General features: G+C 45.9%; 3 protein-coding genes, 1 long non-coding RNA gene, 1 other non-coding gene and 1 pseudogene across 10 annotated transcripts; 3 read left to right on the top strand and 3 right to left on the bottom strand.

Annotated features, from left to right (window-relative positions):
• The first annotated feature begins 7,607 nt into the window (after nucleotides 1-7,607).
• NHP2 (NHP2 ribonucleoprotein) lies at nucleotides 7,608-11,568 on the top strand. The gene is made up of 4 exons (XM_065918319.1): nucleotides 7,608-7,832; nucleotides 7,916-7,985; nucleotides 10,460-10,565; nucleotides 11,191-11,568. Exons 1-4 carry the CDS (start codon nucleotides 7,673-7,675, stop codon nucleotides 11,314-11,316), a joined length of 462 nt encoding a protein of 153 aa, XP_065774391.1. The 5' UTR covers nucleotides 7,608-7,672; the 3' UTR covers nucleotides 11,317-11,568.
• Nucleotides 11,569-12,446: 878 nt separating this feature from the next.
• RMND5B (required for meiotic nuclear division 5 homolog B) lies at nucleotides 12,447-30,538 on the bottom strand. 3 transcript variants are annotated; one of them, XM_065918317.1, is made up of 11 exons: nucleotides 30,049-30,538; nucleotides 29,773-29,893; nucleotides 25,326-25,473; nucleotides 18,403-18,548; nucleotides 18,130-18,270; nucleotides 15,838-15,938; nucleotides 15,489-15,655; nucleotides 14,830-14,995; nucleotides 13,322-13,424; nucleotides 13,076-13,230; nucleotides 12,447-12,988 (listed from the first exon to the last, which is right to left on the bottom strand). In XM_065918317.1, exons 3-11 carry the CDS (start codon nucleotides 25,462-25,464, stop codon nucleotides 12,925-12,927), a joined length of 1,182 nt encoding a protein of 393 aa, XP_065774389.1. In that variant the 5' UTR covers nucleotides 25,465-25,473; nucleotides 29,773-29,893; nucleotides 30,049-30,538; the 3' UTR covers nucleotides 12,447-12,924. The 3 variants fall into 3 exon arrangements, with proteins under 3 accessions (XP_065774389.1, XP_065774388.1, XP_065774390.1); XM_065918316.1 differs by lacking the exon at nucleotides 30,049-30,538 and having other exon boundaries at nucleotides 29,773-30,042; XM_065918318.1 differs by lacking the exons at nucleotides 25,326-25,473; nucleotides 30,049-30,538 and having other exon boundaries at nucleotides 29,773-30,042.
• LOC136156446 (small nucleolar RNA SNORA33) lies at nucleotides 22,716-22,845 on the top strand. Its single transcript, XR_010660998.1, has one exon. It is a non-coding gene; the product is annotated as a small nucleolar RNA SNORA33 (small nucleolar RNA).
• LOC136156000 (nuclear nucleic acid-binding protein C1D pseudogene) lies at nucleotides 24,347-25,221 on the bottom strand (annotated as a pseudogene).
• A 2,758-nt stretch (nucleotides 30,539-33,296) lies between the features above and the next one.
• N4BP3 (NEDD4 binding protein 3) lies at nucleotides 33,297-45,488 on the bottom strand. Of its 4 annotated transcripts, none has more exons than XM_065918315.1 (5): nucleotides 45,239-45,488; nucleotides 39,408-39,752; nucleotides 38,666-39,193; nucleotides 37,964-38,218; nucleotides 33,297-37,838 (listed from the first exon to the last, which is right to left on the bottom strand). In XM_065918315.1, the coding sequence occupies exons 2-5, from the start codon at nucleotides 39,726-39,728 to the stop codon at nucleotides 37,311-37,313; spliced, it is 1,632 nt and encodes a 543-aa protein (XP_065774387.1). In that variant the 5' UTR covers nucleotides 39,729-39,752; nucleotides 45,239-45,488; the 3' UTR covers nucleotides 33,297-37,310. The 4 variants fall into 4 exon arrangements, with proteins under 4 accessions (XP_065774387.1, XP_065774385.1, XP_065774384.1 ...); XM_065918313.1 differs by having other exon boundaries at nucleotides 39,408-39,755; nucleotides 45,239-45,487; XM_065918312.1 differs by having other exon boundaries at nucleotides 39,408-39,758; nucleotides 45,239-45,486.
• A 282-nt stretch (nucleotides 45,489-45,770) lies between these two features.
• Nucleotides 45,771-84,200, top strand: LOC136155999 (uncharacterized). Its single transcript, XR_010660893.1, has 3 exons — nucleotides 45,771-45,870; nucleotides 81,287-81,380; nucleotides 81,874-84,200. It is a non-coding gene; the product is annotated as an uncharacterized lncRNA (long non-coding RNA).
• Nucleotides 84,201-108,294: the final 24,094 nt, after the last annotated feature.

Here is a 108,294-nt window from a genome sequence, read left to right as displayed (position 1 = left end):
TGAGAAATAAACCAAAACCAGGAAAATGTGATCTACTGCAATTTCAAAGCAGGAAATCTTAACGAATGAAGAAGGAAACCCAGAATGCAAAGAAATATTTGCAAACCAAAAAAAAAAAAAAAAAAGAAATATTTGCAAACCAAGATACCCACAAACAATTCATCTCCAAAACTAACAAACAGCTCACAGTTTGGTAATATTTAAATAAAGTCGATTCCATAAAAATATTGCATTACTATGTTGTATCACAACACAAATATAGTTATGTTAATCAAATGTACTTCAATTACCAAAAAAAAAAAATGGGATATATAACTACAAACACAAAAGAAAACAAGAAAAAAGGAACAAAATGAAAATGGGAAATTTTATACAATAGAAAAAAACAATTGAGAAATTCCTTTGGATGAGATTATTAAAAATCACACAAACTAGATTTACCACTTCAATCTTTGCTTCAAAAACAACTGATTAGTCAAAGGAGGCCAATGAACCTACGAGCAAGATAAACACAGACAAGAAAGCCAAGCAAAAGTCACATTTTACCAGGCCCATGTTCTGATAACAAGTACCATCAAATAATACGTAAAAGTTTTGATGATTTTTTTCAAAAACTATTCAAAAGGTGTTAACTCTGAAGGTGTGTTTCCCACATTTTTATCTGTGCCCCAAGTTTCCGTGCTGAAATATGGAGAAGTTTAGAATTTAGGCCGGAAGCTGTGTGCCCCAAATTTCCAGGCTGAAATATGGAAAAGAGTCAACATTTTCCCAAAGGTATGCAAACAGCCATTAAGCACATGAAAAATTGTTCAGCATCATTAGTCATCAGGAAAACACAAATCAAAACCACAATGAGATACTACTTCATGCACACTTGGATCACTATAATGAAAAAGTCAGATAACAGCAAGTATTGGTGAGAATGAGGAGAAACTGCAACACTTACACACTGCTGATAGAAATGTGAAACGGTATAGCCACTTTGGAAAACAGCCAGGCAGTTCCCCCAAAAGTCAGAGCTATCACTGACACAGCAATTCTATTTCTAGGTGCATACCCAAGAGAAGAATCAAAAACATATCCCCACAGGAAAACTTGTACATATTTGTCCACAGTAGCACAATAGCCAAAAGGTGGTAACAACCCTGTCCATCAACTTACAAATGGATAAAATGCAGTATATCCACACAATGGAATGTTATTTAATACTGGAACACTGACTCATGCTACAACATAGACAAACCTTGAAAACAAGCTAAGTGAAAGGAGCCAGACACAAGAGGCCACATATTTTATGATTCCATTTCTGTGTAATGTCTATAACAGGGACATCTATAGAGACAAAGAGTAGATTAGTGGTTACTTAGGTCCAGGGAGGATAAGGGTGTAAGATGTGATAGCTAAAGTGTGCAGGGGCTCTCTTTGAAGTTAATGAAAATGTCCTAATTAATTTTGATGATAGCTGCACAACTCAGTGAATACACTAAAGCCACTGAATCGTACACTGTAAATGGGTGAATTGTATGATATGGGAATTATGTCTCAATTTATTAATTAAAAAATACTTTATTTATCTGGCTGCACTGGGTTGTAGCTGCAGCATGCAGGATCTTTTTTCGTTTTAGCTGCAGCATGTGGGATCTTACTTCCCCAACCAGGAATCAAACCCAGGCCCCTGAATGCAGGCCCCCTGCATTGGGAACACAGCATTTTAGCCACTGGACCACCAGGGAAGTCCCATGTCTCCAACTGAAAAAAAATCATCCTCCCGAGTTTTCTTTAAAAGAATGGATCTTTAGTCCATCAAGGTCTAACTTTCTCATTTTCTAGATGAGGCACTGAAGCCCAGAGAGGTTAAAATGACTTGCCCAAAGTCTTTTGCCATTTAAAATCCTGACGGCCTGACTACCCATTCGCAGTTATGTCCTCACCCATTTTACCCTACTTCAAGTGCACATGAGTGGCCATTCACAAAAAATCAGTGAGGTCACACAAACCACCTTAGGTCTAGCACAGAGCTCCAGACTGGTGTTAGAAATATATACAGAGTTGTTTACTGAGGACAGGTTTGTTCTTGGCATTTCATTGTCTTAGAGCTCAAAAAGATGACACTTGTGACCTAGTCAAGCCAAGATGCCCACACTTTCATTATCCAGCCATATTTCATCACCTTTGAACTAAAGTTGAATATCAAGTCCACAGGAAATGAGCAGAGCATGAGTTTGGACACTAGTGGACAAGATTCAAACTCAGTTTCGTGTGAACTGTATGAAGCTATTACCTTTATGAGCTTAAGGAAATTGTGAATAATAGAGGTAATCTTTGTGAGCTATTGCATGTAATGTGCTTGGCACATGCATTTTTAATTCCTCTTTCCACGTAAGAACTGAGAGGTCTTCATACCTGAGACCTTGGTGAGGTCAGTCAAGCACATTTGCTTGAATTGGGTTTCGTGGGGATGAAATTCTCTGCTGAGTTAATCATGCCCAGTGCACACATCTGGGAATATCTTTCCCCTTTGCAACCCTGATACATTGTCACCCAACCAACAAGTTTGAAAGAGGAATAGAAAACCACCTGGGGAGCCAGCCAGCTGTGTGCTCAGAGGAGCACTGCTTTCATGGTCTCATGTGCCATTTGGGGAGGGCTCCCCAGGGAAGGCCAGAATTTCTACTGCAAGACCTATGGGGAGGAAGGCAGGGGAGGGTTTGGGGTGAGAAATGGTGTAGCAAAGTGGTGGACAGTAAGGCAAATCTGACAGTAGCCACCAGTCCTAAAGCTCAGGACAGGTTATCTTTACTCAAGAAATTACACAGTAAAAACATTTGAAAGATCAATTTTTTATTACATTGTGCATACAAACTTTATTTTCAAATTATATTTTATTGCTTACATAACCATTCTCATTGCTCAATTGATATATTTTTCTATTTGTGAACTTATTTGGGGTCTAAGGTTGGAATGGATTACATCCTACTTTTCCTATTAAAATACTAAGTTTCAAAAAACTACTTGTTTTGGGATAGTATAGTCATTTTTTAAATATTGATTCTTTCAATCCACAAACATGGTACACCTTTCCACCTGTTTATGTCTTGATTTCTTTCTTCAGCAGCTTGTAGTGTTCAGAGTACAGGTCTTTTGTCTCCTTAGGTAGGCTCATCCCTAGGTTCTTTTTTTATGTGATGGTAAATGGAGTTGCTTCTTGAATTTCTCTTTCTGATCTTTTATTGTTAAGTGTATAGAAATGCAACAGATTTCCATGTATTAATTTTGTAACCTGTGACTTTGCCAAATTCATTGCCAAGTCCTAGTATTTTTCTGGTAGTATCTTTAGGATCTATGTATAGTATCATGTCATCTGCAAACGGTGACAGTTTAATTTCTTCTTTTCCAATTTGGATTCTCTTTATTTCTTTTTCTCTGATTGCTGTAGCTAGGACTTTCAAAACTATGTTGAATAAAGTGGTGAGAATGGACATCCTTGTCTTATCCCTGATCTGAGAGGGAATGCTTTCAACTTTTCACCGTATGATGCCAGCTGTAGGTTTGTCATATATGGCCTTTATATTATGCTGAGATATGTACCCTCTATGCCCACTTTCTGGAGAGTTTTTTTTTTTTTAATCATAAATAGGTGCTGAATTTTGAATTTTGTCAAAAGGTTTTTCTGCATCTATTTAGATGATCATATGGTTTATATTCTTCAATATGTTGATGTGGTATATCACATTGATTTGCAGATGTTGAAAAGTCCTTGCATCCCTGGGATGAATCCCTCTTGATCATCAGAGAGGTTTACTAATGACAGATTTATTCTTGGCATTTCATTGTCTTATGACTCAAAAAGTTGACACTTTGTATGATTTTTTTAATGTATTGTTGGATATGGATTGCTAGTATTTTGCTTAGGACTATTTGCATCTATATTCATCAGTGATATTAGCCTGTAATTTTCTTTTTGTGTGTGTGTGATGTCTTTGTCTGGTTTTGGTATTCAAGTGACGGTGGCCTCATAAAATGAGTTTAGAAGCTTCCTTCCTCTGTTAACTTTTTGGAATAGTTTCAGAAAGATAGGCAATCTACAGATTCAATGCAACACCTATCAAATTACCAATGGCATTTTTTGCAGAATTGGAATTAAAAATCTCAATATTTAAAATGTATGGAGACCCAAGACTCCAAATAGCCAAAGCAATCTTTAAAAAGAAAAACAGAGCTGGAGGAATCAGGCTCTCTGACTTCAGACTATATTACAAAGCTACAGTCATCAAAACAGTATAGTACTGGCACAAAAATAGAAACATACATCAATGGAACAGTATAGAAAACCCAGAAATAAGCACAAGCACCTATGGTCAATTAATCTATGATAAAGGAGGCAAGACTACACAATGTTGGAAAGACAGCCTCTTCAACAAAAGGTGCTGGGAAAACTGGACAGCCACCTGTAGAAAAAAATGAAATTAGATCATTCCTTAACTCTACTTACAAAAATAAACTCAAAATGGATTAAAGACCTAAATGTGACACCAGACACTATAAAACTTATAGAGGAAAACATAGGCAGAACACTCTCTCATAAAAATCACAGCAACAACAACAACAAAATCACAGCAATATCTTTTTTGATTCATCTCTCTGAATAATGGAAATAAAAACAAAAATAAACAAATGGAACCTACTTAAACTCAAAAGTTTTTGCACAGCAAAGGAAACAATAAACAAAATGAAAAGACAATTCAGATTGGGAGAAAATATTGGCAATTGACATTACTGATAAGGGCTTAGTCTCCAAAATTTACAAATAGCTTATGACACTTAACAGCATAAACAAACAATCCATTCAAGAAATGTGCAGAGGACCTGAATAGGCATTTCTCCAAAGAGGACATACAGATGGCCAATAATAGGTACATGAAAAGATGTTCAACGTCACTAGTTATTAGAGAAATGCAAATCAAAACTACAATGACCTGACCTGACCTCATACTGGTCAGGATGGCTATCACCAAAAAACCCACAAACAACAAATGCTGGAAAGGGTGTGGAGAGGAGGGAACCCTCTTACACTGTTGGTGGGAATGTAAACTGGTATAGCTACTATGGAGAACAGTAGGGAGGTTCCTTAAAAAACTAAAAATAGAGCTATCCTATGACTCTGCAATCCCACTTATGGGCATATATCTGGAAAAAAAAACATGATTTGGAAGGACACATGCACTCCAGAGTTCATTACAGCACTGTTCACAATAGCCAAGACATGGAAGCAACCTAAATGTCCATCAACAGAGGAATGGATAAAGAAGATATGATAATATATATGATGGAATATTACTCAGCCATTAAAAAGAATGAAATAATGCCATTTGTAGCAACATGGATGGACCAAAAGAGTGTAATACTGAGTGAAGTAAGTTAGACAGAGAAGGAGAAATATCATATGACATCCCTTATATGTGGATTCGAAAAAGAAATTATACAAATAAACTTACAAAACAGAAAGACACTCACAAACTCAGAAAACGACTTATGGTTGCCAGAGGGAAGGGATAGTTAGGGATTTGGGGAAGGTCAGGTACACATTGCTATATTTAAAATGGATAACCAACAAGGACCTGTTGTATAGCACAAGGAACTCTGCTCAATGTTATGTGACAGCCTGGACGGGAGGGGGGGTTTAGGGGAGAATGGATTCATGTGTATGTATGGCTGAGTTCCTTCCCTGTTCACCAGAAACTACCACAACATTTTTAACCAGCTATATCCCAATACAAAATAAAATGTTTAAAGTCTGAAAACAAGAGTACTTGTTTTTTATGTAACGGCTGCACTTGGTTACAGGGTTAAAAGTTCAGGTTTTCAGTTGGCTTAACTGTCCCCTGCTGTCAAGGCCACCTGCAGACTTTTAAAGTTCCACTTTATGGCCTGTTCCACTACCACAAAAATGGCCCGCCACCACATAATCAAAGGCAATTGATTTATAGCAATGATTCGCTTCCCTGGTGGCTCAGTGGTAAAGAATCTGCCGGCTAATACAGAAGACGCCTGTTTGATCCCTGGGTTGGGAAGATTCCCTAGAGAAGGAAAGGGCAATTCACTCCAGTATTCTTGCCTGGGAAATCCCATGGACAGAGCAGACTGGTGGGCTACATCCACGGGGTCACAAAAGAGTCAGACACGACTTAGCAACTAAATAACAACAAATATTCATCCACCGTTCCAAGACAGAGTGCAAGAAATAAGTCAGAGGTAAAAGATCCACCCCGGTCTAGGCCTGCTCACCTCCCCAGCATTGTATGTGTGTGTTAGTCGCTCAGTTGTGTCCGCCTCTTTGCTATCTCCATTGACTGTAGCCTTCCAGGCTCCTCTGTCCATGGGATTCACCAGGCAAGAATACTGGAGTGGAGCGGGTTGCTATTTCCTTCTTCAAGGGATCTTCCCAACTCAGGGATCAAACCCGGGTCTCTCTCATTGCCTGCAGATTCTTTACCATCTGAGCCACCAGGGTAGCCCAATTAATCCTCTAGAGTTAACTGCAAACGCGCCGCCTACTCAGCGCACTTCCCCACCCTCAAGTCTCAGCCCGTGTTCACACTGTCTTCCCTCAGCTCCCACCAGCGGTCTCCGTCATGCCTTCTGTGGGTGTGATGCCAGGCGGCGGCGGGAACTACGAAGACAAGAGGGTTAGAGGATGCCGGCGGGACGCCGGCGGGAGGCCGGCAGAGAACTTTAATTTTAGGTACGTTGGTCAGGAGAATCTCTCCCGTGATTAACAGCTGAGCAGATTTCTGCGGGAAGGGTGGTACCGAGTTCTCCGAAGAAAAGCGGTCTAGACCGAAGCGCTTAGTGAGTGAACGTGAACGGTTCCATCCCTCGCCAGGAAAGAGAAAGCAGTGTGTGAGAACAGTGATAGAACGAAGAAATCGCAAGTAGTGCCAGGCTTTACCTTAACCTTGGCACCTAGGGTACACCACCCAGGAGCAACTCAGGACCTGGGACCAGATGGGACTGGGCAGATCGGAACTGCCCAAGTGAGGGATCAGATTTTAAGGAGGTTTGGAATCACACTTAAGACTTTCCATTCCACAACCCCGGTCGCAGAGCCCGCCCTTTGGGCAAGGCTCCGGTCCACTTAGATGCGGCCACGCCCCTGCAGGTACAGCTTCCTCCTCGCATCGCCTACACCTGTGACACTGAACTCTCACACAAACCCAAGCCGGGGTCTTAGCCCCTCTTCGCCTCCTCCAGGGCCCGCCTCCATCCGGCCTTGGCCCCTTGCCTCATAGGCCCTCCGCTGTTGTTGTTCAGTCGCGAAGTTGTGTGTGATTCTTTGCGACTCAATGGACTGTAGCACGCTAGGCTCCTCTGTCCTTCACTATCTCCCCGAGTTTGCCCAAATTCACAGCATACCTTCCAACTCCTGCCCTAAACCGCTTCCGCCCCGCCTGCGTTGTGGGAGCGGCCCCGCCCCTACGTCCAAGACTCCACCCCTCGGCGCTCCGTGTTTGAAGACCTGAGCTTCAAGGATTGGCCAGAGGCGGAGACAGGGGTTCCTAATTGGTTATGTCGTGCAGCCGCTTCCCGCAGAGCAGCATGACCCGGAAGTGGTTTCTGAAGTGCCGGCCGCGTGGATTTGTGCCTTGAGTGCTGGATTGACACAGTCGTTGCCATGACCAAAATAAAGGCAGATCCGGACGGGCCGGAGGCTCAGGCGGACGCGTGCTGCGCGGAGCGCACTTACCATGAACTGCTAGTGAATCTGAACCCCATCGCGCAGCCTCTGGCGTCTCGCCGCCTCACGCGGAAGCTCTACAAATGCATCAAGAAAGGTGCGGTGGACGCCGGTCTGGGCCGGGGCGGGACGCGGGTGGCAGGCCGAGGGCCCCCATGACTGACTGTTCTGTCGTTGTAGCCGTGAAGCAGAAGCAGATTCGGCGCGGGGTGAAGGAGGTTCAGAAATTTATCAACAAAGGCGAGAAAGGGTAAGAATCCCCCCTACCCTCCGCCGGATTTCGGGGATGGTATCCTGCTACTTAACAGGTAGTTGGTAAGAGTGCTCCGACTTGGGTCGTATGCAGAAGGTACATTCCTTTCCGTACAGATGTCGATACCACTTACAAGAGCTCACAGGGACACCTTGGGGAAGGTGAATTCCAGGGGAACCAAATCGTATAAGCCAACTTACTTAGGGTTGATCCCAGCTTCATTCACTTAGCGACTATTTACCGAGTGTCTACTGTTTTTCAGGCACTGTACTATGGGGAGACAATGGCAGTAATCAAATACAAAATTACAAGTTGTCATGGGTAAGCATGAAGGAAAAGTACAGGGTGCAGTGAGAATGACTTCATTATCCTGCAGCTTTCCTTTTTGGCATTTTTCAGAATCTGAAAATTATTTGCGTTTTTATTCCCTGTCTCTCTCACTCAGGCCAGAAAGTAAGCTCTTTTGAGAACAGAATAAAGCCTCTCACTGCTTTATTTTCAGAAGTGCCTGGTACATTGTAGGTGCCCAAGAGCTAAATAATGCTGGGAGGATTTGGTGCTCTATGGAGTCTGACCTAGGTGGGGTAGCTGAGGTCTGAAGATATAGGATTCGTTTGTGGCTTCCAGGTTTGGAGGGCATTTTGCCAGAAGAAAGTAGATTCCAGGGCAGGAGAGGGTAGTAGTGGATAGAAGTGCTACCTTCTCATGGGACTCTATAAGCCATTGTAAGTTTACTTTTTGTACTCAGGAATTTTGGAAGCCAATGAGTGTTAAAATGAGAGGTGACATAATTATGTTTACACCTTTAGAAGGTTTTTCTGGCAAATTTGCAAAAGATCAGAGGTGAAAGAATAGATGGAGAAATTGAGATAGGTGGCTACTCTGGTGCAGAAGAGGTGAGAACAATTTTGATTGGGTTATTGATGGCAGAGATGGAGAGAATTAAAGTGGATGGATGAGACGACTTTTGCATACAGAGTGAGGTGGTGTGGGCTCCAGGCAGATGAACAGAGGGCCCGTTCACTGAGACAGTGAACAGTGAGGGAGCCAGGTTTGTATGAGATCACGAGTCTGGTTTTAGACAAGTTTTCAAGGTGCCTTTTAAACATGGGATCCCTCTCCCTAGCAGAACTGTCAAATAGGCAGGTGACTATATGCGTGTTCAGTTTGGGAGAGGGTTGGGTTGGAGAGAATAGATTTCGGAGTTGTCAGTAGAGAGTTGGCACTTGAAGCCTTGGTTACAGATGGGGTCAGCTGAGAGAACGTACTGACAGAGCAGAAAGACCAGGCTGTGGGAATACCAGCATTGAAAGGCTTCTCAGGAATTTCCTAGCAGTTCAGTGGTTAGGACTCCATGCTTCCACTGCAAGCGGGCCAGGGTTCCATCCTTGGTTGGGGAACTAACATCCCACAAGCTGCACAGCACGGCCAAACACAATAAAGGCTACTCAAAGGAAGCGGAACCTGCAGAGGAGGAGAGTCTATGAGCCAAAGGAAAACTAGGGAGTGTGGATGTAGTGCTTTGAACCCAAGAGCTCTTTCCTTGTGTTTTCCTCTCCCCTAGAACAGATTCTTCCTTCTGTCATCAGGGCTCCTGAGGCCCTTGTCGCAGAGCCCCATCACCTTGCCAGCTAGAACAGTTATAGATTCTCTGGCAAGCTTTCCTTGGTTCCCTATCACTCTTAGGAATGAGCCTTGAAGCACTCAAGACCCTTACACGTGACTAGTTTTTCTAGCCTTCTTGTCAGCCTCATCTCCCCATCCTGGACTCCAAAGCCATCCCTGGCTCCCAACAACAGCCATCCCCTGTGTATCTGGTATCTTTCTGATTCTCTCAACCTTACATGCTTTCCCTGCCCCCAGCCCCTCTATGGGCTTCCCTGGTAGTTCAGTGGTAAAGAATCTGCCTGCCAAGGCAGGAGATGCAGGTTCAAACCCTGATCTGGGAAGATCCCCTGGAGAAGGAAATGGCAACCCACTCCAGTATTCTTGCCTGGAAAAACCCCATGGACAGAGGAGCCTGGCAGGCTACCATCCATGGGATCACAAAGAGTAGGACATGATTTAGTGACTGACAGCAACAAAGCCCCTCCATGGGCACCTGCAGATGTTCATCATTCAGCTTTCCTCTCAAGTGTTGCTTCCTGATTCCTTTCTTGATTGTCCAAGGAGAGCTGAGCTGTTACTCCTTGGCATCTCTCATACTTCATCTGTCCCGGTACAGTACCTTTTGTCACATTTGGTGGCATTTACCTGTTGCCAGGCAACAGAGATCACCTCCCCAGAGGAATGCACTCACCAAACAAATCTTAATGCATTTCTTGAGTTTGGGAGACATACATGATGGGGATCCTTGAGGGCAGGGGCAGTTTACCCATCTCTGTAGCCCCCAAGACCCAGCTCAGCGGCATCCCTTATGACTGAAAAAGGAACCAGCAAGCTGGGAATGATGTTGGTTTCTCTTATTTCAGGATTATGGTTTTGGCAGGAGACACGTTACCCATTGAGGTATACTGCCATCTCCCAGTTATGTGTGAAGATCGGAATTTGCCATATGTCTATATCCCCTCTAAGACGGTAAGGAGCACCTGAGCCCCTGATCTTGGTCAGCACAGAAGAGGGTCTGGGATCAGGTTGGTGGCAGCAGGCCGTGGTGGCAAACAGCATGAGCTTTTGGAGCTAAAGACAGGCCTGGATGGATTCTTGGCTCTGCTGCTTCCCAGATGAGGGAATGCAGATAAATCACCTCTCTGTACTATTACTTTCTTGTAAAATGGGACTGTAGGAATGAAACAGAAGGTGAACTTGAATGTGTCGGCCCTGTTACGTGGGTGCAGTGTTCAGAAGGGATGTTCTAGGGACCTGCAGCTGTCCTTACCCTTACATAGCAGAGGCCAGGTCTGGGCTCCAAGGGGTGGGGAATAGCAGGGCCCTGGAAAGCATAGGCCCTGCTTAAGGGGACAGCCCCTGCTGAGCTGGAGCCCTTTCACAGTTGCCACATGGGACTGTAGGCCCAGTGTCGCTGGACCACAGCTTGAAAGTCTGCTGAGTTTAAATGGTGGCAACCAATTCAAAATGTTAACACGGACTGACTAGCTCATGTCTGTGGGCTAGATTAGGCTGGTGGATCATCAGTGCCTGACTCCTTGGTGCACAGGTTGTGTGGCCTTTGTTCCAAACAGCCTTTTTCCCTTCTCTGCAGGACCTGGGTGCAGCTGCTGGCTCTAAGCGCCCCACCTGCGTGATAATGGTCAAGCCCCACGAGGAATACCAGGAGGCCTATGACGAGTGCCTGGAGGAGGTGCAAGCCCTGCCCCCACCCATGTGAAGGACTTAGGCACAACCTGGGCACCTGCTCCAAAAACAGTTGGCTTGGTGGCGGGCCAGTTGGCTGCCCTCCTGCTGCCCACATTCAGGCATCTCCGTGGTCCCCTGAGGCACGTATTCTCCCTAAGCAGCTCCAACAGCGACTTCACAACGGCAGAGCCAGCATCTTCTCTGTCAGCGCTGTTTCCTGTTGAACTTCAGTGAAGATAGTTCCAAGAATGTGATGTGGGGGAAGTAAATCCTAAAACTAAAATGTGGTGAGTCTGTCAGTGTTTTTTTTTTTTTAAGCAGCAACTACTGGTGGGGCCAAGTTGTTGGTGGGAAGGAAAGAGCAGAAGTAACCTTTCTCACCAGATGACCCCAGGACTTCAATAATGCTCAGTGTGAATGTTTGGCCACCAGGGTCAGTGCTGGACTCAAGCTGAGAACGGACCCTGCTACCACCCTCAGCTTTCCACTCTACTAGAGTAGCTGGGAGCTGCAGGCAAGCCAGCTGAGCCCAGAACCCACCCACTTCATCGAGCCTATAGTTCCTATATTGGGGACACCCCCATTCCTCTTTTTCCCCCAAGAGCCTTAAATGCCACTGGGAAGCTGACAGACACAATTTACCCACCCACACAGTAAATTTTAAGTAGGTATATGAAAGTTAAATGCAGAATCCCAGGCCATTTCTCCTACTTTGCCATTATGGCCCTGGTAACCTCATCTCTTCAAATATTTTAGACTTACAGTGCCTTCCTGCTCTCAGAGGCCCAGCACAGACTCAGTACACACAGCAGCCAAGCTTCAGGCACCCTGCAATAAACGGGAAGGACCTTGAGCTTGAGGGTTGGAACTGGTTTAAACTCCAAGCTCTCTTCCTGATAAGTTGTGAGCCCTTCTGGGCAAGTCATTTCATCTTTCTACATCCCTTCACACTCATTTCTAACAAGGAGGTAATACAATTATGTATATGTAAAAGCGTCTTGCCCAGGGTTTGCCATCTCCTAGCATTTTCTCCCAATCACATGTGGTTGGGTTCCTTCCAACTGCCCTCTGTGGCTGCCATGCTCCCAGCCGGCATGCCCAGAACCTGTGCACAGGGGGCACATGGTAATTCTTTGCCAGTGAAGCTAAAGGCACGCAAAGTAAGGAGAAGGCCTGTGAATATATTTGCTCAGTTATAAAACAACGGCATTCAGTTCTATCCCAGACTACAGTGGGGAAATGACACAGAGCTGTGAGGCTGTACAGTGGGAGGCATGGACACAAGCCTTGGTGGAGCAGGAAGAGACCTGGCTTGAGGGCAGGGATGGAAGACATCTGTGCCCACCAAGTCCTTTGCTATTCTGTCAGTTGCCACTTAAGTCAACAGCAAATATAAAGAGCAGGAGTACAAGACGCCAGAGTTTCCCTGCCGTTACAGTCAAGAAGCCAGTTGCCTGCTGTAAGCTGTCTCATCTCCCTCCTTGGCCTCTGCCAGAGGGCCAGCCCTGCTTGTGGTGGCAGTCCTCAGCCAGCTGCTCTGAAATGAACCACAGTTCACGGAAGCCAACCACCCCCACCGAGACAGGCCAAGGCTTGTGGGTGAAAAACCTCTTGCAACAAAGTTCCTCCCCAGCAGGAATCAGAATATGATGCGTTTCCCATCTGCTGGGTTCTGCTCCATGGGACAGTAGGGACACTTCAGCCTACAAAGGGAGAAGAACCAAGAAAGTCTTAGGTGGCCAGCCAGCAGAACAATCAGCCTAAGGTGGAACAGAACCCCAGGAACTTACTTTCCTCCGTTAATGAGCTTGTTGAGTGCATCTCGGGAGATGACATGGCCACAGATGAGCTTGATGGGAGGGTTGGAATCCGACGTCTGCTGGCGGAGGATGGGGCAGGCGAACACTGAGTGGTACCAGCACTTCATGCCGAGTTCAATCTCAATCTGGGGAGGCCAACAGTGGGGTGAGTCCCACTTCCTGTGGCGGCTGTCCTCCCCAGTGCTTCATGCTGTACCTCCCCCTGCTGGGCCTCACCGGTAACTCGTCCTTGTGACTCCAGACCCCAGAGCACTGCCTCTGCTCCATCACAGCTTTGATATTCATCAGCACAGGCAGCGCCACACAGCCAGAGGCAAAGCTGCAGAACAGAGAGCGGAGGCTGGAGTGACCAGCCTGACCAAGAGCCCAGCAGACAGACAAAAGGACCAGCACACTGCGAGTTCGTGACTCAGGACAGGGTTTCAAAGTGGCACTTGATCAAACCAGTCCTTAAAAATCTCTCAGGTCACGCATAAAGCTACATATGTGGTTCTGTGTCTTAACTCTAGAAAGTCATTCTAATGCACCCCAAAATTTGGAGAAAAGGAATATCCAGGGGACAGATCCCTGCTCATCCAGTGACAAGTCCTTGGTGTGACAGGGACACTCATGTCTGGAAGGGCCTCCTCCTGCCTGTGTCCCCTTCTGTCATCACAGCGCACCTCCGTAACGGGTTATCACCCAGGGCACTTAGAAATGAGAAACAGTAGATTCAGTTTTCACTAGGATTGGGGCGGGGATGGGGAACCAACTGACTGGAGCCTGGGGTGCCAAACCCCTACAATACGCAGAGCAGGTGTGCAAACCAAACCGTCCTAAGGTGCCTGTGTTCGTGCTGGGGAAGACTGTTCTGTAACCAGAGTCCATGGGAACAAACTGGAGGATGGAGCCTCTCACAACCAGGCAGGCAAATGTGCCCCATGCGATTCCACAGCCAGCCTAAATAAAATACACCACTGTGGTGCAATATGTGGTGGGGTCAGGTCCAGGTGACCTTCATTCCCTGTGAGGCCCTAGGAGCCTCTGTTTCTTCCTGGAAAATGAGGGTAACAGTACCTGTAACTCTTCGGTTGGTTTGAAGCCATGAGGAGAATATTACTGTAAAGAAGCCTTCCAAGTGAAAGCTCTCAGCACCTGTGACTCAGCTACTCAGTCTCCCTGAGGGAAGTGGTATTTGAGACATGAGGTGGCCAGAAGGCTGGGCTCTCAGGGTCCTGTGATTACCCAGAGGTGAAGTGCAGGAGGCACGGACTTCATTCAAGAGACCTTACAAAATGGGAACCTTGACTCTGCCATTGACCTTGTGGTGACCCCAGGCCACAACTCAATCTGTTCTCCAACTGTAGTGTGTGCTGAATCACCTCAGCCATGTCCGACTCTTTGTGACCCCATGGGCTGTAACCCACCAGGCTCCTTTGTCCATGAGAATCTCCAGGCAAGAATACTGCAGTGGGTTGCCATTTCCTCCTCCAAGAGATCTTGCCTACCCAGGGATTGAACCCACGTTCCTTATGTCTCCTGCATAGCAGGCAGGAGACATAGCACCACTAGCACCACCTGGGAGGGGTGCTAGAAAGAAAGGTAATTCCTATCTAGAAGAGTGACTGAGCAGCAGTTTAGGTCTGTGAAGGCACTGAACACCATCCCTGGACAGGGCAGGGCCTTGACAAGTTGAGTTTCCCTCAGCCCTCCCACTTGGACTGCCCCCACAGGGCTGACTATACCTGACACTGAGGGGTGACTCCACGGAAAGGCCCAACAGGGAACAAGCATCACGTGTAAAGGTCTCACAGATCTCGGCCCAATGGCTGTTGTCCAGGAGATGGCAGTAGGGTGACTTCTCCAAACCCAGCTGCAGGTACACTAGACTGCCCATCATCACCTGGATCTCTACAAGGCAAAGGGGAATCAGGGTGCAGGAGGCAGCCTTTCTCCCAGCTCTGCCTCCAGCTCTCGGGTGGCAGGGCTGCAGAGACAGTATGGGGAGGAGGCTGTGCCCCATGGCTCCCAGGCCCATGACCTGGCCAATCGAGGATTAAAATGCCCTCTGGCTGTAATTAGCCTCCAACTAATAAAAATAAATGAAAAAAATAAAAAATAAAATGCCCTCTGGCAAAGCCAGTTTTCCCTAAAATCCAGTGAGGAACTAAGGTCTCGGGGCTGTTTCTGTGGCAAGCATGACCCCACAACATGAAGTAGGGAAGGGTTTCAGTTTCTTCCTCATCCTTCCAGCTGCATCAAGGAGCGGGTCTCAGGCTCCTGTCCCTCTGTTCCAGTACTAGCTAATCTTTTTTTTGGGGGGGTGGGGCATGCCATATAGCATGTGAGGCAGCAGCTAAGGGCATACATGTTGTAGGGGCCACCCCAGTACCCGGGCACGTACCCCGCTGGTGCACATGAGCAAAGGGCTGGAAGTGCCGGGCGTAGCTGAGGGCCTCCAGCTGCTTCTCAGAGCCACCTGCCAGGAGACGGATGAACTGCAGTCGGTGCAGCTTGAACTCCAGGGAGCTATTGAGCTCCAGCAGGCGCTGCCTGTGGGAGACAGCCCATCTGGGAAGAAAGAGGCCAGCTGAGTGGGAGCTAGTAAGGCAAGAGAAGGGGGGCCTGGCAGGGCCTCCAAAATCTTATGTGAGGCCCGTGAGACAGGGCTGGAGGTGTGTCAAGTATGCTGGGTGACGTGAAGAGCAGAGACAAGCCCTGTCCCCTGTGGGACCACCCAAAGGCCAACGTACTCCAATGCTGGCCCCAGGTCTTGTTCATGCAGAGCTTCCAGGATACGATTCAACTCCAGGAAAGGCTGCTTGAAATCCAAGTCCACATTCAGTGTTGATTCCTAGAGGGAGAGAGAGCCATCTACCACTGGAGGACTGTGTTTCCAAACCTCTGCTCCACACCTAGTAAAGCCTCATCCACCAAAGACAAGCTGGAGAGGGGCCATGGTCTCCTGCCAGTCCCTTGGACTCCTCTTTTTCCCAGTTCAAGTTCTGGGAGGCTGAGTGTTACATGCTGAATAGCATGGAAAGAAAATTACTCTTTTTCAATCCCTCTAATTACATTAAGGGAAAGCATCCTTTACTTTCACTGCCAGGGTGTCGTTTAACACCTAACAAGTGGAACTTTGTCATTTTACTAGTCTTCCCTTTTAAGATTATCAGGCACTGAGAACTCTGGTGGACAACCAAATCTAGCTAAAAATTAATAATTTCACTTTTTATTGTATATGTTTTGTAGCTACTTTCCATTGATGGCAGGGGCACTGATTTCTAAAATAAATTTAAGTAACAAAAGCAAAAGAAACAAGTAGGACTACATCAAACTAAATTTAAAGCTTCTGAAACAGTAAAGGAAACCATCAACAAAATGAAAAGGCAACTCACAGAATAGGAAAAAATATCTGCAGATCGTGTTATCTAAGGGACTAATATCCAAAATATATAAAAACTCAATAGCAAAAAAAAAATTTTTATAAAAAATGGAGAGAATATCTGAAGAGACATTTTTTCAAAGAAGACATCAAAATGGCCAACAGGCACATGAAAAGATGCTCTACCTCATTAATCATCAGGGCAATGCAAATCAACACCACAACGAGCCATCACCTCACTTCTGTCAGAATGGCTGTTAGCAAAAAGACAAGAAATAACTGCTGGCAAGCATGTGGAGAAAGGGGAACCCTCATGCACCTTTGGTGGGAATGTAAACTGGTGCTGCCACTATGGATAACAGTATGGAAGTTCCTCAGAAAATTAAAATATAGCTACCATATGATCTAGAAATCCCACTTCTGGGTATTTTCCCAAAGAAAATGAAAGCACTAACTTGAAGATATCTGCACCCCACCCCCATATTCACTGCAGCATTATTTACAATAGCCAAGATAAGGAAACAACCTAAGTGTCCATTTATGGATGAACAGATAAAGAAAATGTGGTGTGTATGTATGTATGTATGTATATATATATATATATATATATGTATATATATAAAATAAATACACAGTCGCTCAGTCATGTCTGACTCTGCAACCCAGCCAACTGTATCCCACTGTCCTTGTGTCCATGGCTGCTCTGTCCATGGAATTCTCCAGAAGAGAATACTGGAATGGGTAGCCATTCCCTTCCCAGGCATCAAACCCAGGTCTCCTGCATTGCAGGCAGATTCTTTACCATCTAAATATATATATGTATATGTATAATGAAATATTGTTTCCCAGATGGCACTGGTGGTAAAGAACCTGCCTGCCAATGCAGGAGACATAAGACACTTGGGTTCAATCCCTGGGTCAGAAAATCCCCTAGAGTAAGAAATGGCAACCCACTCCAATATTCTTGCCTGGAAAATCCCACGCACAGAGAAGCCTGGTGGGCTACAGTCCGTGGGGGTGCAAAGAGTCAGACACGACATGACTGAGCACACACTCATTCAGCCATTAAGAAAAGTTGGGGGAGAAAAAAAAAAAGAAAAGTGGGAAAATCCTGTCATTTGTGATAATATGGATGGGAGCATTATGCTAAATGAAATGTTCCAGACAAAGACAGCTACTGTATGATCTCACTTATATGTGGAATCTAAAAAGTTTTTAAGAAAACCAAGCTCATAAATACAAAGAACAGATTGGTGCTTAAAAGAAGTGGAGGGTAGGATGTGGGAGCAATGGATGAACTATTTTCGTTGTTTTTCATTTTAATAAATGCAATTTTCAAAATAGAGATTAAGTCATTTAAGGAAAGACTGCGTCAGTGGAAACAAGCTAAAGGCAGGCAGTCTTGAAGGACACCTTGGACTTCCCATATGCAGTCCAGAGGCAAGGATGCCCTGCCAGGCCAACTGTCCACGGGAAACGGGTCTCTGGGAACAGGCGTTCCATCAGACAATCAGAGACTGATGACACACACGTTTGAGTCATGTAAATAAACTGACCTGTCTGGATATAAAAAAAATAATAATGGGGTCCTAACGTAAAGAACGCTACCAAGCAGAAAGCAGAACAGGCAGGCCCAGCACCTCCCCAGTGAGCCCGTTACCTGACACAACTCCTCGGCGACGCTGAGCATGCCCTGCTGATACAAGTGCTCCAGGATGGCCATCTGCAGGGTCTGCTGCTGCTTTTCCCGAGAGTCCCACACTGCGTCGGAGACCACACCGCAAATCTCAGAGTCAAAGTTCTGACAAGGACGAGAGCCAGGGCCCTGTGACTCAGGCCTGCCCTTCTCACATGGGCTTCCCGCGGAGCCCTGCTACATACGCGCCGGCCACAGGTATTCCCGCCCCCAGTCTGGAGCTGCCCACATGCTCACCCTGTCAATGGCTTTGCCCACTCGGGAAACACTGCTGTGAATGTCCTTGTGGTCCGAAGCCAGTTTCTGCACGGTGTCTTTTATCTTCCGGCAGCATTGTGACATAACCAGGGAGAGGGTGGCTGACAGAGGGGTTCCCTGGACGGCTGCAGAGAAACAATGGTAATGTGTCAGGACTCGGACACAGAGGAGCAGACCTTGTCTCAGCTTCCCTATTCTAAATGCCAGCACGGAGGCCTGGGAAGCTGCCCTAAACTCCAGAGTGAAAGACTCAGCTTCTATTCTGGGTCCCGCCACTTTTTAACTGTATGACTTGGAATTAGCCAAGTGGGACAAGCCAATTCATTGCCTGGAGTCTTCATTTCATCATCTGTAAAACAGAGGTGATAGCACTGGCCGTGGAGGCTGCTGTGAAATGAAGACGTTCTGGCACTTACTGTGGGTCAGCACTTGGTTTCAGCTCATTTAATCCTCACTACCATTCTGTGCAGGGCACTGTTAGCAGCCTATACTCCAGCTGAGGAAGCTGAGGCAGTAACTTGCCAGAGCTCACAGCAGTGCCAGATCTGAAGCCCTGGCTCCTCACCACCACACCAGAAGGTTGCTTAACATCTCAAGGGAGACACTGTGTGGGAAGGCTTTGAATCATAAAGTATTATCCCCACATCAATGCCTCTAACCCAGAGGACAGCAGGCAGGCCAGAGTCCATCAGGGAAGCATAAGGACATTTCTGTCTCACAATTCAGTGCTTTCCACCCCCATGGCTGGGTGGACCGCATGAACTACCAGAAGCGTGTGGGGCTTGGAATAGGGAACAGCAGACAGGTCCCTTCTTCCAGCCAGCATCTCTGCCCCTTCTTTAGATGGTGGCCTCTGGGTTCAGGGAGGATATGACCCAGGGAAGATAACATGACCCATGAGGACCAGGGAGTGTCTCAGCTCCGAGACCAGAAGCCCTGGAAGAGAAATGCATTCTGCCAGCTTGCTAAGCAAACAAAATGTGAAACTCCTGGAGTTGCTGGAGCACCACGGCCACCTCCAGAGAGCACTGCTCTGAAAATGAAGTCAGTGTAGATTGAAGGCATCACATGAGCACCCAGATCCAACTGGGCTGGACCTTTCAGTTACTTGAGACTATAAATCCAGCAGCCCAACCCCCCACTTTGTGTTTGTTTAAGCTAGTCTGAGCTAGGTTTCTGTCACATTTAACTGAATGAGTCCGGACAAATACAAACAGAAGGTGGTGGCTAGGCCTACTCCTACTGGGATGGCTATAACCAAAAAAAAAAACCACCAGGTAAAAACAAGTGTTGGTGAGGATGTGGGAAAATTGGAACTCTCATATATTGTTGATGGGAATACAAAAAGTTGCAGTTACTTTGGAAAACAGTGTGCCAGCTCTTCAAAAAGTTGAACAGAGAGTTATCATATGACCCAGCACATAAAAAAGAATGAAGTAATGATTCATGGTACAATAGGGATGGACCCTGAAAACACACTATGAGAAAGAATATAAAAGGTCACATATTACATGATTCCATTTATATGAAGTATCCAGAACAGTCCACAGAAAGTAGGTTAGTGGTTGCCAGGGACTAGAGGAGAAGCTGAAATGGAGTTATAAGGTAGGAAGTTAGACATGAGCAACCAGGGGAGGCCTGGCTGAAAGGGATGCAAGCTGATCTCTAAACTTCATCCCAGATACACCCAGAAGAGCTCACAGATGTGCTACAAAAATAGCCAGAGATGTTTCCAACTTCTGCACATGCATCCCAGACACACAGTGGATATAAACTAACCACAGGGGCTTCTCCAAGTAACCTCAGGTAGCTAGGAGTCCATTAAGGGTTCATAAATAGTCTGTCTATATATATATATATGATTATATACATATATGATTATATGCATATATGATTATAAATATGATTATAACATGTATATATGTATGTATGTATATATGATTATCATCAGAGTGAATTATGGGAAGACATAAACAACAGAGCCTGCTTTTATATAACTTGCAATTGTCAATCGGCCGTGAGCGTATGCTGAAGGATCTTCCCAACCCAGGGATTGAACCCAGGTCTCCCTCACTGCAGGCAGATTGTTTACCAGCTAAGCCACAGGAAGCCCAAGAATACTGGAGTGGGTAGCCTATCTCTTCTCCAGTGGATCTTCCTGACCCAGGAATTGAACTGGGGTCTCCTGCATTGCAGGTGGATTCTTTACCAACTGAGCTATCAGAGAAGCCCCTATATATATATTATAACATGTATATATGATTATGACAGACTGAATTATGGGAAGACATAAACAACAGGGCCTGCTGTTACAGAACTTGCAATTGTTGATCAGCCTTGAGCATACACCCATTTGCATTCCCTTTCATTGATTATTGGTGGGTACAAGCCCTATTCTGCACAGGGCATAACCAATAGGAGGTGACAGGAAATATAAAAAGGGGGAAGGGGAGGACAACTCCTTTGGGGTCAGCCTGCTCCCATGTCTTTTGAGCGTCTGTCTTATAAAAAGATCTGTCTGCTTGAGCTGAACTGAGCTCTTAACTTGTCTGTTGTTTTAAACCCTTTAGTTCATTGTTCTAAATTTTTATTGTGACAGACAAGAACTGAGGAAGAGAGATAAACTGACCTGACAGTGTTTATTAATGGGTGGGGGATTCTTTTTAGAGAAATGAAAATGTTCTGTAATTCGTGGTAATGACTGTACAATTCTGGAAATATACTAAAATCCACTAAATTGTATACTTTAAAAGGGTAAGTTTTAATAAGTTATAGCTCAATTAAAAAAAAAAAAAGACATAGGAAATAGAGGTTACCTCTGGTCAAATCTTAGACAACTTGATGGTAACAGTAATGGATTGTAACCCATTGAATAAAATAAGAATTTATGAGCATGAACTTAAGTAAGGAAGATGGGCAAGCTTCTTTCTTATGTTAAATGTCTATTAACAAGTGTATAGGAAATGATAGAGCAGGAAAAACCACCTACGTTGAAACTAACTCTGTAATGATTTGTTCAGGGAAGAATTGTCAAGCGATGTGAAAGCCAATGAGGCAGAGCCTGAAGAAGCACAGCAAATGTATACAGTCTCAAAGTATCTCCCCACAAATTACTTATTAACTCTAAAGAAAGAAAGGTTAACATTATTAGGGTGTGGGAACCCTGCAGACACCTCCTTGACCAAGTGATCAAAGTCAACATCGCCCATAATGGAACAAGCTGATACCTGGTACCTCCTGATGTGCTGCACTGAGAAACACATCAGTTCTGAAGTAATCCTGCCCAAAATGAAAAAAAAAAAAAAAAAAATGAGGAAACAGCAAACAAATTCAAATCAAGAGACATTCTGCAAAATCACTGACCTTAATGTCCCCCAAATGTCAATGTCCTGAAAGACAAAAGCACGCGGTAGAAATGTCCCAGACTAAAAAAACTGAAGATTAGGCACAAGAAACTATGTGCAGTGCTTGATCTTAGATCAGAGCCTGGACTGGGAAATAAAATGCTTTATGAAAATTACTAGGTAATGGCAAATTGAAATATGAGCTATATTCATTAGCTATATTCACTTAATTTTTTATCTTAACATTTACTTCTCTCATAAAGAAGTTACTTTTTAAAAAACTACAATGTAGAGGGGATGAAGGTGAAAAAAGGAGTTTTTGAAATAACTATGAATGTTCTTCTACTTCAAAAACTGTCTGACATCTGCATCAGAAGACTTTCTGCATCTATCAGATGCATCTGTTTACATCTGTCTTTCTGCAGCTTCCTCTTCATGTGCCACAGAAAGAGTTCAATACACTTTACAAAATCCATTACATTGAAGACCACTTCCCATATCTGCTACCATAAACCAAGAAATCCATTTATTCCAGGTTACTTATGGAGAATTAGTCACATGGAAAAATTTAACACTTCTTTTTCAAAAATTAAAGTACTCTACTGTACTTGGCATTCCTATACATAATGATGTGAACTCAAAGACTGAAAGCACTGGGACTTCCCTAGTGGTCCAGTGGCTAAGACTTTGCGCTCCTAATGCACGGGGTGTGGGTTTGATCCCTGGTTCGGAAACCAGATTCCACATGCCACAACTAAAAACGTCCTACAAGCTGAAACTAAGACCCAGTGCAGCCAAATAAATAAATTTTTAAAAAAGAAAAAAAAGACTGAAAGCATTAATGATATATAATTAAAGTTCATGGGCTTAGTTAGATATTTTAAAAGCTTTAATATTTAGAATACTCTGTAACAAATATTGCAGAACAATAAATAAGAATATAAACACAAGCCAGCCAAAGAATCTGCTTACCTGAATGTGTTTCTGCAGAAATTTAGAAAATGCTGGCAATAGGAAAGCCATGTTACGAGCCTTAAAGACATTGAGGTCATTAAGGTCCCTGAAAATGGCTACAAGGCATTTTAATGGTGGGGAATATTTCATAAGATGTGCTGTTTTTTATTTTAAAGCTTCACTGTTACTAGTAGTGCTAACAACTTGGGAGTTTGTAAATTTTAGTAAAATCACATTTGTTTAAAAAAAAAAAAAGAATATAAACACAATGTACTCTCCTTTGGGTTTCTCCTCTGCTTAAGTGGTGGCAGTATGTAACATACAAAGTTGTTCCAAAATAATTGTACATACTTGCTGTAGCCTCAGAAACAAATGAAAAGAAATCTGAAAAAGTAAGGCCAAAAGAATAATGGGCATGACGCATAAGAACGGCCAAAAACTCATGAATTCCTCCATTTCTAAGGATTTCTGAAACATACCTTCCTAATTTCAAGGGAAATTTTACTCAAAAGAGAAAAATAAAAAACACATCCCACACATTTCAGCTTTACTGATAGGGTATAACCATTATGTCAAATTCAGCCATCAATGTACAACCTCATTTCCCATTTAAATTTAACAAGAATATATTTTATTTTAAATGGGACACAGCGGCAAAGTTGGAGAAGGAAATGGCAACCCACTCCGGTAATCTTGCCTGGAAAGTTCCATGGACAGAGGAGCCTGGTGGGCCACAGTCCATGTTGTCTGAGAGTCGAACACGACTGAGTGACTAACAAGTGGCAAACTGCCGTGACTTGAAGAATAACCTTAAAGTTCATGTACACTTTGATTCTCTCCAATTCCTGCTTTTCATACTTCAAATATCACAAAAATCATTAATTCCTCAAATCATGAAAGCAAAATGAAATAACTGCACAGAAAAAAATGGACATTTAAGTCATTTCATCTTTCTTAATACTATATAGTGAAAACAGATGTATTTATAACTTCAGCATACTTCATAAAATCATTATTCATCAAAAATAGACAAATGTTTACAAAGAACATTTAACTTAAATTTCATAATTGCTTATAAAATGACACTTGAAAGAGTGACCTAATAAAATAAGTCTGATCAAGAGACAGTAAACTATAAATACAAATTATACCACAATGTTGTTTGGGGTACACGTGTATACATTGCTATATTTAAAAAGCATAACCAACAAGGACCTACGGTATACCACGTGGAACTCTGCTCAGTACCATATGGCAGCCTGGATGGGAGGGGAGCCCTGGGGAGAATGGGATACATGCACATGTACGGCTGAGTCCCTTCACTGCTCACAGGAAACCATCGCAACACTGTTAATCGGCTATACCCCAATACAAAATAAAAAGTTCAAAAATATATATATACCACAATGTTAAAAACCTCATAGTGTTCTATAAGAAAATCAATAAAGGCAGCAATCTTACTGAGGAAAAAAGTATTCAGCATTACACATTTAAAATGCAAGTTTTATACATGAATTCAATAAAGGATACATTTAAACCTTACAATACCACATAATCACCATCTATTTTGTGGAAAACAATAAAAATTATATACTTTTTAATAAGTGTACGTCAAAACCGAAAGGTTAATTTTTACTTTTTCCTTTATTGTTAACTTTGGATGCATTATTAGGTTTTGGATCCCAGAGGGTATTTTTTCACAAATCTTAAAGCTGCACCGCTGTCCAACTCGCTAGTCTTTTTCTTGCCTGTTATTTCTTTGACTCTGTTCATGTACACTCTGATTCTCTCCAATTCCTGCTTTTTTGGATGTTCCTTAGGACTGACTCCACAAGTTGCCAAATAAACCCCAAACATTGAATTTAATATGTAAGCCAGAGACTAAATCCACTTTACCTGTTCCAGTGGGTTCAACGTCTGCAACATCTCATTTCTAGAAACAGACATCTTGGTCTTCAGCATCTCATCCACACCACCAATTGAGTTCTCAAAGGTTGATAAATATTCATGAATTTCTACTGAATAGTCCTCATTAATTTCCTCACCTGCCATTACCATCAACTGGCAGACCGTCTACTCCTGCCTCCCAGAAAGTAATCAGTGGCTTGTTTAACTTCTTGATTTTAATAATTACACTGAACTTATGTAAAAGAATGCCCTTGACCTTTAGGTCATACTTAGCTATATAATATCTGCAGCTTACTTTCCAGTGGTTTAAAAGTAATAAGAATATGTGAGAAAACTGATAAAACAAATACGGCAACATATTAGCAGTTGGTGAATCTAGGAAAAGGGGTATATATGAGCTCTTTATACTGTTCTTAGAACTTTTCTGTAAATTTGAAATCATCTTAAAATGTCTTAAACATTCAAAATAGAAAAGTAAATCGAAAATTAAACGTAAATGATCTCAGGTAAATTAACAATTTCTGTTGGGTTTTCTGAAATAGCTCAGAGACTTCCATTGTCCCAAGCTGAAGAGGCCTAAGGACCCATGTTATCCATGCCCTAACCACCATCCTTCCAGAACTGTCATCAAGCAGCCTTGGGGCCTCCGGGGCCCCTGGGGAGGCAGACGTGGGACTCCCATGAGGGGACACCCACCTGTGCTGGCCAGCTCGGCCCGCAGCTGGCCCACATGGTGCAGTAGCTCCTCCAGACTCTGCTCACAGCGCTGCCCGTAGGTCAGGAACCTCTGCAGGACCCTGTCCACCTCTCTCTCCACGCTTGCACACTGCTCCATGGCCGCCACCTGGGTCAGAGGGGCAGTGAAAAGGGCTTCCAGACCCCACCCCACCATGCCCATATCACATGTCAATGCTCAGAAATCCCCAGCCTAACATATATGTACACAGCTTCCATAACCCCCAGCCAGGGTGCCCACTGGAGGGTGCAGGGAGACATGAGGACAGGGGTTTTCTGGATCATGGTAAGAAAATTACTCCTGTTTTCATTGTTTTCAGCTCTTCATCAGAATCTTCATTCCTCTCACTTCCTTTTTTTGGCTGATCCCAGCATGCAGGGATCTTAGTTCCCCGACCAGTGATCGAACCTGTGACCCCTGTAGTGGAATCATGAAGTCTTAACCACTGTACCACCAGGGGATTCCCTTCATCTCTTTTTTTAAATCAAAATGGAGAGCAGGCCTTGCAGAGCCCTCAGTAGGCAATACTATCTAACCTCCATCACAGCTCCATGCCTTGGTGTGATCTTTATCACCCTTCACCTCCTCAACTGCTGGAGAAGATGGCCCATCAGAGGTCATCTTCTGCAGCTATTCCTAGGCTGCTCCCACCTGGCTCCCTCCACTCTCACTTGGCACCCTTCTATTTCAGTTTTGATCACTGGGTAATGATCTGTTTGAGGGCCCGCCTCCCCCACTAGACTAGAAAATCTCTTTTTGTAACACAGCTTTCCTTCTCATTATACCATTGAAAGAGAGTTGACTTTTCTTGTCCTATCTTTCCTACCACTGAGGTCCCACTGCTAATGCCCTTCAACACTGGGCCACCGCTCCCTTCTGTTTCAGAGCAGCCTGTGACACCGAACACATAGACAATCCTTAAAATGTTAGTGACAGAGTTGATTTCACTTCTTATCCCTCCATCTACAGGATTTAAAGTGAAAGTCATTCAGTTATGACCAACTCTTTGTGATCCCATGGACTGCAGCCTGCCAGGCCCCTCTGATCATGGAATTCTCCAGGCCAGAATACTGGAGTGGGTAGCTGTTCCCTTTTCCAGAGGATCTTCCCAACCCAGGGATTGAACCCAGGTCTCCCACATTGCAGGCAGATTCTTTACTGTCTGAGCCGCCAGGGAAGCCCTCCCCCCAAAAAAGTGACAGGGTTCTGTCAAATGCACCTCTCAAATGATCAAATCTAGCCAGTTGTTCTCTCTCTCAAAGAAGGGTACAGAGTAACACCACAAAGAGAGTTCTGTGTCCAAAGTGACCATTGGGATTCTCCCAGTTTTTACCAGACTCTCTTCCCATTCCCACCAGCACTGTTAGTTTGGCCCCATCGTCTCAGCCCAACCTGCAGCCAATGTCACCTTATCAAACAGGTGATGAGTGATGGAGAAACGGTACGCAGGGCCTTGAGATGTATTCATGTCCTCCTTCCTTATAGTTGACACCATCACACTAGAATTTGTTCATCATCGTGTCTAGAAAACGTGCCCCCCTTTTCATGCTCCCTGAAGAAATACCCTATAACTGGATATGAACCATCACAAGTGAAATATAATAGGGATACCTGTTGGAAATAATATACTATAATTATTACTATTAATAGTTAATATTACATAGGGGCTTATTATGTGATAGGAACTATTCTAATGACTTCGCATTAATTAACTTACTTAATTCTTACAATTGCACTTTGAGGCAGGTACAATTATGAGACCCACTTTACAGAACACAAAATAAAATTCAGATTAAATAAACTGCTCAAGGTCACATAGCTGCAAAGCAGAGGATCTCGGACTAAAGCTGGGCAGTCTGGCTCCAGAGCCCCTCTCTGAAGCATTCTGCATCGCAGTCCTCTCTGGACCAGCTTAACAGGCCACTATCTCACCAGGAAAGGAACACAGCCAATATTTGTGGTTGGAATGAGTATACAGCAATGATTCATGATGACAAGAAACCGGAAAGTAACCTTACAGCCTATGAGATGATCAACTAGAAAAGAAGGCAGTACAAAAGAGTATTTGCCAAAAGTGTCTGGGAACCAGAATCACAATTTACCAAAAATAAACACAGCTCAAGAAAGGTTAGGACCTTACCAACATCAAAGAGTATGACCCTATCAGACAGCAACTAATACCAGGATTATTAAAGGGAAGCCCAAGTCAGCAACTTGAAACTGAATTAAAAAGCTAAGGAAGGAGATGGAATTTTTATCCCAGGGCTATGTGTTGCGGCAGGGAGCTTGAGACAGCTCAAGAGCCTAGAGGAAGTTGTAAGTCAAGGAAGTAAAATCTGGGAGATGCATCTGTGGAACCTGAGGTAGCACTGAGAAACCATAGCAACATCAGAAAGATCCCAAAACATGGTACTGAAGGAAAAAAAGAAACAAAATTAAGTCCAGGCAGAATACCATTTATGCACTTTTAAAATATAGGTATACAACCAAGGGCACACACAAATAAAAGGATATGTACCAAACACATAAGAGAGTGGCTTTCTGCAGTCAGGGCAGAGGTGAAGGGAATGGAAGGAGGAAAAGGGATAAAAGGGAAATATGTAAACAAATGCCAAGGAGAAAAATGGCCTGTGTGGACCAGTTAAATGTACCATAAACTGAGTAGTGTGATTACCTCAATAAAATTTTTTTAATGAATGAGATGGGAAAATAGAACTGCCAGCAGGTATTCCATCTGAAAAGCCCAAGAGGCCAATTCAGTGTGTCCAGGGTAAGCCACTCTGTCTTAGTCACAGTCGGTCATCTTCACCAGGCACAAGGATGTGAGTAGGAGTCTGTCTTCAGGATTAATCCAGGGAATTTCACTTCCATTGTCCTAAGCCCTCCTCCCCAAGGTCTCCATGGACAGAAATTATCTACCGGGGTGTTTACACCAAAACATCAGATCCTGTCACCCCTTTACTCATCACTGCCATTGTCTGACACAAAAGCCCTTTGCGATTGTACATTCATTCACTTCCTTTGCATCAGGTGTTCCTACATCTAGAGTGCCACTCTTCCTAAGTCTAGAGTGTTCTCTGCAAGAACACAAGATGACACTTAATCTTCAGCTCCCCCATGAAGCCCTCAATGAAATCTCCCTGCGTCCTCCCCTGCTTCACAAACCAAACCTCTATCAAGGGCGCCCCATACCACAGATATCTGAGTTCTCAGCACTTTAGCACAGTAACTGCCCGTTCACACGTCTGTCTCCCCACACTAGACTGTGAGCTGCTCAGGGCTGGAGTCCAATCTCGTCTTCTCTCCCCAGGCCTATGGCTTGGTCTACAGTGGGTACATGCACTTCCTAATTAGGGGACCAGAACTCAAACTTGTCCTGTTTGGGCAGGAAGAGACATGAGTGAAATAATGAAATCCCCACCAAGGCGTGTGCACAGGGGTCTTGTCCTCAGTCTTCAGTATCCCAACACAAGAGGGGCACCTTCTAGGGTGAGCGGGTAAGGGGAGAAGTTTGCGCAAATCACAGAAAGTCCCCTTCGCTTGACGCAGAACTGAACAGCCTCCGCTGGCCCAACACTTAACCTTTTACACCCCCAACCTCTATCCATTCTTCACCTCTGCTTAAAACCCAATAGATGTATATTATCTATGGTGAAACAGATCACCAGCCCAGGTGGGATGCATGAGACAAGTGCTCGGGCCTGGTGCACTGGGAAGACCCAGAGGAATCGGGTGGAGAGGGAGGTGGGAGGGGGTATCGGGATGGGGAATACGTGTAACTCTATGGCTGATTCATATCAATGTATGACAAAACCCACTGAAATGTTGTGAAGTAATTAGCCTCCAACTAAAAAAAAAATTAATCAATAAAAAAAAAAAAAAAACCAATAGAATGGACTTTCCTGGGGGTACAGTGGATTAGAATCTGCCTGCCAATGCAGGGTTCAATCCCTGATCTGGGAAGATTCCACATGCTGTGGAGCAACTAAAGCCCATGTGCCACAACTGAGCCTGTGTGCCCCAACTAACGAAGCCTGCATGCCTAGAGCTCAGGCTCTACAAGAGAAGCCTTTGCAATGAGAAACCTGTGCACCACAATGAAAAGTAGCCCCTGCTTGCTCCAACTAGAGGAAGCCCATGAGCAGTCACAAAGACCCAGCTCAACAACAAAAAGATAAAGAATTTAAAAAAAAAAATAGATTTACACGTACTTAAAAACCACCCTTGTTTTTATGGTCTACAAGGTTCTATGTGACTCCAAACCACCTCATCTCCTACCACTGTCCCTCTCAATGGCCATATTCCAATCACACTAGTTTTCTGTTTCTCGAACATCAGCTTATTTCTACCTCAGGGTTTTTCCCACTGCCTAGAACACTTCTCCCAGGTCTCGCTATGACGGGTTACCTCCAACTCGGCCGGGTCGCAATTGGACGGGACGTGTCGGTTCGAGGGACTTCCCCAGTAGGGGCGGCTCCTCAAATTTCTCTGAGAATGCAAGGGTCCAACTCCCTGCCCGGGCCGAGCTCTGCGGAGAAAGCAAACCCGAGGGAGGATTGGAGAAGGGCGCTTAGTCCCGAAGCTTGGAAGACGATGCGCGGCCTGGGAGCCTGGCGGAGCAGCCGCCCACCGCGCCACGCCCTTGAGCCGCACCTCCCCGCCCGGAGGCCGGCAGGATCTCACCTGGTCCCGCAGCCGGGTCTCTGGTTTCCGGTGCAGCTGTCAACGGAACCGGAAGCCGCGGCAGTTGCTCAGCAGCTCCGGACTCGCCCACTCACAGCTTCGCGGAGGGGTGGCCGAGCCTCCCCCTCCCGCGCACTAAGAATGAAGTCGGCCACAGGATCCGGGCGGCGGCTAGAAATTACACCTTAGATGCTTGCTGCGGCTGTGATGGGGCCTCCCTGGGCAGCCCGAGGGGGAAGGGGCTCCAGCCGCCGACGCCGCCGGCTGGGCCCCGACTTTCCACGTGTGCGGGAAGGCATCGGAGAGCAACCCACTCACTGGCCAGCAAGGGTACGCGGGGCGGCTCAGCAGTAAGAAGCTCTAGACTAGAAATGACTGTGCCGCCCCAGCTCCCCGCCCTCCACTCTCATTCAAAGTAAAGAGAATAGCACACTATACAATGCACGTAAGGTCCAACAGTTAGGCTTTCCCGCGATGGCGCCTGACACTGGGCAATTAAATTCAGCTGTGAGGGACTCAGCCCTGCCCTGTTGCCCTCCATTGGTCGCCCTCTTTGCAGAATGAAAACACAGGGGTTGCACAACCGCCCTGAGGCGGAAGGGTAAGAGTTAGGAAGGAGGAGAGAGTAGGCGGCGACCCTAAAGACTGAATTCATAACCCTCCCAGGCACTCTTGCTTTGCAGGGAAGGGGTAGAGAAGCCCCTCCCGACCCACCCCCTCCAAAGGCTTCAGGGACTTGGACTAGAAACATCTCAAGGGAAAAGACTCGGTCTCTTTTTCCCTGACTTCCTGCTTCCTTTCAGGGCCAGTCTCATTCTAAGGCCTCTTGCCTTCCAACCTTCCGTACCTCTTACCCATCCCAGCAGAACACCCTTGCACAATCTTGGTTTGTTTTCTCTATAGCACTTGCACAATCCAGTCCTGTTTTCTTTATAATCTTTGACTTTTAAATTGTCTTGAGCGTTTATTTGTTTATTCTGGTTTCCTGCCCCTAACTCTCCCCACCCTTCCTTTCAGGATAAAAGCTCCATTGGGGCCAGCACTTGGTACTCATCGCTGTTGTATCCCCAACACCCTGTGCTTGGAACAGTGGAGGTGCTCAGAAATAGTCTAAAGTAGCCAATATCCTGTTTATGAATGAGGAAACCTCGGCTACAAACTTGATGAAACTTGCAGGGAAGAGGGCGGTCAACAGCCCCTCCAGGAACCTGCAGAGGTGTCAGAGCATCCCGGAGAAGCTTATCTGCACCGGGAGCCTGGGTGGTCCTGGCCCAGGTGGGAGTTGTAGGGGTGGGAGGGTTGAGTGAACCTTGCCTGGGGCCACTGATCTGAAGCTGAGTTCACTCCAGCAGGACCTCACAGGCTCTCGCAAACACACGCCCCAGGCTTCCCCACTTTGGAGGAACCTGCTTCTCATCCACACTGGAGTGTGAGCAAAGCCTACCTTCTGCCAGTACTTAGAATGCCCAGCTCACATGTCAGGCTCCTTCACCTCTCTGTCATGATGGTTTTGTCACTTTTCAGGGCACAACGTGTCTTCTTACCTAGCTAATTTTGTCAATCTTTCCTCGTTGGGACTGTGTGATTTTATTTCGTTTTATTGGAGCATGGCTGCTTCAAAACAGAAAAACTTAGCTGTTCTCCACTAACTCATTAACAGTCTGTTTCACCTTTTGCTTGTTTCCTAGGATTTTATTTTTAAAATGTAATTCCATTTTATTTTGCAGGGAATGGTGCAAAGTATGACTTATTTTTCCCCACACTTCTGTCTAGTTATCCCAGAACTGCTTATAAAATAATCCTTCCTTCCCTTCTGATTTTGGAAGCCCATTACCATAATACCAAGATTTTTCTTCAAAATGAAGTCTATTTCTAGTTCTTCATTCTTTCCAATGAGGTATAGTTTTATTTTTACACCAATGTCATATTGTTTTGGGCTTCCCAGGTGGCTCAGTGGGTAAAGAATCCGCCCGCAATGCAAGAGACACAGGAAATGCGTGTTTGATCCCTGGTCAGGAAAATCCCCTGGAGGAGGACAGGGCAACCCACTCCAGTATTCTTGCCTGGAAAATCCCATGGACAGAGGAGCCTGGCGGGGTCATAAAGAGCTTGAAGAGACTGAGCATGCACGCACCCTGGCATATTGTTTTACTCACTACTTTGAAATCGGGATTAAACACTGCTCACAAGAAGGAAAACACAAGGTTATTGAGAAAGCAGATCACTGGGTGCCTGAGGGTGCAGCAGGAGGGTAAAGGGACCCAGGAGGGGGGTGGGATTTGGGAGGATGATGAAACCATATTGTATCTTGGCTTAGAGCTGGTTGTACAATCCTCTGTATTGTCCAAACACTGAATATTTCTCTCTGTAAATTATACTTTTAAAATGGCAGGGGGCAGGGAGACCACTACACAAAAAGCACACCAGATAAATCTTTAAGAAGAAAGAAAGGTTGGTCCTTGACAGCACAAGCCTTGGAATTCTGTCCTGAAAACACAGTCTTCCTCGCCTCCCAGAGTGTGTCCAGGAAGGCTAGATTAGAAAAAGATGAACCTGCCCCTGATAGCTGATGGGTTAGGGGGCAACAGCAGGTGGGACCGCCACTGCCTGCTATCTGCAGAAACTGGGAGCATCAGGGCTCAGCCTATGGAGCTCAAGTTGCCTGCTCAGGCCCTTTTCTTCCTTCCACCCTTCAGGTGACTCCCAGTCTCCTGTTTCTCCCTGTCCCTGCCCTTCCTTGCAAAGCTTTGGTTCAGGCCAGAAGCAGCTGTGTCATTTGCAGGCCCCAGAACAAAATGAAAATGTGATGCCCCTTGTTCAAACATCATTAAGTTGCAGATAGTGTCAGTAGGGCACTGCACCAAGCCTAGGCCCTTCTGAGTGTGAGGCCTTGGTGACTGCACAGGTCACACACACAGTTGGTCCCAATTCTGGCCCTTTCCCTCGGCTACCTGAGGGATCCACCCACAGTCCCAGGACATGAAGTTCTATGCCAGCTTGCCAGGCTGCCCAGTATCTGTCTTGCCTCCTCTCATTCCTTCCCAGACAAGACCCTCTGCAGACCTGCCCCACACTTCCCCATGCCGAAATCCAGGCCCATCCTGGAATGCTCTCATCCCACCCTACTCCACAGGAAATATCCCCCACCCCCCACCCCCACCCACAGCAACTTCTCTTCCTCAGGGAAGCTTGCCTCTGTTAAAGAAAAAAGAAAAAAAAATCGCCATGACGTGTGTTGAAGAGTGGTAAGGAAGACTTTATTCAGTGGGGGCTACTGGAATGGGTTATGTAAGGGTCAGAGAGTGGCCTCAATTCCAAATACAAGAAAAAGTATATTTCATAGCCAAGGTGCAGGGTGGAGGTCAGTGGATGAAAAATTACTAACAGGAAAAATCAGGGGGCAGGGGGAACTGGCTAAATGACCGCAGAGAATTCTCAATGAAGGCAGGCCAGAGTGACCAGACATAATGTGGGAGATGGTGGAGGTGGAGGAACCAGATTGGAATATGGAGGGTGTTCAGACATAGAAGATGGGAGACTCTGGCTAACCTAACTTAGCAGGATTCTTGCTAGAACTGGGCTGCACAAGGAAGCACACAGAAAGGCACATCAGAAAGCTTGGATGTGCCTGCCCAAAGTTTGGTCAACCTTTATTCCCTCGTCCCACCCCACCACCTGGAATGATAAGTGAGCCAGCTCTCCTCTGAACTCCTATGGCATTCAAACTTCACCTCTCATAACATATTTCACTTTTTGTTTTTGCTGCATTATTTCATATTTCTTGTTTTTTCTACAAGAAAGAGCACGTTATCTTTTCTGAATACAATATAGAGGGCTCAGCCTCCACCTACTAAAATGGTGGGTTATTGCCATCTGAATTGTCACTGTGGGGCCTACACCCTCCTTGGGAAAGGTTTCCCTGATACCCACAGTCAACCAGTCTCAAAGAAATCTACTCTCAATCCCCCAGATGGACTCCCCCTGCCTTCTGCGTGCTCTGCTGACCTTCTCACCACTGTGCAGGTGCCTTTGTTGTCCTCACGTCTGTAATGTTGGCACTCTTCTGGCCCAGTCACTGCTGTGGACCCGTATGTGTTGTCTCCTTCCCTCATCCTCTGGAAAGGACCATAGGGGCAAAGGCCTTGACCACCTCAGCTTCCTCCCCGAAGGAGGCACTCGATACATCACTGTTCGGTGAATGGTGGTGCTTGGCACAGACCTGGTCGGACCAGGTGGCACGAACGGTGAATGAACGCTTGGCATTTGAGCCTTTGCCACCACCCCCTACCACCTCTAGCTTGAACCCATGCCAGTCAGGGAAGGGGTCTGGTCTCTCTTGACTCCAAAGCCCTCCCCACCCAATGCTTTCTGGGCCGGAACCACAGCAGGCACTGGGGATGAAAACAGAAGGTGTGGCCCACAGCCCAGTGGGAAACAGAGGCGAACTGACCATTCCAACAGAACAGATAGAGCTGGTGGAGAGAAACAGGCGCTGCGGACATAGGGAGAAAGGAATTGCCCGGATAGGGTGTGAATTCAGCGAAGGCTTCCCTAAGGAGGGAAAATCTGAGCATCATGGTCGGGGAGTGGCGGGGAGTCTGCCTGGAGAACGAGGGCCCAGAGGGCTGTTGGCATTAGGAGGGGTGCCACCATCAGTGATCCTGGAGGCAAGACTGTTGGAAGCCTCAAGTGACAGGCTAAGGGACCCAAGGAGCCACTGGAGGACGCACACTATTGAGTTGAGAACAAGAGGGACCAAAGGAGGGAGTCCAGTGCAGGGAGCTAGTCTCAGTTCTGGAAAGAATCAGTTCTTGGGCCTAGTCTGCTGGGAAAGGGAGTCAGAGGACAGCTGGGGTGCTGAGGGATCCACTGGGGGCAGGATGGAGGGGCTGCCCCAAGGGGTAGCCACTACAGTGGCACCTGTGATCAGCTGGCCCCAGAGCTGCCCAGCCGGCTCGGGGACAGGGAACTGGTTTTCCTGGCAGCGATGAGCTAACAGGAGCCGGTTCCCGCTGCGCCGCCCCAGCTTCAGCTCTCTCGCGCCCTCCCCTACGTTTGGGCCTGGCCCTGGTTTCTGGCACAGATGCCAAGTTTTGGTACCGCCCACCCACTCCCTGCTGGCTGTGCTGGCCGGTCCAGCTCCCTAATTGCTGGGTGGGGAGCTCTTCTGCACAGCTGGGACACCGCCAAGTAGACCCCAGCCACCGTGGACCACATGGGTATCCAGCCTGACCAGCTCCAGCCCACAGGGTGAGCCAGGCTTCAGGCTAGCACTGAGCTCTGGGGGGCCCTTTGGAGGACCCATTGACCCAGAAAGCTTGGGTGGGTGGGGTGTGTACAATGCGTATCAAGGCCTGTGAAGAATAGGCCTGCCTAACCCAGGTGTCCCTGCTTTCCCTCCCCAGGCAGAGGGCCTGGCTCAGGGGTGAGCCCAGATAGCCCTCAGCAAAGCCCTGGGGTCTGACCTGGCCATAAGCTCTAGTCAAGCCTGGCCAGGACTAAAAGGGGCTGAGAAGGGTGGGAAAGACTGGAACAGAGGGAGGAGCCCCAACCCAGCCTCCAACCCAGGAGGCCCAAACACACCCCCTTAGACACACCCACCACCCACAGCACATCTCTGCTGAACACACCTGCCACTCACACAGACATAAACACATTATCCCCACAGCAGACAGCACACACACCCCACTCTCCGCCCTAAAAAGGCGGGGCCCACTGGCTCACACTCCACAGCTGCGTCCATACCCCTGCACACCACTCCACCATCAGGGCCCACCTGAGGGGGCTGCCAGGTGTGGCCAGGGAAGGAGCAGAGCACAGCCACAGGGAGCAAACTGGGGGTGTCTGCAGAGATCTGAGGTGGCCCCTGCCCCACCAGGCAGCCTGGGAGGGAGATGTCTGCGTATTGATTCCCCTGCAGCAGGAAGCACACCTCATTCAACCCTGAGCCCCCAGGCCCCAGACAGCCTAATGCAGCACCAGGCAGACAGGAAGTGCTCCATGTGTGGCAGAAGATACACTAATGCATCTGTAAGGACACGAAGCTTCACAGCAGGGGTTGGGGAGATGCCACTTGCATAGCCCGACTGGTTCTATGCTCTAGGTAACCCACCAGGAGGGAGCAAGGGTCCAGAGAGGATGGGAGTGGGTTTTAGGGGCCAAGTGCCAGCAAGCCTTGGCTAAGAACAAGGATCAGGCAATGCAAGGCCGGGTACAGGGGTGCTTCCTCCCAGGATAGAACTTTCCAGAAAACAAATCAGATCACACCTCACACTCCTGTTCAAGAATACCCCATGGCCCCATATGCCTATGGGGAAATGTCCGCATTCCCCGCTGCGGTTCTAGTCCTTTATCGAACTTTCTCTGCCTCATTTCCTGCATCTTTTCTGGCCCTCATCCCAATGGAGGGAGGGGTACACAAGCCAGAGAGAAAGGTGGGAGGCAAGTTCTGGGAGGGGCAGACTACTGGAGGCATAAGGCTCTCCAGCAGAAGCTGTCTTAGGCTGGCCCCACATCCAGTCGGGCCTGGGACCTGGGAGCCCAGAATTTTTACCAAGAGGACATTTCATATTCTAGCAATGCCTTGGTTGACTTCCCCCTTTGTTTTCTTGGGTTCCCTGGCATTGTTCCCTATTAAAAGTCTCACTGATGCTAAAGAAAGGAATTTCAGCTCACATGGCAGCTAAGAAACTTTGTGGTGCCAGGGCAAGGATCCCTCCACTCCCAAACGTGCCTGTCCAGCAGCTGCACACAGAAGTGCAGGGTACACCCTCCCCGCCGATCATGGACATGGCGGAGCTACAGTCCAGGCCAACAGCCCCAACCCGGACCTTCCACAGTCCTCTGCACTCAGGCCAGGGACAGGCCTGACGTTATCACCTAGTAATTCCTCGTAGAAAATGTGATTTTATTCTGGGGAGGCCAAAGTTCCCATCCCAGCCTCCCCTCCTCACACTGGCCCTTTTTGCCTCACAGGGCTCTTCACCTGCAAACCTCCTTTCCTGGGCCACCCCTACTCCAGGGCTGGGCTCTGCCTGGAGACTCCTCAGCCAGGGGGATCTTGCCCTGGCTCCTCCTGCTACTGGCACCCCATCCAGCCCACAGCCCCACTGGATCCCTCCTCTCGGCCAGCCTCTCCATCCCTGGCTGGTCTCAGGAGCTTCCATCCCAAACCAATGTAAGGAAGGAGCTGGCCGTCTCAGGGTGGGCTTGTCCAAGCCATCTTCTGACAGTGCCTCTGCTGTCAGCTTGCTCCGAGGGCCTCAGATCTTGGAGGACTCAAGCCGAGGGCTCCAGGGCTCCGGGGGCTCCCGCAGCGCCCGCAGCTCCTGTTCCAACACCTGGTTGCGGCGATACATGTCCATGTAGCCGCCCTGGATCTCCCGCTGGTAGCGCAGCACCCGCTCCTTTTCCTCCTGCCACGTCCGCCGCTCCTGCTCGAAGCGCAGCGCCTGCTCCTGGCCTCGGAGCCGCTCCTGCAGGAGCTCGGCCCTCAGCTGCTCAGCCCCATCTCTGGCCTCAGCGCCTCCCGCCTCCCCCAGCAGCCCCCTGCTCTTGCAGTCATCGGTCTCACAGCTGCCCGGGGCCTCCTCCCGAGGGGCCTGCTCCTGCAGGCTCCGCACAGCCTCCCGAAGCCGGGCCAGCTCTGCATCCTGGGCCTGGGCCTGTGCCCGGCTGCCCCGAAGTTGTGTCTTCAGGCTGAAGATCTCAGCTAGCTTCTGAGCCAGTTCCGCCTGGGCTTCCCGCAGCTGCTGCTTCAGGAGGCTGATCTCTGCTGTTTTTTGGCACACCTGAAGGGGGACAGGGACGGGCAAGAGCCAAGCAAAGCAGGTTAAGGGGGGGAGCGGTCAGAGGGCAGGCAGAGGATGGCATGACAACAGTGGGGACAGGAGTCTCTGAATGCCGGGTCGCTCACCTCCCAGCGGGCTTCCTCCTCTGCTCGGGCACTAGGATCGGCCTCTGGGAGGCTGCCTGGTGGCCGGGGCTCCGGGCCCAGGCCCCGCTGTGCTAGCAGCTCCTTGCGTAGGCGCCGCTGCTCCTGCTGGGCCATGAACAGCTGCAGCTGGAGGTTGCGCTCACTACGCTCGGCCTTCTGGGTCACCTCGTGCAGTCGCTCCAGGTAGAGGCGCTTCAGCTCAGACAGCCACAGCCGCTGGCGCTCTTCCAGCACCTGCCCAGGGGAAAGAGCACTTGCCATGGCCCAAGATTCACACACCGCCCTGCCCCCCCGGATGCCAACTCCCTGCACTCCCATGGCTGGCCCGCTGCTCCAATGCTCCAGCTGCTTCTGATATCCTCTGTCTCAACACCACAGGGTCCAGCGTGCAATGCTTTGGGCACACATGTGCCCCAACCCAGGATGTGTCCTCTGGAGGTGAAGTGTCCCCAGCATGCGGCCCTCCCAGGGAGCCTCCCTCCCTCACAGCTTCCTGCAAGGACCACCAGTGACATGACATCCCCACCAGGTGGGGCTTGGGGAGAGACGCAAACTCATCTCTCTCTTCCTTACCCTCCTATACCCGGTGCCCTGCAGCAGAGCTGGCAGGTGACCCTCTGCCTGCCCTGTACACTAATGCCAGGGGTCAGAACAGTTGGCCAAGGCAACAGCTGCTCTCACCTGTGTGAAGGGACTGGCGCCATCCTCCTCACCCAGGCCCCTCTTGAGCTCCTCACAGGTGTCCGGCATCACAGCCACCATGTCCTCGGCGGCGGGGCAGGAGAATTCGTAGGGGGGTGGTGGTTCGGGCAGGCAGTTCAGCAGAGCCAGTGGCCCAACCTCCTTGGAACCCCGTGAGGCCCGGTCCAGGGAGCCCCCAAGATGGTTAATGTGGCCCAGGGAGGAGCTGAAGGGGCCGGGGCCAGTGCTGGGGCTGTGGCCAAAGCTGCCCCCGCTGGAGGAATCGGACAGACTGGGCTCGGGCTCGGGGCCGCCCTCATCCAGGCTGAGGGCATGCAGCAGCTGGGCTCGGGCCTGGGCCTGGCTGGCCCGGGGTCCGGGGCTCAGGGGCGGGTGGCAGGCCAGCGTGTGCAGGCTGCCATTGCTGCGCCACAGCTTCTGGCCCTTGTGGGCCGCCAGGCTCTGCATGGACAGGAAGCCTTTCCCGGTGCCCGAGGCCGGCTTGAAAACTGATGGGCGAATGCGACACTGCCAGAAAGAGAGGGCAGGGATGAGGCTCTGGGCTGACTGCTCTCTGGTGCTCCCTCCCGAAGCCCCTGGGAATCCTCTTTGAGAACAAGGGGTACATGTCACCAGGCCAGCCCACAGCAAGACTTCCATGTCCTATCCCAGCCTCGGGGTCTTCAAGGAGGGCCCCCCTCCCTGCCCTGCCACAGTGGGGAGGGGAGGAGCCGAGGCACACCTTGTCAAAACGCCCCCGTTCAGGCAGCGAGGTCTTGCTGAAGTCACCAGCCCGAGGGTGCTCCCGGTAGTAGAAGCTGGCATAGTCGGCAGGCTCATTCCGAGGGGCCCGCTTGGTGGTCTTGCCATCCTTTTTGGGAAGGTGCAGGTAGCTGAGGAGCTCTCGCTGGCCCAAGCCTTTCCGGAGGAGCCCATCAGGCTGCCGGGAGCCCCGAGACCCTGCGAGTGCCGCCCGTAGCTCTTCAGGGGAAAAGTCCTGCCGTTCCAACAGGCTGCCCACGCTGCCCATGGCAATGCCAGCAGGGCCTGGGGCTGTGGCCATGAAGTTTCACCAGGGCACAGGCGGCTGCTTCTGGGGGTTGGGAGGCTCCATTAGGGGCAGGCACGCACTTGCTGCCCAACTCCCCAGATGCCCTAAAACCAGGTGCTTGTTCTCTGTGTCAGCTCCCCCACCCCAGCCCCCCCAGGAGTGGCAGATGTGGGCTCCAGAGAGAATCCGGAACAGGACCCCTAGAGAAAGTAGTAGAAGTTCCAAGGCTAACTGTCTAGCGCCCTAGTTCCGACAAGGGGCCGGTGTGTGTGACTGGGGTCACAGGGGTCCAGGACCTGAAGCAGTAGGATAGGGGCCCCTCCCAAGACTGAGCTGGCAGAATCCATCTCTGACTCTTAACTTTGTTCATTCTCCTGCCAGGCACCCAACGTGGTGGGTGGGCGGAGGGCACAGGGAACCAAGACCAGTGGCCTCAGAAGCTTCAATCCTTCTTCTTCCCTTGGGAGGGGGGGAAAAAACCTCATTCAACTCCTTTTCCTGCAGAGGGTCAGAGTTTTCCCAAGGGAAGCACCTGGCATGGGTGGGGTCAGGGGCTCCAGCGGGACGGGTACAAACAGGAAGGGCCCAGGGGAAGGAAGGATGGCAGGAACAATGGCCACAGTTTCCGGAACAGGTGCTCATGTTGGGGCAGTGGTAGGAGGCAGGGAGTTGGGGCAGCCAGAGCCCCTGCCAGTCCCTCTAATATGCTGCCACTTCAAAGCCCACCGCCAGGTATCAGGGCCCCATTCCTGACCCAATTTGTGGAACCAATCAGTGTGTGGGCCCTGGCTTCCTCATCTGGACAATGACTATGTCAACTCTTATCACTCATGGATGCTGGGAGGGCTGGCTAAGATTAGAGGATAAAATGCCCAGTCCATGGCCTGGCCCACAGCCAGGGTCAACATGGGCTAGCTGAAGCCGAGCTTAGCTGGTAGACACACTAATACCACCAGCGAGTGCCCGAGTGACGGGGTTATGGGTTGCCTCCCACCTGTGCGGGACCACACTGTGGAAGGCAGGACCTGTCCCCAGTGCCCGCTGGATCCCCTATGTCCATCCCAGCACTTCGTACACAGTAAGTGCTCAGAAGGGACCTGCCAAATGAATGAATGCCACCTTCTCTGCCTGTGCGCTACGCTTAGACACAGTCATGTCCGACTCTTTGTGATCCCATGGACTGCAGCCGCCAGGCTCCTTTGTCCAAGGGGATTCTCCAGGCAAGAATACTGGAGTGGGTTGCCATGCCCTCCTCCAGGGAATCTTCCCAACCCAGGGATCGAGGCAGGGTCTCCCGCATTGCAGGTGGATTCTTTATCATCTGAGCCACCAGGGAAGCCCAAGAATACTGGAGTGGGTATCCTCTCCAAAGGATCTTCCCGACCCAGGAATCGAACCAGGCTCTCCTGCATTGCAGGTGGATTCTTTACCATATGAGCCACCAGAGAAGCCCCCTTCTCTGCCTCCTACCCGGCTATTCCCATTCCTGAACAGACACCCAGCAGGCACGATGCAGCTACAAGTCCGAGGTGCCCCGCCCCGACTGCCCCAATCCAATATCCTTCCGGGACACAGACTGCCCCAAACAATGGTTAGGAGGTTCCATCTTCCTCAACCATTTCCAGGTTTTGTGTTTGTAGAAGACAAAGCTCTCGGCGAGGAGGGAGGGAGAGGGGTGGAAGGCACAGCCCTGCTCCTACACCCTGCGATCCTCAACCTTACCTTGGGCGAAAGAAACCTTCCCAAGCTTCCCTTTCCAGTCCCCAGACAGCTCAACCCCTCTGGGGATGCCACAAGCTACACAGGTTAGGGGAGTCATCTAGATAAGGGATGACAGGTGCTGGGCACCTACAGTGATGCGGCCCTGCGTAGGGGTCTCACAGAGTCCTGGCACATGGTTAACTGTCTGTGTTTTTTAGGTAAGGGCAGTGGGGCTTCAAAAGGTGAAGTGGCCTGCTCAAGGTCACAGAGCTGGTCAGAGTGAGGTGCTGGGCTGTGATTACAGTACAATGACTCGAAATGTCTAGTAGGAACCGACAATGTCACCCACACCCAAGAGTTGGAATGGAAGCATCTTGCCTCCCACTCTGACACCCCTTCACCATGACAAGCCCACTGAGCAAAAGACCAGTACACTGAACTTCTGTGACTGCTTCCTGGGGAGGTAGACAGCAGAGAATCTGGTCTCCAGTCCACCCTTACATTATCTCTCCATGGGACACCTCCCTTGACCACGCCTCAGTTTCCCCCAAATGGGAAAGACTCTACTTTCTCTGCCTTCCTGTAGGGTTGCCGTTGATAGCCAGCGCAGGGACAGGGAGGTGAAAGGGCTCCTGAGCTGCAAGCCTGGTGAGAGCCTGGGGGCAGGGATGGTGGCAGGGGGAGCCAAACACGCCCATTTCATCCCAAGCACACACTGCTTAATGTTCCCCTGGCCACAGCCTCATTTCCTGTCTCAGGGAGCAATAATCAACTCCCCATCATCCCCACAGAGAGTCTCAGATCCGGGGAGAAGCAGTCATGGGCCAAAACACGCACACCACGTACATACAGCAGTTCGGTCGGCGCCACCAGCGGCCCAGAAGCTCCTCCGTGAGAGGACACAGCGAGGCTCACAAACACTCAAGGTCATCCATGCAGCACTGAGCACCTTCCACACACAAATACCCAGCTGTCCTTCCTAGCCCCGAGGCTGCTAGATGTAGGCAAGTGTGTGTGTGTGTGTGTGTGTGTGTGTGTGTGTGTGTGGCAAGGAGGGCATGGGATCGGCTTTTCTTCACACTTGAGTTGAGCAATTTGAAATAATTCCAGAGCGACACAGAGGGGCACCAACAGCGCTTCCCTTTGTCTTTATCTAAGGCCCCCACCCTCCCCCCTCCTCTCTGCACCCCTCCTAGATAACTTCTCAGGCTGTATTACTAGCTCCTCCCCCTTGGGCCAAGGCCCCCGGCTTTCAGGAGGCTCTACCCTGCCCAGGTCTCAATCTGGGGATAGTCCTTTTTCCTAAGGCTCCATCCACCTCCCCTGCCTTCCCCACATCCCCCAGTACACACATTCCTTCCCGTTGCTTGGAAGCCCAGGGACTGGCCCAGGGCAGCTATGCGGGAGAGGATGTGGTGGGGGAGGAGAGAGGGAGAGACAGCAAGTGCCTTGCAGCCCCACTGGGGAAAACAGGGCCTCCTCCTCCAAGTGCCTGGGCTTCTCTACCCAGAACTCATGACGTGCCTGGGGCCCAGGGCTCTGCACAGAGCAGAACCTCGCCGCCACCACCCCACTGCTCTGCCGGCAAGCTTTCAGCTGGTCACGTAGGCCGTATTCTGCACAGGTCCTGGTTGGTCCCAACAGCGTCCTTTTACTCCTGCTTCCACCTTCCCCTCCACCCACTCCAAGATCAGACAGCCTGGATACTGGGAGCATCTCTCTGGACCAACTCTTGGTGGAAACCAGAGAATGGGGCTGGAATACGGCCCTGGCCGTGAAGCAGAAAAAGACAGGACGCTCACGAAGGCATCCTGGCGTCCCTTAGTCGGTGCCTCGTTGGGTCAGCCTGATGCTGGGCCTGGCACATGCTCACAACACACATGGGAGGGGAAGAGTGTCATCCCCCACTTCCGAGGAGAAAACTGAGGCCCAGGAGGTAAAATAAGGTGCCTAAGGTCATGTTCAGCTGCACAGGAAGAAATCCATAGGCTCTCTACATTTAGAAGCCTGCCCTGACCCCACTGCGCCATCTCCTCTGGAGTGCACCCAGAGCACTTGGGTAGGTAGCTCCCAGTCCGACCTCGACTGCCTTTAGCCCCTCGTGAGCCTTGGCCCCAGGGAGGGTCCCACCACCTGCCGGAGGATCAGCTTTGCTGAGGGGAGTGACTGCAGCTGCCCCTGAGGAATGGGACTGGAATGTTCCAGCTCCAAACAAGGGGGCAGTGGGTAAGAGGGGCCCAGGGAGGAGACGGGAGAGGCTGGCATTCCATAGCCCCATTTCAACTCATGAAGAGGCAGAGTCCTGCTGGAGTGATTCTTAGTATCACTAAGTCACTTGCGCTCTACAGTTTTCATCAGCCCTTTCATCATCTGATCTCCGCGACAGCTTCGTGGAGGCAGGCAAGACAGTAGTTACCCTTACCCCATCCTTCAGCTAGGTAAACTGAGGTCCAAGAAGAAGTGAGCTGCCCATGATTCCACATGACCAGCAATCCCAACTCCCCGGGCAAGGCCCTCTCTTCTGCCCCAGGCTGTCCCAGCCAGGAGTTACCAGCTGCCCTCCCTGGGTTCACACACTGCTGTGGATTATGTCTGCTCAGCTCCCCACACCTGCTTCTTCCAAGGGTACCTGCAACCAGGTCGGTTTGGATCCCAGTACCCTCAGCCTGGAATACACACTGCCTGCCCCTGGGTCAGGTAGAAATAGTGGAAACACCGCTGCATGGGCACTGTGAGCCCTGGAAGCTGCTAGTTCCATAGTCGCTGGCGTGAGCAGACTGGCCGCTCTCTTTCAGTCTGGCACATACACACCCACACACAGCCAGTCGGCAGGAGAGGAGCCCTGCCCAGGAGGGCTCTGGGAGGAGGCAGATCACCAGTTCCAGGACGGCCTCCTGCCCCTCTCCTTCCCGGGGCCGGCCAGGGAGAGAGCACCACGGCCGCGGGACAGGCTAAGCCCCCGGTGCAAGCCAGGAGAGGCCCGGTCTGCTCGTGGAGGCGGGAGGGAGGGGATTGCCGCGTCGGAGATGACAGGTCCCGGTCCTTTTTTTCCGGACGCAGTCACGGCCCCGATTTCCGCCCGGCTCCAGACGGGCCCTCACTTTGGCCGAAGGTTGTGGCCAGACTGGGATGGTGCTCAGGGTCCGGGAGCGTCCGCTCTTCGCGGGACCCCTGACAGCAGGCAGGCAGCTGCCGCTCATACAGGGCTCATATAGTGGCAGAAGGGGTATCCCGGAGGGGGCAGGAGAAGACAGGAAGCCGTCTCTTGGGAAAGGTGGAGGTTGGCATCTCCATGGAATTTCCTCGCGGAAGGATGTAGCAGAGGCGAGGGCTCCCCCAGAAGTGGGGGAGGTCCCCAAGCTACCTGGGGGTTGGGAGGGGATGTCTCTCCCAGGCTTCTCTCTAAGACTTACCCCGAACGGATGGGCTGTGGGCGCGGAAGACGAGGTCAGACTCCCGCGCCAAGGGCACCTGCCCCACCCCAGTGGTGGTTCAGGGGTCCCAGGAACTCCTCCAAGGAAAGCGCGTTTTGCATGGGCTACGGAGAGCGTAACCAGTCGCCTGCCCTTTCAGCACAGCTTCCCTGCCTGCGGACGGTCCCCGATCCCGCACCTCGGTGCTTCGGTGTCTGGAAGTAAGGGGTACCTGGGCGCACACCTCACCTTGCTACCCCTGCCCACTTCTCAGACGGAAACCTCGCCCGCGTAGGGCTGCGGGCTTGGGCAAGGTCGCCGGAAAAGCTAGACCTCCGCGGCGGCCAGCCCCACCCCCCGAGGCCAGCCCGGGGCCGCGGCTCCAGCCCTCCGGTGCGCCCTACTCACCATGCTGGCGCCCATCCGCACCCCTCGCGCGCTGCAGCTCCCTTGCGCGCGGATTTGAACCCTTCCTCCAGGGCGCCAGGTCCGGCCGAGACTGCGAACCAGGCTGGAGCGGCCAGGCGACAGGCGCCGGGAAAACGCGGGCGGGCGGGCTCCGGAGCCGGATTGGCGAGGGAGGGACGCGTTCGGCCGCGCTCGCTAGCCTGCCCCAGAGGCGGAGGGAAAACCCGGCCTGACTCACCGGCGTGCGGCCGACCCACAGCCCGGCCCGGGCCCCCGGATGTGGGGGGCGGGGACGGGGGCCACCCCCCGCCCACCGCGTGCCAACCTGCGCCCCGCCCGGGCTCGCGACTCCAGCCTAGCCCAGCCCGCAGAGACGTCGCGAGCCGGTGGCGCCCATGCCCCCTGCCGGTTGCGCACAGTGAGGCGGACGCCCGGACGCGCCGGCTCGGACCCGGGCCGGTCTACGACCCGAAGTGCGGCCTATGCTCCCTGAGGGCGACAAGCCCGCCCCGCTCCTCCGCCGCCTCCTCCTGTTCTAGCCTAGCCGGTCCGGCTCGGTTTCCAGAACCCGGCAGCTTCCGAAGAGGCGCATTCCGTCCATCATCTCCCTGATTCTTGCCGCCTCCCCTTAGGTAAGCAGCATTATTCCCTGGCGAGGCTGAGCTAAATAGTACTCCGAGAGGTGTGGAGAGATTTGCCCAAGATCTCGGGCTCCTTAGCAGTTGAATTGGGCGCTATGTTTTTGTGGAGGTTTTTTGGTGCCTAAGACTTGTAAGGGGAGCAAATTCAGATGTCTTTAGTTCAGTTCAGTCGCTCAGTCGTGTCGGACTCTTTGTTATCCCATGGACTGCAGCACGCCAGGCTTCCCTGTCCATCACCAACTCCCAGAGCTTACTCAAACTCGTGTCCATCTAGTCGGTGATGCCATCCAACCATCTCATCCTCTGTCGACCCCTTCTCCTCCCGCCTTCAATTTTTCCGAGCATCAGGGTCTTTTCTAGTGAGTCAGTTCTTCTCAGCCTGTGGCCAAAGTATTGGGAGTTTCAGCTTCAGCATCCGTCCTTCCAATGAATATTCAGGACTTATTTTCTTCAGGATAGACTGGTTGGATCTCCTCGCAGTCCAAGGGACTCTCAAGAGTCTTCTCCAATAACACAGTTCAGAAGCATCAATTCTTCGGTGCTCAGCGTTCTTCACCGTCCAACTCTCACATCCATACGTGAATACTGGAAAAACCATAGCTTTGACTATATGGATCTTTGTTGGCAAAGTAATGCCTCTGCTTTTTAATATGCTGTCTAGATTGATCATAGCTTTCCTTCCAAGGAGCAAGCATCTTTTAATTTCATGGCTGCAGTCACCGTCTGCAGATGTCTTCAGGGGCCAGGCAAATAGTGTGAGTCAGACTGGCAGGTGTAAGACAATAGAAGAGATGGAAACCGAGACAGAGGTGGACACCTAGAGGCATTCAGGTTCAAATATGAAAACAACTCGTCTTCCAAAAAAGGTTATAAATATATAGTGAGGTATGATCCAGCAATTCCGCTCCTAGATATATACTCTGAAGAATTGAAAACAGGAATTCAAACAGACACTAGTGCATGGATGTTTGTAGCAAGACTAGTCACAGTAGCCCAAAGGGGGAAACAACCCACTTGTCCATTGACAGATGACACACACAGAATGCGGTGTGTCCAGATATGGAATATTATTCAACCATAAAAGGGCGATTTGGATGATCCACCAGTTTTGCTGAACCAGACACTAAAGACTGCATGTGGTATGGTTCCACTTATATGAAGCAGATAAATCCAGCAGAAGGCAGATTAGGTCTAGATGCTGTGGGGAGGGAAGAATGAAGAGTGACTGCTTGATGGTATAAAATGGACTGCTTCCTGCCATATCAGTAAATAAGGATGTCAGCGATTTCAAGGCCTCCGAGAGTGAGCTTCTGAGCCCGGAGGGGCCCGAAAGGAAGAACAATGCCTGCGATCCAGCAGCTGTCAGCTGCCATCTTTCCCTATGTCACTCCCAGCAGTGAACAAGGAACTAAGGATGTAAATAAAAACCAAGAAGCAAGGTGCTGGCCCCAGATAGCTGAGATATGTATGAAAGGAAAGATTCCAGTGAGCCCAGAGCTTGCATCTTCCTATACATAGAAAAGGGCTAGATTCTTTAACTTGAGATATCTAGTTTTCCTTAATTAACAATAATCTTTGATGTTCAGTCTACCTGCTCCCTTTATTGCAAACTTTTGTATAACCTGACTCCTTTCCCTGCCTCCTCGGAACAGTTCTTTCAAAGTTACTTGAGACGCCGTCCTCTGGGCTTGAAGTCCTAAACATTCCCACCAAATAAAACAACTTTTCACTTTCAGGTTATGACTACATTTTTTAAGTCGACCACAGATGTGGGGTTTCCTTTTGCAACAAGGAAAATGTTTCGGCACCACGTAGAAATGGTGGTTGCACAATTTAAAATGGTTTGTTTTATATGATGTGAATTTTACCTCAATTTAAAATAAGAGAGACATCAGGACTTCCCTGGTGGTACAGTGGATAAGAATCTGCCTGCCAATGCAGGGGACATGAATTCAATCCCTGGTCTGGAAAGATTCCACATGCCACGGAGCAGCTAACCCCCCATACCACAACTACTGAGTCTGTGCTCTAGAGCCCACATGTTAAAACTCCTGAGCCCATGTGCTGCAAAAGCTTGTGTTCCGCAACGAGAGAAGCCATCGTAATGAGAAGCCAGCTCACCACAGCTAGAGAGTAGCCCCCACTCCCCACAATTAAAGAAAGCCCGCTCAAAGCAATGAAGACCCAGTGCAGCCAAAAATAAATATATAATTAAACAAACAAAAAGACATCATGTTACCCTTGAATCAGATTTGGCCCACAGGCCACCAGTTTGCAACCCCTGTCTTCTATGCTGTCCTTACCAGTGTTCTAACAGTGGAAGTGCTAGAATTCAGAGGACTTGTCTAATTAAGAAAACTCATTAATAAGTATTTGGGGTTTCAGCTCTTGGGGAGCCCCTAGTCTGACAGGGTTACATATGAAGCTTTAGCACAAGTACACACTTTACCTTTGGGGGACCTGAAAGAAGGCCTCATTGGGAAGTGGCTTTTGAGATGGTGCTTGAAGGTTGGGAGGCATTTCCATGGAGGAGGGTGCTTATGATGAAACGAGAGCCTGCACATGGTCAGCAGCAGCACATGGTCAGTGAAGGCAGAGCCTTCACCTTACTAGTGAACCCAGAAAGCTTACTAGTGAACCCGGAGCCGTGGGGTAGGAAAGGTCAGTGTGGGAAATGGAGCACAGGTGGCACATTTGAAAAGACTCAGAAAGGCCAGATGATGGGAGCCTCAGAGGTGTTGAGAGAGGGGAGTGGGAGAACCAAGCTGGACTTCGGGGCATGTACACAGGCCCTGTGAGGTGATTGAGGAAGGCAGGATGGATTAGAGCAGTGTTAAGGAATAGAAACAGGGCTACGGAGGGAAAGGGAAGTGAGGAGAGGAAGAGAGGAAGGACGTTCATGAGATGGTCTGAGAGAATTGACTTGTCTTGGCAAGAAATTCCGTGGGGAGGAGAGGGAAGGGATCAGTGGTAAGTGACGTATCCAAAGTCTTCTAATCACCCGCCTAACCCCCAGTCTGTTTTTTCCCAGCCAGAGGGAGGTTGGAGGGGAAGGGTGTTCAATATCAGAACATTTCAGGAGGAGGAAAAGAAATCAGATGGTATTCTGGAGCCCAGAGATATAAAAACAGGACAGGGAGGAGAGAGGGGCCAGAGAGTCTCCACTGAATGGAATACCAGGAAAGTGGCTGCAACCAGAGACAGCAGCTGGTGGAGGGAGGCTGGCGGACCCTTGGCTGCTGGGCACCACGATCCAGAGTGCAGTGGGTTGGGGCAGGAGTAGAGAGCAGCCTGACTCTGTCTCTCTAGCAGAGCTGTCATGAACCAAAACAGAGCTCAGGTCTGTGGCCCCAATCTAGCCTGTACTGGGCTACTGGTCCCAATCTGCACAGGCTCTGGTCTCTATACTGCTAAGAGCACCCCATCACTTCCCCTTGGAAGTTGAGGAGCTGGCCTGGCAGATGTTCCTTCCTGCCTGGCTTCTTGGAGCCCTCTGGTGATGTCCGTGTCACCTGGATGGGGAGTGCAAGGCTGAGGGGACCAGCTGCCTTCAGCACTAATCTAGAAAGTGCCTCCTCCTCCTCCTCCTCCATAGCCATTCACCCTCACATCTCCCCATGCATATTCAGAAGCTTAACAGTTGTTCAGTTGCTACGTCGTGCCCAACTCTTTGTGACCCTAGGGACCACAGCACGCCAGGCTTCCCTGTCCTTCACTATCGCCTGGAGTTTGCTCAAATTCATGTCCGTTGAATTGGTGATGCTATCTAACCGCCTCATCCACTGCTCCCCTCTTCTCCTTTTGCCTTCAGTCTTTCCCACCATCAGGGTCTTTTCCAGTGAGTTGGCTGTCAGCATGAGGTGGGCCAAAATATTGGGACTTCCAGCATCAGTCCTTCCAATGAATATTTAGGCTTGATTTCCTTTAGGATTGACTGGTTTGATCTCATTGCAGTCCAAGGGACTCTCAAAAGACTTCTCCAGCACTACAATTCTAACGCATCAGTTCTTTGGTGCTCAGTCCATCTCTCACATCCGTACATGACTACTGGAAAAACCGTAGCATTGACTATATGGACTTCTGTTGGCAAAATGATGTCTTTGCTTTTTAATATGCTGTCTAGGTTTGTCATAGCTTTCCTTCCAAGGGGCAAACATCTTTTAATTTCATGGCTGCAGTCACCATCCACAGAGATTTTGGAGCCCAAGAAAGTGAAATCTGTCACTGCTTCCACTTTTCTGCCTTCTATTTGCCATGAAATGATGGGACCAGATGCCATGATCTTAGTTTTTGAATGTTGAGTTTCAAGCCAGTTTTTTCACTCTCTTTCACCCTCATCAAGAGGCTCTTTAGTTCCTCTTCACTTTCTGCTGTTAAAGTGTTATTTTCTTCATATCTGAGGTAGCTGATATTTTTCCCAGCAATCTTTTCTTGTTCTCTCTTTATCTCCCAGCAGTCTTGATTCCAGCTTGTCATTCATCCAGCTTGGCATTTTTCATGATGTACTCTGCCTAGAAGTTAAATAAGCAGGGTGACAATATACAATCTTGTCATACTTCTTTCCCCATTTTGAACCAGTCAGTTTTTCCATGTCCGGTCCTAACTGTTACTTCTTGACCTGCATACAAGTTTCTCAGGAGACAAGTAAGGTGGTCTGGTATTCCCATCTCTTTAAAAATTTTCCACAGTTTGTTGTGATCCACACAGTGAAAGGCTTTCGCATAGTTAATGAAGCAGAAGTGGATGTTGGGGAGGGGATTCCCTTGCTTTTTCTATGAGCCAATGGATGTTGGCAATTTGATCTTTGGTTTCTCTGTCTTTTCTAAACCCAGCTTGTACATCTGGAAGTTCTTGGTTCACGTACTGCTGAAGTCTGGCTTGAAGGATTTTGAGCATAACCTTACTAACATGGGAAATGAGCACAATTGTCTAGTAGTTTGAACATTCTTTGGTACTACCCTTCTTTGGGATTGGAATTGAAACTGACATTTTTCAGTTCTGTGGCCACTGCTGAGTTTTCCAAATTTGCTGACATTGAGTACAGCACTTTAACAGCATCATCTTTTAGGATTTTAAATAACTCACCTGGAATTCCATCACTTCCACTAACTTTGCTTGTAGTAATGCTTTCAAAGACCCACTTGACTTCACACTCCAGGATGTCAGGCTCTATGTGAATGACCACACCATCGTGGTTATCCTGGACACTAAGACCTTTTTTATATAGTTTTTCTGTGTATTCTTGCCACCTCTTCTACCGCTGTTAGGTCCTTACCATTTCTGTCCTTTATTGTGCCCATCCTTGCATGAAATGTTCCCTTCATCTCTCCAATTTTCTTGAAGAGATCTCTAGTCTTTCCCATTCTATTGTTTTCCTCTACTTTTTGCATTGTTCATTGAAGAAGGCCTTCTTCCCTTAGGGCATTAACCAGAGAGCATGACAATGAGCCCTTTGGGTGACCTCAGTCCAGCCACCTCTGATGGAAAAACTAAGGTCCAGAGAAGGCACGTGACTTACTCCCCCAAAATATGTTTCAGAGCTAGTTCCCGAGAGCTGGACATGAAAGCTGGAAGTCTAGCCACCTAACAGTTCAACTATTCTCCTTCACTGATACATGCTGCCTCTTATTCTTACCTCTGTCCCCTTGGCCTTTAACCTCTGATCTGCCTTTCTGAGGCCTTTAAGAAGATGGGCTGGCAAAGTGTTATTTCATTCCAAGTGAATGAAATACAGGATAATACAGTGAAATCCAAGAAAATACACCTTGGGGTTTTATTTACTCTAATAAGTAAATAAGGATGAATTATAATTAAGATAGAAGTTCCTCATAGATTAATATACTTCATTTCTATAATGTCTAATGGTTTTTGGAAACTGAAAAATAGTTAAAGTATTTTCCTTTTAAATATATTAGAATTAACATTAGTAATAGTATATTCACTGTATAAAGCTTTCATTCCTTGGTGGCTCAGATGGTAAAGAATCTGCCTGCAATGAGGCAGACCCAGGTTTAATCCCTGGGTCAAGAAAATCCCCTGGAGAAGGAAATGACAAACCACTCCAGTATTCTTGCCTGGAGAATTTCATGGACAGAGGAGCCTGGCAGGCTGCAATCCATCGGATCACAGAGAATCAGACACGACTGAGCGACTAACACTTTCTATAAAGTAATGGACTGTTTCTGTTATATTTGTATTATAAAAAGGCAAATCAACTTAATTTTGACTATTGTTTAATAGTCAAATGTAATTTTATTATTTGTTTAATATTTGGCCGTGCTAGGTCTGTGTTGTGGCATGTGAGATCTAGTTCCCCGACCAGGAATCAAACCTGGCCCCCTTGTTTTGGGAGTGCAGAGTCTTAGCCCCTGGGTCACCAGGGAAGTCCCTAGGCATGGATTCTTTTTTTTTTTTTCCATTTATTTTTATTAGTTGGAGGCTAATTACTTTACAGTATTGTAGTGGTTTTTGTCATACACTGACATGAATCAGCCATGGATTTACATGTATTCCCCATCCCGATCCCCTCTCCCACCTCCCTCTCCACCCGATTCCTCTGGGTCTTCCTAGTGCACCAGGCCCGAGGATTCTTAAAAACAGGCATGGATTCTTAAAAACAATTATCTCAGCTTCTCATATAAAGCTTCCTGAAAATTGCCTCATAAAAATTTAGACATGGAGGGCTTCCCTGGTGGCTCAGTGGTAAAGAATTCGCCTGCCAGTGCAGGAGATATGGGTTTGATCCCCAATCCAGGAAGATCCCACATGCTGCAGAGCAACAAAGCCCGTGCACCACAACCGTTGGGCCTATGCTGCAGCGCCCGGGAGCCATGGCTGCTGAAGCCACGTCCTCTAGAGCCCGTGCTCCACGACAGGAGAGGACGCTGCAGTGAGAACTCCGTGCACCACAGCTGGAGTAGCCCCTGCTCCCCACAGCTAGAGAAAATCCCAGGTAGCAACGAAGACCCAGCAGAGTCAAAAATAAAAATAAATTATAAAATAATTTAGACAAGGCTATGTTGGCAAATTCGGGGATACTGATTCTTTAAAATTAGAGAATATAATAATATAGCCCCAAAGGACATGAAGCAAAAATGCATATAATTGAACCAAGAAATAGAAAGTTGAACAATAGTCGGAGATTTCAATACCCCACTTTCCATAGTGGATAAAACAGCCAGTCAGAAGATAACAAGGAAATATAAGACTTGAACAACACTATAACCCAAGCATTCCAAACCTAACATTCCATCCAACAGCAGCAGAAGGTGCCTTTTTCTCAAGTGCACATGGAGCATTCTCCAGGATAGGCCATGTGGTAGGCCATACAACAAGCCTCAACAAGTTGAAAAGGATTGAAATCATACAAGTTATGTTCTCTGGCAATGGGATGAAATTAGATATCAACAACAAAATTAATTTGGGGAATTCACAAATATGTGCAAATTAAACAGTACTCTTCTACGTAACCAGTGGGTCAAAGAAGAATCACAAAGAAAATCAGAATATACACTGAGATGCATTAAAGTGACAGAAGTTTATTGGATGCAGCTAAAACAGTCCTTAGAGGGAAGTTTTTAGCTATAAATATTATTTGACTGTAAAAAGGAATGAAGTACTGATACCTATTACAACATGAATAAATATTAAAACCACTATGCCGAGGGAAAGAGATCAGTCTCAAAAGGCCACATATTATATGATTCCATTTATATAAAATGTCTAGAATAGGCAAATCAATAGACAGTTGATTAATGGTTTCCTAGGGTTGGGGATTTGGGAGAAATGGGGAGTTACTGCTAACAGTCATGAGGTTTCTTTTTTGGATGATGAAAATATTCTAAAATTGATAGAGGTGACAGCACCACTAGAAATCACTAAATTATACATTTAAATGAATTAGTTAAATGGTATGTGAATTATATTTCAGTAAAGCTATATTTCCAAAACAAGTTAAATTTGAAAGTTGAAAATATCCTTGAAATACAGCACAAAAGTGAAATTCTTTATGTTAATTTGATGTTCTTCTTTATTTTAACCTAACTGGGGTCACCTTCAGTTTTGTAAAATATTCTACTCATTGTGTTTGCTTTTCCACCTTCTTTCTCCTGTACATTCCATGAATTATCACATTCTCAGACACAACCACCACCACATTTAGTCAAATTTGTGTATCATAGAGTTGATGTGGTTTCAGTCATAAACAATAAATGCCAACAGCTTCAGAGAATGAAATAAAAAAAAAAAAAGAAGGGCTGAGCAGAAACCAGGCCTCTGTCCCCCTCCACATGCTTACCTGGACAGCATGGGAGAGGCCAGACTGGGCAGCGGTGGGGGTTGAATGCAGTGAACTCTGCTCAGCCTCCTGGGCTCACCAGCAGACACCCTTGCCTGGGCACCTGCCCCCAGATTTGGCATCCCTGTGGAGTTGACTCAGGAGCCACACAATGCCCAGATGCCAAGGGGCGAGGCATAGAGGACCTGGGACCAGGGGAATGGAAAGGGGCTCCCTGGATGCACCTGCTTCCTGAATTGGCTGGCGTTGGACAATTTCATTCTTTCTCTACACCTTGGTTTTATTTATTTATTTTTTCACCTTGGTTTTCTTTTCTCAAAAAGGGGATCATAATTTGGCTGGGAGGTTTAAATGAAGTATCATCTGTGAAGCATGTGCCCACCACCGTATCTGGCAAATAATAGACATCTGTAAATGTCAGTTTGTCCTTTTCCTGCTCCTTATGGGGAAAGTTTATCAGAAGGTCAAAATGCTTGCCACAGAGTCTATCTTGAGGCAGCTGGACTCCCACCTAGCATGCACTCACGTTGTCTTGGGTCAGTTTCTCTGGGCTGGGTGGTACATGCATCCATGCTACTTGCAAGTGAAACCCTGCAGCCACCCATGGAGACTTGGGGTTTTTGCTTTCTCTCTGGCTGCCCCCTGTGCCCTCATCACTTTTCTCCTTGATTGTTGCATCAGCCTGCTTGGGCTCCCTGCTGCCTACCCTTGGCCTTTGCCCACTCTGCCCCAGAGGGCACTTTCCAGCCTACGCATTGTGAATCTACCGTCCTCTTTTTGAGAGATGGCATCCCATCTTCAGGACTGGTCCCATAGTTCCTCCAGGCCCAGCTCTGGCCCCTGCCTCCCCCGCCTCTGCGCTGGGGACCACGTCCATGTCCTCGTCTGTAAGTGCTTGTTGTTGGGAGAATCCACTTAAGGCACCCATCGTGCCCATGGCCCCTCCTCTTACCCCCAAGCAAAACTGCTCCCCCATTCTCTGCCACTGGGGCAGCACTTGATGCAGTGCATTGGCACCTGTGGTTCATTTGGCTGGAGACATCTGATGAGTTCTGAGCCCCCAGTCCACATCCCCCGGTGCCTCCCCAAACCTGATGGTTGGCCGTGCTCAGCTCCAACTCACTATCTGCAAAAAAAGCCTCTTCGTGACTGCTTTCTAACCAGTAGGAGGAGGATGAAGAAAGGTGGCCCTGGCTGTAATCCCCAGTCTAAAACTTCCTGGTGACCTCTCTGAGCCTTCATTTCTTCATTTGTCAACAGGCAGAACAGGTCATGGGCTTCAGCCATGGGAAGGAACTGGCACATACAGGGACTTGAGAGCTGTGTGTCCCCCACCTGCTCTTCACTCCTTGTCCTCTTTTGTCCCTTCTCGTCCTCTGGGGCCAGGCCCTAGCCTGAAGGAGGAAGGAAGAGGGAGAAGTACTGGGCGTTCCCAGAGAGGCAGCAACTGAGAATTTCAGACCACGGCAAGAGCAGGCTAACAGGTAACTCCTGGTACCCACTCTAGTTGCTGCCAGCTCCAAGAATATTCTAAACGCAAGAGCTGTGTCACGGCCGGGGCGTTGTGGCTGTCAGGGTAGAGGCAGAAGGACCCCACTCACCCTCCTGCACACCACACCCTGGGATGAAAGTGGACTCCTGAGATCTGGACTGCCCTCCTTGAGTCACCGTGCTGGGGAGGAGCCTGAGTCCACCTCTGCTGCCGTCCCTGTGACCAGCCTCCTCTGGTGACCTTGACCCGGGGCAACGTCAGGCCGCAGGTGGAGGGGGAAGCTGAGAGCTGCCTGAACTTGTTCAGTTGCCTGCCCGGGGGCAGAGAGCTCAGCTCCGCAGGAGCCAGCAGGACTGCATTGTGAAAGTCGCCCAGAAGTCCGGGCCACCTGGCCAGCCCACTGGCGCCACAGCCAGGCTGGGCCCAGCTGCCAGCCAGGGTGGTAGCAGGGAACCTGCCCTGAAAGCAGCGAGACCTGGGCTCTGGCCCTTGGCTGTAGTGACTTATGGGCAGTGGGCAGTTGGGGAGGCTGGCTGTGGGGGTGAGGGAAGATTGAGAGGAGCCTGGGAAGTCTATGGCAAGATGAAAGGGTTGTGGAGATTGGAGGCCCGATAGGTGGCTCAGGCGGTAAAGAATCCGCCTGCAACGCAGGAGACCCGGGTTCAATCCCTGGGTTGGGATGATCCCCTGGAGGAGGGCATGGTAACCCACTCCAGTATTCTTGTCTGGACAATTTCCATGGACAGAGGAGCCTGGTGGGCTGCAGTCCATGGAGTCGCAAAGAGTTGGACATGACTGGGTGACTAAGCACAGCACAATACTTGAAGATGGTAAATTGTGTGACGTGTATTTTACCACAATTAGAAATTTTTTAACAGAAAAAAACTACACTGAAGTGAACTTGGATTCACATATTCCAGTGTTCACTAAAAGGTACTATTAAGGGTATTTTTTTTTTAAAACAAAGATTTACCTAGATTACTTTCAAAGCTTAATCATGGATGTTTCCTAGCATGCACAAAGGTAAAGAGAAGAGTAAAAAACTTCTCAGGTACCCATCACCCCATCATCTGATTTTATTCATCTCTATATAAACCCTCCCCCACGCCCTCAGCTCCTCCTCCACTCCAGGTTATTTTAAAGCAAATTCCAGACATGGTATTTCATCCGTCAATATTTCAGTGTCGACAAGCATTTAAAATTATAATACACATTTTTTCTAGGCTGAGTAATTTCACAGGTATAAAGAATTCGGACTCCTCAGGGTTTGCCGGGTAGGGCCATTGGTGGTCTCTTTGCCCTCTACCACCACTGGGGTGACCTGCTCACTGACACTGCTTTCCTGAGACAGAACGAGGAAGCTCATTCCTCTCAGGTGCAGGCTGGAGTGCCGAGACAAAGATGCTTCCTACAGTGAGTGGGAGCCATAGGCCTGACCAGTTAGGTCCTGGTCTTGGCGAGCTCGGCTACCTGGCCACCCTGGTCCCCTCGCTCACATATCCACCCTGTGAGCACCTCACCTGCCCTTCTGTTTATCCATGCCCCAGGACCTGGCACATGAAAGGCCACAGGTCTTGGAAGTCTGGAAGTCAGTCCTCTCCCCTGTGGCTTCTGCTCAGGCCCCTGGTTTGTTCCCCTTCCTCAGCCCACTGAGTAGATATGCCCAACACAGCCTTTCTGCCTTCCATCCCTAACTCATGGCAGGCTTGACTCAGGCTAAGAGGCTTGTGTCGGCTGCTGCCCATTCCCAAACAATCATCTGGCCCCACCCGGGAGAGCCAGACAGGCTGACGCACACCCTTGCCCGCCTGCCTGTCACGCCCCCACCCCACCCTCCAACCAAACCTCCCCAGGGAAGACATTCTCCACCCACTGCTCCACCTCCTCTGAAATCCAGGCCACATGCAGATATTCACGTGGTCCTCATGGTCTTTCAAGCAGGAGTTGGTGGCACCCCATCAGGTCTGATGGCAGGACGGGCACAGAATTGTGTGAGGGTATGGACATCAGGGAGATGGGGCCAGCCCCGTACTCTGCACACAGCTGCCAGTTTCCGGGGGCTTACCAGGCTGACAGGGACAAACACCACCTCACCCTCTGTCCCTGGGTTAGTTTACCCGCAGGAGCCAGTGGGAAGGTCCACAGACGTACTGAACAGTCTGTTGCAGGTCCATCCTCTGGGCAGCAGATGCTGAGATGGAAAGGCAGAAGGGGAGAGTTTATTGGGGGAACATCTATGAAAGAAAAGGGAGCAGGATTGGGTAGAGGGCACCATGAGGCAAGATAGACTCCAACAACTCTGCCCAGTGAGGGGCTCCAGACCTAACTGCCCGTTGGAGGATCCCTCATCTGATAAGTATAAGGTCCTTCTACCACCACCATGCTGGCTTCCAGAGAAGAGTGTGACCTCCATCTGAGAGCCTAGCTGGACTCAGAAGATGCTGATAGCCGGGCTCTGTCATCCAGGCACACTCTTTGCAGCTGAGCAACGAGTCCTTCCTTGAAGGGACATGTCACCTTGTCCTACCCAGTCATAGGACAGGCTGTGTGACTGGAGGCCCTGGGCTGCAGGCGTAAAACCTTTAGCGGGGAAGCAGTTTAATGGTGGGATCATGGTCTCCTAGACTCTGTCTCCACCTCCAGGAGGTGCAGGGTGTGGTTGAACACATGTGTAAACAAGTAGATGAACATACTCCTCAAGAATCAGATTTTAGTGCAATTCTGGAATTTAGCATCAGGAAACCTGCGCTCACCTTCAGTCTGTGCCTTTATTAGCTATACGACCTATAACCTGTTCTAGACCTTGATTTCTTTATTTGTAAAATGAGAGTGATGATGCCTGTTGTAAGACTTAAACATGGTAACATCTCTGAAAGCCTGCTGTAGAATAAAATCCTATGTCTGACATGATCAGTCTTATAAAGCATAAAACATCACCCCGTGCAAGATAAGGAACGGGCAGAAAATACACCAGAAATGTTAACACTCAGTGTTTCTGGGTGACTTTTTTTAAGATTTAATTTTGAAATAGTTTTGGTCTTAGAGAAAAATTACAAAAATAGTGGAGTTTTCTTACACCCTTGACTCGGCTTGCACCCATGTTAATATCAACCATAATCAAGCACAGTAATGACAACTGAGAAGTTAACAGTGGTTCAGTACTGTAAATTGTGGACTTCATTTGCATTCAACCAGTTTTTCTACTAACACCCCCTGTCTGGTTCAGGACCAGACAGCACCCCACAAGGCATTTAGTTGTCATGTCTTCTTAGTCCCCTTCATTCTGACATTTCTTCAGTCCTTCCTTATCTTTCATGACTTCACTCTCTGAAGAGCACTGGTATTGTAAAATACCCTCAGCTTATGTTTGTCTGAGGCTGGGCAGCATGGGGAAGGGAACTACCGAGATGTGTGCCATCTCAGCACACACCAGGGGCCAGGATATGAGTGTATTTCCTCTCTGGTGCTAAGATCTCACAAAACTTAAATTCCAGTCACTACCCTTTGATTTCCGAGATACTGTTGTCTGTATAACTTTAAAGACTTTATTATTGTTCTTTCATGCAGCCAATCTTTAGCTCGATTGACCCACATATATAACAGGATTTTAGTCCATTCCTTCCTTCATCCATGATCTGCCATATCAGATAATTTTCCTTCTCTGCAAAACAGTCTTTAGAATTCCTTTAATGTATTATGGTCTCCTGGTGGCATATTCTCTCAGTTTTTTGTGACAGTGTGTTTATTTAGCATTTCTCCTTAAAGGATAATGTCTCTGTGTATAGAAGTCTAATTTGGCACTAATTTTCTTTTAGTACATTGATGCTATTGTTCAACCATCCATTTCCATTTTTGCTGTTGAGGAACCAGATATAGTTGAATTTTGTGAATCAGTCACGTTTTGCTAGAGTATGCTGCAGTAGCAAACAGTCCCTGAGTCTCCTTGGTTTGTAACAACAAAGATGTGTTTCTAGCTTTCTTTCCATGTGCTGCATGAGTTGGCTGCAGTTCCTGCCTGAGACATGCTAATCTCCTAGCAGAGGGAAAAGAACCATGGCAAAATCATGTGATGGTTTGTAAAGCTTTTGCTGAGAAGTGGTGGTAGATATCACTTATGCACACATGTTATTGGCCAAAGCCTGACAGTAGGTTGGAAAAATATTAGCCTCCCATGAAAACTGGTGGCAAATACAATTGACCTTCCATATCCAAGGATTTTGCATCTGTGGATTCAACCAACCATGATATTTCAATCAAAAATATTTGAAAAAAATTCCAGGAAGTTCCACAAGCCAAACTTGAATCTGCTTTGTACCCAGCTAACTATTTGTTTTCATTTACATTGTATTAAGTACTATAAGTAATCTAGAGATGATTTAAAGTATATGGGAGGATGTGTGTAGGTTATATGCAAATACGACACCAATTTACATAAGGGACTTGAGTATCCTAGCACCAATCAATGCCCTGTGGATCCTGAGGGATGACTAATTGGGAATAATAGTGCTATCACACTGTGGCTCCTTTGAAAAGTTCTATAGCACTTAGGTGTGTTGTTGTTGTTCAGCCACTAAGTCATATCTGACTCTTTGTGACCCCCATGGACTGCAACACGCCAGGCTTCCCTGTCCTTCACTGTCTCCTAGAGTTTGCTCAAAATCATGTCCATTGAATCAGTGGTGTCATCCAACCATCTCATCCTCTGTCGCCCCCTTCTCCTTCTGCCCTCAGTTTTTCCCAGCATCAGGGTCTTTTATAGTGAGTCGGCTCTTGGCATCAGGTGGCAAAAGTATTGGAGCTTCAGCTTCAGCATCAGTCCTTCCAATGAATATTCAGGGTTGATTTCCTTTGTGATTGATGAATTTGATTTCCTTTCAGTCCAAGGGACTCTCAAGAGTCTTCTCCAGCACCACACTTTGGAAGCATAAGTTCTTCGGTGGTCAGCCATCTTTATGGTTTGTAAAGCTTTTGCTGCAGACAGTGACTGCAGCCATGAAATTAAAAGATCACTACTTCTCAATAAAAGTTTTACAAACAATCATATGATTTTGCCATGGTTCTTTTTCCCTCTGCTAGGAGATTACCATGTCTCAGGCAGGAGCTGCAGCCAACTCATGCAGCACATGGAAAGAAAGCTAGAAATAAACCTTTGTTGTCACAAACCAAAGATATTCAGGGGCTGTTTGTTACTGCAGCATACTTTAGCAAAACCTGACTGATTCACAGAATTCAAGTATATCTGGCTCCTCAACACCAAAAATGAAAACTCTCACATCTGTACATGACTACTGGAAAAACCATAGCTTTGACTGTACAGACATTGGTCAACAAAGTGATGTCTCTGCTTTTCAGTACGCTGTCTAGGTTTGTCATAGTTTTTCTTCCAAGAAGCAAGCGTCTTTTAGTTTCATGACTGAAGTCACCGTCTACAGTGATTTTGGAGTCCAAGAAAATAAAATCTGCCACTGTTTCCATTTTTTTCTTCATCTATTTGCCACAAAGTGGTGGGACTAGATACCATGATCTTAGTTTTTTTAATGTTGAGTTTCAAGCCAGCTTTTTCACTGTCTTTTTCCACCTTCCTCAAGAGGCTCTTTAGTTCCTCTTCACTAGGGTACAATTTGGGTACACCCAGAAAAATATAAATTATGTTAGTTTTTTCAAACAAAGGAGATATAATATACAAGATGTGTTGTTTACACATATTTCTGAAGGTGGCAAGAGCAAAAGAGGATGCTGAGTTTACCCAGATATTAGTAATTACAGGAAGCAGCTGCCATCCCTTGGCCTAGAAGGATAAAAGGGAAGAGGAAGAGTAGCAGGACCTAGGGGCTTGCAGAAGGACCTGCAGCTGGCCTGGATTGACCATAGGAAGGGCCCTGCTGGCTTGTGCTATTACCTGGGAGGGGGTTTTGTGTGACTTGTGCTGGGAGCATTGAAAGGAGCTAGAGGCTCCTGAAGTGAAGTGGACAGGAAGGAATCACCTTCTCCCACATGTTAATCTCATTTTAGTGCCTCCCATTGGCAGAACTGAATAGAAAGTCAGCTGGCAAGGGGGCCTGGGAAATATGGCTTTCAACCCCTCGCCCCTAACATCACAGAGCTTGTTATGGAAGGGTGGGCTAAGACCTGAGAGAAAAGAAGTAAATAACTAGCACTATTACCTATTTTCCTCTGGATGTGTTTACCATTTTTCTCTTTGATATTCTACAGTTTCACTATGATAGATCAAGGCATGGGTTTCTTTTTATTTGCTCTGGTGGGATCAATTTGAGTTCTCAAATCTGTAGATTAATATCTTCTATCCATTCTGGAATGTTCTCAACCCATCTTTTGAATGTTAACTCTGTTCTGGTCTCTCTTTCTTCTTTCCTTCTGGAACTGCACTTAGAAATATGTCAGATCTTATAACTTTCTTAGCTTCTGTATTTTCCATCCTTTTGTCTTTCCATACTTCTTTCTGGTTCATTTCTTCTGACCAACCTTCCTGTTCAGCGATGCATTCTTCAGTCATGTCAAATCTGCTGTTAAACCGTCCATTCAGTTTATAATTTGAGCTTTGAGTTTTTATTTATTCTGTTTTTGCATATGCTATATAATTTTATGGAGTTCTTAGTTCCTTGCTGAAATTTCCAATTTTAGTATTTAATTTCTTAAACATAGTAAATGTAATTTGTTTTATAGACTGGAGTTCCTCTGGTTCTGTTTCTATTGATTATTATTTCCGAAGGGTTTTGCTCAAGGAATCTTACTTCCTCCTGTGTCTGGTTATTTTTGTATGTTGAATATTGTGTTTGTGAAATTATTTGTAGAGAATAATTTGATATGAGGTGATTTTGTCATTCACCAAGGAGAATTTTCTGTTGCTCTTGCCAGCTGCCTGGAGGGATTAGCGAACTGAGATCATGTTAGTTCATACTTAGGGCATGATGTTTTCTGGGGCACCTGAATGACTCAGAGCTTGACTACCATTCAGGGAAGGGCAGTTTTGCTTTCAGTTCATTTTTACTTCTAGGGTGCAGTTCTTTGGGACTGAGCCCAATGTTGAGCTGGTTTGTCAGTCCACTACCCTTGTTAGGCCCCTGACTGATTTTTTAAATTTTTTATAAGCTGGGTCTTCATTTCTGGGCAGTCTTTTCTCTAGTTTCAGTGAGCAGCAGGGCTACTCTCTAATTGTGGTGAGTGGGCTTCTCAATGCAGTGGCTTCTTTTGTTGCAGAGTATGGGCTCTAGGGCATGCAGACTTCAGTGATTGTGGCTTGCCTTGCTGGCTCTAGAGCACAGGCTCAATAGTTGCAATGCATGGGCTTAGTTACTCCAAAGCATGTGGGATCTTCCTGGACCAGGGATCAAACACTTGTCTCCCTTGACAGGTGGATTCTTTACCACTGAGCCACCAGGGAAGCCCCCTGACTCTGATTTTTGTTTCCAGCCATGCAAGGCCACTAGAAGTGAGCTTGGCCTCTCAGCCACTTCTTTGCACTTGGCAAAAGTTTCTGAGGACAACCATAGCATCAAGTATCAGGATCACCTCTTTGGAATCCTGTCCTCTCCAGGACCTTGGCACAGCAGTTCCTCACTGTCTTGTTAGCTCCTCGATGTTTTTAAGAGTGAGTGAGTGAATGAGTGTGTGTGTGTGTGTGTGTCTGTGTCTGTGTGTGTGTCTGTGTCTGTGTGTGAATTTCCTGGCTGTCTAGTGTTAGGATTCCAGGCTTTCACTGCCTGGGGCCAGGGATCTATCCCTGGTCAGGGAACTAAGATCTTGCAAGCCATACTGCGCTCCCCCCACCCCTGCCAAAAAAAGGTGTGTGTGTGAATTTTATGAACATTTGGCCATCTCTTTTAGCTGTCTTCAGCAGGAGGTCGTGCCCAAAATATCTAGACTGCCTTTACTGTAAGAAAGGTCCTGGTTTGCCTCTCTTTTTTTGGCCTTGCTGCAAGATTTGCAAGATCTTAGTCTTCCAACCAGGGATTGAACCCCACCCCAGCAGTGAAAGTGCTAAGTCCTAACCACTGGACTGCCAGGGAATTCCCCTGGTTGCCTTTAAACTATTAAACTACCAGCGTGGAGGATACATCAGAGAGTACAAGAGTGGTTCTGGGGAGGCCAGTTATGTTCATCTATGTAGAAGATGCTGTAAGCTTCGATAGGGCATTGGAAGTAGAACTGGAAAGAGGACAGATTTTGAGAGCTACTCTGGATGTTGACATGATGGATTTTGTTTTTTAATGTGTTTGGCATGAGTAACTGAATGGGTAATAGATTCCCAGTCTCAGAGATAGTTGTCTGAGAGGAAGAAAAATTTGGGAACAGAAGATCAGCAGTTTGGTTTTGGGTGTATATATTTGATGAGGCTTTGGGCTGTCCAAGAGAAAGAATGTTCCATGGGCAACGGCATATTTGAGTCTAGAGTTCAGGCAGTGATAGATAAAATTGTGAGTCTTCAATAGAAAGACTTTGACTTTTGACCCTGTGGTTTTCTTGAATGGAAATATTTTAACTATAATTTTTGTCAACACTGATGATTTTTTTCTTGGGTTGATAAAGCATTTTTTTTTTAAACAAATTGCATTAAAGCAAATAATTTTGCTGAAAAAGTTTTAATATGGCACAAACTATTTTTTGCATTTAAAATTTATTTTGCAAAAATTATGTTATCACTACTTTTCAATTTAACTTTATTCAATCTAATAAAATAAAATTAGTTTCTCCATGAGTCAGTTTGCATTTCCTCTTGCAACTGTTATTTCTGTGAAGTCCAGTATTCTGGATCAGGTTTTGCAGATCTAAGTTATGTCAAGAAGATTTGAATTTTTCCACCTTTTAAAGCCCAACAGGTTCAGCTGCTGTCAATTTTATTTGGTGGTATTCATTGGAAGGGGCTTCCCTGGTAGCTCAGTCGGTCAAGAATCCGCCTGCAATGCAGGAGACCTGGGTTCAGTCCTTGGGTTGGGAAGATCCCCTGGAGGAGGGCATGGCAACCCACTCCAGTATTCTTGCCTGGAGAATCCCCATGGACAGAGGAGCTTGGCGGTCTACTACAGTCCCCGGGGTCCCAAAAAGCCGGACACGACTGATGGACTAAGCACAGCACAGTATTCAGTGGACGAGTGATAGTTTGTCTCTGTTTCTTAGGGAATCCAGGAGACATTTTTGAGCAGTTCTGTGATCAAGACAAATGGAGAGCAAGAGAACAGAATAGTTGAGGAATCGGGACGGGAGAGAGGGAAAGAAGACAGGAGAAAGGACAGAGTGGGGGCAGAAAAAGACAGGGGAGGCAGAGATGGAGAATGGGGGGGCGGGGAGAGGATGCAGGGTACAGCAGATCAGAATACCCTTGGGGTTTAAACAGGGAAGGTGAAAAATGCCCCCCCTCTCACTCTCTGCATGTTACTGAAGCTCTGAGGTTCAGATCCTCTGGAGAGAGAACTAGGTTCAAAGTCAAGGCTGGTGGGACTGACAGGTGTGAAGGCAGGTCCAGGAGGATGAGGAGCGGGCAAGACCCGCAGAGAGACAGCTGGGGGAAAGCTGGCGCGGACCCCGCCTGTCCGCTGGGTTCAGCGAAGAGCAGGTCCTGCCAGGGTCCGGCTGCGCCCAGGTGCGCATGCGCTGCCCTGCCCGCCAGAGCAGCGGGTCCGGGAGGTGCGGTGATCAGTGATGGTGGAGAGGCTCAGTGATAGGCATCCCCGCTCAGCTGATGGGAAGACGCGGGGTGGGGAGTGCTTTGTTGTGCGGCAGGGAGAGACCCCTGGGAGAACGGGGTCTGCCTGTTCCTCCTCAACTCCCGGGGCTTCGGATCTCCTGACTGTTCCTGAGCCCTGCCTAAGGGTCAGCCTGCAGAGACTGGAAGCAGGAGCGCGCGCCTCTGGGATTCTACCAGCTCCTTGATCCAGTCTGGTGGCCCGAGCCTGGGTTCATAAGGCCGAGCTGTTCTCACCAGGCCCCTAGCTGCCCTGCCCTGAGCCACCTGGGACACTCCCCAGCTTGGTTAGTTCTTTATCTAGTGCTCTCGGCTCCATAGCTGGTAATCTGCAGGATGATCAGGTTTAGCAAATAAAAACACAGCACTCCTAGGCAAATTGAAAATTTAGGTAAACAGTGAGTTATCAGTTATTTCACTTTTTAATATGAAAAAAATAATTTGTTACTCCGAAACATTGAAATTTAACTGGGGGTTTCAGTGTTTTGTCTGGCAACCTTACCCCTGCCCCAGCTCTCCTCTCCTTTCCTTCCTCACTCCTCACTCAAGCCCACCTGAACTACTGTAGCCCCCTCCAATCCTCTGCAGCCGCTTCTACTCCTGGCCCTCCCTGGGCCTTGTTGTACACCAGTCTCCAGCTTACGAGGCCAACATACATCTCTGATCTTGCCACCTAAAATTCTGCCCCAGAGACCGCAAACTCAAGACCCATAAACAGGTTTGGTGGCGGTGGTGGTGGTGTTTTCCATCAGAACATTTCACCATAAAGACTGGATTTCTGGCTTCTCTTTTTTTAAAAGGTGGCTACAGCAGCCTGAGCCCAGATTTCAACCTTTGGGTCCATCACAGGGAGCCAAGAGTGCCTCTCCCTTTTAGAAAGGCCCTAGTCTGCACTTCCCCTGAGTCTTCTGGGCCACATTCATCTCCTTAATCTGCCCTTGTTCCATCTGAGCTTTTGACCCCTGGCCTGCTAAGGTCAGATAACCCAGCTTGACATTCAAGACTTTTCCAACTCAGGGGACATGTCCTCTCTCCCACCTTCTTTCCCTGTCCATTCCTTTTCTTGCCTTATTCTCCCCATGGAACACTGGATGGCTCCTTAGCATGTCCTATGATTCTGGCCACACTGTGCCTGCATCTCTCTGCCTAACAGGTGGTCCTCCTTCCTGTGGTCACATCCTGCTCATTCATCCAGGCCCAGGCCACAGGGACAGCCTCCCTGAGACTCCCTGTCATCTCAGCATTGAAGGGTGCTCTCTGCTTTTCTTCTCTGGCCATCTATGAAACCATTTATGTTCATTACAAGCTTCTTTCTCAACACACACACACACACACAAACAGATCCCCATGGTTGAGCATCCACTCTGTAGATGTCAGGGAAACAAAAGAAAAATGACCTTCGAGAGCTCCCAGGTGAGTGTGGCAAAGCTCATGGGCAGGGCTGAGAACAGATTCTCCTATAGATGAAACATTCAGCTGCCTCTAACTTGAAAGGGGGAATTTCCCAGCTTGAAGAAACAACCAGGAAACTCAGGAAACTAAGTCTAAGGGGGTGGCCTATCTGGAGCCCTTCGGAACACCTTCCTGTGAAAGTGGGGAGGTGCTGGAAGGGAGTGGAGCCAGCTGTGAGCTCAAAAACCAAGCTCAAGATTTGACTCTAGCATAAGTTATTGAAGACCAATGAGTTTTTAAAGCAAATAAATTAGATAATGAGTTACTAGAGTTATTAGAATGTGAAACCCATGAGGGGCAGGGATTCTGGTTTGTTTCACTTTTCAGAAGGCTGGTAATTACTGAATAAATATTATAATGCATGAATGAGTGAATGAATGAATGTGTTGCACAAAGGTTATTCCGGCAGCAGTGAGAGGACTGACAGGAGTGGGTGGAGCCTGGAAGAGAAGTCAGGAGGTGTAGGAATACAGGGTCCCAGGTGAGGGTGGAGGGCCGGTGAGGCCACCTCTAAGGTGACTTAAACCTTTACTCTGATGGTTGGGTCCTCATATTTGCAGTAACTCTGCATGGTGTCTGGCCCAGAGTGGCTGCTAAAGAACCATTTGTTGAACTTTCTTAGGTCTACCCAAAGATGGGACCACCTGCCCTTCACTCCAGCAGTATTGTGGCTGCTCTGGAATTTCATCCTCCAGAAACTGGTCATTCTTACAGCGTTTCTTCCCAGTTTACTTAGAGCATTTGCAGACATTGCCTCATTTGATCCTTATCACAATCCTGAGAGGTAGGAGCCATTAGCTCCATTTCACAGATGCAGAGACAGAGACCAAGAGAGATTGTGTGACTTCACCAGGGTAAAATGTGGGAGAGATGGAATTTAGTCCCAGGTCGGCCAGTGTGCACGTCCAGGCTTCTTTCATCATTTAGGTAGAAAGATGTGAGCACCAAATGTGAAAAGGCACAAAACAGCCTGTGGATTCAGTGCTAGGCTTAACTTGCTCAGTGATGTCTGACTCTTTTCGACCCTATGGACTGTAGCCCGCCAGGCTCTTCTGTCCATTGATTCTCCAGGCAAGAATACTGGAGTGGGTAGCCATTTCCTTCTCCAGGGGATCTTCCTGGCTCAGGGGGTGAACCCGAGTCTCCTGCATTGCAGGCAAATTCTTTACCGTCTGAGCCACCAGGAAAGCCCCTATGGATTTAATGCTAAGTGGGTATTAATAGTCACAGTTCATGTTCATTGAATGCTTCCTGTGTGCCCGGTACTGCTCCAAGCAGGTGACATGTGTCACTCATTTATTCCTCAAACGTTCTTTGAATTGGGTCTGTCATTCTCCCCATATTAGAGATGTGGCAAAGTATAAGAGGCAGAGAAGAGCTCACACTGCCAGGAAAGACCTTAGAAAGAGAGAAGCCTGTGGGTGGGGGAGGAGGAAGGCATTCTTGGAGGGAGGCCTGGCTTGAATAAACCTGTGGAGGATTGGGCCAAAGAGGGGGGACTTCTATCAGAAGAGGAGGGGGAGGCTGAGGGAGCATGTTAACATGCTCTCCAGAAGGAAGCAGACCTGGCTGATTGAGGTCTGGCCACAGTAGGTCCTAGGACAGGGAGCGGGGTGATGGGCATGCCCTCCACAGTGGTGAGGAGGACGCAGGAGAGGGAGAGATGGCTGCTGGTCAGGATACTACAGACCCGGTCCTGATGAGAGATGTTGAAATAGTAGACATTGAGAGAGAGGGAAAACGCTTTTCCAAGGAAGGAGGGACGGGATAGGTCAGTGGCCACCTCTGCGTGTCACATTCAGTTTTAGGTGGCACATTTTTAGATGCCTGTAGACCAAATGTTGGCCTTCCCTGGTGGTGCAGTGGTAAAGAACCTGCCTGCCAATGCAGGAGACACAGTTTCAATCCCCAGGTCAGGAAGATCCCCTGGAGAAGGAAATGGCAACCCACTCCAGGATTCTTGCCTGGGGAATCCCATGGACAGAGGAGCCTTACGGGCTACACTCCATGGGGTCGCAAAAGTGTTAAGACATGACTTAGCAACTACAGACAGAAATTGCATACTGGCGCCCATGGGTTTTTGTTTTGCCTGCACAGTATTGACACATACAGTGTTTTGTTTTATTTACCAACTTTAAAAAATCAGGACATTTCAAATAAAATCCAAATTTCCTGTTTCTATTGGAAAGTGAGAGATCTGGCAAAACTGGGGCCCCACTTCCAAGTGGTGACAACTGGCTGAAACAGAAATGATGGTTTCCAGTAACCAGGGCAACTACTCTCTTTGCTGCAGTCACTGCCACTCCCTATTGTGCTCCACCCATCTTACCCACTGATGTCACTGGCTTTTGGCGCCCGTAAGCACTGTCTGCAACACCTGATTTGGATAAATTGGAGCATGTCTGGAGGAAAGGCCAGACCAGTTAGTGACTTGAAATATGTTATAGGAAGACTTGCTGGAGTGATGGAGGATATTTACCCTCTGGAGTCGTGATCATAGCCTTAATGCTCATAGGACTAAGATACAGGCAGAGGAGGGAGGAAAACCCAGAAAAAAAATTAGGAACAGTGAAAACGCATGTGTGGGAAGCAATGGGAAGGCAATTTTCAGCTCAACCTAAGTCCGCTTTTCAACATCATAACTGTTTCAAGATGTAACAGGCAATGTCAGGAAGTGACCAGCTCCCTGGTGTGGAGGTAGGTCAGGCTGAGCTTGGGCAACAGTTTTGCCCCAGCCATTCAGAGGGAATCCAAGTGTTGCGTGGGCAGCTGAATTGCATGCACTTCATGGTTTCTTCAGCCCTTCAGGGCTGGATTCTGTGCCCATAGGCTGGATGCCAGGGTGAGGGAGAGGGAAGAGCTAAACTGGCTCCCGTGTGGCTAGTCTGGAAGCCTGAATGCTGCTGTGGCTGCTGCTGCTGGGAGAAGTGGGGAACTTAAGATGCAGCTGAGTGGCAGGAGAGGCAGGATAGTATGTTTTCTGTGGTGCAGCATGAAAATCTTTGGGTCAGACCAGTTGGATTCGTAAGAGAGGCATGTTGGATGACCTCCAGGGACCCTGCCTGCTGAGGCCACCCGATGCACTGATGGGAATCTGGACAGCCAGGCTCTGTCCAAGAGGGACAGGGGAGGGGTTGGAATACCTGGTGTGGGGGCTCCTGGAGACAGCTGCTGTAAATGTACTTCCTAAATGGGAAAGGGGGCAGTAATGTAGTGATTTAAAAATAATAAATATATATTTAGTCTTCTTGTTTCGGCACAGAGCTCCTTGGAAAACCCTTGAAATTTCCTCAGTGATAAGAGCAACCTAAGGTGTCTTTTATTATGTTAATGAGGTGACTTTGGGACCCACTTAAGAATAAAGACTGTGGTGTTGGAGAAGACTCTTGAGAGTCCCTTGGACCGCAAGGAGATCAAACCAGTGATTCCTAAATGAAATCAACCCTATTCACTGGAAGGACTGATGCTGAAGCTGAAACTCCAGTACTTTGGCCACCTGATGCAAAGAGCTGACTCATTGGAAAAGACCCTGATGCTGGGAAAAATTGAGGGCAGGAGGAGAAGGGGATGACAGAGGACAAAATGGTTGGACAGCATCACTGACTCAATGGACATGACTTTGAGCAGGCTCTGGGAGATAGTGAAGGACAGGGAAGCCTGGTGTGCTGCAGTCCATGGGGTTGCAAAGAGTCTTACGTGACCGAGCGACTGAAAACAACAAAAGGATGAGGACTGTTTGCCTGGAGAATCAACCAGGTGATTAGAGGCTTGGAACTTTCAGTCTCACCCCCGACCTCTGGAAGGAGGAGAGGGACTGGAGGTTCAATCAGTTGCACTGGTCAGTGATTTCCTCCATCATGCCTTGATAGTGAAGCCTCCATAAAAACCCTAAAGGGTGGGGTTTGGAGAGCTCCTGAGTTGATGAACACCTGGAGATTGGGGAGCGTGTCCTTCTCAGAGAGGATGGGAAAGCCCCAAGCTCCTTCCCCATACTTTGCTCTGTGCATCTCTTCCATCTGGCTGTTCCTGAGTTAAATCCTTTTCAAACCGAGTAAATGTTTTCTCTGAGTTCTGTGAGCCACAATCAAACCCAAGGAGAAGATCTTGGGAATCTCTGATATAGCCAGCAGTAAAACCAAGCACCTCCAAAACCAAATTCTCCTGCTGAGTTTATGATTAACTTTTCTCTCCAAAACTTGATTCCCATTCTTGTCCCACCCCTGATTCTGATGGTGAAAGCTCAACTTCTCTGTGCACTGGTGCCAAATCAAATTTCAGAGACAGAGTTTTGGGTGAAGTAGAAAAGGATAGATTTACTGCTTTGCCTGGCAAAGGAGGACATAGCGGGCTAATGCCCTTAAGACCAAGTGTCCCAACTTGGGGGAGATAGTGACAAGTTTTATAGTAAAAGTAGGGGGTGATCAGCTCGTGAACATTCTTCTGATGGGCTGGATGGTGAGATAAGTAGGAGTCAGCATCATCAACTTTCAGGTCCAACTGTCTGGGGTCCACATACTTGTGGGCAGCGTACCATCATTAATCATTAACTTCTCCCACCTGGAGGGGGTTTCAGTATCTGCAAAATAGTTCAAAGATATCATGTATCTATTGACGGGGAATCAGGACCTTGCTCAAAGGCTGTTCTTGACTGTTTGTCCCTGGTCTCCCATTCCCTCCCTTCCATAATTAAAAACTGCTTAAATCTGCTCATTGGAACTCAGGGAAGGTCATGAAGGCTGAACGAAGACTCTTTCCTATAATCAAAGAAATGGGGGATACGGAAACGCCTTGTGCCCAGAAGCCCCACTGGGACCTGCACGGTATCATTACCTTCAGGATTGAGTAGGATCAATGAAAAGGTAGGATCAAAACCAAGCAGGACCCTACAGGGCCCTCCAGGGTACAAAAATCATTCTTTGTTCCCCTGTTTCTTATTTGTAGGGAAAGGCTTTAATCTCCTAGGTTTCCCTGAGTTCCAAAGAGCAGACTCAGTTACTAATTAAGGAAGTGAGGGAATGCGGAAACAAAGGAAAAACTGTCAAACAAGAAAAGTAAACATAGCTAAAACAATTGTTCAGCCCCAAAGCATAGTCCTAGCTCCTCTTCAAGAGATATACATAACAAACTGACAGGTATCTTTGAGCCATTCTGCAGAAACTAAGACCACCACCAGCACCCCCCACACACACCCAGGTGGACGGATGGCGACCATCTGCTGACCCCAGACTGGTTGGAACCAGGAGATTGATGATTAAGATTCTGGAACCGTCACCTTGTTACCTCATCACCAGCCAATCAGAAGAAAGTCCGTGAGCTGACACCTTCTTCAGGGCAACTTTACATCTTGTCAGAATACTAACTAAGTCAGGTGTACATTTCTTCAAGGTTTTTTTTAAAAAGCCAGACCAGCACGTACACAAGAAGTCAGTATGACCTTAGCATCTGGAAAGGGAGTCTTATCATTGAAGGAGTACGAGAATTGACATCCCAGAGTGGGAGGCATTTAATCTTTATTTTTAACATGAACAATTCTTTATTTCTGGTCAATGCGCCCTTTTCTTTAATAGTTAAAGCAGATGTACAATGTGTGTTTGATAGGCCACAAACAGGTTGTTCCAGTTAGCATAAAATTCAAGTTAACTCATGTATAATCCAGCATGACTTCCTCATACCTCAGTATGTGAGCATTTCTTTTGTCAATTGCATGGTGATGTGGGGGGGCGGGGAAACCCACGTGTTAGAATCAGGGTGCAGAATCAAAGGAGCATATACTTCTGTGAGTTCACCTGTATGTTACAGGAAGGGGGACCCCTTCCAGGGCCTGAGAGTGGGCTCTTGTCTAACACTTGTAAATGAATTGTCTGAGAAGACACGCATGTGGACAAAGCAAGAGACTTTATTGTGAAGGAGCGCCTGGGAGACAGCAGCAGGGTGAGTGAACCCAGGAGCACTGCTCTGCCACACGACTCACAGTCTTGGGTTTTATGATGGGGTTAGTTTCTGGGTTGTCTCTGGCCAGATCTTTTGCCTTAGGGTCCTTCCTGGTGGCACATGCAGAACAGAATCAGAATTCCCCATATCCCAAGGCAGAATGGCCACCACAAGTCACAGCACAGAACACAAAGTATAAAACAAATAGGCAAAGCTGTCCTAATCAGACACTCTCTTAAAGACAAGACTGCAGTCTCTCAGAAAATCTTCTACTTGCACAGAGACATAGGACTTCAGATCCGAACACTGACAGAGTAAAGTGAAATATCTCGGGTCTTCAAAGATTTCAAAGGAAGGAAAAGAGGCCAGGCTGAACTAAGAGGGGAAGGACAAGGGGCCAAAGTGTGGCCTTGCAGACATCTCCTGCTGCCTGAAGATGCTCAGGCGTTATGGAACTTTTCCCTGGGCTTCCAGAAAGGACAGGAACTTGGCCCAACCAGAAACTAGAAACCAGGTGCCAAACACTAGATGGGAATTTGAGTTTTCTGCCCTGTGGAAGAGATCAGGCTCCAACCCTCAGATCAGGCTGAGGCCCTTCAACCAGACTCCTGTGTCCAGAACTAGACTAGAAGGAAAGTGGGTAGGATAGGAGGGGTTGAAAAGAGGAAAGGGAGAGGGAAGAAGGGGAAAGAGATCAACAAAGTCTCTTGTTCCTTACCCAGTCACATCAGTCTGGCCAGCTGTCTGTGCGAGGAGGAGAACAGAGACAAAGGATCCCAGTTGTGGCTGCTGAGCCTAGTCCGTCTGCAGGTGAACTGGTCCCCAAGCATCCTGGTCAGGATGTCAGTCATAACAAAGGGGAGGTCCCACTTGAGTTGCATTTGTTGCAGGAAGGGGCCTTGAGTGGACTCTTGTCCAACACTTGGAAATGAATTGTCTGAGGAGACACACGTGCTGACAAAGCAAGAGACTTTACCGAGACAAGACATCTGGATGGAGAGGAGGAGGGTAAAGGAACCAAGGAGAACTTCTTGCCATCTCAGGTTTTATGGTAATAGGGTTAATTTCCAGGTTGTCTCTGACCAATTGTTCTTACTCAGGGTCCTTCCTGGTGATGCGTGTATTACTCAACCAAGATGGATTTCAGCAAGAATTCTGGGAGGTTGGTAGGACACATGGACTGGCATCTCCTCTCTCGTTTTTTCCTCCCTCCTTTTGACCTTCCCTGAGTTCTTCCAGTTGGTGGTAGTTTGTTAGTTCCGCGTCCAACCTCCTAAGATAACTCATGCAAGTGGTTACTTATCAGGCCTGGCCAGGGCAGGCAGTTTTGATCAGTGTTCGCCTAACAATTTAATATAGTTTTGATTTCTGAATCATGAAAATATTTTACGTATTCAAAAAGCAAAGTTAAACAGAAAAAAACATTTTTTTAAGGAAGCACACCTTAAACAGAAAGCAGATAGAAATTACAGCCAATTACATATAACATAACCAACCACACTCGCTTATGTAACTTTGAATCCAATAATGGGACATTTTCTAAGACTAAAAAGAAGTGACCAGAAGCCCTGACCTTTACCTGGGAGTCTTGTTGACAGCGGGGATTGGGGGTGGTATTTCTGAAAGGGTTCTCTGTCTGTGTAGGATACAGATATCTGGGTAGATATTATCTTGTGATTTTAAAGGAGTGTTATTTGTTTGAGCTCTCTGGGACTGTTTACAGCAAAGCACACATTTTAATAAGTAGATGCACACCAAATGACATAGCATCTAGGGTTGCCTCAGGTTGTGAAAACAGCGCCTTCCCCACCTCCACCCCCAAGGCAGTTGCAGGTCCCTGAGTGGAAAGCACCCCCTGCAGGACAATATTTGCCGACCTCTTGTCGCCCCAACACCCTCTTGTGTGTATTACTTAGATTGGTGCAAAAGTAATTGTGTTTTTGCATCATTGAAATTTGCCATCTGTTATTGGGATATGTTATTTTTAAAAGTTTATTTATTTTTTTACTGACGGATAATTGCTTTACAGATTTTTGTTTTTTCTATCAAACCTCAATGTGAATCAGCCATAGGTATACATATGCCCCCTCCCTCCTGGACCCCCCTCTCCTCTCCCTCCCCATCCCACCTCTCCAGGTTTACACAGAGCCCCTCTTTGAGTTTCCTGAGCCATACAGCAAGTTCCTGTCAGTCATCAATTTTACACATGGTAATGTAAGCTTCCATGTTACTCTTTCCATACATCTCACCCTCTCATCCCCTCTCCCCATGTCTTTAAGTCTATTCTCTATGTCTGTTTCTCCATTGCTGCCCTGTAAATAAATACTTCAGTACCATTCTTCTAGATTCCGTATATATGCATGAGAATACGATCTTATCTTTCTCTTTCTGACTTACTTCACTCTGTATAATAGGTTCTAGGTTCATCCACTTCATTAGAACTGACTCAAAGGCGTTCCTTTTAAAGTCTGAGTAATATTCCATTGTGTGTATGTACCACAACTTCTTTCTCCATCCAGCTGTCGATGGGCATTTAGGTTGCTTTCATGTCCTAGCTATTGTAAATAGTGCTGCAATGAACAATGGGATACATGTGTCTTTTTCAATTTTGGTTTCCTCAGGGTGGGAAATACCTAAGAGTGGGATTCCTGGGTCATATGGTGGTTTTATTCCTAGTTTTTTAAGGAATCTCCATACCATCTTCCATAGTGGCTGTATCAATTTACATTCCCACCAACAGTGCAAGAGTGTTCTCTTTTCTCCACACTCTCTCCAGCATTTATTGTTTGTAGACTTTTTGATGATGGCCATTCTGACCAGTGTGAGGTGATATCTCATTGTAGTTTTGATTTGCATTTCTCTAGTAATGAGCGATGTTGAGCATCTTTTCATGTGTTTGTTAGCCATCTGTATGTCTTCTTTGGAGAAATGTCTGTTTAGGTCTTTTTCCCACTTTTTGATTGGGTTGTTTGTTTTTCTGGTATTGAGTTGTATGAGCTACTTGAATATTTTGGAAATTAATCCTTTGTCAGTTGTTTCATTTGCTATTGTTTTCTCCCATTCTGAGGGTTGTCTTTTCACCTTGCTTATAGTTTCCTTTGCTGTGCAAAAGCTTTTAAGTTTAATCAGGCCCCACTTGTTTACTTTTGCTTTTATTTCCATTACTCTAGGAAGTGGGTCATAGAGGATCTTGCTTTGATTTATGTCATTGGGTATTCTGCCTATGTTTTCTTCTAAGAGATTTATAATTTTATAGTTTCTGGTCTTACATTTAGGTCTTTAATCCATTTTGAGTTTATCTTTGTGCATGGTGTTAGGAAGTGCTCTAATTTCATTCTTTTCCATGTAACTGTCCAGTTTTCCCAGCACCACTTATTGTCTTTGCCCCATTGTATATTCTTGCCTCCTTTGTCAAAAATAAGGTACCCATAGGTGCATGGGTTTATTTCTGGGTTTTCTATCTTGTAGCATTGGTCTATATTTCTGTTTTTGTGCCAGTACCATACTGTCTTGATGACCGTAGCTTTGTAGTATAATCTGAAGTCAGGAAGGTGGATTCCTCCAGCTCCATTCTTCTTTCTCAAGACTGCTTTGGCTATTCGGGATCTTTTGTGTTTTCATATGAACTGTGAAGCTTTTTGTTCTAGTTCTGTGAAAAATGTCATTGGTAATTTGATAGGGATCACACTGAATATACTTTTCCATCCTCTCACTTTCAGTCTATATGTGTCTTTAGGTCTGATGTGGGTTTCTTGTAGACAGTGTATATATAGGTCTTGTTTTTGTATCCATTCAGCCAGTCTGTGTCTTTTGGTTGGAGCATTTAATCTATTTACATTTAAAGTAATTATTGATATATATGTTCCTATTGCCATTTTCTTAATTGTTTGGGGTTGATTTTGTAGGTCTTTTTCCTTCTCTTGTATTTCTTGATTATATAAGTCCCTTTAACATTTGTTGTAAAGCTGGTTTGGTGGTACAGAATTCTCTTAACTTCTGCTTGTCTGAAAAGTTTTTTATTTCTCCATCAATTGTGAATGAGATCCTTGTTAGGTACAGTAATCTTGGTTGTAGATTTTTCCTTTTCAGTACTTTAAATATATCCTGCCATTCCCTTCTGGCCTGCAGAGCTTCTGCTGAGAAGTTAACTGTTAAACACATGGGGTTTCTCTTGTATGTTACTTGTTGCTTTTCCCTTGATGCTTTTAATGTTCTTTCTTTGTGTTCAGTCTTTATTAGTTTGATTAGTATGTGTCTTGGCTTGTTTCTCCTTGTGTTTATCCTGTATGGGACTCTTTGTGCCTCTTGGACTTGATTGACTATTTTCTTTTCCATGTTGGGGAAATTTTCAACTATAATCTCTTCAAAAAATTTCTCACACCTTCTTTTTCTCTTCCTCTTCTCGGGCCCCTATAATTCAAGTGTTGGTGTGTTTGATATTGTCCCAGAGGTCTCTGAAACGATCCTCAGTTCTTTTCATTCTTTTTGCTTTATTCTGCTCTTCAGAAGTTATTTTCACCATTTTATCTTCCAGTTCACTGATTCGTTCTTCTGCTTCAGGTATTCTGCTTTTGATTCCTTTCAGAGTATTTTTAATTTCAGTAATTGTGTTGTTTGTCTGTGTATGTTTATTCTTTAATTCTTCTAGGTCTTTGTTAATTGGTTCTTGCATTTTCTCCGTTTTGTTTTCAAGGTTTTTAATGATCTTTACTATCATTATTCTGAATTCTTTTTCAGGTAGTTTGCCTATTTCCTCTTTATTTATTTGGACTTCTGTGTTTCTAATTTGTTCCTTCATTTGTGTGGTATTTCTCCACCTTTTCATTATTTTTTTTTTACTTATTGTATTTGAGGTCTCCTTTTCCCAAGCTTCAAGGTTGAATTCTTCCTTTTGGTTTCTGCCCTCCTAAGTCTGGTCCAGTGGTTTGTGTAAGCTTCATATAGGGTGAGATTTGTGCTGAGTTTTTTGTTTGTTTCTCCTCTGATGGGCAAGGCTGAGTGAAGTAGCAATCCTGTCTGCTGATGATTGGGTTTGTATTTTTGTTTTGTTTGTTGTTTAGATAAGGCGTCCTGCACAGGGTGCTACTGGTGGTTGGGTGATGCCAGGTCTTGTATTCAAGTGATTTCCTTTGTGTGAGTTCTCACTATTTGATACTCCCTAGGGTTAGTTTATCCAAACAATGCTCAAACTACCACACAATTGCACTCATGTCACATGCTAGTAAAGTAATGCTCAAAATTCTCCAAGCCAGGCTTCAGCAATACGTGAACTGAGAACTTCCAGATGTTCAAGCTGGTTTTAGAAAAGGCAGAGGAATCAGAGATCAAATTGCCAATATCTGCTGGATCATCAAAAAAGCAAGAGAGTTCCAGAAAAACATCTATTTCTGCTTTATTGACTATGCCAAAGCCTTCGACTGTGTGGATCACAATAAACTGTGGAAAATTCTGAAAGAGATGGGAATGCCAGACCACCTGACCTGCCTCTTAAGAAACCTGTATGCAGGTCAGGAAGCAACAGTTAGAACTGGACATGGAACAACAAACTGGTTCCAAATAGGAAAAAGAGTACATCAAGGCTGTATATTGTCACCCTGCTTATTTAACTTATATGCAAAGTACATCATGAGAAATGCTGAGCTGGAAGAAGCACAAGCTGGAATCAAGATTGCCGGGAGAAATATCAATAATCTCAGATATGCAGATAACACAACCCTTATGGCAGAAAGTGAAGAGGAACTAAAAAGCCTCTTGATGAAAGTGAAAGAGGAGAGTGAAAAAGTTGGCTTAAAGCTTAACATTCAGAAAACTAAGATTATAGCATCTGGTCCCATCACCTCATGGGAAATAGATGGGGAGACAGTGGAAACAGTGTCAGACTTTATTTTTGGGGGCTCCAAAATCACTGCAGATGGTGATTGCAGCCATGAAATTAAAAGATGCTTACTCCTTGGAAGGAAATTTATGAACAACCTGGATAACATATTAAAAAGCAGAGACATAACTTTGCCAACAAAGGTCCGTCTGGTCAAGGCTATGGTTTTTCCAGTGGTCATGTATGGATGTGAGAGTTGGACTGTGAAGAAAGCTGAGCACCAAGGAATTGATGCTTTTGAACTATGGTGTTGGAGAAGACTCTTGAGAGTCCCTTGGACTTCAAGGAGATCCAACCAGTCCATCCTGAAGGAGATAAGTCCTGGGTGTTCATTGGAAGGACTGATGCTGAAGCTGAAGCTGAAACTCCAGTACTTTGGCCACCTCATGCGAAGAGTTGACTCATTGGAAAAGACCCTGATGCTGGGAGGGATTGGAGGCAGGAGGAGAAGGGGACTACAGAGGATGAGATGTCTGGATGGCGTCACCGACTTGATGGGCATAAGTTTGAGTAAACTCCGGGAGTTTGTGATGGACAGGGAGGCCTGGCGTGCTGCGATTCATGGGGTCGCCAAGAGTTGGACACAACTGAGCGACTGACATGAACTGAAGGGTTAGTTCTCTGGAAGTCTAGGGATTTGGAGTCAGTGCTCCCACTCCAAAGGCTCAGGGCTTGATCTCTTGTCAGGAGCGAAGATTCCACAAGTGGTTTGTTATGGCATTAAGTGAGCTTAAAACAAATACCCAAAAGTGAGAACCCAAAGATGAACCCCAGACAAATGGAGTTTACAAAATCAGGCAAGTAATAATTAAAATAATGTAATATACACATATGCATATACACCCATAAGCAAAGTCAAAACAGTCCAACAAAAATAAAGTACAACAGACTGACTTGGTGAACAAAGGAAACCAAAACTAATATCTACCAGTTAAGAACAAAACTAACTAAAGCACAAACTGGAAAGCAAAACTAAAGCAAGGTGCCAATAAAGCAATGAAAATGAAACTCACAACTATGTTGAGAGGAAAGGAAAGAAAGAATAGATATGCTAGGTTAAATAGAGGTAGACAAAGAAAATTTATATACTTTAAAGATTAACTGCAAGGGGAAAAGAACAGTAGGAAAAGCAAACAAAGGGATAAATGTAGAAAAAATAATAATGGGTTTAAAAAATTAAAAAGAAAAAAAAAGGAAAACTCCACAGAACTTCAGAGTCCAACAGAGAGACAGAGGTTTATAACAACAATAAAAAATATGAGCTCAAAAAATAAGCTCAAAAGCTTAATTAGATTTCATAGTGCCAATAAAATTGACAACTACAACAGAGAGGGGAGGAGGGGGGGAAATCCAAAAGAATCTACAGAACAAGTCAGAATATAGGAATAATAAATGCTTGTCTTGAGTCACTGCTGTCAGAGTCCCTTCCCTCGCTGGGAGTCACAGTCCACCCCACCTCCCTAGGATGCCCTCCAGCACTGTGCTGGTCTCTGGACCTGCAGTGGGGGCAGCTCAGATTCTGTTCTGGTCCTACTCCTGTGTGTTCTTGCTTTCAACATCCATAGCTATCAGAACTAGTGCATTTTCTTTTGTGGGAGCTCTCAGTGTCCTTTTATATATTCACAGACACAGAGTCTGCCTAGTAGTTGATCCTGTGGATTTAATCTGCAGCTTGTACAGTTGTTGGGAAGGTTTTGGGTCTTCTTCCTTAGCCACACTGCCCCTGGGTTTCAATTGTGGTTTTATGTCCACCTCTGCATGTGGGTTGTCCACTGGGGTTTGTTCCTGAGGCTGCCCTGGAGGACTTGGGTTTGGCCCTGTGAGGGCCAGGTATGGAAGTGTTACAGTTGCTTGGGTCGCAGGGGTTCTGGCAACACCAGATACTCAAGGGAGTAGGGCAGCAGGAAATACAGGACTCTAAAAGGTATGGCAGCCAGTACTGGCCAATACCCTCCAGCGTTCCTGCCTGGAGAATCCCTCTGACAGAGAAGCCTGGCAGGCCACAGTCTACAGGGTTGGAAGGAGTTGGACGCGACTGAAGTGACCCCGCATGCATAGACACAAGATATTTTTTTTTTTGCCTGTGGCAGCTCTGCCCCAGTGAGAGTTGAGCATGGAGGTGGTGCAGCTGCTTGGCTTCTGGGGACCCTGGGGGCACTGAGCGTTCAGGGACACGGACTACCTCTGTGCCTGCAGACACAGACTGCAGGAGTTATGGTCCTCTCAGAGTCTTTTTTCAAGCCTTCTTTAGCTGGCCATCAGAAGGCCTCCTTGGCCAGTCTTTCTCCGTATTTCCACCTGTTCAGGCACTTAGAGGGCTCCCTTGCCTGGGGTTCTTCTCTGCTGTTCGGCACATCAGGCACTTAGAGGGGCTCCCCCTGGCTGGGGTCCTACTCTAGATCAGTGCAGCAGGCACTTAAAGGGGCACCCTGGGTGGGGTCCAACTCTGTGGTTCAGTGCATCAGACGTTTGATGGGCCAGTCTCTCTATTGTTCAGCTGCTGATCCTGGTATTTGGGGCGAGAGAGGCTATGGTGATGGTTCCACCCTCTATGCATGACTCAGCAGTATCGCCTTCCTTCCATCCCTGCCCAGCTTTCCTTCACAGACATTTCCCACCACAATCTCCTCCCTCACATCCCTTCAATCTGTCTCTCTGCAGTCAACAGCAGCCTTTACCCTGGGATTGCTCCTCAATTGCTAAACTCCAGCTCCCAGCCACTGTGCCTTCCAGAGGACCCTCATCCCTGTCCAGGGTATGTATTCTGCAGCAAGGACTGTCTGATTCTCATTCCATTTAGGCTGCCACAGATCAGCTGTTTCACTCTCAGCCTTAAATGTTTCTCCTCTGACTCAGACAATTGCCCTGACGTGGGGTTCAAACCGCTGCTTCAGTTCCCCCACCTGCCAAAGGGCAGGTCCAGTCCTACTAATATTCCTGTTTTCCCCCCTAGTTCCTTCATCCTACCGAGTTTTGTGTGGTTCTATATATTCTTTTTCACTGGTCAGGAACTCCTGTCCACTCTCAGCTGGTGTTCTGCATGCACTTCTGTGTCTGAAGGTGTATTCCTGATGTATCTGTGGAGAGAGATGTACTCCACGTACACCTACTAGTCTGCCATCTTTAAATCTCCCCTGGAATGCATACTTAAGTAAATGTGGTTATATTATGCATCATTTTAATTCACATTTCTTGCTTTATGTTTTTTTGCTAACGACATTACTTGCTGTTTATTTTGTTTATTTTAGACTATAGGAATGATGTTAGACAAGAAGCAAATTTGAGTGATTTTTTTAATTCAAGTTCAAAAATGGGTCATAAAGCAGAGGAGACAACTCACAACAACAACAGTGCATTTGGCCGAGGAACTGCTAACGAAACATACAGTGCAGTGGTGTCCCAAGAAGTTCTGCAAAGGAGACGAGAGCCTTGAAGATGAGGAGCGCAGTAGCTGGCCATTGGAAGTTGACAATGACCAACTAAGACTAACATTGAAGCTGATCCTCTTACAACTACATAAAAAGTTACGGAAGAACTCAACATCGACCGTTCTACGGTCTTTGGCATTTGAAGCAAATTGGAAAGGTGAAAAAGCTCCGTAAGTGAAGGCCTCATGAGCTGACCACAAATCAAAAAAAATCATCATTTTGAAGTGTCATCTCTTATTCTATGCAACAATGAACCATTTCTCAATGGGTTTGGGCCATTGAAACAAGAAGTAAATTTGCACAATCAGCTCAGTGGTTGGACCGAAAAGAAGCTCCAAAGCACTTCCCAAAGCCAAACTTGCACCAATTTTGGTGATCTTGCTGCCTGTCTGATCCATTACAGCTTTCTGAATCCCAGCATAACCATTACATCTGAGACGTATGCTCAGCAAACTGATGAGATGTACCCAAAACTGCAACATCTGCAACCAGCAATGATCAATAGAAAGGGCCCAATTCTTCTCCACGACAATGCCCAACTGCACATCACACAACCAATGCTTCAAAAGTTGAATAAATTGGGCTATGAAGTTTTGCCTCATCTGTCATATTCACCTGATCTCTCACCAACTGATTACCACTTCTTCAAGCATCTTGACAACTTGTTGCAGGGAAAACGCTTCCACAACCAGCTGCTGCTGCTGCTAAGTCGCGTCAGTTGTGTCCGACTCTGTGTGACCCCATAGGTGGCAGCCCACCAGGCTCCTCCTTTAGTTTATTTTGTAAACTTACTAATAAGTTTTACATTGCTGTACCTGACTCAGAGCTGAAATTTTGAAATGGGAGCTATGAGGCCACAGTATTTGTGTGTTCCTGTGTATCTGTATATGTGCTGTAGTTGTATAGTGTTGGCAAAAATTAATTTGTAAAAGAACTCAATCGTTCTGGTTCAAGATGGTGAAGGAGAAAGACATGACTCATCTCCTCCTGCAAGAACACCAAAATTGCAACTAGCTATTGAATAACCATTGACAGGAGGACACTGGAGCCCACCAAAAAAAGATACCCCATGTCCAAAGACAAAGAAGAAGCCAATGTGAGATGGTAGGAGGGGCTTAAAATCGAATAAAATCAAATCCCATACCCTCCTAGTGGGTGACCCACAAACTGAAGAAGAATAATACCAATGAAATTCCACTTTCGTGAAGGTTCTGAACCACACATCAGGCTTCCCAGATGGGGGATCTGACAAAGGAGCTGGGAATACCCAGGGAATCTGGCCTTGAAGGCCAGCAGGATTTGATTACAGAATCCATAGGACTGGGGGAAACAGAGACTTAGTCTTGGAGGGCACAAGCAACATCTTGTATGCACCAAGATCCAGAGAAAAGGCGCAATGACCCTATAGGCAATTGAACCAAAACTACCTGCCCGTGTTAGAGGGTCTCCTGTGGCGGTGTGGGTCAGCAGGGGCTCACCACAGGGATGGGGGCACTGGCAGCATCAGGTCCGAAAGGTTCCCTTTGGCATAAGCCCTCTTGGAGTTCACCATTAATCCTACCATAGAGCCTGTACACCCCAGGGCTGGGTCACCTCGGGCCAAACAACTACCAGGGAGGGAGTGCAACCCCACCCATCAGCAGATAATTAGGTTAAAGATTTACTGAGCAAGGCCTTGCCCACCAGAGCAAGACCAAGTTTTTCCCATGCCAGTCCCTCCCACCAGGAAGCTTACACAAGGCTCTTAGCCTCATCCATCAGAGGGCAGACAGAAGAAGCAAGAAGAAGCACAGTCCCACAGTCCTAAAGCAAAAATGTATTACCAAAATTTAATCATGATGAGAAAGCGGAAAGTTATATCCCAGATGAAGGGACAAGATAAAACCCCAGAAAAACAACTAAATGAAGTGGAGATAGGCAAACTTCCAGGGAAAAAAAAGAGTTCAGAAAACTGATAGTGAAGATGATCCAGGATCTCAGGAAAACAATGGAGAAGACACAAGAAAAGGCTGCCTGGAAGACTTGAACTAACGAACAGATATGTATAATACACTGGTGGTGGTTTAGTCGCTAAGTTGTTTCTGACTCTTGTGACCCCATGGACTGGGAAACTACCAGGCTCCTCTGTCCATGGGATTCTCCAGGCAAGAATACTGGAGTGGGTTGCCATTTCCTTCTCCAGGGGATCTTCCCAACCCAGGAATCAAACCCAGGTCTCCTGCATTGCAGGCAGATTCTTTACTGACTGAGCTACAAGGGAAGCACGTATAATACACTAGAAGGAATCAATAGCACAATAACTGAGGCAGCAGTACAGATAAATGATCTGGAGGACAGAATGGTGGAAATCACTGCCACAGAACAGAATATAGAAAAAAGAATGAAGAGAAGTGAAGACAGTCTAAGAGACCTCTAGGACAACATTACAGGCACTAACAGCATTATAGGGGTCCCAGAAAGAGAAAGAATCTGAGAAGATATTTGAAGACCTAATAGCTGAAAACTTCCATAACATGGGAATGGAAATTGTCAACCAAGTCCAGGAAGCACAGAGTCCCAGGCAGGATGAACCCAAGGAGGAACACACCGAGACACATAGTAATCAAACTGACAAAAATTAAAGACAGAGATAAAATATTAAAAACAACAAGGGAAAAACAACAAATAACATACAAGTGATCTCCCATCAGGCTATCTGCTGATTTCTCAACAGAAGCTCTACGAACCAGAAGGGAATGGCATGATATAGTTAAAGTGATGAAAGGTAAGAACCTACAACCAAGAACACTCTACCTCTCCTTCAGATTTGATGAGAAATCAAAAGCTTTCCAGACAAGCAAAAGTTAAGAGAATTCAGCACCACCAAACCAGCTTTACAACAAATGCTAAAGGAATTTCTCTAGGCAGGAAACACAAGAGAAGGAAAAGACCTACAGAAAATAATCCCGAAACAATTTAGAAAATGGTAATAGGATCATACATATCAATAATTACCTTAAATACAAATGGATTAAATGCACCAACCAAAATACACAGACTGGCTGGGTGGATGAAAACATGTGCATATATGCACTTCCACTTACCACATCACTTTGCTTGACCTCCCCAACTGCATGTAATTATTTTATATCATTAAGTTAATCATGTTTCCATTATGACTTGCAATTGTAATTATCTTTTATTTTTTGTCTGGCTATTGATTATGAAAACTGATAAACATCTTTCACTATTGGGATTATGTAACTATTACTCACTTAACACCATTATGATTGGTTAATGGAAAAATAATAGAATTCTTTATTACCAAAACTGCCACTTAATAGAAAAACCTGTAATCACTTCTTAAAATCCAGATGCATATCAGAATTATCTTGGTATCTTTTGAAAAATACAAATGCCCAGATATTGCTTTTTTCCTCCAAAGTTCCAGATATGTTTCTAATGAGCAGCCATGTTTAAAAACAACTAGACTGTATGATTATCTTTTACTTTTATCTAGTTTGTTTCACTTTTTCTACTTCATATTCAGTGCTCCCATTTCATTTAGTTTATGTTTTCCAATTTCTCCACCTCTTTTTTTTATGTTCTTTCTCAAGCCTCTACCAAGCATAGTAGAAAACTTTTTGTATACATAGATATAAATACTATGTATGTATTTCAGAAAAATTATGAGCTTCTGTCTAACTATAATTTTTTAATAATATGAATAGACTGCTAGATTTCTGATTAAAAATTTATAATTAAAAAAATCTTTGATTTAGTATGAATAGAGTGCTAGATTTCTAATTAAAAATAGATATGCAACAAAGCAACAAAGGCTTACTGTATAGCACAGGGAACTGTAGTCAGTATCTCATAATAACCTATAATGGCAAATAATCTGAATAATAACATGTGTATATGTATAACTGAATCACCTTTTTGTGCACCTGAAACATTAAGTCAACTATGAAAGTGAAAAGTGAAAGTGAAGTCGCTCAGTCGTGTCCGACTCTTTGCGACTCCACGGGCTGACTATAGCCTACCAGGCTCCTCCATCCTTGGGATTTTCCAGGCAAGAATACTGGAGTGGGTTGCCATTTCCTTTTCCAGGAGATCTTCTCGACCCAGGGATTGAACCCGGGTCTCCCGCATTGTAGGCAGATGCTTTACCGTCTGAGCCACCGGGGAAGTCAACTATACTTCAGTAAAATATATTTAAGCAAAAAAAAAGAACTCTAATTGACTAAAGGAAATTAAGTGCTTATATAAATACTCAGAAATAGAAAATAATCTGCCAAAATGAATTTCAAGTTCATGTCATCTGAAAAATAATCAGTGCTAAACTGATAGGACTTCCCTACTGGCTCAGACAGTAAAGAAACTGCCTGCAATGTGGGAGACCTAGGTTTGATCCCTGGGTCAGGAAGATCCCCTGGAGAAGGGAATGGCAACCCACTCCTGTATTCTTGCCTGGAGAATTCCATAGACAGAGGAGCCTGGCGGGCTATACCCCAACCCCAACGGGTCACAAAGAGTTGGACACAACGAGTGACTAACACTTTCAGTTTCAAACTGATATTTTATATTTAAGATGACTTAAGCTTGTTGGTTTGATTAATACAGACATTTCTTTACACTCATCAATGTTAAGTATAGTACTTCTGTTGTACCTAGGTTTCAGTTCAGTTCAGTCACTTTTTGTGACCCTATGGACTGCAGCACGCTAGACTTCCCTGTCCATCACCAACTCCCAGAGCTTGCTCAAACTCATGTTCCTCAAGTTGGTGATGCCATCCAACCATCTTATCCTCTGTTGTCCCCTTCTCCTCCTGCCTTCAATCTTTCCCAGCATCAGGTTCTTTTCCAATGAGTCAATTCTTCACAACAGATGGCCAAAGTATTGGAGTTTCAGCATCAGTCCTTCCAATGAATATTCAGGACTGATTTCCTTTAGGATTGACTGGTTTGATCTCCTTGAAGTGCTAGGGACTCTCAAGAGTCTTCTCCAACACCACAGTTCAAAAGCATCAATGCTTTGGCACTCAGCTTTCTTATATTCCAGCTCTCACATCCATACATGACTGCTAGAAAAACCATAACTTTGACTAGATGGACTTTACCTAGATTTACTAGATGTACCTAGGTTTATTAGAGTTCAAATAAGACTTTATTATATCTACTGCAGATTTGTTAGTATGAAAAGTAACTCAATGTAATGAAATGTTAATGAAAGTAACATATATGTTTTCAGTAAAATAAGGTGTGAGGAAGAAAAAAATACTGAAAAGAGTTATCCATGATCAGGATTTTCTAAGATTGCATTAAATCTAGTTGGTTGAATGGATTTTGTTCCTAATGGGCTAGGAAAAGACTGGATTTGGTTTCTCCCTCCAAAATATTCCTGAAATGCTGCTTTTGACAATAGATTGTGTGTGTTTGTTTGCCTTTAAGTGATTTGTATTTGCTTTTGAGATCTCTGGTAACTTTGGTTGAGAAATAAGTATTGTCAGTGATCTATGACCTTACTTGACTAAATGTTTCAGAACTTCTCATATATAAAATTTAAATTAAAGTTCTTTTGAAAAATAAATAAATAAATAAAGTTCTTTTGATTTCTAGCTAATTTGGGGATGCTTTAGTTGGCCCCTGAGGCCTCTCAGAGAAATATTTAGCTAGAATTATTTGATATGTTGAGTTAAAGGTAATCATTTGTAATTCTAGTTATTGTAACTAAGTTTCTTTATAGATTACACTGTAATCAGATGTTTAACCTTGCTTTTTAAGTCTTTTGTTATTTATAGATAGTTATTTTGGTACTTGGATGCTTTCACAAAAAGTGCTTCATTATCAAAAAGATTCATAGAAAAGCTATGGAAGCATTTACAACAGTTCCACATCAAGATGATGGCTGTACAAGAATTTCCAGCCCATACTGACTTGAAACAAGAAGCTGTCCTCCTCTGGGGCCCCTAGATCAGGCATCCAGAGATTTCTACTCCCTGACAGGCAGAGTCAACACCCCTACTCAAGTCTTGAAGCAGTTATAGAAGACAGACTATCAAGGGCTGCTTCCCATAAGAATATGGAAGTAAAGTCTCTGAGGGGGAAATGAAACAGGAGGGAAGGGGGCAGGGCACAAACTTTAAAAAAATGACATAGCCTGAGGACACAACATAAATGATTAGAACCAAATAGGTCCAAAATGGCAGTTAACTTCCACTATATCTTGAGCCTCCTCATATGCTCATTGTAACATGTCAGCAAGCTAATTGACACACCCACCATGACAGTGACCTACCAGGAAAGATAAAAAAGTGGATGGTGGACCAATTTCTGCAAATCTCCACTCCTTCCCCAAAGCAGCTGGAATACACCTCCCACTCATAAGCCTATGAAATTACCCATCCCTATAAACACTTGACAACTCCCTACCCTGGGGCCTTTCACCTTCTGAGATGGCCCACATTCTGTGGCATGTGTTTCTCTCTAAATAAATCCGCTTCTTACCTGTCATTTTGTCTCTCACTGAATTCTTTCTGCAATGAGACATCAAGAAATTGAGCTTCATTAAGTCCTAAGACTAGATATGATCTCAGTTAAAAAGATCATGTGTTCAAGTCCCACTGAGTTACATGGTTTCATCTGGAGGGGCATCATTTTTTACAGGAATTACTGAGCTACCTTTACCCACATAGAGGCAGGGAATACTTTCCTGATCCCCTTTCCCTATAGCCATCTCATGAAGTTTCTTATTTATTTATTAGGCTGTGCTGGTCTTTGTTGCTATGCGTGGGCTTTCTGTAGTTGCAGCGAGTGGGGACTACGCTTCATTGCAGGGCACCAGCTTCTCTTAACTGAACTTACTGAACTGAACTCTTGTTGCCGAGCATGGGCTCTAGGCGCATGGGCTTCAGTAGTTGCAGCACGTGGGCTCAAGAGTTGTGGTACACAGGCTTAGTTACTCTGTGGCATGTGGGATCTTCCCAGACCAGGGATCAAACCCATATCCCGTGCATTCGCGGGTGAATTCTTAACCACTGGACCCACCAGGGAAATCCTCATGAAGTTTCTTTCTCCCCCAATTTTTGTTTTAAATATTTTCAACCAGTAAAGGTTTTAAAAAGCAAAGAGCGAATTCCCTGGCAGTCCAGTTAAGACTTGGTGCTTTCACTGTCATGGGCCCAGGTTCGATCCCTAGTCAGGGAACTAAGATCCCAGAAACAACAGGGCATGGTCAAAGAAAAAGAAGAAGAAAAGAAATGGTCTGGAAGACACTCATGTTCCTATTTGCTTTGGAAGAAAGTTTTCTCACTACTAAACGAAATATCTGTCCCTTAGTGAAGATAAACCGAATGCAAGGTTTGCAGGGGATTGACTTGCCAGTGTGGATGGGAAACCTGTGTTTCAAGGTTGCAGGATTTCGTGCTAAGTTCCTTCAATCTTGTCCAACTCTGCGACCGCAAGACTGTAGCCCGCCAGGCTCCTCTGTGGGATTTCCCAGGCAAGAATACTGGAGTGGGTTGCCATTTCCTCCTCCAGGGGATCTTTCCGACCAAGGGATTGAACCAGCATCTCTTTTGTCTCCTGCATTGGCAGGCGGGTTCTTTACCACTAGCGCCACCTGGAAAACTGGGATTGGCTACAGTAAGCAAATGACCACAAGGGGGCGGTAAAAACCAGTGGATGAATGGCGAGCTCTTTCTGGGAGTGGGAATGAACAGCCCCCGTTCAGCACCTGGAGTTTCCCTTTAAGTTTCCCTTTGCTTATAACACAGGGACCCACCCTCTTAACTTTTATCATGGCACTTCTATAGTGAGATGTCTCCCTGTCTATATTGGTTGGGCAAGTAGAACAGGGGGTGAACAGGAACTAATCAGCAAAGATGATCCCTATCCAGTCTTTCCGCTTCCCAGGAGGAGGCAGAGGCCTAGGGTGGGCATGGGGTGCTGCCAGGCTCTTGTTAAATCTGAACTCCTCCTCACGGGTTGTCAGGCTGTGCCAGAAGGAGTGAAATGAAAATGTTTGCTCTTTTTCAAGAAGATCTGAGGGAGGAGATAGATGGGCCCCAGGCTGAGCAGCTAGAATCTATCCACTGTGGACAGATGCTCCAAAATGAAGATAATAGCAGGAGCGAGAGAGGAGCTGTGCCGGATGAAAGATAGAGAGACCACATATTTCTCATTCTCGAGGTCAAGGAGACCTTCCCAACTACATATGAGGCTCCTTGGGAGCCAAAATGGAGGGGTGCCATCCCATAGTAGGTAATGTCAACCTACCCATAGACCTCTTCACTAGAATCCATCTTGGCTAAGAGATGTGTGCACACATAGGGGAGGACCCTGAGATAAACCAATTATGGACTCAGAATCAAGCAAAGCAAGGTGACTGACCAGAGGAAACCTGGAAGAAATGCTCCATCTAAGTGATTCAAACTACCACAAGAGCATGACTCTTCCCCTGAGCCCACACATGTGTCCACTCACATGTACCCTTTTCCCTCCTAATAAACACTTTACCTGTTTCACTACTTCCCATTTTTTTGTGTGGGAATTCATTTCTACAAAGCCGGTGGGCCTGTGCCTCATCACTGCCCACTGGCCCTGCTGGTCTGGTGGCTAGTATTCAGTGCCCTTGGCCTGACTTTAGCCTCTGGGGTACCTGACTTTAGGCTCTGGTACCAGAATCCTGCTTCTAGGCACTGCAGGCCGAGACCAACTAAACTCAGAACTGCTGTGGTATTTCAGGAGGTTAAAAAAAGGAAAGTGGCTCACTTCCTTTGCATGGCTTCCCAGGACTGAGAAGGGCCAAAGTCTTGAAACCCACGAGGGCTGGCTACCTGGGCCTGCTCAGACCGTGCATTCGGACACAGCAGCCCCAACGGAACAGTGAAATGGCACAGTGTGCAAGACTGTCCTCCTCTGAGGCTCTCTCCGGCCAGTGATGTTACCTTCTGCAGGGGGGCAGCAGAAACCATCCACCGAGCTGGGCTCTTGCTCTGAGAGATACAAGGCATTGTTCAGAGGCTCTCCCTTCCTACTTTCTCCCTCCCTATTCCTCTCCCATCTTTCCCTTCTCCCACGGAAAATTTAGCACAGGCGTGAGAAGGACAAAGAGATCCAGGTACCCTTGTACCTACCAGTCAGCTACAGTGAGCATCTCATGACCACTCTTATTTCATCTTTATCCCTCCCCCTCCACTCCCACCACTGGATTATTTCACAGCAAATTCTAGCTATTATAGCATTTTCCCCAGACGTTTTAGGCTTCATCTCTAAAGGGTAAGAGTTGTTTTTTAAATCCAAGCACAGTTCCATTATCATACCTTGGTATCTTTTAATACCCAATCTCTACTCACATTTTCCTCATTTTATCAAGAATATATTTTTATAATTGATTGGTTCAATTCAGAAGTGAAAGAAAGGGATAATCACTCAGTTGCGTCCAACTCTTTGCAACCCCATGGACTGTAGCCCCCCACGCTCCTCTCCGTGGAATTCTCCAGGCAGGAATACTGGAGTGGGTTGCCATTCCCTTCTCCAGGGGATCTTCCCAACCCAGGGATCGAACCTGGGTCTCCCACATTGCAGGTGGATTCTTTACTCTCTGAGCCACCACCAAAGGATCTACCTAAAATCCACACTTCACATTTGGTGGATGGGCCTCTTAGGTCTCTTTCTCTTTTTAAAAAGTATTTTACTATTTTAATATAATTTTATTATTTTAATATTTAAAGTGTTTCCAAAGACTTGTTCTTTTTTAAAAATTTGATGTAGCTGGACAACTCAGTAATTTGTCACATTTAGCTCTCCAACTACCATACAAGATACTTGCTTCAGGTCAAAGTGCAAATTTTTTTGATCATCTTTTTGTAAGTATTTCTTGTCTATCTAGAGAGAAGGTGAGTAAAGATTTGTTTATAGTTAATCTATATTTTCATGTTCCCCATTCAAATATTTGAATTCAATTGATTCATTTTGATTCCCTTTAAGTAATAAAAAATTGATAGTGTCCTAGCTAAGTTTTGGAGAAGGCAATGACAGCCCACTCCAGTACTCTTGCCTGGAAAATCCCATGGATGGAGGAGCCTGGTAGACTGCAATCCATGGGGTCACTAAGAGTCGGACACGACTGAGCGACTTCACTTTCATTTTTCACTTTCATGCATTGGAGAAGGAAATGGCAACCCACTCCAGTATTCTTGCCTGGAGAATCCCAGGGACAGGGGAGCCTGTTGGGCTGCCGTCTATGGGGTCGCACAGAGTCAGACACGACTGAAGCAACTTAGCAGCAGCAGTAGCTAAGTTTGTTGTTCACTTCTGTTTATCTTGGGACAAGCAATGGTGACAGCAGCCATCCCAGAGAACACAGGATCCTTTTGTTAATAGATCCCATCAGCAAAACTTCCGAGAGTGAAAAGAGGGTGCATACGAGGATGCTGAGACCAAAGGCATAAATTGCATGTGTGCTTACCCTGGCTCTCACAGAGCATTGACAAAAGTGTCTTCGTTGCTTATAACTACTATAGATATCAATAGTCTTATTTCTCTTTTGATTAAAATTTTTATTGGAAGATTATATGTTTCATAATTACAAAACATACATATGTTTAAATGTGTATATAAGGTATAAAAATAGTAAAATGAACCCTTATGTGCCCAACATTCAGCTTAAAAAATGGAACTCAGGAGGGAAGTTCAAGAGGGAGGGGACACATGTATACCTATGGCTGACTCATGTTGACGTATGGCAGAAAACAACGCAATGTTGTAAAACAATTACCCTCCAATAAAACTAAATTAAAAAACAGAAATGGAGCTCTAAGAGTATCCTTGAAGCTTCTCCCTCCTCACCCACCATGGTAAACCTGTCTTGAGTTTTTATCAATCCTTGGCTTTCCTTTATATTTTACCACATATGTATGTATGTGTGTTGTTAGAGACCATATTGTTTTTTCTTTTGTGGGTGTGTGTGTTTTTTTTTCTTTTTTCTATAATTTCACTTATTTATTTTGCTAGGTCTTCATTGCTGTGCAGAGTTCTCTAGTTGTGGTGAGCGAGGGCTGCTGCAGTTGGGGCTTCACATTGTGGTGGCTTCTCTCGCTTCGGAGCATGGGCTCTCGGGCACACAGGCTTCAGTAGTCGTGGCCTGTGTGCCCAGAAGCTGTGGATCCTGGGCACCAGAGCACAGGCTCAAGAGTTGTGGTGCACGGGCTTTAGCTGCTCCACAGCATGTGGGATCTTCCCAGACCAGGGATTGAACCCGTGTCTCCTGCATTGGCAGACAGATTCTTTACCACTGAGCCACCAGGGAAGCCCAAATATAGAGTTTACTTCTGCTTGTTTTTGAACTTTTCAAAAGGCATTATTTTATTTTTTTGTATTTTTCTGTGATTTGCCTTTTTCACTCAACCTTATGTTTGCAGGATTCATTCATATTGATGCAAATAGTACATTTGCACAGCTAATGTCTTCTCATTGTCTATCACAATTACTAATCCATTGCTCCATCAGACATTTGGCTTATTTCCAGTTTTTGTTTTAGTTTTTTTAAATTACAGGCAAATTTACCTTCAGTCTTCTTACTCCCATGCTCTGGTACGCACATATAAGAGTTTATACTTGGCTAAATGGTGCCAGAACAATTGATGAATTTACACTCCTACAAGCAGTGCTTGAGACTTAGCAACACAGCTTTTAATCTGTGTCAATCTGATAAAGATAAACTAGTATCTAATTGTGTTTTTTCTTTTCTATTTATTTTTATTTATTTATTTGACTGCTCCAAGTCTTAGTTGTGGCGTGTGGAATCTAGTTCCCTGACCAGGAATTGAACCCAGGCACCCTGCATTGGAAAGACAGAGTCTTAGCCACTGAACCACCATGGAAGTCCCTAACTGTGCTTTTGATTTGCATTTTTCTAACTACTATGAGTCAGAAATTTTTTCAGATTTTTTGGTCTTATATTTCCTTCTCCAGGAAGCAGATTATTTGTCTGTTGTTGACACGGAGGTTTTTGTTTCCTTTAAATATATGTTATAGTTTCTTTTTTTTAAAGATATATGTATATATATATATATTATTCATTAATTCATTTATGTTTGCTGTGCCAGGTCTTAGTTGCATGTGGAGCCTAGTTCCCTGACCTGGGATTGAACCCAGGCTCCTTGCATTCAGATATCTGAGTCTTAGCCACTGGACCACCAGGGAAGTCCTATGTTATAGATTCAAATCCTGCATCACTTATATGCATAGCACAATTCTTCTACAGATTTGTAGCTTATCTCTTCATTTTCATTGTGGGGTGTGTGTGTTTACACTGAAAAATGCTTATTGTGGAGGATTTTGGACGTACAAAAACAAAAAATGATACATCCCAGTGTACCCATCATAAAGACTCACCAAACTTCCCACCCTTGGCTCATCCTGCCTTGCCACACATCTATTTCTTCCTGTGTTATTTTGAAACAAATCTTGGACATCATATATATTCATACGCATATTTGTACATTTGAAAGGATGTGCATCCTGTCCGGATGCCTTCCCCACCTCCTTTGTGCTCTAACACCCTCTTCAAGGCTGCTGCCCCTGTTCTGCTTCCCTGCGTATGCTCTCTGGCCTCTGATACATCTCCTGTGCAGATGCCTCCATTCTACTTGGACTCTGATGCTCCCTCTGAGCCACCCTTGTTCTCCCTTCACCCTCCAATGTGACAAAACACATGACTTATCCTCACCTAATTTTTTAGTACTGAATGTTTCAGGAAGGGAAAGGTAGGGAAGGAGGGAATGGGAAGAAGTGGAAAGAAGGAGAAAAGAAAATGAAAACATATGGCACCTTTTGATGAATTAGATATTTCTAATTTTAATATAGCCAAATTTATCAAACTTTCCATTTGCAGTTTTCACTTTTTGTATCTTGCTTACTGAATTATGTCCTACCTTAAGATCTTAAAAATATTCCTCCATATTGGCTTTTAAAATTTGACTTTCCCTTTAAATCTTTAAGCTAGCTGTAATTTATTTTTATATAGTATGTGAGATACAGATCCAGTTTCATTTGTTCCATATGAAACCAAAAAAATTTATTTATTTATTACGTTGTTTTCTGCCATATACCAACATGAACAGCTGTAGGTGTATATATGTCCATTCCCTCTTGAACCTCCCTCCCACCTTCCACACCATCCCACCCCTCTAGGTTGTCACAGAGCCCCAGTTTGAGTTCCCTGAGTCATATAGCAAATTCCCACTGGCTATCTATTTTACATATGATAGTGTATGTGATTCCGTGCTACTCTTTCCATTTGTCCCACTTTCTCCTTCCTTCCCCTGTGTCCACAAGTCTATTCTCTATGTCTGTGTCTCCACTGCTGCCCTGCAAGCAGGTTCATCAGTAGTATCTTTCTAGATCCCATGTATATGCATTAATATACAATATTTGTCTTTCTCTTTCTGACTTGCTTCACTCTGTATAATAGGCTCTAGGTTCATCCATCTCATTAGAACTCACTCAAATGTGTTCCTTTTCATCGCTGAGTAATGGTCCATCGTATGTATGTACCACAGCTTCTCTATCCATTCATCTGTGGATGGACATCTAGATTGCTTCCATGTTCCAGCTATTGGCAATAGTGCTGCAGTGAACACTGGGATGTATGTGTCTTTTTAAACTATGGTTTCCTCAGGATACATGCCCAGTAGTGGGATTATTGAGTCATATGGTAGGTTTTTTTTTTTAATATGGTAGTTTTATTTGTAGTTTTTTAAAGGAAGCTCCATAGTGGCTGTATCAATTTACATTCACTAATTTACACTAATAGTGCAAGAGGTTTCCTTTTTCTCCACATCCTCTCCAGCATTTATTGTTTATAGATGTTTTGATGATGGCCGTTCTGACTAGTGTGAGGTGATATCTCATTGTAGTTTTGATTTGCATCTCTCTAATATTGAGTGTTGTCAAGCATATTTTCATGTGTTTATTAGCTATCTGTATGTCTTCTTTGGAGAAATGTCTGTTTAGGTCTTCTGCCCACTCTTTGATTGGGTTGTTTCTTTTCTGGTATTGAGTTGCATAAGTTGCTTGTATATTTGTTTTGTTTTGTTTGCTTGTATATTTTGGAAATTAATCCTTTGTCAGTTATTTCATTTGCTGTTATTTTCTCCCATTCTGAGGGTTGTCTTTTCACCTTGTTTATAATTTCCTTTGCTGTGCAAAAGCTGTTAGGTTTAATTAGGCCCTATTTGTTTATTTTTGCTTTTATTCCTATTACTCCTATAACAGGTGGGTCATAGAGGATCTTGCTGTGATTTATGTCAAAGAGTGTTCTGCCTATGTTTTCCTCTAAGACTTTTATAGTTTCTGGTCTTACATTTAGATCTTTAATCCATTTTGAGTTTATTTTTGTATATGGTGTTAGAAAGTATTCTAATTTTGTTATTTTATATGTGGCTTTTCCCAACACCACTTATCGAAGAGACTATCTTTTCTGCATTGTATATTCTTGCCTCCTTTGTCAAAGATGAGATGCTGATAGGTGCATGGGTTTATGACTGGACTTTCTATCTTGTTTCATTCATCTGTTTTCCTGTTTTTGTGACAGGACGGTGCTGTCTTGATGACTGTAGCTTTGTAGTATAGTCTGAAGTCAGGAAGGTTGAATCCTCCAGCTCCATTCTTCTTTTTCAAGACTGCTTTGGCTTTTCGGGTCTTTGTGTTTCCATACGAATTGTGAAATTTTTTGTTCTAGTTCTATGAAAAATGCCATTGGTAATTTGATAGGAATTGCACTATCAGTAGTGCAATAGGAATCAGTAGGTTGCATTTGGTAGTATAGTCATTTTCACACTATTGATTCTTCCAACCCTGGAACATGGAATATTTCTCCATATGTTTATGTCATCTTTGATTTCTTTCATCAGTGCCTTATAATTTTCTGTATACAGCTCTTTTGTCTCCTTAGGTAAGCTTGTTCCTAGTTATTTTATTCTTTTTGTTGCAGTGGTAAATGGGAATGATTTTGTAACTTCTCTTTCTGAATTTTTGTTGTTAGTGTATAGGAATGCAAGTGATTTCTGTGTACTGATTTTTGTATCCTGATATTTCACCAGATTCACTGATTAGCTCTAGTAATTTTCTGATAGTATCTATAGGATTTTCTATGTATTGTATCATGTCGTCTGCAAACAGTGAGTTTTACCTCTTCTTTTCCAGTCTGGATTCCTTTTCTTTTTCTTCTCTGATTGCTGTAGATAAGACTTTGAAAACTATGTCGAATAATAGTGGCAAGAGTGGGCACCCTTGTCTTGTTCCTGATCTTGGAGGAAATGTTTTCAGCTTTTCACCACTGAGAATAATGTTTGCTGTGTTTATCATGTTGCTATTGTTCAGTTGCCCAGTCATGTCCAACTCTTTGCGACCCCATGGACTGCAGCACACCAGGCCTCCCTTTCCCTCACCATCTCCAGGAGTTTGGCCAAGATCGTGTTCACTGCATCAGTGATGCCGTCCAGCCATCTCATCCTCTGATGCCTTCTTCTCCTTCTGCCTCTGATCTTTTCCAGTGTCAGGGACTTTTCCATTGAGTTATCTGTTCACATCAGATGACCAAAATAACGGAGTTTCAGCTCCAACGTCAGCCCTTACAGTGAATATTCAGGGCTGCTCTCCCTTAAGATTGACTGGTTTGATCTCCTTGGTGTCCAAGGGACTTTCAGGAGTCTTCTCCAGCACCACAGTTCAAAGGCATCAATTCTTTGGTGTTCTGCCTTTTTTACGGTCCAGTTCTCACAACCATACATGACCACTGGGAAGACCATAGCCTTGACTATACAAACCTTTGTCGGCAGAGTAATGTCTCTGCTTTTCAACCCACTGTCTAGGTTTGTCATCACTTTCCTGCCAAGAAACAATCATCTTCTGATTTCATGGCTGCAGTCACCATCTGCAATGATTTTGGAGCTCAAGAAAAGGAAATCTGTCACTACTTCCACCTTTTCCCATCTATTTACCATGCAGAAATGGGGCTGGATGCCATGCTCTTAGTTTTTTTAATATTTAGTCTTAAACCAGCTCTTTCACTCTCCTTCACCTTCATCAAGAAGCTCTTTAGTTCCTCTTTGCTTTCTGCCATTAGAGTGGTATCATCTGCATATCTGAGGTTGTTGATGTTTCTCCTGCCTAACTAGATTCCAACTGGTAACTCATCCAGCCTGGAATTTCTCATGATGTGCTCAGCATATAGCTTAAGCAAACAGGGTGACAGCAGACAGCCCTGTCATACTCTTTTCTCAATCTTGAACCAATCAGTTGTTCCATACGGGGTTCTAACTGTTGCTTCTTGACATGCATACAGGTTTCTCAGGAGACAGGTGAGATGGTCTGGTATTGCCATCTCTCTAAGAGTTTTTCACAATTTGTTATGATCCACACAGTCAAAGGCTTTATCATAGTCGATGAAACAGAAATAGATGCTTTTCTGAAATTCCCTTGCTTTCTCTATAATTCAGCAAATGTTAGCAATTTGATCTCTAGTTCTCTTCCTTTTCTTAACCCAGCTTGGACATCTGGAAGTTCTTGGTTCACCATTGTCCTGAAGCCTAACATGCAAGATTTTAAGCATGACCTTACTAGCATGGGAGATGAGTGGAGTTGTCTGATGGTTAGCACATTCTTTGGTACTACCTGTTTTGAGAATTGGGATGAGGATTGACCTTTCCAAGTCTTGTGGCCATTGTTGGGTCTTCCAGATTTGCTGACATAATGAATGCAAAACCATATGGCATCTTCCTTTAGGAATTTGAATAGTTCTTCTGGAATTTTTTTGCATCCACTAGCTTTATTAACAGCAGTGCTTCTTAAGGCCCACTTGACTTTGCACTCCAGAATGACTGGCTCTTGGTTGACTAACCACACCATCATAGTAATCCAGTTCATTTGTCTTTTCTGTACAGTTCTTCCATGTATTCTTTCCATCTCCTCTTGATCTCTTCTGAGTCTACTAACATGTGAAAGTCACTCAGTCATGTCTGACTCTGAGACCCCATGGACTATACAGTCCATGGAATTCTCCAGGCCAAAATACTAAATTGGGTAGCCGTTCCCTTCTCCAGGATATCTTCCCAACCCAGGGATAGAACCCAGGTCTCCCACATTGCAGGTGGATTCTTTACCATCTGAGTCACCAGGGAAGCCCTCAGAGTCTACTAGGTCTCTACAATTTTTATCCTTTATTGTGCCCACCTTTGGGCAGAATGCTCCCTTGATGTTTCCAATTTTCCTGAACAGATCTGTAGTCTTTCCCCTTTTGTCGTTTTCTTTTATTATTAAGCACTGTTCATTGAAGAAGGCCTTCTTGTCTCTTCTAGCTATTTTTTGGAACTCTGCATTTAACTGGATGTACTTTTCCCTCTCTTCCTTGCTTTCTGTTTCTCTTCGTTTACCATATATGGTCTTTATTATGTTGAGGTAAGTTCTGTCTATGCCCATTTTTGGAAGAGTTTTTACCATAAATTACTGCTGAATTTTGTCAAAAGGTTTTCCCACATCTATCAAGATTATCATATGATTTTTATCTTCTAATTTGTTAATATGTATTATTACACATTGACTGATTTGTGTGCACTGAAGAATCCTTGTATCCCTGGGATAAACTTGACTTGATCATGGTGTGCATGCATGCATGCTCAGTTACTTCAGTCGTGTCCAACTCTTTGTGACCATATGGACCATAGCCTCCCAGGCTCGGCTGTCCATAGGATTCTCCAGGCAAGAATACTGGAGTGGGTTGCCATGCCCTCCTCCAGGGCATCTTCCCAACCCAGGGATCAAACCTGTGTCTCCTGCAGCTACTGCACTGCAGGTGGATTCTTTACTGCTGAGCCACCAGGAAGGCCCTGATCATGGTGTATGGTCTTTTTAATGTGTTCTCGAATTCCGTTTCATAGAATTTTGTTGAAGATTTTTGCATCTTTGTTCATCAGTGATATTGGCCTGTAATTTTCTTTTTTATGCTGTCTTTATCTGGTTTTAACTTCCCTGGTGGCTCAGATGGTAAAGAATCTGCCTGCAAATGCGGGAGACCTGGATTCAGTTCCTGAGTCAGGAAGATCCCCTGGAGAAGGGCATCGCAACCCACTCCAGTATTCTTACCTGGAGAATCCCATGGACAGAGGATTCTGGGGGCAGGGTGGGGGGGTGGGGAGGCGGGTCTACAATCCGTGGGATTGCAAAGAGCCGGACACAATGGAGCAGCTAACACTTTACTCTCTGGTTTTGGTATCAGGGTGATGGTGGCCTTGTAGAATGAGTTTGGAAGTGTTCCTTCCTCTGAAGTTTTTTTTAAAGAGTTTCAGATCTAAATGTTTAATAGAATTCACCTGTGAAGTTATCTGGCCCTGGGGTTTTGGTTTTTGTTTCTTTTGGAGATTTTTGATCACAGTTTTAATTTCAATGCTTGTGATTGGCTTGCTCATAATTTCTATTTCTTCCTGATTCAGCATAGAAATACTGAACTTTTCTAAGAATCTGTCCATTTCTTCCAGGTTGTCCATTTTATTGGCATATAGTTACTCAAAATAGTCTCTTCTGAGCCTTTGTATTTCTGCGTTGTTGTATTCTGCATTGTAACCTCTCCTTTTTCATTTCTAATTTTATTGATTTGATTCTTCTCTCTTTTTCTCTTGGCAAGTCTGGCTAATAGTTTTTCAATTTTATCTTCGCAAAGAACCAGCTTTTAATTTTATTAATCTTTACTATTGTTTCCTTCATTTCTTTTTCATTTATTTCTGCTCTGATCTTTGTGATTTCTTTCCTTCTACTAACTTTGGGTATTTTGTTGTTCTTTTTTTCTAATTGTTTTAGTTGTAAAGTTAGGTTGTCTATGCTGTTTTTCTTGTTTCTTGAGGTGGAATTGTATTGCTATAAACTTCTCTCTTAGAATCACTTTTGTTGCATCCCATAGGTTTTGGGTTATCATATTTTCATAGTCATTTGTTTCTAGGAATTTTTTAAATTTCCGTTTTGATTTCTTCAATAATTTGTGTGTTTTAGAAATATATTACTTAATCTCCACGTGTTTGTGTTTTTTATAGTCTTTTTCCTGTAACTGATATCACCCTATTGCACTTATACATCTTATAGCACTGTGGTCAGAAAAGATGCATGATATAATTTCAATTTTCTTTCATGCACTGAAGCTTGATTTGTGACCCAAATCCTGGAGAATGTTCCATGTACACTTGAGAAGAAAGTGTATTCTTCTGCATTTGGTTAGAATATCCTGAAAATATCAATTAGATATATCTGGTCTAATGTGTCATTTAAGGCTTGTGTTACTTATTAATTTTCTGTTTTGATGATCTGTTCATTGGTGTAAGTGGGGTGTTAAAGTCCCCTACTATTATTGTGTTGCCATTAATTTCCCCTTTTATGTCTGTTAGTGTTTGCCTTATGTATTGAGGTGCTTCTATGTTGGGTACATAAATACTCACAATTGTTATGCCTTCCTCTTGGATTGATCCCTTGATCATTATGTAGTGTCCTTCCTTGTCTCTTGTAATATTTTTTATTTTAACATCTATTTTGTCTGATATGCAAATTGTTACTCTGACTTTCTTTTGATTTCCACTTGCATGGAATATATTTTTCCATCCTCTCACTTTCAGTCTATATGTATCTCTAGGTCTGAAGTGGGTCTCTTGTAAAGAGCATATATGTGGGTCTTGTGTTTATATCTATTCAGCCAATCTGTGTCTTTTGGTTGGAGTATTTAATCCATTCACTTAAAGTAATTATTGATCTGTATGTTCCTATTGACATTTTCTTAACTGTTTTGGGTTTGTTTTTGTGGGTCTTTTCCTTCTCTTATGTTTCCTACCCATAGAAGTCCCTTTAATATTTGTTGTAAATCTGGTTTGGTGGTGCTAAATTCTCTTAGTTTTGCTTGTCTGTAAAGCTTTTGATTTCTCCATCAATTTTGAATGAGATTCTTGCAGGTAAAATAATCTTGGTTGTAAAATGACATCCTTCAGATACTTGGTGGCTTTTCAGATATATACTCCCCTTAATGGCCTAGGGATTTTCAGGACTGTTGTCCATATGCTAGATTCTTAAGCAATTCTCTGGTAGTTGTATCCAAATACAAAAATCCTTAGTCAAAGTGCTCACTATATCTCTTAAGTGCTTGCTCAGTTGTACCCAACTCTTTGTGACTCCATGGACTGTGGCCTGCCAGGATCCTCTGTCTATGGGATTTTCCAGGCAAGAATACTGAAGTGGCTTGCCATTGTCTTCTCCAAAGGGTCTTCCCATCCCAGGGATCGAACCCAAGTCTCTTGCATCTCCTGCATTGGCAGGCAGATTCTTTACTACTTTGCCATGGCTCGGTATAGAATCCACCTGCAAAGCAGGAGACATGGGATTGATCCCTGGGTCAGGAAGACTCCTGGAGAAGGAAATGGCAGCCACTTCAGTGTTCTTGCCTGGAAAATCTTATGGACAGAGGAGCCTGGTGGGCTACAGTCCATAAGGCTGCAAAGAGTTGCACACAATTTAGCAACTGATCACCCACGCACAAGCACCACCTGGGAAGCTCATTATATACTGATGACCAAAAGGCGGCTGCTCAGAATCTATCTTCACAAACTGCAGTGAATCTTTAATGTTAACTTAAAAACTGAAGCAATGTACTGTTTTGGTAGGACTACATTTCACCTTAGCATTGCATCCTATTAGATATTGTTGTATAGTGGTGCATGTGCTAGGTATATGTGTCATTTCCTAGCACATGTATGCATTGATTTATATTGAAAATATAAATGAAAATGTATGCATTGATTTATATTGAAATGCTGTATCTTGGACATACCAAGTTATGTAAGACATATTATTAAAATGAGTTCCAACTGTGCCTTTATATACTTTTCAATGTGACTACTAAATTTTTTTAATTACATAAGTGTCTCATTTTATGTTTATTATGAGAGCATACTGACATACATTTTAAGAATTCAGTCCAGAATGTTTGAGATTTTCTAAGCAATAGAAGCACTTTCTAACTTAAAAAAAAGTGCAGTGATCATTGTAACAATCATTATGTACACAATCATTTCCCCCAGAATGGTTGATAACATCAGTAGAAGCTTCCACAGGAAGTAAATACAAACCAAACACTACAATGAAAATTTCTTCTTTTTAATATTGCAGTTGAGAGAATATCCTCATTTTGGATTCAGAGCCAAATTTATTCTATATGTTTCTGTGCCAACAATCTGTTGACCCTTTTCCCATTCATTCTCAGCACCGGTAAAGCAGCCCCCCGTTCATTAACTGTCGGCAATTTGGAGATTACCACCTGTCCTTGGGGGCTTCCCTGGTGGCCCAGTGGCTAAGAATCCACTTGCAATGCAGGGGATACACAGGAGATGCAGGTTTGATCCCTGGGTGGGAAGATCCCCTGGAGAAGGTAAAGGCTACCCACTCCAGTATTCTTGCTTGGAGAATCCCATGGACAGAGGAGCCCGGCAGGACGCAGTCCATTGAGTCACAAAGAGTTGGACATGCACTCACGCATCTATCCTTTGGGAAGGCCATTTTAATCTACCATCTTTGACTTTTACGAGTTGCAGCTGTTGCTGCTCATTTTTTTCTTTACTTGTCACAGTAGAAAAGAGTAACTGGAAACAAATCAGCTTGTCTCTGTGGCCCCCTTCAATCCAAATTATTAGTTCTTAGTGAGTGCATTGGCCAGATCTGACTACTGATCATTTCTTGAGCTTTTATGAGATCTTTGTTCTAGTACAGTCCAATATTCTGACTTGAATATTTTTCCTTTTTTTCCTAACCAGTCAGCATCATAGAGGATTCTGAAAGAAATACTGGAACACCAAAGAAGAACTTTTTGGACTTCCAGCATCCCACCCAACTGACATTCCAAGACACCCCGACAACTTCTGCCAGACAGCTCTCCTGCATTTCAAAGTCCAACCCAACCTTCCCTCCTTCCCTTGCCCTGCCAACTCCCATGGAACCCCCAGACTTGGTGAGGGGAGTGATCCCATCTCCTAAAAAGGCCCTAAAGTGTTCAAAGGAGAGGGAAGCCCAGGACTGGAGCTTTTCTGAGACCAAGGCAACAAAGCAGTCCAGGAGAACATGCTGCCCAGGGCCCCTCCAGGGCCCTTCCTCCCTGGGCGCCCCTTCTCTAGGGCCCCCTCTGGATGTGCAGCGGGGCATAAACGCCACTAAGCTCTGCCATGGCCCTCCATGCTACCAGTCTTGCCTTCACTGTTTAGGCTTTTTGTCTGGAGCCATGACATTTCCTACTTTAACTAAACTTGGTCACTTCCATCCCTGGGTAAAGACTGGCCCTTATACATTTGTTACTGAAAGGTATGTGTGGGAGGGCCTGGCTACTTGCCGCCCCAAAGCCAATAAACAGGTCAGGTTGGTGGAAAGGAAAGTTTGCTTTATTTCTGATGCCAGCAACTGGGGGGAGAGGATGGCAGACATCTGTCCAAAGGTTGATTTCCCACCCCCAACAAGCAGGGGGTGAGAGCTTTTATAGACAGATGGTGGGGGGGTCACATGCATAAACAGCACAGTCATCTCTAACAGTCATCTTCAAATTGGTCATCAATTGGTCTAACCAGCATCTCCTGATTGTTTTAGGGACAGTTAATCTTCAGTTCCAGAGTCCACTTGTTCCTATTTCTTTGCAGTCAATTCTCAGAATTGTGGCAGCTCAGGTCCTGGGCATAGTCTGGTCATCATGTAGCTAACTTCTCCACCTGGGGTTTTGGTATCTATAAGACAGCTCACAGGATGTGGCTCAGAATATTATCTACAGCCCTTGAGAAAGAACTAAAGGTCCTTGACTGTGCTTAATGACTGCATTATTATTATTTAGTCTCCTTTGTTTCCACATTTCTCACTTCTCTAATTAAACCTATTCTTTGATTAAAGTTTTCCACAGACAAAAGGCAGGCAGAAGACATGGTGGAAGGATCATAGGGTCCTGCTGTTTCACACACAACTAACCTGTCTTCTGAAATGTGCACTATTCCCCTAGAGGAGGAAGCTCATCCTTGTCCTGTCCCACCTGCTACAAACCTTTGGAAATTTGTTCCTGGACCAAAGAAACTGAGGCCTAGAATACTCTAGACCTGGGATTCTCAACTATGGCTGCTCATTGGAATTACCTGGGGAGATTTTAAATCCTGGTGACCCAGGTACTATGCCAACCAACTCAGTCAGAAGTCCTGGAGGTGGTCCCAGGCACCATCATTTTTAGTGCTCCATAGGCGATTCTAGTGGGTGGCCAGGGTGAGGGCCATTGCTCTAGTTTGGGAATCTAGAATGTGTTCTAGATCACTCTCCTTAGACAGTTTACTTTCTTAATGCAATACTTAATTCTAAGCCCTATATTTTTCTTTTGTTCAACTCTTGCCATCAACTTTCCTTTGCACCAGAAAGCCATCTCCATGTCAACTCCCAGATAGAGACTGCATAGGAGGAGACACACTCTGAAACCTATAAGGTTGGAAAACAGCCCCAGTTCTCTGTGCCACATTCTCAGAGCCCTGAAAACACGTTTCTTTCTTTGTTGTTGGGAAGGGTTTGCTTTTGTTTTGCTTTTTAATCTAGACCAATACAAATGTTATATGGAGGCCAGTCTAGATAATAGCATTTAGTTTAAGAAGTCAGTGAGTTCCTGATTTCCCTGGTGGTCCAGTGGTTAAGAATCTGCCTTGCAATTCAGGAGACATGAGTTCAATCTTTGGTCAGGAAACTAATATCCCACATGCCACAGGGCAACTAAGCCTGAACACCATAAATAGTGAGAAGCCCACATACTGCAACTAAAACCCCATGCAGCCCAAAATAGGTAAATACTATAAACTTTGTCTTTAAAAAAAGTCAGTGAGTTCAAGGTCTGAGGCCAAGTCCCTCTTGTGTAGTTGTGGAAATGGCCTGTATCTGTCTACAAGGCCTATCTGTGTGGTCCTCCCAATCCTCAGTGAGTTCCAGTAAACTTTTAGGTTAGAATTGTTGGCATAATGAGGTAATGTGATGCTCTCTGAACTAAGATAAAAGTGGTCTCCAATCCAAAAAGAAAGCAAAAAGTTTACTTTAAAAGTTTTAATATTTTGTCTTTCATCACTCTAATGTGTCATCCAAATGCATGTCAGTAATAGATTTATTGACATGTATTTCACCCATCACATCAGTTCAGTTCAGTCGCTCAGTCATGTCCTACTCTTTGCGACCCCATGGACTGCAGCACGCCAGGCTTCCCTGTCCATCACCATCTCCCAGAGCTTACCTGAACTCATGTCCATTGAGTCGGGATGCCATCCAACCATCTCATCCTCTGTCGTCCCTTTCTCCTCCCACCCCCAATCTTTCCCAGGACCAGGGTCTTTTCAAATGAGTCAGTTCTTCGCATCAAGTGGCCAAAGTAATTCACCCATTTAATGGATTTAATTCAATGACTTTTAAGCATATCCACGGAGTTATGATATCATCACTACAATCAGATTTACAACATTTTCATCATCCCCAAAAGAAACTATATCCATCAGCAATCACCCTCCATTCCCTTTCCCCACTGTTGCTGGCCACCACTTTCTGTCTCTGCAGATGTACCTTTATTCTGGAGATTTCACATAGTCACATAATTTAAAAAAAAGATAAAGGTGACCTCATTCACTGTTTTGAAGCCTTTCAATGGTAATGAAAGCTACTATTTATTGGGTACTCCTTATGTATCAAATACCGTGTACTATACCAGATACTGATGTTATCTTGTTTATTCTCAACAGCCAGGTATTAAAAGTTCTACTTTAGAAATGTGCAAACCAAGGCTCCAAGAGATTCAGGGACTTGCCTGTGGTTGCAGTGAATTATTGTGGAGGTGGGACTCAGACCCCATCTCGCTGAGGCCACAGTTCGTGCTATGACCCTGGCTGACCCAGCCCCAGGAATTGCGCCTCTTCCAGGTGAGTCTCCTGGGCCCTTCTGCTTCTGCCTCCCCCACTTCCCGCTTTGGTTTCATTTCTGTGAAAACCAAGAGGAATTAAATGTGCCAATGAGTTTTCTGCAGCACAAAAGTGACAGGAGGATGTGAAAATGTGCTTAGCAGAGTCTGGTCTCCTCATGCTGAGATGAGATTCTAGAACACTACACAAAAGGGTAGTTCTGGTTGGGCAAAAATTCATGTCGCTGAGGCCTTCTGGTTTTGCCTGCTGTCAGGGTGAAATGAAAATATTCCCTGGGGCAAGGACACTGCTCCCAAACTTCCTTCTTACTCCAATTTCCCCTCATCCTGGATTGTAGCCCTCAGGACAGTCTGAGGTCTAAAGCTCCTGCAGTGAGGACATGGGGTGTGTCCTAGCTGTGAGGGAGGAAAGCTCACCTCAGGGGGCAGGTCAGCTCCTATAGCACTTTGGACTTCCCATCTTCTTAAATTCAGAATTTTCACAGTGTTCTACCGACCACAAGCCCGGTAGGATCTGAGCATATCTGAGTTTCTAGGCTTGCTCCTGTCCTGGCAGAGGGCTTCCCGGGAAATCCCTGCTGTTGGGCCTGGGAATGGCACTCTGCTCCAGCTAGTTCCCAGAGGGGAGAAAACTGCCATTTCAGGGGTGCCTCCTCTACAAGGCTCTGGGCTAATTAGGAAAAGGGAACTGGGCCTCTCAGAACAGGTGCTGCTCTTCAGGGGAGTGCTTTAAAAGGAAATTGGTACAAATGAGCTTAAATGAAGCAGAATTAAGGCTGGCAGGGAGCACGGCAGCTGCTGGTAGACAGGTGGAAAGAGCCAGTGAACAAAGAAGGAGCCCAGGTTTGTGGGAAGAGTGGTGCTAGGTCTTCAGGGCAGGATAGGAAAACAAGACATCAGCTTTTAGGGCAGAGGAGGCCCCCCAAACAGTGGCTGAACCTGGGGGCTGGAACCCACACCAGGAAACTTCAATTCCATAAAAACTTCAAGGCAGCAGGCACCGTCCTGAGCACTGAGGCTGTAACAGTGACACCTCAGCTCTGAACCCAGGAGGACGATGCTCTAGAGGGATGGGGGAGGGGAGAGACAATAAACAGGGCTTCAGCGTAGGTGTCCGTACACATGCCTGTGAGTTTTAGAAAGGGAGTCAGGGAGGCCTCTATGACGCAGGGACACTGGGGGCAGTTATCAAGGACAAACTTCTTCCTCCCTTCCTAGGTGAGCAAATGCTCAGTGCTGAACTATCAGACAACCAAATAGTGACCTTT

This window comes from Muntiacus reevesi, chromosome 1 (assembly GCF_963930625.1).
Source record: "Muntiacus reevesi chromosome 1, mMunRee1.1, whole genome shotgun sequence".
Lineage (NCBI taxonomy): Eukaryota > Metazoa > Chordata > Mammalia > Artiodactyla > Cervidae > Muntiacus > Muntiacus reevesi.
Note: the sequence above shows the minus strand (reverse complement) of the source record. Positions and strands in the feature narration are given on the sequence as shown.

Excerpts from the sequence above, each read along its gene's own strand:
- NHP2 (XM_065918319.1), top strand. The coding sequence starts at position 7,673 with ATGACCAAAATAAAGGCAGATCCGGACGGGCCGGAGGCTCAGGCGGAC. Across the intron at positions 7,986-10,459 it reads ATCAACAAAGGCGAGAAAGG|GATTATGGTTTTGGCAGGAG; the intron begins GTAAGAATCCCC and ends CTCTTATTTCAG. Across the intron at positions 10,566-11,190 it reads TCTATATCCCCTCTAAGACG|GACCTGGGTGCAGCTGCTGG; the intron begins GTAAGGAGCACC and ends CCTTCTCTGCAG.
- RMND5B (XM_065918317.1), bottom strand. The coding sequence starts at position 25,464 with ATGGAGCAGTGTGCAAGCGTGGAGAGAGAGGTGGACAGGGTCCTGCAG. Across the intron at positions 18,271-18,402 it reads TGGGCAAAGCCATTGACAGG|AACTTTGACTCTGAGATTTG; the intron begins GTGAGCATGTGG and ends CGTCCTTGTCAG. Across the intron at positions 15,939-18,129 it reads TCGCCGAGGAGTTGTGTCAG|GAATCAACACTGAATGTGGA; the intron begins GTAACGGGCTCA and ends CTCTCCCTCTAG.
- N4BP3 (XM_065918315.1), bottom strand. The coding sequence starts at position 39,728 with ATGGCCACAGCCCCAGGCCCTGCTGGCATTGCCATGGGCAGCGTGGGC. Across the intron at positions 39,194-39,407 it reads AACGGGGGCGTTTTGACAAG|TGTCGCATTCGCCCATCAGT; the intron begins GTGTGCCTCGGC and ends TCTTTCTGGCAG. Across the intron at positions 38,219-38,665 it reads GCGCCAGTCCCTTCACACAG|GTGCTGGAAGAGCGCCAGCG; the intron begins GTGAGAGCAGCT and ends TCCCCTGGGCAG.